The sequence below is a fragment of the Ascaphus truei genome, chromosome 8, assembly GCF_040206685.1.
Source record: "Ascaphus truei isolate aAscTru1 chromosome 8, aAscTru1.hap1, whole genome shotgun sequence".
NCBI classification, from domain to species: Eukaryota; Metazoa; Chordata; class Amphibia; order Anura; family Ascaphidae; genus Ascaphus; species Ascaphus truei.
The window spans coordinates 22,658,604-22,802,782 of NC_134490.1; the positions used below are offsets into that span (position 1 = coordinate 22,658,604).

At 44.1% G+C, this 144,179-nt stretch overlaps 2 protein-coding genes across 5 annotated transcripts in view; both read right to left on the reverse strand.

Moving 5' to 3' along the window:
- Positions 1–449: 449 nt before the first annotated feature.
- DNAJB12 (DnaJ heat shock protein family (Hsp40) member B12) lies at positions 450–65,279 on the reverse strand. Its single transcript, XM_075610782.1, has 9 exons — positions 65,084–65,279; positions 27,346–27,517; positions 26,526–26,671; positions 13,886–14,065; positions 13,105–13,184; positions 11,495–11,604; positions 4,631–4,803; positions 3,994–4,148; positions 450–1,061 (listed from the first exon to the last, which is right to left on the reverse strand). The coding sequence occupies exons 1-8, from the start codon at positions 65,214–65,216 to the stop codon at positions 4,024–4,026; spliced, it is 1,119 nt and encodes a 372-aa protein (XP_075466897.1). The 5' UTR covers positions 65,217–65,279; the 3' UTR covers positions 450–1,061; positions 3,994–4,023.
- A 28,971-nt stretch (positions 65,280–94,250) lies between these two features.
- Positions 94,251–144,179, reverse strand: part of MICU1 (mitochondrial calcium uptake 1) — a 170,132-nt gene continuing 120,203 nt past the window's right edge. For 3 of the 4 annotated variants that reach the window (XM_075610784.1, XM_075610783.1, XM_075610786.1), the window contains 4 exons: positions 141,352–141,489; positions 119,319–119,427; positions 98,862–98,951; positions 94,251–94,698 (listed from right to left, as the gene is read on the reverse strand). In XM_075610784.1, coding sequence (XP_075466899.1) covers positions 94,538–94,698; positions 98,862–98,951; positions 119,319–119,427; positions 141,352–141,489 — 498 coding nt within the window. In that variant the 3' untranslated portion in view covers positions 94,251–94,537. The remainder of the gene's footprint in view (positions 94,699–98,861; positions 98,952–119,318; positions 119,428–141,351; positions 141,490–144,179) is intronic. The other variant, XM_075610785.1, reaches the window with a different exon arrangement.

Genomic DNA, 144,179 nt, shown 5'->3' on the forward strand with positions numbered 1-144,179 from the left:
AGGTGGAGATCGCGATTTATACCCGATTTGGGAAGGGCTACGCACCGCGGAAAAGCAATAAATACAATAATAATGCACAGAGCTGTTGAAACGTTGTCTTCCTGAGCATGGCAAATGGTCATGTTCTTTAACAAAACGAATATACCATGTTACGCTACTTCTAGTTATCCTCAGTGCGGGGGGAAAAATACCTTCAACGTGATATGGGAGGGGGGGGGGGGGGCACACCAGTCCTCAAGGGCTACCAACAGGTCAGGTTTTCAGGATATCCCTGCTTCAGCACAGGTGGCTCAAATCAGTGGCTCAGTCGAAGACAGTCACCTTTGCTGAAGCAGGGATATCCTGAAAACCTGACCTGTTGGGGGAAGGGGGTGGCGGAAATCTTGAGGGCTGGAGTTGGCCTCCCCGATTTAGATGTATTCAAATAAAAAAAAGTCAGCCAGATGCAGTTATTTGAAATATGAAAGACTCAGGCGGGGCTTGGACAGCCCCAATATGAGGAAGATTCACACTTAATGGTTTATTCAGTTGTGCAGAGATCGGCTAAATAGATCTGATCCAACATCTGCATAATTATTCTGTTTAAAAGTACAACATATATACAGCTATAAATTAATTCTAAATAGATTTTTCTTTTTTTTTTTCCTTTCTTTTTTCTTCTTCTTTCGTTTTTCTTTTTGTTCTAAAAGTCTTTCCGCTTTCGGTACAGGCTGAAGAAATAAATCGGGCCACTTTCGGCGCGGGTCTGGACTTGTAATGTGGCGACCGGAGGTTTTTTTCCCGCTCTTCTTCCGACTGCTGCAAAGGGTGCTGGGAGGGATTTGACGGTGCCGATCTAGTGTCAACAGAATGAATTGTGGGAAGAAGCCAGGTCCTAATGGATACCTAATGTCAAAATGGTTGTGCGTTGACATGTCTTATTCGGGTTAACCCCTGCGCTGCCAAAGGGGCCTGCTTCTCTGGCAGTGAAGGGGTTAAGTTGGTCTTGTAACGCTTCCAATGTTGATTCGGTCCTCCTGGCGTGACGTGTGTTGCCAAAAGATTTCAGCTACTTCGAAAACCTGTGGAGGAAAGGGTCACAATACAAGTTAGGGCACAAGTTTAGGTTAGTGTAGAAATCTCCGTAAATGTCACGTATAGGACGGAAGTCTTACAGGGGACTAAAAGGGTCTTCTATTAGAGCAGGGGTGGGAAACTCCAGTCCTCAAGGGCCACCAACAGGTTAAGTTTTCAGGATAGCATATATAAGAGAGAGATAAGACTGCTTCCACCATATCTATATATTAGTGTATATAAAGATAAAGCAGGTGCTCAGGGGAACAGTATAATATATATTACAGTGTTGATCTAAAGAAGATCAGAAAGAAGATCAGAAAGAATTCCCCTATCTCAAGCACTCAATGCTGGATAGTAGTAGAGAGACAGTGTTCAGTCTCACAGATAATTGCTGAAGGTAGGTCTATTAACCATATGACAACCAAGAGAATCAGTAGATAAAATAATAAAGTTTTATTTCTAATTCACAATGATAAAAACATATAGATATAACACAATAAAATCCCCATTTTTAAGTGGTTTATAGTAGGCTGTATCCACACTAAATAGCGATAGAATAATATGTAGCCTAAACCATCTGACAACAAATAACTCAATAATGATTGATGCTCAGGGCCAACAGTGCCCTATGTGGCATGGATAGGTAATAAAGGTAATTCTACAGCTGTGGGTGGTATATCACCAAGATGTATCCATGTCACAATATACCATCCAAATCACAGTATCCGCTGCATGACAATACCTCAAAATAGTTATAGTCTGCACACCATATATGACATATCCACAGTAACCATTTCAAGTCTAATACACAGTGAGGTGAACAGACATATTATATGATTGGTATCTGACACTCTTAGACTGTAATTAGCAACCCATTAGTGTATTAGGGTGTCACTATATAAATTGTTAGAGATGTGATGTCAGTATTTGGTCAGAGGCAGAGTAGGTATGTAAAACCTCTAAACCTAAGAAAGCCAAACTTAAATCACTAGCACAGTGTAACTGATATATAGTAGAGGTATGATCGCAGCGGATCAAAATGAGGAGCCACGGCAGCCGCCGATACAAGCCTGGTAGTTCGCCTGAGCTTGGAGGCTGTCGTCACTTCTGATGATGTCACAGGGGTGACGTCTTACGTAACACTGATCTAAGCAAAATCCTCAATGAGACACCACCCGCAGCTGTAGAATTACCTTTATTACCTATCCATGCCACATAGGGCACTGTTAGCCCTGAGCATCAATCATTATTGAGTTATTTGTTGTCAGATGGTTTAGGCTACATATTATTCTATCGCTATTTAGTGTGGATACAGCCTACTATAAACCACTTAAAAATGGGGATTTTATTGTGTTATATCTATATGTTTTTATCATTGTGAATTAGAAATAAAACTTTATTATTTTATCTACTGATTCTCCTGATTCTCATAGACCCACCTTCAGCAATTATCTGTGAGACTGAACACTGTCTCTCTACTACTATCCAGCATTGAGTGCTTGAGATAGGGGAATTCTTTCTGATCTTCTTTAGATCAACATTGTAATATAAGTTTTCAGGACACCCTGCTTCAGCACGTGGCTGTGACTGAGCCACCTGTGCTGATGCAGGGATATCCTGAAAACCTGACCTGTTGGTAGCTCTTGAGGACTGAAGCTGGCCCCCCACGGAAGTCAGTAGGATCAGCCTGTAGAAAAGGAGTATTTCCCATGACGTGGCTGGTATGTACGTAGGGTCCTTTCCGTACCACATGCACCAAAAGGGCAGGGAAAAGGTTAAGAGACCCATCACCTTTATTTGACGCATAAACATGCCCATGTGATTAGTTCACTTTGTCCCCTAGAGGGACTGCTTTAAAGAAAAACAAAAAGTCATTGTGTGAGGGGGTTTGGGTGCTCTAAAATGCCCAGATAGGATGACAAAATGGTATTGGTAAATACATTTTTATTTATTTATTATTATACAGCACCCAAGTGTGTACAGCTTTAAACGGCAAAATAACTTTGCAGGAAGTTTCAAACTATAAGGCAAGTTTGGGAAGTCCTTCTGGGATTGCTTCTGACCCGGTCATTGTTGAAGTGGGGGTTTTGAGGGGGAAAAAAAAAATAAAAAAATACAAAAACTTATTAGATCTAAAAACTACAATACATTCCGCTTTAAATAAAGAAATGTACTTAAAAAAATAAAAAAAATAAAGCACTTATCCACTCCCTGTTATTATTCCAAATCCTAATGATTCATAAGCTCCGTACGAAGTTTCTTGTTGAATGGGCACTTTGGATTTTGCGGCAAATGATTTTTTATTATACGTTTCCGTCGGCTATGGGATAATAAAGAATAATTTGCTGCAAAATCCAAAGTTCCCATTCCTCTTCTTCTGCAGTTGCAGTATCCTACAAAACCCAGCAGGGGGGCCCCTTGAGATGAGGGCACCGGTCACAAGTAATTGAACTCAAAGCTGCACACAAAGCAATTTCCTATGTTTTTTTTTATTTATAAATTTGTACTTGGAGCATTTTTTTAAAAACAACTCTGAATGACATTTTTAATGAATTATAATGTAACAAGCATTTTTGGTTTCTATAGCGACCATTTACAAAGTCACATCCCCTTCCTCTTCAGGCTGTGGCACACCCCTCTTTAAGCCCTGCCCTCTCTCTAGCAGTGCACCCACAGAACTTCCATATTAATATGCAAATTCGTTCTACTGACTGCAGAATACTCCTCTGCAGCCATTTAGTGAACCCCCGAGCCGAATCTTCGCCGATCGATCACAGGAGAACGGATCGATCGGCAACTTAGCTAATTACTTATCACGGTATGGATTTTATTGATGCACATATTAAAAGGAAAAAACAACAAAAACCCACACACCTATTAAGAGGCGTACACAAGAACATGCTATTCTTGTGTGCATAACACATACAGTGTTTATACCTGTGTTTAATCGGACGTGCTCAGCACGAACTAGCCACCATGCATTGAGGCTTGCACTTCGGTCAATCTGCTACAGCTTGGTGTACCCATTCTCTGTGCTCTCTGGTACAGATCAGAGTCCCCAAAGTAACGAGCCCGATACAGCAGTCCTTCCTCTGGAATTAAAAGAAAGAAACAGCCATGAGTGGACGCCACCAAGACAAACACTTGTTTCAGATTCTGTTTCCTTCGGAGAGTTCTTGCATTTAATGGCTTCCACTAAATATATGGCGTGTCAATGACAATACCAATTCGCACTTTCAGTTCATATCCCTGTTATAAGGACCTATCAATTTTGACGTCTTCATTATAGGGTTAAATATACGAAACACTGCAGAAGACACCTCATCACCACCTCATGCATCACTGACAATGTACCCAGCACTGCACGTAGAATTTTGCAGACACAAGTCCTTGCTCTAAGAGCTTACACTCTACATTAGTGCCTGAGGGACATAAAAGGGACTTGCCCAAGGTCATCAGGAGGGCCGATCATGGGATTCGAACCACGTTCACTCGCTCCATAGGCATCTGCCATGCAATGGTGTCACAAGTGAGTGTGACCCTGAAAGGACGTGCGAGCACCAGGCACACTCACTCTGCTGCTTCTCCTTCCAGCAGTTATTCCGGAGGTTGGCTATATAGTCATCTTCCACACTCCTATCCACGTTCTTCATGTTTGTCCCGGTGTACTCCTCCTCAAAGTTATCTGCTACATAGTAAGGTACCTTCAGGTGTTCCGTCACCCTCCTATGTATATGCCCCACAGACCTGTCCGGGGAAAGAAGCCACAGTAAGGACACGGCACACAAGACTGGACCATTTAAAGGGCCAGTGCCTCGTGGGACCCACGTTTACAAATGGCAATGACACGTTTACATCTTGGTGATTGATGCTTTTTTAAACCAATATCCAATATCTAAAGTATTTTTCAATAAGAAATGAATCATTTTAAAGTTGGTTTGAAAACATGGTGAGCCGGTGACATAGTATGGATTTCATTTTCCCTGTCTACTTCAGCAGTGGCCAACTCCAGTCCTCAAGGGCCACCAACAGGTCAGGTTTCAGGATATCCCCGCTTCAGCACAGGTGGCTCAGTCGTTGACTGAGCCCCTGATTTAGCCACCTTTGCTGAAGCAGAGATGTTCCCCAATACGTGGCCTGTTGGTGGCCCTGGAGGACTGGAGTTGGCCACCCCTGCTCTACTGTTTTTTTTTTGTGATAAATCGGTGTGTGCAACAAGAGTTTGCGCAGGCAGCCTCCTCCCCTATCAGAGATTACCAAGAAAGACCATCTCCAAATCCTTTTTTAGTGTTGCTTAAGGCGCGGGGTCCCGGAGCATGGCCTGCCTTCCAATGTTAAGGGCGGAGGAAACCATTCACGGGCCCCACTGAAAACAAAATGCAATTTTAAAAGAAACCCAAAAATATATAAAATGTTTAATATGGATTTATTTCTGTGATGCAAGATACCCTTTAATATGCAATTAACCAAACTATATCAGTAGGAGAAGTGTGGGTTTCCCTAATAGCCTCTCTCCGGAGATTTGCACATCTCTGTAACTGAGCTGTCTCCTGAGTTAACCCTTTAGATCCTTGGCAATGCATTGCAGCCACCTTTGGTAGTAAAGTGCTGGCGATCTTCAGCTTTAGAAAAGACAATTACAGGCACTGGCCCCCACCGCCTGCCATTTAAAGGGCCACGCCCACACAAACACAACAGGTTTTCTAAACCATGGATGTTTGTCACGGGGCAGTCCCTGTTCGGAAAGGGAAAGAAGGACAGTGGTATGTGTCATAGTTTCAAAGTGACTGAAGCCCATTTTGACAAATAAAAAAGGTGTAAGTCTAGAAAATACAGCGCCTCAGACGTCAAAGGTTATTGTCTCTACAGCCAGAGTGACTTTGTTACCCCCCTGGGGCAGCCAGAGTGACTTTGTAACCCCCCCCCCGGGGCAGCCAGTGACTTTGTAACCCCCCCCCCGGGGCAGCCAGTGACTTTGTAACCCCCCCGGGGCACCCAGTGACTTTGTAACCCCCCCCGGGGCAGCCAGTGACTTTGTAACCTCCCCTGGGGCAGCTAGAGTGACTTTGTAACCCCCCTGGGGCAGCCAGAGTGACTTTGTAACCCCCCTGGGGCAGCCAGAGTGACTTTGTAACCCCCCTGGGGCAGCCAGAGTGACTTTGTAACCCCCCTGGGGCAGCCAGAGTGACTTTGTAACCCCCCTGGGGCAGCCAGAGTGACTTTGTAACCCCCCCGGGGCAGCCAGAGTGACTTTGTAACCCCCCCGGGGCAGCCAGAGTGACTTTGTAACCCCCCCGGGGCAGCCAGAGTGACTTTGTAACCCCCCCGGGGCGTCCTTATGCATTTAGCGCCTGCAATCAGCGCTTCATCCAGAATAACCAGGCATACATATTTTTGAATAATGGTTTAAACTGAACATTTCCAGGAAAACAAAAGATCTGGAAGGTTTTTACCAATTTTATTGTAATGTATTTGAGGTAGAACGGACAGTTTACAAATTGAGAGGTAAATCGCCATCTTTGTTTTGTCCACTGTTTATATAGTAATTATGACGCCATTGTTACTCAATCAGATGTACGCAGCGGATCTGCAGGGATCCAGCGGATCCGGAGAAAGGGGATTTTTTTTTTAAAAACAAGATGCAAATAAGTAGTCGCAATTTTTAGGGCGTTTGCACGGAGAAATTGTTTAAACCAGAAATACCAGCTGCGTGTTTACTCTTTACAGTATGGGTGCTCAAGTCCCGCCCTCAAGCCCTCCCAACAAGTCAGGTTTTCAGGATATCCCTGCTTCAGCACAGGTGGCTCAGTCTTCGACTGAGCCTCTGATTGCACCACCTGTGCTGAAGCTGAGGTATGCTGAACACCTGACCTGTTGAAGGGGCTTGAGGACTGGAGTTGAGCACCCCTGCTTTACAGAATGTGAAACCAGGGGGTCCCCTGGAGATGAACCCTGTAACTTCAGCTCCCACGGTTCCCGAGATACCTACCCGTGAAGTTGCCACCACATGGGGTTTGACCCGGAGACTACGGGCAACGCTAACCTATCTCTGGGCTACGGGTTTAGCTTTCAAATCTCGGGGCCAGGTGTGCAAACTGAAGGGCCGTGGCAGGAGAACAGGAAGGGGGGCCGAGGAGTTGAATGGCGGCAGTGGGTGACGGCCAGGGAGGAGCGCGCCCCACCGGTCCGACCCGGATTCTCGGGCGGTATCTCCCCTTGCATGCTCCTGTCCAAATGGCTCAGCGTTGCCATGACAACGTGACATCACGGCTCCATGACAATAGGAGGTCCTGCGGCACCGCATTGCCATGACAACGTGGCGCCCATACGGATTGTGACGTCTCAGTCATGGCAACGCGACTCCATTTGACGTCGCGGAACCATTTTGATTGGACCATGCAGGGGGAGATGTCGCCGCTGGAGAAGGTGAGCGAGTTAAATATATAAATAAAAAAGTTTGTTTTTTACAGTCTCCTTCAGCAGAAGGTGGCAACTATGACCACCACCTATGCACATCCAGGGGAAACAAAATGGGAGTTCAAACCTTGCGCCATGCAGCCTAATAGGAAACCGTGACGTCATCCATTGTGGCTTTCTAATGGACGGCCTTTTAAGCCCCGTGTGGAACACAGACATTGACACTTCAATATCTCGTGAACTGGGGCATCCCATGGAGCTGAAATGAACATGGTTCAGCACAGGAGGAAGCCCCTGTACCCATCCTGTAAAAAATACACAAATGGACAGGGGGTGAGAAGGGAGGGGGGTTGCTGCTTTAATTTTATTTTGACCCATAATGTGGGACTGCTCCATTAAGCAAATCTAACCATGCTGACACGGTCTGGAAAATTAATAAAGTTTTTCATTTTAAAACAGGCACCCTGAATAAGGAGGGGGGAGGGGGGTTGCCCGTCCAATGTGGTCTATACCCATAATCCATTGCCTTACCTTGGTCAGAGAACCTATCAGGAGGGAGAGGGGCAGACACTGTGCAAGGTCGATTACACACGGCAGCAGCGGAGGAACGTAATCCCCTTCGTTACCTACTTAATAAACTCATCTTTTGTTTTAAATTAACAAAAAAAATACTTCTACGCATTTGTAAAACATTATCTAGGGCAGGGGGTTCTCAACGCCAGTCCCACAAACCGGTCAGGTTGTCAGGATATCTTTACTTCAGCAGAAGTGGCTGAGCCACCTGTGCTGAAGCAGGGACATCCTGAAAACCTGACCTGTGGAGGGGGCTTGAGCACTGGAGTTGAGAACCCTCTGCTCTAGATCATCTGTTCCTGCCTCCGGCTCTTTTTGATTGTGTTGCAAGGCCCACCCGGCAGTGGAGGGGTTAAGGATGATTGTGTTTGTTTAAGGCAGCTAATTACACTGCCAAGTTGTTTACACAATGTTTTTCTTTGAGAGTGGAGTGGGAGCGCCCTGCAACATTCAACCTGACCCAGCTGCAATTATCACTATAAATATATACATACACAAATCCCTGGGAGATGGCCTTGCGTGACCCAAGGACTACGTTTAAACATCGCTTACAATGAGCCCCTTCTGGGGATTAACCCTTTACCGGCTGGAGGGACCCATCTTTTACTTATTTTGCATTACATTAAAGCTTCTGACCCCCACTGCGTGTCCGATCCTGTGTAAACCGAAATAAAATGACCCCAAATAGTACAAATAATGACGTCAGATTTTGTGCAGTATTTAGTAACAAATAGCCACAAGGCAGACCTGGCAAGGGCATGTGTTCGAGCCACTAGCCCCATCACTGCCGGGTGCGGGTGTCGCTCACCCTTTTCATAGTTTATGAACATCAAATTCTTATTTTACCGAAAGAAAAAGGAATTCTCTAGAGATTCTAGCAATCATTACACAGATCAGCGATGTCTAGTCTCAAGGAAGCCTGCAGCTACTAAATATTCCGTGCTAATTTATCGCATTTGGACACCTCTTAAGATATCGTAACTACATTTTGCATTACTGTTCCGGAGATCAAGGAGCAGCTTTCTGTTTGTGTTTGGATACAAATCACAAATGACATCACTGATGACATCACAAATGGTATGATCCCATCACACAACCCTCAAGCTACCCACTTGGTAGCTCTGAAAATCCAAATTTGCAACATTAGCAAAAATACAGGAGCAGCCAAAGTCATGGCCACGACCCCCTAAGCCCCCCCCCCCCCCCCAATTGGATCTCCTGCTCTACAACCGCAGACCAAAGGTCGCGGCTGAAACAGGACAACGCGCCGCCAGACGTTCCAGCGCACATGCAGCCGGAAGCACAGGGGCCGTAGCCTTAGAATTCCCGAGCTACGCCGGGTACTAGAGCAAGTGGGCTATATTTCTTCTTCCTGCATATTAAAATAATCCAAAAATAATCAGCCGTCACAAATATACACCAGCCAATGTGTCATTTTGTGGGGGGGGGGGGGGGCATTAGAGAGTTTTTTTTCTGTGTATTTATTCTGTTTGAAAGTATTTAATATATTTTGATACTGCATAACACCAATAGCACAATACTTCTTGCTGAAAGGACCATGCTATAAAGATAAACAAACAATGTACAAGATATACAGACCTAAAAACACTATAAAAAGAATACAAGTGAGTACAGGTGTCCCACATAGAGCTATCCCTAAAGGACTATGCTGCTGGACTCAGCAAAAGGACTGCTCCTTAGTCCAATTTAATTGTAGGGGGGGTGAGGGGGGAGAAAATCAGCTCAGCAAAAAATCTTTTGTTCTCAACATTTTTCTGAGATACATTTTTTTGCCCTTGTTCCTCCCCCCGTATTCCAAAGACCAATATAAGGGAGATTTGGGAGTCCACTTGTGCCTAAGATGTCAATTTTAAGGCAAAGGTATTGGTTTGTTGTACGTGTGACTTCACTGAAGTCTGAGAGTGCGGATTGTAATATCAGTGAGAGCTGCAGGTTGTCTGTGAGACTCTTCACTCTTTCTTTGGGGGGAGGGAGGAGCATTATCTCGACTCTGATAAATCAGGGCACATAACATTACCTAAAATCAGGAACAGATGTTCTGTCCCCAGAGTTATATTCATCAAGATAATTATATGCAACAATACCAGCCATAATGTCACATTATCGCTGAGTTAACTCCAAACTTTGTGCGTTCCTGATAGTCTTACTCGGATTCAGACCCCGAAATTGGTCTTTAGATCAAGTGAAGAGAAAGGAGGATAGGAGGGGGAAATAAGGCTATGTTATATAGCGAATGCCCGTGGCGTTGCAGACACCACAAAAATCATATTTCAGGGTCTGGATGGAAGCAACGCCAGGTTTAGCTAGGATTGACCACATCGTTACTTCCCGGTGTTAATCTTCATGTGCCTTAGTGGATCGTGGATGATAGAACGCCTCATTTGCATCTGATTATCACCAATGTCTGTTTTAGTTAATGCCAAGTGCTTTGCGGAAGACACCATGGCCTAACTTTGTTCTGAACTTCAGTGAAACTGCAGTTACTGTCACGTCAAGTAAACCTAACAGAGCTTATTGAATCTGGATGCAAGGTGGGGGTGGTCATTCATTAATCAGTTACGGGTTAACACACACAATCCGGCGTTAACTCCCACTAACTTCAATGCGAGTCAATGCCAGATCAGCTGCACAAACCTGTAACGGTCATTAATAAATAACCTACTCCCCCACACCTGCCCTCTCCCAATGGTTCTGTTCAATATGGTTGCAAGGGGAAGATGGCTTACAAGTACTGAATAAAGAAAGGACTTGTAATCACGGAGCCAAGTAATATAGGTGCTGTAATAGTTCTTGTTAGCACGGAGGGTGGTTGCACATGAAGTATTTTCTAAAGCAGGGGAGCGCAAACTTTTTGTGCTGCGCCCCCCTGTCTCTCTGCCCCCGGCTCTCGCGCCCCCCTGCCTTCCTTCAGGCGAGTCAGATGACGCTCGTGTGCGTGTGACGTCAGGTCACATGGTGCCGCGGCGTCTATTGACGCCGCGTTGCCATGGCGACGCAACACAGACGGCTGAATCCCGGTAAGTAAACAGTTGCAGGGGCCTCACGCGATCCCCCGGCATTTAATTTAAATGCCTGGGGGAAGAGCGCGGGGCCTCTGCAACTGCCCGCGCCCCCCCAGCACAATCTCCCGCCCCCCCTGGGGGTCGCGCCCCCCACTTTGCGCACCGCTGTTCTAAAGCAACGTCCTCTGCTCAGGAGACACAGAATATTTTTGTTTGCCATTGGTGTATGCCAACAGTGACCCCTGCTGGAATATATTAGGCATTACAATTTAAAGCCACTTCAGTGCAACTCGATATATCATAAATGTCATGAAAACTCGACATTCTGAGGCATGCCAGGGTATGTCAAGATATCTGGGGGAACACAGTGAGGCCGCGCTGTGTGTGTGTATAATAAAGTATTGTAATAGGATGCTTGTACTAACGGTCTATGGCTGAGGCTGTAAGGCGGAGTGGAAACCATCATCTGGCTCAGAGCAGACACAATGATGAGGATCAAAATAGGCATCAGCTGAACGAACATTCCAAGGCTGCCCTGAAGGAAGACAAATGGCACAAGTTACAGACACCAAGCCAACCCCACGTCAAGCCAACCCCACGCCAAAGCCAACCCCACACCAAAGCCAACCCCACGCCAAAGCCAACCCCACGCCAAAGCCAACCCCACGCCAAAGCAAACCCCACGCCAAAGCAAACCCCACGCCAAAGCAAACCCCACGCCAAAGCAAACCCCACGCCAAAGCAAACCCCACGCCAAAGCAAACCCCAAGCCAAAGCAAACCTCACGCCAAAAGCAAACCTCACGCCAAAAGCAAACCCCACGCCAAAAGCAAACCCCACGCCAAAGCAAACCCCACGCCAAAGCAAACCCCACGCCAAAGCAAACCCCACGCCAAAGCAAACCCCACGCCAAAGCAAACCCCACGCCAAAGCAAACCCCACGCCAAAGCAAACCCCACGCCAAAGCAAACCCAACGCCAAAGCAAACCCAACGCCAAAGCAAACCCAACGCCAAAGCAAACCCAACGCCAAAGCAAACCCAACGCCAAAGCAAACCCAACGCCAAAGCAAACCCAACGCCAAAGCAAACCCAACGCCAACTTCTCTTCCAAACTCGTGCACAGTGTCAAGTTCCACAGGGAGGTCAACTACTTCTGTCTGTTTAAATTTATATTTCAAGTGCTTATCCCCACTATGTGTTATATTATTACGCCACGTGTATTACTGCTGGAAAGCGTTATATAAAGGAAGACATACATACTATATTTCCAAGTGCAGTGAAGTGGTGCATTGACACACACACACACACACACACACGTTGATCACTGTCAAATACAGTAAATCCAATTGATTGAAGGGGCAAAAAGGAGGTATGTGCCAAACACACGCGTTATAAGTGAAACTTGTGTGTGTTTTCACACTGTCAAAAGTGTTTCATGCCATAATTATCATAAGCATGAAAGTACAATTTGATTGATAAAATACAATGAAGTGTGACTGAAGGTGCGGGCTTGGCACATACTCCTTATTTTTGAACAATTTGTATAGTTGTGATAGTATGGTTTTGTATATTTGTCTAATGTGTTATTGTGCACTTCTGGAGTTTGTATTGTACATGTGAGATATGTGTAAAAAAATAAATATATATGTATATATGTAAATTATATATATATATATATATATATATATATATACATATATATATGTAAATATATATATATATATGTAAATATATATGTATATATATATATGTGTGTAAATATATATATATATATATATATATACATATACACATACACACACACGTGTGGTGTGTGTGTGTATGGTGTGTGTGGTGTGTGTGTTTTGTGATAATTTTCAGATTTTTTGGATGGCACTGCCACAAAAGAAGTTTCACTTCAAAAATCCAAATGTGGTGGATCTGCCTATATGATAGATGGATCTCTCTCCCCTTATGTTAGCATGAATATATTTGTGATCATCATTACCCAGCAGTCACAAAGACGACAGGATGATCCTAACAGTTATTACTTACTTCTCCTTGGTTCTCCCGCCTGTCTTGTCGCTGCTGGTACGTGTAACGCATCCGTCCGTTGCTGTATACGTGAACATTACCTGTGAACAGAGAATGGGTTTGATTGTCAACACAATACTGAAGTCTGGCTTTAGTACCAGGTTGGTATTTACTATATTCGAGTATCCTCGCCAGTATATAGTTAGTGATGTACTTAAAAGGTTAAGTAGCTGTATAGCTCTTGGAGAAATGTATACTTGTATGCTGTGATATCTAATGTTGAGCCATTAAAAAGCTATTAATAAATTAAGTTATAGTGTATTATATATTTTCGGGTGTCCAGTGTCCCAGGACAATAAGCCAAGGGAACTCCTTGCCAACCTGTTCCTGGCATTGGCAAGGCAGGCCATTTTTAGGACCAGGAAGCAGTGTTTGGAAGGTGAGGTCCCAATGACCATGTTCCTGGGCACTAGTGCGCTCCAGTACCCGGGCAGAGTACACTGGGATGGTTCCAGAGTTTGCCTCCCAGTGGGCACCAGATTGGGTTCTCTACTCTGTATCTGCCCGTATGGATTTCTTTATATTAACCCTCCATTTTTAGTGCAGTTTATTTTTGTTTATTGGTTTATTTTGTTACTTGTTTGTCTAGTTTATTTTTGTCCTATTTGGTTCTGGAAACCAAACAGGATTTCAGTTTAACCGATTGGCCCAGGTAACCCAGAACAAAATAGGCCCAATGACTTGGAGCCAGGTGAAGACCATACAGTTGTGGTAGAAACAAGCGACCAGATAATGTACTTACTAGAGGGAAATCCTCCTCCAAAAAACATATTGAAGAGGTCCTCAGGAGAGATGTCTGCCTCGAACCCTCGGTGGAAGTCGGAGTGTCCATGTCGTGTAGTATTGACCTTTTCATCTCCAAACTGGTCATACTGTTTCCTCTTCTCTGCATTGCCTAACACGGCATATGCATTTCCAATGGCTGAGCAAGAAACACAATTATAAATATCACACACACACAAACAAACAAACACGTCACTGGTTTTCAAATAGGGGATCCTGGTTCGAATCCCAGCGTCTGTTCTGGTGTGACGTTGGGTAGGTCACCAACACTATATACATACCTAATGCATTTCATAGAAAACAAGTGTACTACAAGTATTAAAACATGTATACACTAGCTCATCTAAATGCCAGATTTGAGTTCCCAAGTTTTGCATGTAAAAGTGCAGTATTAATCATAGACGGTGACTGAGCACACAATGTCGTAACATTAGATAAACCCCCAAATGAAATTTTGCAACAGCACAGTACAGATCCATATTAAGAAACTCGTTGTCCATATCTTCTCTTATCAGCGGAACTAAAAAGTACATATAGTATATACATTACGATCATAAAAAATAGAAATCTTATAACCCAACAACACAAACAGAGAAATAGCTGATGTGTAGAAACTTGTTTCTCTTGCTGCAGCATGTGCAAGATTAGGATGTCTTTACCTTGGACTCTCTGGACCTGCAGTCATGGCAGAGAAAATCAAGAAAAGGTCTTTGGCTCAGCGAGATCAGACGTGCAGTTACATTGGAAGCAATTAAGTGGAAAGGCTTCTTTTACAATGGCTTTTTCAGTAGGTCTTAATGATATCTTTGCTTCAGCCCAGGTGGCTCAATCTGTCCCTGCTTCAGCACAGGTGGCTCAGAGGCTCAGTCTTTGACCGAGCCACCTGTGCTGAAGCTGGGATATCCTGAAAACCTGTCCTGACCTGTTGGGGGGGGGGGGGGGGGGGGGGAGGAAGGGAGACTTGAGTTGAGCACCCCTATTGTACCATATTTACATATAATCTAATGTCTGTTCTGCAAAGGTATGTATGTATGTATGTATGTATGTATGTATGTATGTATGTATGTATGTATGTATGTATGTATGTATGTATGTAACCCCTTTGCTGTTGGGTGAGCCTGCAACATATATATACATACACATATGGCTGCAGATGCCGTTACTGCGCGGTTCACAATGTCCTGCGGCAGATTCAACTATCACACAATATCACACAATATTACATATTTTTGCTTTGCGCTGGTTAGCAGCGAGCCAATGCCTGAGAAAATAGGTCCTTTCGAAAATGACAACGGTGGCTATCTTTAATATGCTTGAGTTTCTCCATCATCTCCCAAACCCCACATTTCAGAGCTTGCCCTAGTTATTGAGATAGGCAAGTCAGGAGGATGGGAAAGACCACGGTTTGAGTGAGCACAAGGGAAATGAATGAGGCTTCAGAGTACAGATCCCTGGACAGGTAAAAAGGACTTTCTTCTTCCTAATGAATGAGTCCCTGATAAATACTGGCTCGCAACACTCATTTCTCCCATTAACGCTTTTCTAAAACATAAAAGCCCATATAAACGTCTGTTATTGGTAAAGAAGCCAAAATCATTTCTTAAGCAGTCTTCCATAAGACGCCTTTTGGCGCTGGAAGGCGCCATACAGCCGACATGAAGGAATCTTCCACTGCCAGAAGGTGCCCAAGGTCAGGTCCTCAGTGGCCGCTGCGGCGTGTGCGCCACACACCACAGCACAGCCCTCTATGGAGCAGGCCCCAGTGGCCGTGTGTGTGTGGGTGCGCCAAGCGTGATGACGCGTACGCTGGCAGAGAAGACAACAATTTTGTCTTCCCGTGCCGCGATCCCGCCGTCGGCGCGCAGTCAATGGAAGGGCAGATATGCCCCATCATGGCCGCGCCTTCCCCCGCATCCCATTGCTCCCCTACAGACCACACAACGCGGCTTTCAACTGTGCAGGCGCGCGTGCTGCAGGTAACACTGCGGCCGTAGCCGTATGGCTGACGGCTACTTACGAAATGGTTCTGGCTCTTGTTTAGCAACACCAAAATGAAATAACATAAGTGCTCTATTGGTCTAGTTATATAATGCTACTCCCTACAATGATTCCATTCCAAGGAACAACCATACAGATTACAAAAAACAAAAATACATTGCATCGCTGGATGGGCATCACATGAGGTTTTCTTCTCACTGGTCTGATAGATCCCCTTATGAACGCCATTTATACACAATAGAATTCTTTCTTCCCACAAGACACCAAATGGATTACAATACAGAATTCATAGCAAACAGAGTCAAGCGCGTCAGCACAGACCAGTGTAGAGAACACCAGTCATACTGTACTAGTATTGATAAACGTGGCACTACAATATTTGATTGTATACAAGTTATTCAATTAAATTATTACCAAATTTTACATTTTGGCAATCAAACCCCCAAATGAACACATTGTATGGAATGCTTTAATTGGAGCGTAATTTACCCAATAAATAACCCAATGCGTGCATTGCTACTTTTTTGTTTGCATTATTTTTTTTACTTTAAAGAAGCCTTGTCATGCCCTTTCTGCTGCTGTTATTTTTTTAATCTGATCGTTCGTTTAGGAGATAAGCGTTTGAAATATTAAATGTCCGGGAGGTTAAAATTAAGTTCTCTAACATGGGTGCGCAGCAAATTGGGGCGGGGGGGGGGGGAGCACGGCACTTACAGAGGCCCCACGCTCTTCCCAAGGCATGATCTAGTTCTTGGACATAGGAGAACAAATGAGTTTGTGGTAGCTCCTTTTTCGGTGCCTCTTATATTTGAGTTCAGATTGAGCTAAAAGGACTTTTACTCACTTTTGCCATTGTTTGCTTGCCTCACTAGGCTATATTACAAGAGGTGAAAGGACTTTATTTTAAGCCTGCCATGATCGTTATCATGAACCCAATGCCAGCAGGGGCCTGAAGTTGTAGTATCTGCACAACGGTCTGCATTTTGTATTTTACAACTGTTTAGCACGTGAAAAGCCTTTAATTGAACATAGAAGTGAAGATACGGGTTTCTAAGGACATGACCCATTTCATATGAATCTGCATTTGTTCACCTAAAATTCTTCCCGCTGATGGATCAAACATGCAGACAAAGAATCTTAAGGGGCTTATTCTACATCAGCCAATACGGCCAATTGGGAAGTTGGCCTGAAAACGGCCCATTGTAATGAACAACTTGTCGGACAAGCATGGCTTGCTCCTTTATAGCAGACCCGCTTGGATGAAAGCCGTCTGGTCCAGCATGTGGCCAAAGTCACACAACACAACCTCTTGCCGCTATGGATGCAAAGCATTATGTGGAGCGACTTTGCACAATCCTGCTGTAATTGACCGCTATACCACACACACATGCCAAGTTTGGGGCCTTCCCAAGTGTGCAGTACCCCCACGGGCTCAGGAACCCACTGCGATACCTCATTACATATTTTTTTGTCAAACCTCGGAGACACCTCACAAACCTGTAGGGGGTCACATAGAGGGGCCTCCCTAAGAGACTGTAACATGTTTTAATAGAAGTATTTATTTGAAAAATAAATGTATTTTGAAATATTTACAACAAAAAATGTAATAGTCATAATTTTTTTGTAATTTAAAGCCAAATTTTATTTAATTTTTTTTTAATTCTTTTAAAAATTGTATTCTTTTAACATAAAGAAGAGGTGATCCTTAATGGCCCTACCTGGTGGTAAAAAGGTCCACATTTACGCTTTCTAAACAATATTAGCAGTGGCTACTTAGCCTATACAAACACAGGTCAAGGATATACATTGATCTAAATCACCGAACACACAGAGGATTAGAGTTTAGGACTCGGAGACATCATTAAACGGAGAGAAAAAATTAATGCAAACTTCCTGAGCAGCGCATGCGCAGTCCTAAATTCTACAAATCAGCTTTGGAAGCAAACGTTCTGCAATGCCCAGTGATGGGAACCCATTCATACGAGCTCAGAGCAAAGATAATCCTCAGGAGACAAGAGGATAAAGCACATATTGCTTAATCTTCTAGTTTGCCAGCTTTATTGCTCTCAAAGCCCTTAGTAAATACACTTAATTCAGGTAAAGGGAACACTATGTACTTGCTACTGGTCTCTAACCTTAGACTGTGCTTTGCTCGATCTATTATACTGACCTGGAATAATCTGGATGCTCTTCGGAGAGGTCAAGGAGTGGACTTAATGGGAATGGCACTTGCTTTAAACGTGCAGTGGTGTGTAGGACCAATGGGAACTAATGGCAGTGATATTAGTAATAGGTTAAAGCAGGATGGTAACCCATGGGTCTCCAGAGCTGAACTGTGCTATTATCAGGTCAGGGGAACCCCCTTTTCCGGAGATACTTACCAGTGAATGCAACGACCCATTCCACTACAGGGAGCACAAAATGGTGGTTTAAAGCTATTGCGTCATATGCGCCAATAGACAGTCGTAATGTTATCTGTGAGGACGCGGATGATTTTAAAGTAACGCCGGAACCTTTAGCAATTACCGGTAAGTATCTTGGAAACCACAGAGCTGAAAGTAACACAGTTCAGCTCCAAGGACCCCCAGGCTTCCAGCCACTATTAACCATTTGGGCACCGTTTGACGTAGCTACTACGTGATCCCCTCAGGCACTGAAAGGGTTAAAAAAGGAGGGGAACAGAAAGGGAGGGGTTAGGTAGAGGAGATTTTAACACTTTCATCGGGGACCGCCACTGCTATAGGTGTAATAAGTGTATTGTTACGTTTGTGAAGACATTGTTCATTCTTAAAAAAAAATACATCAGGTAAGATTTGTAACCGGAGACGTGGGTGGGTTTTACTTTCTTTAGCGTTCTCCGTTTGTACACAGGTGTATAAAAATCAGACTACCTTAGCACGGCGGTGGACATTGCGCACAAAAGATCATCCCCATAACAAATAAAAACAAAGGAATTGCCATAAGTTTAATATGGTTCTCTGAGGGCCTGCACAATTATATTTATATTGTTCTTTACAAAGAGGAAAAAAACACTTACTGCATACATGGCTCTGAAATAGAGGTTATTTTGACCAATACACTGGTTTAGCTCAGTATGATGAAAACCAAGCTAGTAGGAGAGGCACAGGAGTTCCTCATATACACGTCTAGGAGCTGTGCATCTGTTTGGCACTAAACATACATTTTGGCATTAATAAAACACCAGAAGCCCATTTTTTAGTTGTACGGACGTTTAAGAGCGGTATATTGAACAGCTCTTGTAGTGTCAATGTATCAAGTTATTTCCCCCCTTCTATTGCTGTGCTAGTATCAGAAAGCGACCTAGGGCGCAGTTATTTGGAACCAGAGAAAGAGTCATTAGAAACGGTCATTTCTGCATCTAGTGGCGTTGTCATTTTCTCCTATGTTTTGTCCATCAAGAAAAACCAACATAAATCTAAGAATTTGTGTTTTTGTGCTTAACAAATTCCTTGCATTTGAAGTGGAAATGCATTTTAAGTCTGGAACAACATGAGAATAGATGTTGCTATGGAGAACTGATAGAGGATGAGACACGCACTCAGTCACATAGGTAACAGGGGTGGGGTACTTAGCTGCCGGTGCGCTGGTTCTGGGGAGCTCCTGAAGTCCCAATATGATCCAGTATACAATGAAGAAACAGTCTTAATGATCAAGGAGGTTTAATGTGCCATATAGACCAACGTTTCGGCAGTCTAGTGCTGCCTTTCTCAAGGTGAAGGCTCACCTTGAGAAAGGCAGCACTAGACTGCCGAAACGTTGGCACATTAAACCTACTTGATGATTAAGACCGTGTGCTATGGAGAACTGAACATATCTGTACTTTGCATTCACCTGTTGTTTCAAAAGTTATATATTGGCTTTTGTATATAGTGGAGGCCACTATTTACATATTATGTCTGCTTTGTGCACTCCTGTCCAGGATTAAATACTTCTAGCACAGACCACCATAAACTCAGCACAAGGTCACACCACTAACTGCCTTGGTACTGTCCATCTGATGTCACAAGAACATCCGATGATAGAAGATATTAGCAGGGTGGACAGTCTTGTCTCTCTCTCCACCTCAACTACACTGGAAGGCAACTACAACCCATTCTATCCATCCAGAGGTCTCAAAACGTGCCCTCACTGATGGCAGTGTCTCTTTTACATATAAGGGAACTTTTTATTCCGGCGTAATAATACTGCCCAAGCTGCCACAGCTCTCCTGAAGTTCCGGAGAAAGCAGTGTTTGCTATTAGCTAGCTTCCAGGATGATGTATATCAAAATAAGGTACAGCTAAACCCCGTTATAACGCGGTTTTCCCATGGCTCCCGTTTAAAAAAAAAAAAAAAAAAAAAATTAAATTTTTTTTTTGCACACTGCACACACTGCACACACTCACTGCACACACTCACTGCACACACTCACTGCACACACTCACTGCACACACTCACTGCACACACACTGCACACACACTGCTCATTGCTCACACTGCACACTGCACACACACTGCACACACTGACACACTACACACACACTGCACACTGCACACACACTGCTCATTGCTCACACTGCACACACCTCACACTGCACACACACTGACACACTGCTCATTGCTCACACTGCACACACACTGCTCATTGCTCACACTGCACACACACTGCTCACACTGCACACACACTGCTCACACTGACACTGCACACACACTGCTCACACTGACACACACTGCACACTGCTCACACTGACACACTGCTCATTGCTCACACTGCACACACACTGCTCACACTGACACACACTGCTCATTGCTCACACTGACACACTGCTCACACTGCACACACTGCTCACACTGCACACACTGACACTGCTCATTGCTCACACTGCACACACACTGCTCACACTGACACACACTGCTCATTGCTCACACTGCACACACTGCTCACACTGCACACACACTGCTCACACTGACACACACTGCTCATTGCTCACACTGCACACACTCTGACACACTGCTCACACTGCACACACACTGCTCATTGCTCACACTGCACACACTGACACACTGCTCATTGCACACTGCCACACACACACACACACACACACACACACACACACACACACACACACACACACACACACACTACACTTATACATAAATCAGCCTTACCTTACCTTGGGGATGATTTTTGAGGCATGTGGCTGCAGGGTGGGGGTGGTGCTGCGGTGGAGGGGGATGATGGCTGCTGCGGGGGCCCCCGATGCTGCGGGGGCTGGTGGGATGGCCCGGTGCAGCGCGGGGGGGCATGAGGGGGGGGGGAGGGCAGGACGACCCTGCGCTACGGCAGGGCCAGGGGGCCCTGTATTGCGGCGCGAGGGCCCTGTGCTGCGGCGGGGGGAGCCGGACCGGAGGGGAATCCCCCCTTCCATCTCCTGTCACGCGGTGGCAGGGGGAGCCGGAACCGGAGGGGAATCCCCCCTCCCATCTCCTGTCACGCGGTGGCAGGGGGAGCCGGACCGGAGGGGAATCCCCCCTCCCATCTCCTGTCACGCGGTGGCAGGGGGAGCCGGAACCGGAGGGGAATCCCCCCTCCCATCTCCTGTCACGCGGTGGCAGGGGGAGCCGGACCGGAGGGGAATCCCCCCTCCCATCTCCTGTCACGCGGTGGCAGGGGGAGCCGGACCGGAGGGGAATCCCCCCTCCCATCTCCTGTCACGCGGTGGCAGGGGGAGCCGGACCGGAGGGGAATCCCCCCTCCCATCTCCTGTCACGCGGTGGCAGGGGGAGCCGGACCGGAGGGGAATCCCCCCTCCCATCTCCTGTCACGCGGTGGCAGGGGGAGCCGGAACCGGAGGGGAATCCCCCCTCCCATCTCCTGTCACGCGGTGGCAGGGGGAAGCCGGGACCGCGGGTAAAAACACTGATGCGGCGGCCATTTATTTTTTTAAATTAGCGCGACCCCGTTAGTAACGCGGTGGTCTCGGGGTGGCCCCCGAGGACCGCGTTACTAACGGGGTTTAGCTGTATGTGGTGAGTGCTTTCACTTTAAATCAATCTTCAATGTAAGGCCGCGTCCATGGATAGTGCTTGCGGGCGGAGGCGCGCTTACACTTGGCACTGAGTGTGACAGTAACTTTGTAACAGGCTATAATAATACACCAAAAATATAACTGGGTTGAACTGAACGAGGCTTAGATATGATCAAATATAATTTATTCCTTGAAAAAGGTGAACACAACAGATTATACAAATAACAGACAAAATATAGACACTTACTGAAAGGTTTGGACAAGAAAGCCATCAGGATACAGGATGGGCCATTTCTTCCATAATTCAGGTTCAGATGTAGACATCACGACAATACATGAAGATCATGAAGACCATGCATGAAGACAATTGAGTAAGGGGGGACTGACTTATATACCATTTCAACCCTTTACTCTTAACACTAGACGCCGAGTTGGCTAGAAAATCTCTTTGAAGTAGATTTTGGCTTCCCCTGTAAGTGTGAAGTACCACACTTAAAAACACTCAGCTCCTTTTGTTCCCGGCCCTAGTATAAACAATCAGGGCAGTTAACTTTTGATCGCTTTGGATCACAGGGCTATGCTAATTCTTTCAGGATGCTCTTCCTGCTCTATTAGCATAGCAGGTGGGGTCTGCATTTTCAGAGCAGATCCAAAATCCCATATGCACTTTAATATTTACACATATTAAAATACCCGGTTCTGGTAGGTCCAGCGGGTCCAAACTTTCCAGACCTTAATGCCGGAAGTGGTACACTATAGGGTCCAAGTTTCAGCCCGCTGCGACCTTCGGAACCGGAGATATACAAATACCATATAAACCATAGCGTTGAATGGCGGGCTCCGCCATTGCCGTCAATGGGATTTCCCGCCATAGGCTTTCAATGCGGAAACGCCGCCATTGGAGCCTATGGAAAAAAACACAAATCTTTACATTCGTCCACACTCCGTCTGGTTGGTCGGAGGGGGGTGGGAAGGGTCATGCATTAAAGCGGGAACCTGGGCTACATGCCACCCAAATCCCATCCCCCTGGTCATTCCAGAATCGGAGATATGGACGTACATTTTTCATCATTTTACACTTAGCCGTTTTTACGCCACGCGGCTTTTCCCCATTGGAATCAATGGCCGGCGCCGCCATAGACAATGCATGGCGCACGTCGCCATTAGATTCAATGGGACCTCCGCTCCGCCATTGAAGTCAATGGCGCGACCCTCCTTCTCCGCTCGACCCCTTATGGGGGTCTCCCATTCCTGGACCCGGTGTGGATCGTGTGTGGGGGTTCCTAGGAGCTAGGGATAAAAAGAACTTTATTCCCAAAGGCCCTAGAACTTAAGATTCCCACGCCAATTGTCTTTGAACTTGACCAAAGTGATTAAACTCTTTTCAAAGACATTGTATCCGCTTTTGCGGTCTGCGGTTTGGATGGCTGCCAACCTGTTCCTCGAGGCCGGCGTTGAGGAATCTCCATTGAAGTCAATGAGCCCATTGACTTACAATGGGAAACCGCCGCTCCTCCTCTCGGACGCCACCTGCTGGTCGTCGCTGGAAAACAGGTCCAAAACCGCTACTTCTGCCATTAGAAAGCATGGAGGCTCAATGGCGACCTATGGATGGCTGCAAAATGGAGCCTGAAAAGGCGGGAAAAGGGAACAAAGGTCTATAATCACTAAATTAACCTTAACCCCTGCCCTCCAGCATCAACCCTAGTGTATGTGTGAGTGCAAACACCAGGATAACACAATACAGTTATACAGGGGAATAAACATTTGGATACTGAAGCAAGGCAAAAAACACATTACTGGACCTCAGTCCAGTTAACCCCTTGCTTCCCAGGTGAGAGTAGAGGGGGCCAAATGAGGTGTAACCCCTTTAATCCCGGGCCAAATCCTCTCTCTCATGACACTGAGCCCCTACAGCCGCAATGAGAGCGGCTTTAGTAGAGGCTTGGGAAAATTTTACATTTTCCCGGTTGCCGGAGCGCAGGGCCGGTCACGTGAGCGGTTCGCCCAATGAGGGCGAACCAGCTCCGTGACGTCACTGGCCCGCCTGCCGACACGCCCCCGGACGGCGCGCTGTCTAAGGCCAGGGAAAGCACCCGCTTTCTCTCAGCCTCAGTGTGCCTCTGCCCGCAAGCAGTATCCACGGACAAAGCCTTATTCACCAAGTGCGAGTAGCAAAAATATCCAATTAGGGAATCTGCTTATCTATCCCGTCTGCCCCATTGCAACATCTGAAGTCAATGGTAAAGCTAAAGTTAAATCTTATCTCAAGCACAATCACACGGCTGTAAAGGTTAATCAGTCCATTGGAGACTTGTTAACAGAATACAGTGGGTTGCATCCACAGCCTTGTGCATGGTGGCCAATGAAGTGCATCTTCATTCTACCATAAATAGGACTTGCTCAATGCAACTTGTGCCAACGCAGCAGAAAGTTATCAGTCTTATTTTTTATGGCCTTGATATTTCATCACATCTTGTCTCCATTCTTTGGGGAAATGTTAATGTACACTATTATTCTCTTGCTCTACAGTGATCATTGCCAATGTATTGTCTACACTAGACGCTGAAACTTGGTACTATATATGAGCAGTCATTTCCCAAGTAAAAGTATTGTTCTCTATATACTTGGAGACCACCATCCTAAGACAAAGGAAAATACAGACAGCCTATACTGCAAGCATAAAGAGACCCAGTAAACCAAATTGTCCATCTCATACACAACATCCCACCTTTCACAACTAATTCATTGTAAATGGCAAATGTGGACAAACATTCCCAGGATTCATATGCCATATTTAGATATCAAAATTAAAACTTGGGCAGCTAAATGGCTGCTTAGGTTTAATACAGATACGATGTAACGTTATGCATTTGGGAAACAAGAAAAAACAGGCAACTTAAAAATTATAATGGGGCAAAATCAGGAGAAACCTTGATGGAGAAGGATTTAGGAGTGCTTGTAGACAGCAGGCTTAGCAATTGTGCAAAGGCAAATAAGATCTCATTTTGCATTAAAACGGGGAATGAATGAAAGGGAAGTAAACATAATTATGCCCCTCGATAAAGCATTAGTAAGACTACACCTTGAAAATGGAGTAAAGTTTTGGGCACCACTCCATAAAAAAAAAAAAAAAAAAGATATTATGGAACTAGAAAAAGTGAAGAGCAACCAAATGAATAAAGGGGATGGATAATATGATATATGAGGAGGGGCTAGCTAAATTAGATTTGTTTATATTACAAAAGAGGCGTCTAAGAGGGAATATGATAACTATATACAAATATATTCAGGACAATACAAGAAGCTTTCAAATTAACTATTCATCCCACGGGCAGTACACAATTCACAGTGTCCACCTTTATGGTTGGAAAAAAAGGAGGTTTCACCAAAACAAAAGAAAGGGTTATTTACAGTAAGGGCAGTTAAAATGTGGAATTCATTACCGATGGAGACTGTGATGGCAGATACAATAGATTTGTTCAAAAAAAGGTTGGACGTCTTTTTAGAAAGTAAAGTATATAGTGATATACCAAATAAGTAAACATGGGAAGGATGTTGATATAGGGAGAAATCCGATTGCCATTATTGCAGTCAGGAAGGAATTTAATTTTCCCCTTATGAGACATCATTAGATGATGTTTCACAGGGGGTTTTTTTTGCCTTATATTCTGAATCAAAATACTGTAAATACAAAGATAGGATAAGTATCTGTCGTCTAACGTTAGCATAAGTTGATCTTGATGGACGTATATATTTTTTCAAATCCCATGTACTATTTAACTATGTAGCGCCAATACTTTTTCAAACATATAACAACATTACAATATAATAAAACATATTATATTGTCATTAGCTATATGCATTAAATATGATATGGGAAGATCTGCATCTATTTTTAAGATACACCATGCTCCATTGATACTACACTATATGTACTGTGCATACACTGACTTGTAGTGAACAAGTCACTGACTTGACAACGCAGACTGCAGTTCTGAAAGTCACTGCAGTATACAATTACAAGGAGAATGAGTCCCCCCTAGTGTCCAGTTAGGATTCCACTTGTTTAACTTGTTTTCTAATGGTGGCCTTCAGATCAAAGTCCAGTTTTGTGGGATGGGGGGGGGAGGGAGCAATAGTTCCCAAGAAGACAGAGGGGACTAATCCTGATGGAGGTGTGTGTGGTGTGTATGTGTGTATGTGTGTATGGTGTATCTAAAACACAGTTTAACACTGCACTTTAGAAAATGACAATATAAGGTAAAGTATAAACTACATGCCAAAGAGCTGCCCCATTATCTTCCTTCGCAGATCTGAAACAGTCACCATTGGGACGCCCCGTTTGTGGATTCATGCATCTTCTAACCACACTGTGCCCCAAAGGTCACAGCCCACGACAAAAACACAGGCCTCATTTAACGTGCTGGAGAATCGTTATCACCTCGTTAACGAAGTGTTAAACAACAAAATCAGGTGAATGTGGCTTTGTATTTTGTTAACAAAGCGATAACCGCATTGCAACATATGGAATAGGAGACATAATGTGGATAGAACGTGACTCTTCTCTTACCTTTAAATGCTTCCGTGGCCCCCGGAGCCTGATTCTTATCTGGATGAAATTTCAGTGCCAGTTTCCGATAAGATTTCTTCAAATCCTCTTCCGTGGCCTCCCGGGTGACTCCCAAAATTTCATAGTAGTCTTTACACTGTTTTATTCTGCGGAAGAAATCAAATAAAATCAACTTATGTATAATGCACCGCAGAGCATCGCTTGGTCCCTTGGGGTTAAAATGACTAATGGCAGCGCCATGATGCATACATTATATAATTATTTTTTTACTTTTAATGCCATTACAGCAAATAAAAATATCACTTGTAAACACGTGCACATGTCTCAGACAGGTCTGCAATTCTGCTTTTCACCATTATCTCCCAGCATACCATTCTTCCACTGCAGCTAGGGATTTTGGGAAACGACATGCAAATGAGCACAGTGTCTCTATAGTAACCAAATGCTTCTGTGTTTTTATGATCATTACCTAATCTATCAAGTCAGAAGCCTGTTTGGAGAAACAATTTACCTATATATTTAGCAGTATATGCATGTCCCTTTTGACCAATTAGTTTAATTAGTTTAATGAGATACTGGGAAAAGACAACAATGTCCCCATATCAGAATAACTGCAGCCGGGGAGGAGAGAAACCGACTCATTCCTACACAAGGAACAAAAAACACGTGGAAATGTGCCGTTAAAGCGGCTTTATTCTAAGGAAAACTAGTGCATTGAGGAGTTGTAAAAAAAAAAAAAAAACCCCATCTTTTATTTTGCCCACCATGTGGAAACGCCCCTGAATGTCTCTACCATTATCAGTACGTAAAAGACCGGCACCTTTTAACTGCATCCACCTGGTCTGGTGTATAACTCTTGCCGATTTCTCCCCCAGCTTCCCCATTGGCGGGAGAGTCGCCCGCATTTTTCCGTAGGCGAGGGTTTGTCGATTCTGTGCTTTCGGACTGATTATTGGCAGGCTGGCCGTTCTGAGTCAGGGATTCAATCAGCTCTAAAAACAAAAAGGGAGAGAGAGGGGATCAGAGCAGCGAAGCGGCCATATTGTATCAGGTCAGTGTAATATAAGGACGTAGGGGTCAAAAGGAATCAAAACTGAATGGGTTAAAATCGGAACCATTTCTTAAAACAAAAACACCTTTACATATTTTAACCTCTTCAGTACCAGAGGGGCTGCAACACATTGAAGGAGGCAAATCATTTCACGCCTGTAAACGTGGAGGTGAAAACATGGGAGGGATTTGACGTTCTGTGGCTGTTCCCTTTTGTGCGCGGTCACAGTGTGCTGAGCAGGAGCCGTCACAAAATAAAGTGCCCACACCTCTTTATGGACATGTGACCCAACCTCTTAAACCCCGACTGAATAAAAATAAAAAGTCCCACCTAAAACTCAACTTGCAACAATTATATTAATGTATTTTTTATATAGCTGTTCTGGAAACGGACAGAATCAGCCAGATATCGACATCATTGAGCAGGGGTGGGCCGAGTCCTGGAGCTCTCTGCCTCCCTCCCCCAGCCCACGCGGGCCTCACCCTCCATTCCCTCACCACCCTCCATACTAAGCGACGCAGAGCTGTCAGTCACCGCCGGCGCCGCTCTCAGCGGCTTTGATGTGCTAGTAAAGAAGGATTGGGCGCGCTGTTGATGGTTGTTGCTACATTTTCCGACTGGGGCAACATTTTAGGCTCTCAGGCTTTTCCCATCCCCAATATACATACATTTATTTTAAATTTAGAGTGTCATTTATCTCCTGGATAACTAGGCCGTGATAATGCCTTTGCAGACCAGCACCCACTTTCACATGCTATGAAATGGCAAGTTCCTGCAGATGCAGAAGAGTTTAATGCAGTGATCCACGCAATTCCCTTGAAATAGTTATGTTTAGAAGTACAGAGCAATTGAACAATGATTCATAGTGTTCTCTGCACTATACTTAGAATTCATCACGCCAAACAGCCAGTTCTTCACCCTGCCTCTGCTACAGTGCCTAGTATCAGTGCCACGAGACACACAATCTTCTAGCTGGCAGAGGAGCCCGCAATGCCACCTATACTATTCACTTGTATATCATATAATTTCTAATATTACAAATAACATTTACAAATATTGAACGCACCAATCCCCCCCAGAAGCCTGTAAAAGTTTGACTTGGACAATGTTATTATATTTCCCACTGTGCATGTGCTGCTCTTTTATTGTAGGTTTTTGTTCGGCGTTTATAACCACAAATTCCTTCATCGCTAGCGCCTGACATCATCATGGCAACCTAGAGACAGCACTGGGCTCTGGAGAGAGCTTCATTTTAATCTCCCGGACAGTTGCGGGGTATATTCTATATCTAAAGAAACAGATAAGGCCATTTTTGCACGAAATTCCCCATGGACTTAAATGAGGAATTTCTTCCAAAAACAGCCTGATCTGCCACGTTAGCGGATACAGGACAAGTCCCTTAAAGCTGCAGTTCAGTCTATTTTTTTTTTTTTTTTTACTTCAATAGTTTTATGTGTGCAATCTCTACTTAACTAAAGAACTGTATAGCTGCAGGTCAATTCGTTCTCCATGTATTGATAGGTTGAAATTTGGTGACATAATTAGTGAAGGGATCTGTTTATATTCTGCTTGTCTGTCAGTGGAAGCTCATGAATATTCATGAGCACTCCTGCACTGACATGTGCTAGAGGGAGGGCAGGGCTGACAAAGGGGTGTGCCAGGGCTTGTGACAGGACATGAAGGGGCAGTGCCTTAGCAAATGGTTGTTAAAATAGAATACAAGAAAATTGGTCTTTCAAAGTTGTTTTTTTTAAAACAGAAAATGCTAAAAGTATTTTTTCTTACTACAGAACTGATTTATTAAAAAAAACACACATGCAGGATATTGACTGAACTGCAGCTTTAATAATAATATCAGCATTTATTTGTAAAGCACCAACATATTCCAGCGCGCTGCAGTGTATTCGGTTTGTCATTGTGTTCATGTAATATACAGAACTCTGTACCCTGCCCTGTCACGTGCTTCTATATTCTGGACAGAGCACCAGATTTTACAAATAAAAACAGCATTGGAATGGGCAAGAATGGATCTCTTAAAGCAGGGGTGGTCAACTTCAGTCCTCAAGCCTCCTCCAACCAGTCACGTGTTCAGGATATCCCAGCTTCAGCACGGGTGGCTCAATCCGATTGAGCCACCTGTGCTGAAGCAGGGGCCGATTGAGTCACCTGTGCTGAAGCAGGGGCCGATTGAGTCACCTGTGCTGAAGTTGGGATATCCTGAAAACCTGACCTGTTGATGGTTGGAGTTGATTGAGCACCACTGCACTAAGGTACTCGAGAGGTTAACCTTTATTATATTAGTTTAAGAAAACCAAATAAATTGTAAGGAATCCCAACCCTCTCTAATAGCGCATCTGAGATCAGATGCATTCTAAGGAACCCCAACCCTCTCTAATAGCGCGTCTGAGATCAGATGCATTGTAAGGAACCCCAACCCTCTCTAATAGCGCGTCTGAGATCAGATGCATTGTAAGGAACCCCAACTCTCTCTAATAGCGCGTCTGAGATCAGATGCATTGTAAGGAACCCCAACCCTCTCTAATAGCGCGTCTGAGATCAGCTGCCTTGTAAGGAACCCCAACCCTCTCTAATAGTGCGTCTGAGATCAGATGCATTGTAAGGAACCCCAACCCTCTCTAATAGCGCGTCTGAGATCAGCTGCATTGTAAATTCTTGTGTATTTTGTAAAATTTTCAAAATGACCTGAAAATTGCAGGGAACCCTGTCAAAAAAAACACCTTTTTTTTTTTTATAGCCCTGGCTCTGCCTACTACCCACTTAGGCTTGTTTAATAGTTGGCGCGCTCCCACATGCGCGGGTGTGCTAATGCTTATGCATCACAGTTGGTGTGTGTACAGGTCTGTGCTGTGAGCGACAGGTGGGCGTGGCTAGGACGTCACATACAACCACAACAAGCTCAACCTGCATCCAACACCTGAAACGTGACACCCTGCGCCCGTTCATCAACAACAAAATAGCGGAGGGGGAAATTAGCAGGTTATTTTCACTGCATTACTGACCGTTCTGGTAGGGAAAGGGTTACTGGGGAACCATAGTCAGAGAGCTTGATATGTGCCTGCAAGGCCAGGTCCCTGCTGGCTACTGCAGCGCCCACTGTGGCGGACCCTGCAGGGACAAGAGCCGCCCCACAATGGGGCCAGGCCCGCTGCGAGCGGGGGGCGCTGCGCCGACAAACTCCTGTTCTCAAGAAAATTGAGAGCAGGAGTTGCGACGGAGCGCTGGGCCACGCCCCCCGGCGGTTCAGCCAATGAGGGCGAACCTGCCGGGTGATGTCACGCTTCCCCCTCCCCCCGTCTTTCCCCCTGCAGCGCTCTGCAGACCGGGGGACTCAGCTGCACGCACCGCCAGCCTCGCAGGCGCGCGTGCAGCGGGCCGCAGCCCAAGGCTGAGTCCATAGAGACTGCAGCCGCGCGGAGGCGCGTGGAGGCTGAGGGAAAGCGGGTGCTTTCCCTGGACTGAGTGCGTGCGCCGTCCAGGGGCGTGTTTAAGGGCGGGCCAGTGATGTCACAGAGCTGGTTCGACCCTCATTTGGCGAACCGCTCACGTGACCGGCCCTCCGCTCCCCTCAGCACCAAAACTTAAATTGAGCTGTCTCCTCCGCCTCCGTACACCTGCGGAAGCATGCGGAAGCGCCCCCTAAAGCCGCCCTCATAAAGGGTGCCGGGGGTAAGTCCGCTGCCTCAGCGGCTAAGCGCTGACCATGCCCGCGGCCTAAGGCAGGTCTGTTAACCATATGCGTGTGATCCCAGCCAGGGGGGTATAACTGTCAGCAGAGGGAGAGAAAAGCATTTATGACAGACGTGTAGGAACCTTTTAAAGAGATCTGCTTAGACACGGCTCAACCCCGAAAGAGGCCCTGTGCCAGAGAGCAGGAAAGCAACAAATACTGGTGTGTACGATTTCACACAGGCCCCCCTCCCCCCCAAGCCTATTCACCCATCAGACGTCACAGCGATAGCCGCGCTGTGATTGGCTTGGCAGCATCACGTAGCGCGGCAGCAGTGCGAAAGTACACATTTTCATGTATTTGCTGTGATCAGGCGCGCGCTCGTCTCGACTCTCAACGTCAGCCTCCCACAGTCCATTGTAATTGACGCGCGCGCACGGTAGCGCACTCTATATTACAGGCCTTAGCCACAGCTAGAGGTGGGCAATAAAACTCAACAATGTATCAAATATTCGGCATGTTATTTTTTAGGAATTACTAAACAGAATACAATTTTTGGAACAGTTATATACAGATATCAGTGTTAATCTAGGCTTCTTGTCAGTTATCCCTAAGGCCGCGATTATAGTGGCAGCGTGCGCCACCGGCGGAACTAAGTAATGTACGCCAACGATGGTGCGCAAGCGTGATTAACCTCCTGGCGGACACTTAATATTTCAAACGCTTATATCTCCTGAACGAAGCATCATTTTTCAATTAAAAACAGCCTTGGAAAAGAGCAAGAAATGCAAATGATTGGTGAGGAGTGCAGGCTGCCGCTTTCAGGTTAGTAAATCTAGTCTGTATATGTTCAATACAAAAATTTAAAAAAAAGGTCACAATAATTGAACTCCTAATGATGGGAGCCTATATATCAATAGAGACACAAACCTATACACACCCTGTGGGACCTACTTACTTAGTTTAAGTACAATTGCTGCAGTTTTATGGTGCACCAAGCACAATGTAAAGAAGATATAGTTTGGGCAATTAAGGGATACACAAATACGTTCATCTCTTTTAAACTCTAGTTTCAAAGACCTCACGTCAATTTTGAGTTAGCCGTTGTCACGTACGGCACACCTGTGAGCATGTGACAAGGGTTAATACACAGCTCACAAGCTGGCCCACTTCTCACCTTCGCAAAAGGTCGCTCAAATGAACAATATCTTCCCTTAATCCGTCGCCAAATACCATCGGTCATGAAGAGCACACAAGTGAGCACGTGACTTAGATATGCAACCAGGGTTAATACACATGGCTACTCTAGCCAACTCACCTTTCCCCCCAAAAAGGTACTTTCAATTAGTTAATATTAACCACTTGCTCAATTGCAATCATATCTATACACTCACCACCCGAGAAATCATGCAAAATATGAAATAAATATATATCTGCCAGGGTTTCAGGTCCCTGTGTATTATAGAAAAACCTATGCATTTTAACACAAAAATCTGTTGTAGTAAAAAATGTGTCTGAAAATGTAAATACTTTCTCCAGAGCGTGCAACAGTTCATTCAGAGCCCATAGTATTACTTATTAAATGTTATATATATATATATATACTTCAGTATTTGGTGATACCTTTTTTATTGGACTAACAATTTATGTCATAGGACAAGCTTTCGAGAGTTCTCCTCTCTTCTTCAGGTCGAGCAATACTGATATACAAAGGAATCTAGGATATATATATATATATATATATATATATAGCAACTGTAAATATTACTGTATGTTCATTTGCATGTCTTAGACAGGTCTGCAACCCTGTCTTTCCCCATTGTCACCCAGCATACAGCACTTCCACTGCAGCAAGGGATTCTGGGAAATGACATGCAAATGAGCACTCAATGCCACCTTTTGTCTCAAGCTCGTATTACACAAGCCAATCCTCAAGCCACTGCATGCTGTTTTAAACACAGCTTTTAAACAGAGGCTGGGATGAGATGCAAAGCCATTAGACCTACTCACATACATGTTTCAACCTTGATGGGTATCATCAGTGTGAGGCTGGTCTTAATGGCTTGCAGGTTTGAGACTAGACTAGGTAATCACCATACTGAGTTAAGTTATGGTGAGTAAAAAAATTGACAAAAACCCTCCACAGGAAAGCAAATATGCAAATATAACTGTATGCTCATCTGCATGTCTTAGGCAGGTCTGCAACCCCGCCTTTCCCCATTATCACCCAGCATACAGCACTTCCACTACAGCAAGGGATTCTGGGAAATGACATGCAAATGAGCACAGTGTCACTTTTTGCCTCAATAACCATTTTTAAAATAGGGAACCATGTTAAAAATGGTTATTGAGGCAAAAAGTGACACTGTGTGCTCATTTGCATGTCATTTCCCAGAATCCCTTGCTGCAGTGGAAGTGCTGTATGCTTGGTGATAATGGGGAAAGGCGGGGTTGCAGACCTGCCTAAGACATGCAGATGAGTATATATATATATATATATATATATATATATATATATATATATATATATATATATATATATATATATATATATATATATATATATATATATATATATATATATATATATCCGGCGTTGCCCGGGCGTGGAAGGGCAGGGGGCATGGTAGAGGGAGGGAGGGAAGGGGAAAAATTGCAGGGGGAGGGAGGGCAGGGGGCAAGGGGAGGGAGGGCAGGAGGCAAAGGGCAGAGGGGGCAGGGGGCAAAGGTCTGGGGGGGCAAAGGGCAGGGTGAGTCAGGGACGCGTTAAATAACCCATTCCCCTGCGTTTACTCACCTTGCACATGGTCGCGCTCCTCTTCCTACGGGTACCGGCCGCCCTCCTCTTCCACCTCGGGCTCCTCAGCGGAGAGGCTGAGACGGTCCGGTGAGGAGGTGCTGTACCTTTCGCGGGGAGAGGCGGAGACAGCTGGAGGAGCGCCCTCGGGGACGGGGAGCGGCCTGTGTGAGGGGAGAGCCGCACAGTGCGTGCTCTGTGTGTGTGTGTGGGGGGGGGCAAAGAGAGCCGTGGGGATGTGAGAGCGCCGGTGTGTGTGTGTGTGACCTTTGGCCCGTCACTCAGCCTCAGGCCAATGACAGGTGTGCGGGGGCGGGCGGGCCAAGGGAGCCATCTCATTAGCCTGAGGCGGAGTGACAGGCCAAAGGTCCAATGTGATTGCCGCTAGGGACACAGGGAGACACATACAGACATAGACACATAGGACGCTTTCAGAAATATATTATATATAGATATAGATATAGATATATATATATATATATATATATATATATATATATATATATATATATATATATATATACTAGCTGAGAGACCCGGCGTTGCCCGTGAGTTAAATTTGCCGCTAGGAAAAGGTGGGGGGGAGGGACAGTGGACAGGAGGAGGGGAGGGACGGGGACAGTGGACAGGAGGGGACGGGGACAGTGGACAGGAGGGGGGGTAGTGGACAGGAGGGGGGGGGGGCAGTGGACATGAGGGGGGGGGGCGGGGGACAGTGGACAGGAGGGGGGGACAGTAGACAGGAGGGGGGGGGACAGTGGACAGGAGGGGGGGGGACAGTGGACAGGAGGGGGGGACAGTGGACAGGAGGGGGGGACAGTGGACAGGAGGGGGGGACAGTGGACAGGAGGGGGGGACAGTGGACAGGAGGGGGGGACAGTGGACAGGAGGGGGGGACAGTGGACAGGAGGGGGGGACAGTGGACAGGAGGGGGGGACAGTGGACAGGAGGGGGGGACAGTGGACAGGAGGGGGGGACAGTGGACAGGAGGGGGGGGACAGTGGACAGGAGGGGGGGACAGTGGACAGGAGGGGGGCACAGTGGACAGGAGGGGGGGACAGTGGACAGGAGGGGGGGACAGTGGACAGGAGGGGGGGACAGTGGACAGGAGGGGGGGACAGTGAACAGGAGGGGGGTGACAGTGGACAGGAGGGGGGGACAGTGAACAGGAGGGGGGTGACAGTGGACAGGAGGGGGAGGAGAGTGGACAGGAGGGAGAGGAGAGTGGACAGGAGGGGGGGGGGGCACACACACTGTGTCCCACACACACACACACACAGTGTAACACACACACACACACACACAAAGTGTCACACACACACACACACACAAAGTGTCACACACACACACACACACACAAAGTGTCACACACACACACACACACACACACACACACACACACACACACACACACACTCACACAGTGTCACACAGTGTCACACAGTGTCACACAGTGTCACACAGTGTCACACAGTGTCACACACACACAGTGACACACACACACACAGTGACACACACACACACACACAGTGACACACATACGTCACCTCTCCTTCCGGCCGCCGCCATGTTACTTAGTCCGCGAGGGAGGAAGGGGGTCCTTCCGTGCGCCGCCATCTTAGGTGCCGCGTGGCAGCGGCAGGCTGCCCTGCCCACTGCCTGTCCCCGCGCCGGGGAGGGAGGTGAGTGGAGCGGGAGGTGAGTGGAGCGGGAGGGAGGTGAGTGGAGCGGGAGGTGAGTGGAGTGGGAGGGAGTGGAGCGGGAGGGAGTGGAGCGGGAGGGAGTGGAGCGGGAGGGAGTGGAGCGGGAGGGAGTGGAGCGGGAGGGAGGTGAGTGGAGCGGGAGGGAGGTGAGTGGAGCGGGAGGTGAGTGGAGCGGGAGGTGAGTGGAGCGGGAGGGAGTGGAGCGGGAGGGAGTGGAGCGGGAGGGAGTGGAGCGGGAGGGAGGTGAGTGGAGCGGAGCGGGAGGGAGGTGAGTGGAGCGGGAGGGGAGTGGAGCGGGAGGTGAGTGGAGCGGGAGGAAGTGGAGCGGGAGGGAGGTGAGTGGAGCGGGAGGTGAGTGGAGCGAGAGGGAGTGGAGCGGGACGGAGTGGAGCGGGAGGGAGTGGAGCGGGAGGGAGTGGAGCGGGAGGGAGTGGAGCGGGCGGGAGGTGGAGGGAGGTGAGTGGAGCGGGAGGGAGGTGGAGGGAGGTGAGTGGAGAGGGAGTGCAGCAGGAGGGAGGTGAGTGGAGAGGGAGGTGAGTGGAGCGGGAGGGAGGTGAGTTGAGCGGGAGGGAGTGGAGCGGGAGGGAGTGGAGCGGGAGGGAGTGGAGCGGGAGGGAGTGGAGCGGGAGGGAGTGGAGCGGGAGGGAGGTGAGTGGAGCGGAGGTGAGTGGAGCGGAGGCGAGTGGAGCACCGGGGAGGGGGGGGAGGTGAGTGTGATGGGGGGGAGAGAGGACAGAGAGAGAGGTGTGTGTGTGTTTTTTTTGGACCTTTGGCCCGTCACTCCACCTCAGGCCAATGAGAGGTGTGGGGGGCGGGCCAAGGGGGTGGTGTGAGTGTGTGAGGCCAATGAGAAGTGTGCGGGGGCGGGCGGGCCAAGGGACCAATGAGATTGCCGCTAGGGACAGGGAACACAGTGAAACATACATACATACAATGCTTTCAGAAATATATAGTAGATGAGACCCATCAAGGTCGAAACGGCTGTCTGTGGGTGGTTTTCTGGGTATGCACCTTAACCCTGGCTGTGCTCAAAGCTGTGACCATGCAGCAAGCTTAAGCCTATAGGGAACCATGTTAAAAATGGTTTTTGAGGCAAAAAGTGACACCGTGTGCTCATTTGCATGTCATTTCCCAGAATCCCTTGCTGCAGTGGAAGTGCTGTATGCTGGGTGATAATGGGGAAAGGCGGGGTTGCAGACCTGCCTAAGACATGCAGATGAGCATACAGTTGTATTTGTGTGTGTGTATATATATATATATTATATATATATATATATATACACACACACTATATCTTAGATTACAGAAAAATTATAGTAAATGCAGGAAAACTTCTTAAAATAACAGGATAAAACATAAAACAGAAATCCCTATATATTACATTTTTGCCTCAATACAGGCATACCCCGTTTTAAGTACACTCACTTTAAGTACACTCGCGAGTAAGTACATATCGCCCAATAGGCAAACGGCAGCTCACGCATGCGCCTGTCATCACATCCTGAACAGCAATACCAGCTCCCTACCTGTCCCGAAGCTGTGCGCAAGCGGGGAGACTATAGAGCCTGTTACAAATGCGTTATTTACATCAGTTATGCACGTATATGATGATTGCAGTACAGTACATGCATCGATAAGTGGGAAAAGGTAGTGCTTCACTTTAAGTACATTTTCGCTTTACATACATGCTCCGGTCCCATTGCGTATGTTAATGCGGGGTATGCCTGTATATAGAAAACATACTCTTGACTTCCTTTCTCCAATACATAGACACACGCGAGTCGTATCAATAGATTCAGGTGATTATGACTGACGTAACGAGACTACGTATGAATGTTTTGCCCCTAAATTTGAGCAACAAATGTATATCCGTCCCTCGTTACCTGCTAGACCTCACGTGTCTGGCCTCATTGCATGCGTCTCCTTGCCACGATGGCAAATATCGAAACTTTATACTTCACAATAGCTGTGAAGTCCATGATTCCATATCTCATATCTTTTGGATGGTATGGGATAGTCACGCCCCCTGGCACTCCATAAAACCCTTCCAGGAATGATTTGAACGTACCTTTAAACCGTGTCCTGTTTATGTTGCTGTCGGGAGAACCATAATTTACTCCCATCTCTGGCAAAACATATGTTCTTATCAAAGTCAAACTGTAGCTACATTAACCCCTGAAGCACCAGATATTACCATGATAGCCGTTCTTGTTTTTAAATGGCCGACTTTTCATGTTACATCGGAACGTGATGTGATAATGTTAGAAACAGGTGTTTCATATATTTTACCCGGGTCCTGGTCACGTGATCGCTACACTCTAAAGGTTAGTGGATTCTTGGTTACATATTCTTACAGAGCTTGAAATGTAGGTTAACACAGAAGCACTGCAAAAAAAAATTACACAAGTGCTTACAGGAATACATTTCTAATTGGAGGGGTGGTGGGGGGGGGGGGGGGTGAGCTGTTGTGTGAATTATTTTTATAATCTAGATCAGGGGTGGCCAACTCCAGTACTCAAGGGCCACCAACAGGTCAGCTTTTCAGGATATCCCTGCTTCAGCACAGGTGGCACAATCAGTCTTCAACTGAGCCTCTGAGCCACCTGTGCTGAAGCAAGGATATCCTGAAAAGCTGACCTGTTCGGGGGCTTGAGGACAGGAGTTGATCACCCCTATTGTACACTATGGAGAACTTGAACGTCTAAAAGCACAACTTACATTAAAACGTATTTTTTGTTTTTTAGGGTAATACTCTCTCTAGCAGGTGATATTTAACCTAACCCAGGCCCTCCCATTACAACTCTGTCCCATACCCCTGAGAATACCACCTTCAAATTCCAAAAAGGGCCATCTGACGCCCATATAAATATCCGGAGTCTGCTGCCCAAACTGGATGAACTAAAAGCATGGTGCCTTATGCATAAACCAAAAGCCATCGTTCTTACAGAAACATGGCTAACCCCTAAAACCCCTGATGCACATATTGCCATTCAGGGATACTCCATTTCTAGGAGAGATAGGTCAAAGAGAGGAGGAGGGGTGTTATTTTATATTGCAGACACCCTACAATTTACACAGTTAAATTGACCCCCAAGCCCAACCTCTTTAGAAATCCTAGTTGCAGAATCTGCCTCCCCTTTTCTAAGCCCATCTTGCTGGCTGGCATCTACCGCCCCCCTAATGTCCCTCTACAATCCCTGACTGAAATCACCCAGTTTCTTGGCTCCATTTCCTCTCTGAATGAGAAGAGTGAGCTGCTAGTTCTTGGGGATTTCAACTTCAATTGGCTTGACCCTAAAAACCACAAAATCCACACACAAATTAAATCGCTTAACCTATAGCAACTCATTTCCCAACCCACACGGACAAACCTGAAATCGCACAACCATTCCTTGCTAGACTGGATTCTCTCCTCAAATCCCAGCAGAATCCAATCCTCTGGCATCCTTCCTGACATTTTCAGTGACCATGCAATAGTGTACTGTGTAAGGAAAATTAAACCGCCCCAATCAAGCCCTAAAGTTCTCCTCACTAGAACATTTAGAAACTTTAACCCACAACAGTTTCTGGCTGACCTTACCAACTGCCCTTGGCACAGAATCGATTTAATTCCTGACCCTGATTCTGCGCTCGACTATTTCCAGTTCGAGTTCTTAAAACTATGTGATACCCATGCTCCACTACGCAAAATAAGGGTACGGGGTTCTCACCTTCCATGGGTTACACCTGACCTTATAGCACTCTACCAGTTCAGGGATGCCTTGTGGAAAATCTACAAAGTAACTGGCACTACCAAGGATCTCAATCACTACAGATGCCTGCGGAACATGTGCACAAGGCAAACAAGGCATGCAAAAGCACAATATTACTCTGACAATCTCCACCAAAATACATCAAACCCAGCTAACTTCTGGAAGGTTATCAACAATATATTCCAGCCTTCTAATCACCAACAGCCAAGTAATATCCCTAAGGGCGATATTACTCTGACAAACCCCACCGACATTGCAAATGCATTCAATGATTACTTTGTGGGGTGTGATACTAACTTATTAGCGAAACGCAACCCAAACCACAATCTCATCCTGGGAGTACCCCTATAGCCCCACCCCCTCCCAACACTGCCCACAATTTTCAATTTGGCCCAGTATCCGAAGATGAGATTACACAAGCGCTCCTCAAATTAAAACTAAGCAGCCAATGTGGACCTGACTTACTACAATCTAGGTTCGTAAGACTTGGTGCCCCAGCAATTGCCAAACCAATTGCTTCCATAGTAAACTCTATCCAGTCTGCAGGCCATATCCTTAAGACCTGGAAAGCTGCCAGAGTTGTCCCAATCTTCAAAAGTGGGGACAAAAACACTGTCTCAAACTACAGGCCAATCTCCCTTCTCCCAATCCTATCCAAAGTCATGGAAAAATGTGTCCACTCCCAATTAAGCGATTACTATAACAAGACAAATTTCCCTAGCTAATTCCAATCTGGCTTTCGCCCCAAACACTCTACCGTAACTACCCTGCTAAAAGTTTGCAATGAAATCCAGTGTGGAATGGAACGGGGTCAACTCACTGGTGCAGTATTCCTAGATTTTGCAAAGGCTTTTGATACAGTTGATCATGTTATCTTGCTTAAACTCCAGAGCTCTGGAATAGGGAAACATGCTTTAAACTGGTTTCAGTCCTACCTATCAGGTAGATCCCAACATGTGTCCATCTCAGGCTCTAACTCCAACCCCCTGGATATCACCTGTGGTGTACCGCAAGGCTCTGTTCTGGGGCCCCTACTCTTCTCAGTGTTCATCAATGATCTTCCCACAGCTTGTCAGGAAGCCTCAATACACATGTATGCAGATGACACAATCCTATATGCACACAGCCATAGCCTCTCTGACCTTCAACACATACTTCAGTCTGACTTTTTGAGACTCGAAAAATTGATTTTCCAAAACAAACTGTTTTTAAACACTGACAAGACTGTAACAATGGTATTTGGGACCAAGACTAAATTTTTAAAGCTTCCAGCAACTGAGCTCCAGATTAGAGCCAACACTAACACTACCCTAACCCCTGTCACTAGTTTTAAATACCTGGGCATATGGTTTGACTCCCACTTAACATTCGGGATGCACATTGATACCCTGACAACCAACACCTATGCCAAACTAGGGGTACTTTACAGGAACAAATCCTCCCTAAGTGTCCTGGTCAGAAAGCGTATCGCACAGCAGATGCTAATGCCAGTTATTGACTAAGGAGACATAGTATATGGCTCGGCACCTCAAACCCACCTTAGCAAACTTGACACCCTCTACAATTCAATTTGTCGTTTTGTTCTCCAATGCAACTATAACACACATCACTGCGAAATTCTCAAAGAACTAGATTGGTCATTACTCGAGTCTAGGCGCAAAGTTCAGCTTTCCTGTCTTGCCTTCAAATTCTTTATGGGCAAGCTACCCAGCTACCTGAACAAGCTCCTCACCCCTACCACATGCAGCACCTATCATTTGAGATCAGACTCCAAAATACTGTTCATGGTCCCAAGGCTCAACAAAGTATCCGGACGTTCCTCCTTCTCTTACCGTGCACCTCAAAACTGGAACAACCTACCAGAGACTCTCACATCCACCACCAGTTTAAGTTCTTTCAAATCTAAGGCCGAGTCCACGGTCCCTGCTGGCGTGCTGAGGCGCGCTGAGGCGCAGGGAAAGCGGGTGCTTTCCCTGGCCTTGCGGTTGCTTACCGCAAGCGCTCTCAGCAGCCGTCAGGGGGCGGTCCGGGGGCGGTCCGGGGGCGGGCGCGTCACTGGCCGGGGGCGGGCCAGTGACGTCACGGAGCTGGTTCGCCCTCATTGGGCGAACCGCTCACGTGACCGGCCTGTCTCGCCGGCAAGCGGGGGAATTTTAAATTCCCCCAAGACCTGCGCTTCCGCAAGCGCGCGTAAGCGCAGGTGAGCCCCTACTAAAGCCGCTCTAATTGCGGCTGTAGGGGCTCAGTGCTGAGCGGGAGCGCGCCTCAGCGCGCTTCCGCCAGCAAGCAAGTAACATGGCCGAGGCCTAAGGCTGTCACACATTTTAATCTGGTCTGTAACTGTTTCATATGCCCATAATATAATCTTTAACTGTGCATGCAATGTCTTGTATATAATGTATACCCTGCTCCTTTATGCAACTGTATTTGTAACCATGCAGTATTTGTCTTAACTCTGTGCCCAGGACATACTTGAAAACGAGAGGTAACTCTCAATGTATTACTTCCTGGTAAAATATTTTATAAATAAATAAAATAAATAAAAATTTGAGTTCAGCCTCAAGCTGACATAGGAAAAATTATCCCAAAACTGGGTCTCAAAGGGATGGGAAACACTGACATAATGAAGATCATCATATGTGTAGTTTGGGAAAAGTAGATATGTTGATATAAAAGACCTGACTCTTTAGCAAGTAAAATAGAATGTAAGATTGGCACATCTTGTGGAGGATAGTACTAGACTAGACTCTTACTCTACATAGAGACCAGAAAAAGTCATACATGTCCTAGTACATAGAAGAACCTCCAAATTATACAAGACTCTCCAGCATAAATGAGATTGTACTCACAATGAGGTGATTTGTTGAATTCACAACTTTTCAAACTTGCAGGGCATCGGTCCAGGCGTGTGTTGTGTGGAAGTAGTAGACAGTAGGAAAAACTGGCAAACAGCCAAAAATCACCACACCATAAACCAATTCCAGTACAAGAGGGTGAAGTAAAAAAACATTTAATTGCAGGTGGGGGATCACACTGACATATTTCGCTCACAAGAGCTTTATCAAAGTGTGTCACTTTATCACTTTGATAAAGCTCTTGTGAGCGAAACATGTCAGTGTGATCCTCCACTTGCAATTAAATGGTTTTTTACTTCACCCTCTTGTACTGGAATTCGTTTATTGTGCGGCAATTGTTGGCTGTTTGCCAGTTTTTCCTCAAGCTGGCAGAGTGCTGTTAAGCTGAGTCCATGGTGTGGGAGACCGCGCGGGGCGCGATCAGATTGCCTTAAGGCATTGACCGCGCGGACGCACGTGAAGGCAGGAGGGGGCACGCGTTGCGCAAGAAATCAGTTGAAACTGATTTCTTGGCGCGACACGCAGGTCACGTGAGCGGTTCGCCCAATGAGGGCGAACCAGCTCTGTGACGCCCCTAGGAACGCCCCCAGGGCCCGTCCACCATGAACAGGGAAAGCACCCGCTTCACGCGGGTAACTTCACAGCCTCCGCACAGGTGAACGCACCATGGCTCGGGCCTTTCACCGTTTGGAGGCGGACCGAGCTGTACATAAATACAAGAAAGAGCACTTACAGACCCCCAAAAAAAATGTAACCGCAGCATTATTATATTTTAAGAGGGGCGGAAAAGTTGAGAAAATGCACCCTCCCACCAAAAAAACGAGTGGATTTTCTAAGCCTTTTACCTGTGGGACACAAGGCTTAGTAAGTGTTAACATGTTTAACTAGTACAACCCCCGGGAGTAGCTCGCTACAGAGAACAAGGAATCCCCATGGAGGCTCTCCGCAGCTTCTAGGCATGTGAACCAATGAGACCAATGAGGCTACTTCAACCATTTAAAGGAGCAATCCAAGACAGCCCTTTTTTTAATTTATTGTAAATATAGAATTGAAGCAGGGGGTCTCTGGAGCTGAACCCTGATAATTTCAGCTCTGGGGACCCCCTTCTTCCGGAGATACTTACCTCCGAAGTAGGTGCCGGTAGCTGCTCCGGCTCAGTAAGCTGGGCTTTCTAGTTTAAAGCTCTCGCGTCACACCGGCCAATAGGAAGCCGCACCGATGAGGTCACAGCTTCCTATTGGTGCGCAGTAAGTGAATTCTCTGAACAGAGGCCATATTGTGAACCCTGGCGACCGGCACCTAATTCACAGGTAAGGATCTCCGGAAGCAGGGGGTCCTCGGAGCTGAAATTAACGGGGTTCAGCTCCGGAGCCATAATAATAATAATAACAAAAAAATCTGCCCCCTTTGATTGCCTCTAAAACAGGGGTGCACACAAATCTAGCGCCCCCTCAGTTTGCGCACCACTACTCCAAGAATTCCTTCAAAATGTATTGTAACTTTGTTTAACCCTTAAAGGGGAAGTGTTCCCTGCATATTTTTAAGATTTCCTCACCACGATACAGTGACTGTTTTCATCTCTAGTTATTTTTAAACTGCGTGCTTTATTCCTGTGGGGGGAAAAAAACAACCAAAATGAACCCTTTAGCTGCCGGAAGACTGGCGGTACCCTAGTGATGCTGGTCTTGTAGTATCGCAACCACACGAACTTTTCAATGCGATCTTCCCCTGGAAATGACGTACAACACCAACGATGAAAACGGCAGAAAATAATTCATTATTAAGCAAGATTAAAGACGAGCGAATGGATCACAATTTGTTGCAGGAATAGTCACTCAATATTTGTGTGTATAATAGGGAAGAGTATCAGTGGTTAAGATGCTGACCCCCTATGTTGGAGATACAAGTTTGACTCTTGGTACTTCACGCCGCAGAGATTAAGAATTAGACGGTAAGATCTTTGTGACATGAACAATGAAAACGTTGTGTCTTTAATTAGCACGGTTCAATGTGTGCTAGAAATTCTACCTAGGATTAACTATTACTGCATTAGAAATTTCTTTTTTGAATTGTAGATCCGCCCCATACATTTATAATTGGAGCTATTCTACAGGCACAATCCTAAAAATCTGACCAGGTCGTTGGTCCTTCAGGCCCAGCCCTGCCCTGAGAGGAAACACATGGCTGAGGATTCATAAGGGGACGAGTTGAAATCCTGCTACCTGCACAATTATGGAAGAATCATGTCACAAAGATTAAATAGGTAAGAAGAATTAGGTCTAGGACATTTGCTGCGTAGTTGTGACCAAATGACCGCAACTCACCTCGCCGCGTCACCGTCAACCCTAAAACCCTGTTCAACCCTAATACTAACGCTACCCTAAAAACTTTAACCCCCTACCCTTACTGCCAAATCCCCTAAATTTAATCCTCTAAGCACTAAAAATGTATCTTATTGTAGAAGTGACAGGCGGGGCCGGGTCCAGCAGCGCATTGGCAGAGGGGGTCCGTCTGCGAACGAAACCCTGGCGGTCATTTGGTCACAGCAAAAAGGCAGCGACCCATATGAAATGTCACAAGCGTGCTGTTGGGATTCCACCCTGGAAGTGTCCATCTCAGTTGTAATTACTCCCATTAGATCATAAGCGCACTGCCAACTACTGTAAAGCAATGCGTTGCCCCCACTGGTACGGGTTAAGTACATGATGTCAATCAATCTCTAAAGATATATATCTATAAAGATATGTCATGTTTATCATTGGCCCACACACGGAAATCCTACAATTGGAGTGTGAAGAGTAGCATCAAAGTAAGAATGAGGATTAAGCAATTCCACGTGATCCACTGAGTTCATGTAACTAATTATAATCAATTACCAACATCCTTTATTATTGAAAACCTGCTGGGCCTGATTGTTAATGCCGTTCATTTACACAATATCCCCACCTACATGGATACATTGGTTTAAAAGGTTTTCCTCGCTAGCGGTAGTAATATCACATCCATGGACAATTAATCCGTTCAAATGAGCAACTCAAAACACCCGCGCCTTGAAGATTAAGAGTATTAGATTGCAAGTACTTCTGGGCACAAACTCCCTTCTTTACAGGTTTACTCCCGTGTTTAGTGCTGCATATGTATGATTTTGAAGCAAAGCACTATGTACATGAAGGCCAAAATCAAATAAGGTTAGGATACACGAAACTATATCCTTAAGGCCTCGGCCATGTTTGCTGCGTGCTTGCTGAAGCGTGCTGACGCGCGCTCCCACTCAGCACTGAGCCCCTACAGCCGCAATTAGAGCGGCTTTAGTAGGGGCTCACCTGCGCTTCCGCGCGCTTGCGGATGCGCAGGTCTTAGGGGAATTTAAAATTCCCCCGCTTGCCGGCGAGACAGGCCGGTCACGTGAGCGGTTCGCCCAATGAGGGTGAACCAGCTCCGTGACGTCACTGGCCCGCCCCCGGCCAGTGACGCGCCCGCCCCGCCCCCTGACAGCCTGCTGAGAGCACGTGCGGTAAGCAACCGCAAGGCCAGGGAAAGCACCCGCTTTCCCTGAGCCTCAGCGCGCCTCAGCGAGCAAGCAGGGAGCGTGGCCGAGGCCTAAGTCAACCAAACATTTTGGGATTGATGCTTGAAGAACTTAATGAAGTGAATGACATTAACATGCACTAATGGGTCCCATTTTGATGCCTCTTGGCTATTTGCATCTAGATGTGCCACTTATTACCTCAAATTAAACGTGCTCTGAGTTTCATATTAATGCACTGGCTACCAAAGGGTTAAATTTGGTCTATGGGCATCATTAGTGCAGGAGGTTAATGGACACAGGGTCAAGACCTGCTCCAGCGAGCAAGAAAAAATTGCAACATCTTAAGGTTATGGCCCCATCTCCAAGGCAATAAATGTAAAGGCTTTTCACCTCCAAGGCAATAAATGTAAAGGCTTTTCACCTCCCTTAATGTTAGGGAACCTTTTTAGCCTCCTGCACTGGCCCAAAGACCACATGTAACCCTTTGGCAGCCAATGCATTAATATGAAACGCCTTCAAATCATGGTTTAATGTGGAGGTAGCGAGTGGGACATATAGATGCAAATAGCCAAGAGGCCATAAATATGTATGCAAGGCAATCAATGGAAGTAAAGCAAAAGAAAACAGTGGCAGATAGAATAAGAAATAGTTTCAGACTTCCGTACCACATCTGATAAAGATACATGTATGTATATCTTTATTTATATAGTGCTTTACAGCAGTAATACACGCAACATTATAATATAACACACACATAATATAAGCTTGAAACATAAATCGATATCTCTCAGGGATTTAAAAAATCCGAGGCGAATACACCGGAAAATGTTAGTCCTAGTGCCAGTGCAGCCCCCGACAAAGCTCCTGCGAGAGTGAAACTTATAGTGAGGGGACACCGGGCGTTTCATGGGCCTGTCCTGATAGGGAGCTAGCACGGCCTTTCTACACCTCTGTATATTCATAGCAGCCGGAAATTCATGCAGGGTAAGTATGCTGCACATAGATTGTGAATAAGTGAGCCGAGGATGGAATTTGGTCAGGCCAAGTTATTGTTTTAAAGGTGCAAGGTTAAGTTAGGAGATCACGAGGCGCTGGCGGCATAATCAGTAAGAGCGCCTGTGTGCTCAGCATGGCAGCAGTTGGAACATCGGAGAGTTTCACTGGGCACCACATACAAGGCTGTGAAACACACACACACACACACACACGTTTGCAACTAAGCAATCAAGTACAAAATAAGAAACGCAGCACAGAGAATAAATCATGTGACCTCTTTTCCAACACACAGTGGTTACTCTGACTTGCAAAAGAACCGATTACTATACCAGCAAGCTGCATTAAAAGCTGCAGACCAAGCTATAGCATACATGTTTTTTTTAATTAATAAATCAGCTCTGTACTATGAGAAAATACTGGTAGCCTTTTTTTAAACAACGCTGAATGACATGTTTAATGTATTATAATGCAACAAGCATTTTTTTGTTTCTATAGCAACCATGTGCAAAGTCACATCCCCTTCCTTTTCTGAAACAGGCTCTGGCACACCCCTTTGTGAGCCCTGCCCTCTCTCTAGCAGTGCAGCAATTGTATTTAGTGACTGCCTGGTCACATGATCTTCCCCACAGAACTTTGCATCTTTGGTCCTCTTCTGCTGCACTGACAGACATTTAGTGAACCCCTGAGCCGAATCTTCGCCGATTGGTCACAGGAGAACGGATCGATCGGCAACTTAGCTAATTATTTATCATTGTGTGGATTGTATTGATGCACATATTAAATGGTGGAGGGAAAAAAAACAACAAAAAAACACAGCAGCTTGGACTGCTGATTTAATGCAATTGTCTATACATTGATATTATATTGGCTACTGCTTTTGTACATTACTTATTCTAGACAATATTTAAGATTAGGGTGGCGTTCTATCCTTTTATATTTTTTTAGGATACTTCCATTGTGCCAGAAAGTTATTTAAATATTATAGCGTTTGTCAGTGTGTCACCAAAGGTGAGGAGGGGGGTTGAAGGGGCCTGGAGAGTGTTGCGGCAGCCAATCTCTGGCTCCTAACCTTTTGTATCCACCCCTGATAGAGAACACACACACACACACGCACACACGTAGAATTCACTTATGTGGGCGATTGGTGCCGCTTTAAAGCGCCAGTCCCCCGATCGATGGGAATATGCCCTGTGGACACAAAATGGACACAGGGTCAAGACCGGCGAGCGAAAGTTACAACATAATAAGGCCATAAAATTGAAAGGGTTTAACCTCCCCTAATGTTCGGGGACATTGTTGTCCTCCTGGAAGTTAGAGGGACCATCAAAAAACAAAAATTGACGAATGCGACTTAAAATAAAATGATGATCATGAGATATTGTTACTATTATTATAAATCACACACACACACACACACACACACACACACACACACACACACACACACACACACACACACACACACACACGTCTCATTTATAAATAACGTCTATTTGTTTAATGAATCTTAGGCAAACACATTTTGTTGATAGGACCAGGTCAAGCCCAAATCTATAGGTAAACGGTTGTCTTTGTTTATAAAGCAATTATAAAACCATCATTCGTCAAACAGATAAACAGAAGGAACAGATGAACATGAATTCAGCAGACCTGGAGAAGAGGCAACATTCAGTTGTCACAGGACCCAGGTAAACGGGTTACTCTTTGGGCAATTTCTTTGACCCTGCTACGCGAGACTGTCTCTTGATAAAGTGAATAAATGTAGCGGGCGGCCCAGTATGTGTACAGAAACACAACCGACATGTTTCACTCAAAAACGGCGTCATCAGAACAAGTGACTTTAAACCAAGGAGTTAAAGAGGCATCCAAGCGGCGATCAATATTTTAATTTTTTTACACAGGATTGAAGCAGGGCGACTCCGGAGCTGAACCCCATTTATTTCAGTTCCGAGGTCCCCATGCTTCCGGAGATAATTACCACATTATGGGGGGCCGGTAGTCGCTCCGCACGGCTAGCAGGGATCACGGAATGGTTGCTTTTCAAAGCTCCCACGCCCTGCGGGCCAATAGTAAAGCCGTGACATCATCAGGCGCGGCTTCCCATTGACCCGCGTGATGCAGAAGCTTTAAATATGAAGAAGATACCGGAAACCCCTTTAGATGTCCCTCAGGAAGCCGGTGGTGCCCGGAGCTGAAATTAATGGGGTTTAACTCCAGGGCCCCCTGCATAAAGCCTATTTTAAAAACAAAAAAACACCCGTTTGGATTGCTCCTTTAAATAGCACTTGGCACAACTAGATAGATTTTCCAAAGTGATGTTAAAAAGCCGGAAAGAATTTAAACCCAAATTGAGATACGCTTTATGAACTTAATGTCTGCTGGTCAGCATGGACCGGTGTTGCGAAGCTTATTGGGCACCGGTTCTGCCGACTCAGAAAATATGTTTTTAATTCTTCACTAGACAAGTGTGTATGTTAATCATTCCATATTCTGTGCCCAGTTAATCGTTAAACATTAGAAAGTGTATTTAAACCATAAATGTCAAAAGGAAAATCTTAGGACGAAAAATGATTATACAATGTCATTCTCAAGTGAATAACTTTTTCCAATATGCAGCAATGTAGAGCTGTTGAGTATGACTGGACAATTGCCGTAGGCTATAGCTTATTGCTGTATTGTCATTGCAAAGTGCTGTCCCTACAATGAGTTTTATTTATGTAAAAGCACAAACCAGACTTAACATGCATCGCAAAAACCAGGCAGAATGAGCACGTTAAATTACAGAGGTTTATTCTGGCCAGAGACAATAAGGAGCAACAAAAGGTCACAAACAGGGCAGTAGTTTACCACAAACATAGGGTACAAGGGACTCCTAGCTCGCTCGGTGCTGGGCGCTGCCAGCTTACTCTGTATGCGGTCTTGATCCATCCGTTCAGAGTATCTCAGTAAGTCACGATACCCGCCTCTGGTCCAAAGCTCACTTTCCATGTTGGTCTCTTGACACCTGATGGCAGAGGTGAAGCTCCTCTCCTCAATCTGCCATTACCAAACCATTCCTATACCTCCCTCACTTCAGTCGAGGCACACCATGTCCAGGTTTTTTCTTCTCCCACTCCAGGAGGTGGTCATCTATTGCCCACCTACCTCTCCTCATCCCCCTTCTATCTTTCTCTGACTTTGAATCCTGACTTTCTTTCCCTTGACTCACTTTCTCTTCGGGACTTCAACTGCTATATTGATCCCCCTTCTCTCATTTGGGTTTCACGTTTTCTCCAACCTCTTATTTTGGCCTTCACTAATGGACTGCAGCCAGCACCCACAGCTAGTTTTCACACTAAAAACGTCTGATTTCTCCATTTCCTCTCTCTGACTATTACCTTTTCTCCTCCATCTACCCCTCGTTTCTGCAGAGACTTGCATTCCCCTAATCTACTGGCTCGACCCCACTTTGTGCTCCTCCATCTCTTCTCTCTGCTCAGCTACAGACTGACAACCTAGTCATTTACTACAACTCTGCCCTATCCTATCTAGATGCCCGTCTTTTTCTCTGCCATTCACTCCCTTGTAAATCCAGGCCTTGGCTAAACTGTAATACATACGAGCTCCGCTCCTGTACCCGCTCCTCTGAATGCCTCTGAAGGAAACTTCATCCCCTCTTCACAACAAATGTATTCTGTTTCAACTCTGCCCTCTCCTAAGGTATGCAAACCGACTTTTCTTCACTATTCATCACTCACAAGTCTAACACACGCAGCCTTTTCTATATTTGACTCTACTCTCACCACCGTCTGTTACCTATTTTCTTCCTCCATTTCACTACATTCTATTTGTCAGGGCTTCCCCTCTATATTCTCAAATTCTACACCTCCTCTTCCCAACTCTTCTCCTGCCCTCCTTGCCTCTGTTTCCTCTCACAAAGGAGGAAGTGTTGCTGTTGATCTCCTCCTGTTCCCCTACCACTTGTGCCCTTAACCCTATTTCCTCCCCCCCCATCTCTTCAAACCTCTTGCTCCTACTCTAATCCCTACACTCACACAGATTTGTAACTCTTCCCTCCACTCCGTTACCTATACTCACATCCTCCCTCAGCTCTGGTACCTTTCCCACCTCATTCAAGCATGCAACAGTTAGAACTGTACTCAAAACGTAAGCAAGTTTGACCCTACCCGTCTATCGCCCTGTCTCTCTCCTGCCTTTTGCCCATAACCTCCTTGTATTCTCTCGCTTGCAACATTTTCTTACCTCCTATTCTGTCCTAGATCCTCTTCATGTGGAAAAGAGAAATAGGGGGGGGGGGGGGGGGGCGCAAACGAGGGTCAAATGCAATATCAGACCAGAATATAAACAGAATATAAACAAATGCAGTAATATAGAGGTGATAGTAGATTGATTATGAAAGCATTTATTGAAGATAAGTGAGATAACATAAAACTCGATCAAAAAGATAAAGAAAAGCTCCCTATACGCCGCACTAGAGATCACCTAAATCTATGTTAAAACTTAATATTTATTAATAAACAATTAAAATGTGTTTATTGCAGCAGTAATGTGAACCAAAGTGATTAAAATGATTGAAATAAAAACGGAGAGGTTAGCTGTGTACCTAATAGAAACTGACAGTGTAGATCAAAACCACTATTGTCAATTAGAGTGTCCCACAACTATATAATTATACTAGAGGTGGTAGTGATTTGGCTACAATATTGTGTCATTTGAAAACTACTCCTAGATGGTAGTGATGGGTGTAACCTGAATTGATGTGTACGCTCGGTTTACCAAGTAGATACTGTAGTGAATCAGGTATACATACACATTTGTGCCAGACCGTCAGGTTCAAAATTTAGTGAGCCTGTGGGTCTGTCATGGTGAGCAATAGCAGTTGATGCAAGATCACAAAGTATGTGTCTTGTACTGTGAACCATGAACCATACAATGATTAAGGAGTAGTCAGAGTGTTGTGCTTCCTAATGAAGTCCCCGAAACACTCTGAGAGGAATTAGGCAACAGACCTCTCCGATATAGCCAGCGTACTAGGTGGTAACGCTTAGCTTGTCATTGTATGGTTCATGGTTCACAGTACAAGACACATACTTTGTGATCTTGCATCAACTGCTATTGCTCACCATGACAGACCCACAGGCTCACTAAATTTTGAACCTGACGGTCTGGCACAAATGTGTATGTATACCTGATTCACTACAGTATCTACTTGGTAAACCGAGCGTACACATCAATTCAGGTTACACCCATCACTACCATCTAGGAGTAGTTTTCAAATGACACACTATTGTAGCCAAATCACTACCACCTCTAGTATAATTATATAGTTGTGGGACACTCTAATTGACAATAGTGGTTTTGATCTACACTGTCAGTTTCTATTAGGTACACAGCTAACCTCTCCGTTTTTATTTCAATCATTTTAATCACTTTGGTTCACATTACTGCTGCAATAAACACATTTTAATTGTTTATTAATAAATATTAAGTTTTAACATAGATTTAGGTGATCTCTAGTGTGGCGTATAGGGAGCTTTTCTTTATCTTTTTGATCAACATTAACCTTTTCCCTGCCAGCACCACCTATACACTTTATTGCAGTTTTTGTTCCTATATCACACAGGTTATAATATTTAGGTTTTCCCTCCTTTCACATTAGTATAGTGCAAGGTGCACACATTATGACCTTTTGGTCATTCCACCCCCCCTAACATAAAACTCGCACATAAAATAGCTGCTCCAGGGCCCCGACGCCAGCCTCCCGCTCTCCGGTGCAGTGTGATCCTGTTCACCGCGTCCGGTATACAGGACTGCTCCCCCTTGATGCAGGCGCCGGCCCAGGTCTCTGCATGCACAACGCGTTTCGGATGAACTAATCCTTCGTCCTGACGCGTTGTGCATGCAGAGACCTGAACCGGAAGTACTGTTGGCAGCACAGGGACACCGTAGCCGGCGCCTGCATCAAGGGGGAGCAGTCCTGTATACCGGACGCGGTGAACAGGATCACACTGCACCGGAGAGCGGGAGGCTGGCGTCGTCGCCCTGGAGCAGCTATTTTATGTGCGAGTTTTATGTTATCTCACTTATCTTCAATAAATGCTTTCATAATCAATTTGTGTGGCGCCGTTTCCCACTACATGTGCCCCGAGTGGCTTTTATTAACGAACGGAGGGAGGAGGAGTGGGACCGACTGCCAAGTAGGAGCAGCTTAAAGATACCTGTAGCAACACAGGCCCGAGTGAGTACATTTTCTGTGCATTCCCCATCACCTCTATATAAATGCATTTGTTTATATTCTGGTCCGATATTGCATTTGACCCTCGTTTGCGCCCCCCCTATTTCTCTTTTCCACATGTCATCTTGAGGATCGTGGGAAGATCCTCTCTTTGGGGCTGAGCAGCAGACATTGATTATTTCTTTAAGGGTGGTATATTTTATATTTTGATTTCCTCCATCAGCACAGTTTCTGGTGCAAGAGTTGTGTTAAGGGAGCGCCCCAGTTCACTTCTATCTAGATCCTCTTCAATCGGACTTCCTCACTGATAACGCCACCAAAAAAGCCCTCACCAAATTAACTACTGACAACCACGCTACCATCATACATCCACGCTGCCCAAGTGTCACATTTGACTCCTGCCTCACATTCTCCTCTCACAATCACACTGTAGCTAAAACCGGACATTTTCCCCTCCGTAATATTGCAACAATACATCCTTTCCTCTGTCACTGTACTGCTAAAACTAACACCGGCCCTCATTCTCTCCCGTCTCGACTATTGTAACCTTCTACTATCTGGCCTTCCTACCTCTCATCTCTCTCCTATAATCTATCCTAAACGCTAGAATCGCTTTACTCTCCTAAATCTGTCTCATCATATATGCCTGTTAAAATCCCTCTCCTGGCTTCCTATTAAATCCTGTATTACTTTCACAATCCTCCTGTCTTTTAAGGCAATACACTACTCTGCCTTAATTTCTCACTATACATCTGCCTGACTCTTGCGTTCTGCTCAAGGATGTCTAGTGTCTACCCCTTTTGTATCTAAAGCTCTCACTTAATGCCCCACACCTCTGGAATGCTCTTCCCCTCAATATCCAACTAGCACCCTCTCTTTCCAGCATTGAGGCTCATCGTAAAAGCCACCTCTTTACTGAAGCATTTGGATAGCTCCGTTAGCTGATACTATACATCTCATATGCATTTACCATGCCTTGCAGACACATTTACCATAACACCCCCTCTTATGGTCTATGTAAGTTTTCCCTACTTGCCATTTAGATTGTAAGCTCTTCGAGGAAAGACTCCTTTGCCCAAATATCTACTCTTATGTATGAGGCACGTATTCCTATTATGTCCCTTGTATTACTGCTGCAAAGCACTATGTACATGCATGTTGCTATATAAATTAAGCTGTACATAAAGCCAAATGTTTGCTTTTCTGATCAATTCTCTTTAAGAACCATAAGACATTCGATCAAACATGCCGGCTGATCTAAATGCGTCTCCTGTTCTCACTTCTTCATTTTCCCTGCTTAAAAGGACTCACACAAAAATCTGCTTAAACATGTAATGGTTATTTCTCCGTAAAAATATATTTTTTATTATTAAAATTCAATGTAAGCCGGACTTCCGGTATGGCGCCAGGGCTGTGAGGACGCACTGAGAAGAGCTCCGCTGGCCCGCCGGGGAAAACCGCTGTAACCGCGAGAAAATAGCCGGCAAAAATCAGTCAGAATTTAAAGGGACAGGCACCCCAACAAGCGGAGGCACCTGCATGGAGAAATATCTCTCCAAAACTGCACAGATGGCCCCAAAACAGCAGCAACAGCGCCAGGACAAGGGAGAGAGAAGGAGAGAGACACAGAAAATGGCCGACAGCCACGAGGCTCAGGCAGGAGAATCCAGCCAGAACGGGGAAGCAGACAAGCAGGCACAAACAAGGTCAGAGCATGAAAGTATTGCAAAGGCTGTAGCAAGAGAAATTCTCCCCCAATTTGATAAAAAAATTGACAAAATAAAAACATCCATAGAAGAGCTGAAAAATGAGCTGTCAGCACACACCTCAAGAGTGGAAGAGGCTGAAACAAGAATTAGCACTATGGAGGACGAAATGTCTGACGTGCATCAAGCACTAGAAACAATGCGGAAAAAAAACTGCATATTAGAGGAAAAAGTAGACGACCTTGAAAACCGGTCCCGACGAAACAATATAAGACTGATAGGAGTACCTGAATCAATAAAACAGCACCAGCTCATAGAGTTCTGCGAGAAATGGATCCCAGAACATCTTGGACTATCCGCAGACAATGCAATAAAGATAGAGAGAGCGCACAGAATGGGTGCTGCAAGACAAGACCAAGAAACTAAACCTAGAGCAATAATAGCAAAGATTCTCAACTTTGATGACAAAGTCAGAATTATCAAAGCTTTCAAGGAGATGGACCAACTGACATTTGAGAACAAGAGAATAATGATTTTTCAGGACTATTCGGCCACGGTCTCACAAAAAAGGAGAGAATTTAGCAGGGTATGCACCACTCTCTACAAGCAAAAACGGAAATTCGCATTGATTTACCCAGCAACTCTAAAAATATACACCGACACAGGGGTGAAAACCTTCACATCCCACGACCTGGCGGAAAAGTACGTGACAAAGACGACAATCCCCAGGAACGCAGAGGAGGACCGGAATGACACAAGAGACGATGACCGCTAAAGTGGACAGATGCAGAGCCCAAGATTACATTTTACTTGAAAGAGACTGAATTAAGACATTTGTCCCGTGTCCCATGATAAAAGATAAAAAAAAAAAAAAGTGAATGTATGGGGGTGTGCAAGAACATAAGCATAAGTGTGGCCCAAGAAGGGGTATGAACAAGCATAGAGTGAGTGACAGTACATAGGGATATATATAGATATCTGAATGTGTAACTGATATTAACCCGCAAAGGAATGCTTGCTGGAATGGATGCAAGGGAGTGACCAAACCGGGAGGGGGGGGGAGATAGAAAGATACAACAGGGGAGGGAGAGACAAGAACGCCTCAGGCAAGAGAATGGAGGGGGGGGGGAAAGAGGGAAGGGGAGGAAAGGGACACGAGGGGGATGAGAGGGGGGGGAGAGAGGGGGAGTGGAGAGAAGGGGGGAGGAGAGAAGAGAGAGGGAGGAGGGAGGGGGGGGAGGATGATGAAGAAAGGGAGGGGCAAGCGAAAAAGAAAGAGAGGTCAAAACAAAAAAGCATAAAAACATAACAATGTGATTGTGATTGTCATGCAATAACCTGAAAGTTCTTTTTTTTATCCTATTGTGTTCTTATTGAGTTAAACCTACAGTAGACTCCTGGTATCGCAACGGGGAGAAAGCAGCATAGTGAGAACAAGAAGAGATAAAGACAGATAACGGACAGAAACAGACAACCTAACAGCAAGAAAATAACCGATCCCCAAGGGGGACAGAGACGGGCAACCACGACACTGATGTAAGGTATACAGCTACACAACCACATGAACATACAAACAATGAGACCAAGAGAATAGCGGGAAGGAGGGCGCACACACACACACATGCCACAACAATAGAAGCACTCATAACATCAGCAAGAAACGTAAGGAGACGAACAAGAGGGAAACATAGACATACAGACACCTTAATATACGGCCAAAGATAGGAAGAAACAAGGACAAAATAGCCAAGGGACAGGGACACAACAACAAAACCGAAACAAAAGAATAAAACAAAAAATGACACACAACAGAACAAAAAAAAAAAAAAAAAAAAAAAAAAAAAAACTATACGAAAATAGCCTAAAGAGAAAAAAAAAAAAAAAAAAAAAAAATACAAAATAAAATAGTAAATATACCCCCCGGCGGGGACAAGGAGACTAAAGTGCATACACAAGGAGACACACAAGAGGGTAGAAAGTACACCTCTGGAAAAAAGTGAAGTCCAGAAAAGAAAGGAAAGTTAAAAGTTTAAACAGTTAAAAGGTTAAAAAAAGTTAGAAGTTCTAATACAGAAAAGCAGGCAGAGATCATGTTGACAAGCCAGGCTAACAAAAACATAAAAGAGTGTTGGGAACAAGTAGAAAAGAGAGAAAAAACCCAGAATATCATAATTAACAGGAAACAAGAGAAAGCAAACGATGACATACATAGAGGACACAGAACAGACTTAGACACAAAATGCATACTCGAATAATAACATGGAATGTGAAAGGGCTTAACAACCCAATAAAACGCAGAAAAGTATTAACCTACCTAAAAAAACAAAAAGCAGACATAGCATTCCTGCAGGAGACGCATCTAAATTCAAAAGAAAGCAATAAACTACAAAGAGATTGGGTAGGACACAGCATTTTCTCCCCGGCAATAGGAAAAAAAGCAGGAGTGGCCATACTCATAAATAAAAATCTCCCCCTAGAAATAATCAACACAGAGAGAGACAGTGAGGGAAGATTCATAGTAGCAGAGGTCAGAAGTGGAGGAATAGACTACCTCCTAGGAAATGTCTATGGACCAAATGACCATAAGACGGAGTTTTTCCAAGAAACTATAAACAAGATACTAAAATACAAACATAGAAACCTAATACTGGGGGGGGACTGGAACGCAATACAGGACAAGTTCCTAGACAGATCAAATCACAACGATAGCATGCCCAAAGACAGCGCCCAAACCAAAAATATGGAATTGATTAAAACAGCACTAGGGATAGTAGACGGATGGAGAACGCTCAACCCACTGGAGAGGGACTTCTCCTTCTACTCCAATGCACATAATTCATTTTCACGAATCGACGCAATATTACTAACACCGAACCTACTAAACAAAATAACACACATAGACATGGGAGAGATAATTATATCTGACCACGCAATGGTACGCCTAGATCTAGATATGGGACTGGGCAGAGCAAGCCCAAACACCTGGAGATTCCCAAATTACCTAAGCAATAACGAAGACTTTGTGAACTACTTAAGGAGAGCCTGGGAGAGATTTGACAACACAAACCAAGAACACAGAGCAAACCCCATACTCTACTGGGAAACATCAAAAGCGGTAATTAGAGGGGACATTATGGCATATGTATCCAGAAGAAAGAAACAGGCAACACAGGAATTCTGTAAGGCCAGTAAAGAACTAAGCGAGGCATTCAAAATATTCAAAACAGACCCAACACCCCAAAACAAAGAAAACTATAGCCAGAAAAAATCCACATGTGAGGTATGGCTAGAAAAAAAAGAACTAGGGAAAAAATCAGTAAAAGAAGCCAAATTTTTCCGACACGGTAATAAGACGGGTAGACTCCTGGGAAATCTTATGCGTAACTACAGGCCAACTGCGCCCATCACTAAAATATATGATAAGACAGAGATAATCACAGAAGCAAAAAAAATAAACGAGGTGTTCAAAGAATACTACAGCAAACTGTATAGGGACGGACAAATAAATACAGAAGCAAGAGATATATTTTTTAAAGATATTAAAATACCTAAAGTAAGTCAAGAAGAAATAGATAGTTTAAACTCCCCTATCACTCAAAAAGAGATAAAGGACACAATCCAAAACCTAAAAAACTGCAAGGCCCCAGGTCCAGATGGCATGTCAGGGGAATACTACAAACTCCTAAAAGAAAACTTGATAGAACCATTACAACATCTATATCACAAAGCCCTTAAAGACGCCACGTTTATGCAAACAAGTGAAACAGCCCACATAATGCTAATACACAAACAGGGCAAGGACCCCCTAAGACCAGAATCGTATAGACCAATATCACTGATCAATCAAGACGCAAAAATATTCACCAAAATTATGGCAGATAGGTTAGCGAACATTCTTCCATCCTTGATACACCCTGACCAGTCGGGATTTGTCAAAGGAAGATCCGCAGTGAAAAACATCAGAAAAGTACTAGCGGCAATAGAGTGGGTCAGACTACACAAGATAGAGAATACAGCCCTAGTAACAATCGATGCCGAGAAAGCATTCGATAACATAATGTGGGAACATGTGTTCTTTGTGATAGATAAATTTGGATTCAAGGGAAACTTTAATAACATGTTAAAGGCAATGTACAACACCCCAAAGGCTAGAATAATAGCAGCAGGACACCTATCAAGCCCATTCCAACTATACAGAGGGACACGCCAGGGGTGCCCGTTGTCACCCCTGCTGTTCAATCTAGCTATAGAGCCTCTGGCTATCTACCTGAGACAAATGAAAGACTTTAAGGGGATAAAGATAAACAAAACAGAATTGAAACTATCAATGTTCGCTGACGACATACTAATGTTCATGACTAACCCAGACGAATCAATCAAAAAGGTCCTACAACAAATAGAGACATTCGGGTCATTCGCAGGCTTTAAAATAAATATATCTAAAACAGAAATGATGTACATCAAAAAAAACCCAGATACTAGGACACCATATAATTTCCCTATAAAAGTAACAAAAAAACCCATCAGATACCTAGGGATAATGCTGGAGGCAGAAATTTCCAGACTATACGAGAATAACTTTAAACCTATCATAAAAAAAATAGTACAGGAACTAAAAAACTGGACGACACTACCCTTATCGCTATTTGGGAGAGCAAGTGCGATCAAAATGATATCGTTTGCCAGACTCCTCTATCCTATGCAGACTCTCCCCATGCTCCTCAAACATGAAGACAATACGGCAATAAATAGAGCGATGACAAAATTCCTATGGGGAAACAAGAGAAGCAGAATAGCTCTAAAAAAACTACAACTACCTAAGGAAATGGGGGGTATCAACCTGCCAAACATCAGGAACTATAACATAGCAAGCATAATGAGACATGTAGGAGACTGGATAAATGATACCAATCACTACTCCTCCCTAGAAATAGAAAAGGAGTTCTCTCCAGAGACCTCCCTGAAAGAGCTATTACATACTAAATGGGGAGATATCCCAGTGACACAAAGAAACAACATACTAATCAAAGATACTATAGTAACATGGAAAACGGTCAGGAAAAAGTTTAAATTGTCACATACAATCTCAAGATATCTACCAATTCAAGACAACCCCAAATTTATACCAGGGCATACCCAAACATCATTCCAGATTTGGAAACAAAAAGGGATTACTTGCCTAAAAGACGTGATTAACACAGACAAACAGGAATATATGACATTCCAGGAGCTCGCACAAAAATGGGACATCCCCCAAAACCTAATACATGCTTTCTCATATACACAGTTAATCAGTTTCTGCAAAAAGCTGACAAATCACAAAATCACAGTACTAAATAACAATAGAATAGACGACTATTTTAAAGCAAAAGAGCAGGACAAAAGTAAATTATCAGAGCTATACAGCATTATCAGAGATCAAGACATAGAGAGCACACACGCCAACACACTCAAGGCATGGAAAAAAGATTTCCCAGAAATACAAAACATGGAACAGCTAATACAGGGCATACACAGGGTGCACAAGATCATACCGTCAGAGACATGGAGAGAAATGCAATACAAAATAACACATAGAGCATACATAGCATTTAAACGACAGATAAAGACCAGGACAGAGGACACCACGTTTTGCCCAAAATGCAAGACACCAAAGGCGGACCTTAAACACTGCCTCTGGACATGCATACATATATCTAGATATTGGGACCAAGTGCTAGACTATATGAAAACAAAATTAAAAGTCTCATGGACAAAGGACCCAATACCTATTATATTTGCAAATATAGAGAACTGGACGGAGGGCAAACAAATCAGCAGAGCAGTAACCAGACCCACAGAGATTATACTACTAGCGGCAAGAAAGACCATTATGATAAACTGGATACAAACACAACAGCCCTCAATGGAACAACTACAAGACACATTATACAAACTAATGACAATAGACAAACTGGAGACGTCCACAGACAGAAACAGAACAACGAAAGAGTTCCGCCAGAGATGGGACTGGTTCCTCGAGGAAAGAGACTCGCAGACAGGGGACAGTCTAGTTCAGGGTAAAGACTGGAGACAGAGGACGGAAAGGGGTGAACAAGACTAACACGACAAGTTAGGTTAGAATACAAGGTTAAAGTTTAAGGTTAATTAGATAGGAATCGAGCTGGAGTAAAACGTATACAAAAAGTGTAATACAAGTATGTAATGAGGGAAACAGACCCGGAGAAAACACAATCGCTCGCACTCAGAGCAAAAAAAATGAATCCAAGCTTGAATTCAGAGTTAAGAAAAATGTATGATCAATATATGAAAAATATGTAAACAATATATGTGAACAATGTGCGACACAATGTATATGTAACAGCACAAACTTTTTCAAGTTGTTCGCCTGTATACTGAAAATGTACCCAATAAAAAAATATTTGTGAAAAAAAAAATTCAATGTAAGCCAATAGAAGATGAGATGTCCATTATCTTCCTACCAAAGTCTCACCGAGAAGAATTTTAAGATGTTGGACATGATTTTCCTGTTGTGGAACAGAACTTACTGTGGGTGGGGGGGGGGGGGGGGGGGAGGGGGGGTTATGCATCAGTCTCCCGGCTGCAAAACTGGTAAATCTAGTGCTGTTTTCTTTGGGGGCATAAAAATAATATCCATTGCTTTCAATAGGATTATTTTTCCTTTGATAAATAACTTCCTGCCTTGCAAGCGTCACTGTTAACCATTACCTATTGGCCATCCGGATGGAGAAGCCAGGACGACCAGGTTTACCAATTCCAGGGACCCTCCTGTGATTGAGAAATTCAACCGGCTGGAATTGTGAAGCCAGAAAGTAGCCTCAACAAAAGAAACAGCACACAGCATCTATTCTGTGCTATAGGATGATGTAACTACAGGAAATACATTCAAAGAAACTATTGCATGAACCAACATTGCTTCTCGTTTTGGGGATTTCTGGAGGCTAGAGATTGGCCGAGAGGGGCCCCACACAAAATAAAAGATTTCTGGCGATGACATGGGTGTACAAGCTAAGGGGCAAGAAGGGGCAATTGCCTCTATAAAAACGCAACTCTTCCCCCCCCCCCCCTCTAGCTGCCCATAAAAGCGAATATTGAATATTTGTATTTTTGTTGCACGTTACATGCCAGATACAGCACCTAAAGCCTGACTGTTAAAGGCGCAATCCCATGCAGCTTGCTCAAAATGCAACTCTAGACAATTTAAAATCAAACTTAAAAGCCAGGCAGAATTTTTAGGAACCAAAGTTTTGTTGAGCAGTAGTGGGAGAGGAGGTCTGGGCAACACACACACACTTCCCCTGCTCCACATACTGTCATTATTGAGAGCAGGGGTGGCCAGTTTCCTCTCACCCCACGTGCCTACCCTCTGTTTTAAACCCCCCACACACTCCAGACTAAGCGGTGCAGCGCGATTAACCACAGCAGGTGACAGCGAGCACTATCCCGCTTTACGGTCGTGCTAGCAAAGCATGCCGTCGGTCGCAGCAGTGACTGACCAGTCAGCACTGTGCTGGCATATACAGCAGTGCTTTAAGCAAACATTTTAGGAGCTCTGGATTTTTCCACACCAGCCAATGTCAAAAATCTAACAATCCAATTGGCTTCCTTCAACTAATCCAACTACGCTGAAAGCAAAATTTGGCTTTTTGTTTCTCTGGAAATTACAAAACTGCATTTCTTAGGGGCCACGTTTGTCAAAACAAGTATTTTCTTTGCCATTTTCCCACCCTGCCTTCATCAAAGAACCAAGAGATAAGGAAAGGGGGGGGGGGGGGGGGAAGAGAGAGATTAGGTGGATTCTGACAAAAAGTAGACAAAAGGAAAAAAATCAAACCTCACCCAAGTCTCAGATCACCATATCTACAAACCGACTTAATTATTTAAATACACTTGTAAATGCCAGATTTGAAGGGGTGGGGGTGTGATATTTGCTGGTCTGTTGGCAACTTTAGTTAGAGTAAGGCCTCGGCCATGTTAACCGCTTGCTGGCGGAAGCGTGCTGAGGCGCGCTCCCGCTCAGCACTGAGCCCCTACAGCCGCAATTAGAGCGGCTTTAGTAGGGGCTCACCTGCGCTTCAGCCCCCTGACGGCCCGTGCGGTAAGCAACCGCAAGGCCAGGGAAAGCACCCGCTTTCCCTGAGCCTCAGCGAGCAAGCAGGGAGCATGGACTCAGCCTAAGAGCTGAAGAAAGATCTCCCAGGATCACGGTCCTACTGTTGAACTGGAGTTAAGTAACAGACGTGCCAATATCAAAACAATGTACAGTACCTATTTCAGTTAAATGGCCAAGTAAGTGAGCCTACTTAGGAGCCAGATAAAGGGATACAAAGTGATACCATAGCATTTTGCGAAGTTCTAGGCCTGCTACACCACCATAACATAAGAGCTCCAACAGTGTGCCGGCACCATTACACAGGCCTTGATACACAGACACGCACATCTGCGCAGCACTTAGTGGAGTGTTATGATCTTGTGTAATGTGACTGCATTAAAATTATCCCTTTGTTGAGAATCACGAGGTACTGGTGAATCCCAACTACTTTATAAATATAGTGGTATTATAAACGTTCCTGTAGTCTGCCTCCATTTTGTTTGGCCTACGGCCATGAGTGAGCAGCGTACAGAGAAGGAGGACTCAGGCCCTCGTCACAGCAATAGGTGTTAGTCTGAGGTGAATTAGAGGGGTTACACAATGATACTGGAAACCAAAAATAGTCTGTGGTTCCAAAAAACAATAGGTGCGTCTGGCACATCTAGTGGAACAGAGACTGGTAGTTACAAGGGAGATAGAGGATAACATATTGAGGGAGTATCATCCATGGAGACTGAGAATTATGTGGTTTGTTAAAATAATACTAAGTGGGGCACTGTGTGTATCTCTTTAAACTTATGTCCCAATCTTTCCAAGTATCCTTTTACCCCTAAAAAATAATAATTATTATGACCAAGGTATGGGAGTTGGAACCTTAAACTATTATTAAAAGAATAAGGATTCCGCTGAATGGAATATATTGACTGTATTTGTCACCCTGTTCTCCACTTTGTCACAGTCACCTTTTTTCTTTACCACCAAATGACCCCCCCCCCCCCCCCCCCAACCATTGGGAAACACCACGGTCCCAGTGTGCACTGTAGCACGCACATCCCGCGCGAAGCTGTGTACTGGGGCCAGCCCCATTGACGGGACGGTGTTTCTTCGCGCAGCGCATGCCTCAAAGGCACTGGGGCCGCGGCCTCATGCAGACCATGGTGGGTCCTGCCAACTTCACTGAAGGGCACATTAAGTAGGCAGCATGGGGATAGTATTATAGCAAAAGAGCTGTCAGAGCAAGCAGCATCAACTTGCAGATTTACAAGGAATAAGATCAGGGCAGTAGCAACAAAGTAAATGTGTCCTGGAAAACTGGCAGGTCTGACATATCACCGACTGGGGCCCAGCCACCTTCTCATCTTTACACTGGATGTGCTCACTGGTTTGCTGTTGTGTAACAAACAAAAAACATAGGCAGAGGGGGTCCCTTGTATTTTGCTGCCCTGGTCTGTAACAGGCCAAGGCAGCAAAAGGCCCCCTCTGCCTATATAAAGCTTCCCTATTACACAGGGAAGCTTTCATTTTGCTAACCGTTGCTTTTTGTGGCACCTGATCTAGTCAGGGGCTCACTGGCCGCACTGCATCATGGGAGATGTAGTCCCTGTTGCCTCCTCCCCTCGCTTATTCACGGCTAAACACCGCTGTTAACCACAAATTCGTAGCATTGCCGAGTTTGTCATCTATTCCTCCAGAACAGTTTACTCAGCTCGGGCGCGCACACCCCCCTCTCAGGACCGGATAAAGCGGAGTACGGAATTAAACGGACACATCCCCCAGCATGCCGTGCGCGGCAGCCATGTTTCACGCACAGCGGGCGAGCCTGTAGTCTTCTGCCCGAGGTCCAACCACCTTTTCATTAAACTACAGGCACATAATCAACGAAGATACCCCGCCACCAGCTCGGTGAAACAGACCCCCTCCCTGCCAATGACATTCACAACAGGCGATAAACATTACACACAGGAAACAATGCAGGTTATGTTACTGGAAAGACTACAACTCCCATTCGCCTTTGCGGGCATAAAAGCTCAGCGCATGCTCAGTGCGGCGGCTATGACGCAACAGCAGAGCCCAAACTAATCAGCCCCTCCCTCTCTCTCCCCCGCTGCCCGTCTCCCGTTCCCCCAGACTCACCCCGGGCACGCGCGGTGGGAAACAACTTCTGGGCCTTCTCCAGGAAGCGAAGCGCCTTATCCGCTTTCTGGCTCTTGATGGCGCCTACGGCAATGGCGATGCAGCGCTCCGCCTCATCCCGGTTGGATTCCATTGCGGAATCACTCCTAGGGGGATCTGGGCTGGTGGGTGGCGCTCACATTGCGCGTCGCTGACAATCTGGCGCTGTTTGATGGCGTCACACACCATGGGGCGTTGAAGCAGCTGCTAATAAACATGGCCCAATAAGAATGCAACACATACTATCATTATGTTTCGATTTATTGTGTTATTTTTGGGGTGTCATTTATAGGAGCCAAGTAATTATTTTAAAACTGTATACAAATAAATCCCAAACTGCAAGTGCTTTGTTGGTAAAAAATAATAATAATCATCTTTGCCTATAGTATAGTGTCCTCAGGGTAGGTGCTGAGTTGGTTTTAAAGCATACAACAAAAAACAAAAATGCCCAAAGCTACTTCCATTGGGACAACAATACACAGTGTCCCAATGGAAGTAGCTTTGGGCATTTTTATTTTTTGTTGTATACATTTAGCCACGCCCACTAGCACTCCTTTTAACACTTATATGCAGTGTTCGACAAACCTATACATTTGCTCGCCCCGGGCGAGTGGATTTAACCCCCGGGCGAGTAAATATTGACCCAAGCAGCACACGTTTGGTACTAGGTGGCGAGTAGATTTTTTTGTGATTTGTCAAACACTGCTTATATTCATATATATATTATGTGGTAATGGTTGGTTTCTCAGAGCTTGTTGGGAATCTGTGTATTTTGGTTTTAAAGCAGCAATCCAGTTTTCCTAATTTAATTTTTTTTTAGTCATAGGATTGAAGCAAGGGGTCCCCGGAGCTGAAATGCGCTGATTTCAGCTCTGGGGACCCCCTGCTTTCCGAAGTTCTTATCTCCAAATGGGGTGCCAGTAGCAGTTCTGGCTGCGTTATGTGGGGCTATTGAAATGGCAACTTAAATGTCCTGCATCACGTGGACCAATAGGTAGCCGTCCCTTTCAACTTCCTATTGGACCGCATGACCAGGACATTTAAACCTGCAAACCTTCTAACGTCACGCCCCTATGGAGGTAAGTATCTCGGGAAGCAGGGGGGTCTCTGTAGCTGAAATTAACGCGGTTCACCTCCAGAAACCACCTGCTTCAAATGTATTTATTTTATATTAAAAAAAATACACATGGTTCTGCTGCTTTAAGCTTTTGTATCCCATGTTGACAGTGGTCGACAAATCACCATAAAATCTACTCGCCAAACAAATAAAATCTACTCGCCACCTAGTACCACACGTGTGCTGCTTGGGCCAATAGGAACTCGCCACGATGTTAAATCCACTCGCCCGGGGCGTGCAAATGTATAGGTTTGTCGAACACTGCATGTTGACAGAAACTAAGGCGTACTGTACTTATTATCATAAACCCAATGGAGATTCATAAAGGTGTGATAGCAGCGATCGCTCATTAACTGCTGGAGATACGAATAATTAACATTAGGTTTTTTCTTTATTTCACTTCTTAGGGCTGTTATATACAGGATGCGGCCGTGCGTTCCTATGCGAATGCGCGTGCACGTGCCGCATGCTTTTCCTGTATATAGTGCCAGGAGCTGCAGGTAATGTATATATGTGTGTATGTATGTGTGAGTATGTGTGTGCATGGGTTGTGTGACTGAATGTAAGTCCTTGATAGATTTTTTTAAAGAAAAAAAAAAAACTTTAATAAATATTTATTTTTTAACTTCTGCAAACACACACACACACACACACACACACACACACACACACACACACACACACACACACACACACACACACACACACACACACATCACCAAAAAATCTACTCGCCACTTAGTACCAAACGTGTGCTGCTTGGGCCAATATTTACTCGCCCGGGGGTTAAATCCACTCGCCCGGGGCGAGCAAATGTATAGGTTTGTCGAACACTGTAATATATATATATATATATATATATATATATATATATATATAAACACACACACACCCATATAAACACACCTCCACGCATACATACATACACACATACATACATTTGGGCGCAGGCAGCGGCGTGAAAAGATTAATTTCTCCATCTTCGCCGCTGTCTGTCGGCTCCCCTCTCCCTGCCGTGCGCGCGCGCGGCCCTTCTATAGAAAGGCTGACTAACGTCAGCCAACTAAAAATCCGCACGCGCCCGGCACTATATAACGTGCCTTAGGAATCAAGCATTGCCTGAACATTGATGAGACTTTACTGGTCTGCAAATCAATACTATCAGAAGATCAGATTAAATATTAGTTGTTATTCTTAAACACTTTATTTTTTAAACCGTTTTTGTAATCTGTTGTTCCAATGCTAATTATGCCTTCCTAGTACTTTAGATTTATTTAGAGAAATTCGAAAAATAGAGTTAAGATGACTTGTATTTTATCCTATCTTTGTACTCTGTGCTGCAAAATTCCAAGAACAAAAAAATAAAGAAAATAAACATTTAATCACAATGGCATAGTTTATTTTTGCTTGTGTGACAGACATTATCTGGCAGAACAAAACATACGGTGAATCTTTAGTAATTAATTGTGGCTTTGAATGAGGATTAACCACTAATTCCATAAATTTTAACACCAGCACACAGACGAGAAACACTTCTTTTAACCCTTTGAGGGCCTGAGCACGTTTTTTGTTTTTGGTCCGGTCGGATTGCGGTCAACGCTCCACAGGAGACACGCAAAAAGCGTATGACACAGCTACTGCGTTTTGGGGCCCGTGGAGTCCCAGACGCCATGACGTGATAGTTACGTCATGGGTCACTCAAAGGGTTAAGAAAGATACTCTGGGTGCTATCAAAATCCGTGGCAAAAAAAAGGTGCCCCAGACTTATGACGTAAAAAGATTTCCTTACAGACTATTGGATTTTCTAGTTTGATAAATCTGGTGCAATGTTTTTGTGCTAGTTTTGCCAACGACCCTTTGCTAACCGGAGTATGTGATAAACGATCCCCTCTCTGTATTAATACCCAGAGGTTCAGTCCCACGTAGAAGGTAACAAAAACAAACATTTAAAAAAACAAAGTGTAACTGACTTCCTTAAAGTTAATCAGCCTTAGGCCCAGATTATGGTGCCGGCGTTGCGGTGTGCATGCGGTGTGCATGCGCTTGCGTGCGCGCACCCGGCAAGCACTCTGCTTTATTATCTTATGGGACCTAACCCCGTGCCTGTGCGCGGACAGGCGCGTTGACGTGGCCGTGTTTTGAAAAATACAACAATTTTTTTGTTTTCAGGCGGCTGCCGCGTGACAGCGCACGTGAGCTGGTTCAGCCAATGAGGGCGAACCAGCTTCGTGACGTGTCCGCCACGCGTCTACAATCTCCTGCAGCCAAGTTCACAAATCGCTTGGGCTGCAGGAGTGTGCGCGGTGGCGCGCTCGTTCTCACATGGCCGCGCAGGAACAATAATCCCCGGCTGACATCACAGGCCTAATCAACCCACCCTGCACTTGGCTACTCAGTGTCTCTCTGGTTAGCCATCTCATATGCAGGCCCACGTGCAAGAGACTTAACCCTAGCACTGCTGGATGATACTAAACAGACATCACCTAGGTCCTAGGTCAACGGATTTTAGTAGCCAGGGACTACATATAATATACAAGCACTAAGCACTTATTGCCTTACAATATAGGGCTATTTTTTATTCTTTGATGCAATCTGATCTCCTAACACTAGAGGTCTCTACAGACTACTAAGAAACTCAAAAGTATATCCAAAATAATATGCAGGTAATAAAAGTGATTTTAAGAAAAAAGGATGCTGACCATAGTAACATTACAGTGGTGGTTTTTATGTAATAAATGTAACTTTTGGGGCTAAAACACGTGTACAATTCACACAGTCCAAAAAAATTATCTCTTAAACTTGCTTTGTCTTTCCTCCTAATCCCGTATTTTACTGTCAAATCTTCCATAACCTTTAGTTTTAAAGAAACAACACTATTTCGTGCTAAATATGACCACCATAGGGGATTTCTTTAATAACACTTTATCCTAATGAAGCCCCCTTTTCCCGTGACTACGGTATGGGACATAGTAGTGTGAGCAAGGCTGAACCGTGCTGAGCTGCGCTCACACTCGGCACTGAGCCCCTGCAGCCGCAATGAGAGCGGCTTTAGCAGGGGCTCGCGCACGCTTCCGCACGCTTGGGGAAGCGTGTGTCTCAGGAAGTTTTCAGATTTGGCGCACGCCGAAGCGCAGGGCCGGTCACGTGGGCGGTTCGCCCAATGAGGGCGAACCAGCTCCGTGACGTCACTGGCCCGCCACCAGACCCGCGCCCGACACGCAGACGGCAGGCGCGCTGTGTAAGGCCAGGGAAAGCATCGCTTTCCCTGAGCCTCAGCGCGCCTCCGCCCGGATAAAATGACTATGTCCCAGGCCTAAGGGACTACGCGTGCTGATGATTACCTGCGTGGCTCACAGGAGGCCTAAGCCTCCGCCGCTGGGAGCCTGGGATTGTCACGTTTCTCGGGTTACAGCGCCTCCACCTGAGGGATCCTAGCGCTGCAGGATAACCCCTCACAGGAACCAGTACAGTCAGTAATTACACACACAGGGTATATAATAGGAGTATTTACTGAACACACACAACACTACCATATAACAGTACACACTTGTAACACAATAATAATGCAGGATATATATCCCCACAGTACTCAGGGTGCGGTGGCACCAATATCCCTGGTGTCCGTCCCCAGTGTCAGTCTCATCCAAGTGTAGGGAGTAGCGCTACCCTTGGGACCGTTGGTGCACTTTACCTCCCTGGGCACTCCTGTACCCAGGGTCCCACTGAATGAAGCAGAAAGATCTGTCTGAGCCAACGACATGAGGGCTCCAAGAATCCCTCCGCTCCTTGTGCATCCAATCTACCTCTTGAGGGAGCTCCCGCTGGCGGGTGTCCCTTAATGTTTTATAGTGCGCCTGTGATCTGGTCCCAGACCGCAGGCTGCGGATCGCCACGTGGCTCCTCTCACCAGCGCAGCAACAACTCACTATGCTGATAATGCGGGAAGCGTCCCTATAGCAGCCACAAACTTCCTAGGGGCCTATCTGGGGCCTGCAAGGAATATCTGGCCTAGTCCGGGAGACACTGTCACCCGGACACTGCCTTCCCCGCTGGTCTCCTGGCTCCGACTGGCGTGGTGGTATCTTTGCGCCAAACTATATATCCTGCTTGCCATGAATGCTGCAGCCGTATTGGATGGGCTCCACACCTGGTAAGCAGCCCCTGGGGCTGCTGGGACACGTAGACCCGTGCAGAGCCTCTCTTAAGATGGCCGCCGCAACCTGTTCTACTGCTCATGTGCCGGACTTTACTGCGCATGCGCGAACACCAAACATGGCGGTGCCCTGCATTGCCGTACCGTCGCGGAGCTCGCCGGCACCCGACGTCCCTCTGCAGCCTTCTACCCCCCCCCCCCACGCCCCTCCCCGTTCCCACCACGGAGGCAAACGGAACCGGGACTACATCACTTACCCAAGAAATTGTTAAAACAAGGGAGAGATTGGTAGTAGGAAGATAAGAGTTCCACTACTTTTTATTAACCGTCTAATGCAATGGTGCTCAACTCCAGTTCTCAAGATTCCCAAACAGGTCAGGTTTTAAGGATATCCCAGCTTCAGCACAGATGGCTCAATCACTCCCTGCTTCAGCACAGGTGGCTCAATCAGCGATTTAGTCTTCGAATGAGCCTTTGATTGAGCCACCTGTGCTGAAGCTGGAGTATCCTGAAATCCTGACCTGTTGTGTGCGGCTGGACGACGAACTGAGTACCCCTGGGTTAAAACATTGTGTTGTTTAATAAGTAGGGGAGCCCAATCACTTGTGTTTCGGTTTCGGTTCTGGCATTTGCCAAAACTCGATAGGTTTTGTGTTGTTTAATGATTAAAATAAGTCTAAAATCTTAAAAGCAATTAGAAAACGAGGTTAATATAACTAAAAAAAAGGTAAAAAGATAGGCAGAGAAACACCTAGAGATGGGCACTTGGCCGGGTGTTGGTTTGGGGTTTAAATAATTTCGGGGTCTTGGTTTGGCATTTGGTTTGGGGCTTTGTAATAATGGCATCATTTGCATCTCATTTAGGTAACTAGCCCCTAACTAAAGCAATATGTAGATTAGTTAATTAGCGTTCTGGGATTTTGATGTATTATGCACTCATCCTTATGTATATTATTTTCCCTGTATTTACAATATCTCTGTGAAGCTCTGTGTACATGGATGCTGCTATATAAACAAATTTACAATACAGCATTTAGTGTATATTCTGTGGACTTTATTGTTGGACTTTTTACAGTTAAGGCGTAAATGGTGCACGCCATTAAATATATATTTCAACTGCAAAACAAACATTGAAAGGTTACACCGGATGTTATGTCAATTTCTTGCCCGGCGGGCCTGCCACACAAAGGGTTAATGTGACCAGCCTACAGAACGAACCATTAACTCGAAAGTTGTCAGGAAACTTCAAAGTCATCCGAACCTGGCAGAAAGTTTGCTGATAACTGAAATATCCATCACCTTATCCTCTGTAATTAAAATACGATGGATGCTTTTGTCACAATTTGCATCTGGGCCCCATTTTGTGTGCGCCTCACCTGATAAAAAGCACTTTGATTGAAATATATCACTGGGACACATCTGTTATGCACAAAATGTGCTCATTAATTTCCCTATCCCTACAGCCCATTATCAGAATGTCTGGAGCAGGCCCGAAAATGTTTGCAACGGCTTCATTTATCTTCCTAACCCCGTTACTGCTGAAGGGAACCCACGGAAAACGCGGGATTCAGAGCTTTGGGATTTTTGCAATGCAGCTCCAGGTCATTATGTTTTACACTCCAAGGAAATATTATTGTTAATAATAACAAAATGACCAACGAGGATTCATTTAACTTTTCCAGTTATGTGCAAAACAAATGAAATTAAATATATACGTTTTAGTTAACGCAGCCGAGTAATTGCCTGGAGTAGGAACGCTGTCAGCATTCAATTGGGAAACGTGTCATGATAGCAGTGTCCGACTGGTCTATTAAGGGATCAAAGGGGGAAGCAGATTGTAGGTGTCCATCGCTGAGAAAAAAAGTTCAAATCGTGATTCCAGTCATGCAGGGATACAGACACACACATGCACCCAACGATATATACCCTCATTACCCTCATACATATGTAACACCCCCCCCCCTGTTGGGATTACAATTCTTGTTTTCACATAAGAGGTTAATTTTAGTAGGTTGTTGCCATATGCAATGACCTTTAACTACATGCGGCAAATAGTGCAACTGACAATTAGGCTCCGCCACCTTCCAGAAGGTACCTACTCTGTCATCCAGAGTGGGCGTAGGTTAAAGGCTCCTGTACACTCCCACGTAATTATGGTGACGGTGATGTCACCATCAACTATAAATATATGGGGGGGGGGGTGGCATAACGCCTTAGGCTGCGTCAATACTGGTTCCGAGGGCACGAGTACCGTCGCTCACCCCAAATCCAAACCAATGGAGGCCAAGGCGCATGTGCATAGTGCGCGTGTGCGGTGACCGATGCATGGCAAGACAAACTTGTCTGTCTTTGCCGCACGACGGCCGGGTCACGTGAGCGGTTCGCCCAATGAGGGAGAACCAGCTCAGCGACGTCACGACCGCACCCTGACACGCCTCCTCTGCCTGCAGGACAGAAATCTCTCCTGCTGCAAATGAGCGTGACGCCACACTGTCAGGGTTCTGCTCGCCACAAACCAGGGTCGGACCGCGAGGCTGAGGTGGGGTTGTAAAAGCACCGACCTGAGACCGCGCAGGCTGATCCGGATTGCGCAGTTCGTAGTCATATGTCGCAGGATCAGGATTGGAGAAGACAGCGTCGTCGTTGTACAAGCCAGGGTCAGAACAGGAGACGTCAGGATAAACATTGTTCATGCAAGAGTTCGGCAATAAGGAGATAGGAGAAACCCGCTTCAGCTTAGGAGCGCGGGGTTGGCCTTTGCGCGAGCGACGACCATGGCCCATGGTGCTGGTCACAGGAGATGGTAGGCAGACCAGAATAGCACACCGTCTAGCTGCCCGGGTGCACCAGTGCTACAGCGCAAAAGTCCTGAGCGGGCAAGGGAATCCACTGTTTCAGCGCAGGAACCAGGACACGGCCTCTCTATATTAGGGAAAGAGTAGGCCCAGGAACCAGGAAGCTGTAGATACAGGGAAACCTCCGCTACAGTGCAGGAATCCAGGAGACTGCAGAACGCAGGGACGAAACCACTACTTAGTGCAGGAATCCAGGAGGCTGAAGGACGCAGGAACGAATCTCTGCTTCAGCACAGGGGAACAAGCGGCTTGAAGGGAGCTGAAGGATGCAGGACGTAACCTGGAATCAGCATTGGAGAACAAACGGCTTGAAGGAAGCTGAAGGACGCAGGGCGTGACCTGGTATCAGCAAAGGGGAACAAGCGAGAGCTTGTGGCAAAACAGTTGACATCCAGTAAGGACTATGCTCGGCCAGGAGCATTATGGGCAAGCAATACTTAAAGGCCAGCGGGCCAATCCCCGGCGGGGGTGTGAAGGTACTGCCCCTAATGAGTGAATGCAAGTATAGTTTGCAATGAAAGGCTGCACAGCTGCAGTAGATACCAGAGGGAGTGTGTATTGCTTTGAGTGAATCCAGGCTGCAGCAAACCTCAGGAAAGCTGTTCCAGAACTGCACTGGTCTGCAAGGTAAGGTAACCAGTAAACCGTGGAGCGGATTCCTTACAGTACCCCCCCCTTCACGCGAGACCTCCGGGCGAACATGAGCACTCAGAGTTGGAGGCCCGGGAATTGTTGCTGAACCGTCTAGGATTGGGGCTAGAGTCGTACTCCAGAGACTCATGATTAGTCCTTAGTGTACCCCCACCCCCCGGTGAGAACTGTGGCCAGACAGGACCATCCATGGGCCTTGGGGACATTGAGTTGTTCCTAAAATTCTTTAGGTAGAAAGGGCCTCCGTAAACGAGCAGTTCTTTGGTGAGTACAGTTCTAGGATATAAGATTGATGGAGGAAACATCCTTGGTACATGGCTTGCCTTGCAAAATGTCTTGGAAATCCAGGGCTGTGAAGAACCAGAGAGTTCCAGAGCAAAAACGGTAGAAGAACCCCCACTGAAAGCCCAGTCCTTAATAAAGAAACCTGAATCTAGGATCAGCGGCCCTGATAGTTGATCGAATACACCAGGAGAAACTTTGTAACAGAAAAAGTCTTGGCTGACCACTGCATGTTGGAATTTGCGAGGAATTTTTCCTCTAGAAGGCTCCCAAGTAATGGTTAGTAAAGGTATAGGCTGGTTAGAAGCATCTCCCGGTATTGGTATGGAAGGTGACAAGGCAAGCAGTAAACCTGGCATAGGGACCGAAATCTTGGGATACGTACAGAGTATTTCCAACTGAGAGGAAATAACAGGGGCAACCGAAAATTCCGAGGGACAAAACCATGGTTTAGCAGGAGCAGAGAAGCAAACAACAGTAGAGCTCTCTAATACTGGGAAATCTTCATTGGGAGATAATATTGTCAGTGAATCAGGGATAGTCCTTGGGATCTTCAAATCAGTAGCTTGAGAAAAAGGCAGAGCCAGGGTAGTGGTGGGAGGGAAGCTAACATCAGAAGCTGAAGTCTGTACCTCAATGACAGGGCCCTGAGAATCAACAAGCAGCAAGTATGAACTATGAAAACTCTTAATGACATGCACCTTAGGAGTACAAAGAGTCTTCTCTAAAACTGCAATGGCCCTAACCACAGGGGTACCTAACCTGACAAAAACATGAATTGGTGTGTTTTCTAGTGCAAAATCTCTGATCACAGGACTCCTAACCGATAGTGAAGGTATCTGGGTTTGACTAGAGAAAAAATCAGATGTATTGATAAGTGACATAGAAACACTTACTGAGATTCTAAATTTGCTGGACATGTGAGAAAAAATACCCTTTAAGACAGGAGCTTTAATTTCTTCCCAGAGTAACCCCATGTTTGCTGGGGCATATTTAGACACAGTACTGAGGGACTGGGTTTCAGCAAAGGCAGGACAGCTAAACAGCTCAGAGTTAAACCCCAGGACTTGTAATATATGCATGGTGACCTCAGACAGTACTAAGGGAGTGACCACAGATATGCTGATCCCTGGAGAATTAGCCTGGAGAGAGAAATCAGGGGGACCCCCAGACAGGATACTCCTTGTAGGAAGAGCTTCAGAATCAGAAGGAGAATCATTACCTCTCAGAGTCTCAAAACTAGAAAGGCACAATTCAGCGAAAAGAGAAAGAGTGTGCAAGCTTTTTACTAATCTATATGGAAAAGCGTCACTTTTGGGAGAAAACCGTGCGTCAGCAAACATTCCTGGGAACATAATATGAACCCCAGGAGAGACATACAGACTACAGTATGCCTTTAACCCTAAGCTTAAAGAGGAGGAGAACTCAGACAGTACACGGGGGTTAATCATAACTGTACTGGTCTCTGAAGTAGGTATTTGGTAAGGGATGTCTGGGAAACCAGAACTTACTGCAGACTCCATAATGTGGGAACTATGCGCTGAAGCAGGGATCACCGCTATGTGGGCGACAGGCTGGTTCAGTGAAATACCCGGGAGAAGGAACTCTGCGACTAAGCTTAGGGAAAAACCTGACTCCTGAATACATTTAACAGGAACCAGAACTTTAGCCGAAGTCTCCGGAGACGAAACTGCGGAAACTTGAGCTGAAGCAGGGGATTTATAGCAAAGAATATCTAGAGACTCCGTACGGTTATGGGAATCCCTCAATGCAACCTCTGCTGTCTGACTTGTGGACTCATTCTCTGAGGCTACAACGAAGGCATTAACTTGGAGGCAGCAAGAATTTACAGGGGTTAATGCAGACATTGCCTGAGAGTAATACATAGGTAACCTTTTCTCTGTATTAGAAGAGAGCAGGAATCTCTCGTCTGAAGCTAGGGGCGTGACCGTGGCTGACAGAGAACAGGGATTTACCAAAGGAAACTCAGAGAGCTGCCCCACAGAGGTTAATACAGAAATAACCCTGGGAACAGAACTTAGGGATTCTTTCTCTGACGGGGAAAGCGCGCAGGACTGTCTAGCAGAGTTTAAAGCTGGAAAACCCTCAAGACCTAGAGAGAGGGATTCAAAGCTAGAAATAGGAGAACTAAGGGACTTATTCTCTGATACAAGAACCTTAGTGTTAGTTAGTGACACATATGTGTTCTCCAAGGGGACCTCACAGGACTGATCGGCAGGGGTTAATGTAGACATATCATTAGTGTAAGGGAACCCGGGCATACAATCAGAGCTTGGGACTGTGGCAGTTACTACGTTGGGAGATATTGGTAATAGTTCTGTTTGGTCATCTCCCGGAGAGAGAGATACGTCCCCCGGTTTAGCAACAGGACTGGTAGCCGAGGGATACCGCCAAACGACGGCGTGAGCGGCTAAGAGACGATCCTGTTTTAACAAGCAATCATCCAATGCACGGGAAAGTACATGCAGCGTCTCGTGAGCGAGAGCCACCATGACGGAAGGTTCCGGGAATACTATAGGAATGTCCAAGGATAAAGTCAGGGCATTGAGTGTACTACAGGCGTTGACCAGTTCCACAGGACACAGCTCCTCCCCAGTTAAAGGGGAATCAGGGGAGCAAGCAATGTTAGCAATGGCCAAAAGACGGGCCAGGTACTGTTTTAAGTCTCTGAGGCAGTAAGCCTTATAAACCAGATTATTACGGCATTTCTTTTGCAAGGGAGTCAAGCCCTCCAACATAAACGGATCTTCCATCAGAGGTATTATATCGCACAAATAATTATCCTCAAACTGGGACTGGTCTACAGGCTGGGACAGGTTTTTAGGAAAAAACTTACCAACCCACACCTCAGCGGGGTCCGAGTTTGTAGGGCCGAGCATACTGTCAGGGTTCTGCTCGCCACAAACCAGGGTCGGACCGCGAGGCTGAGGTGGGGTTGTAAAAGCACCGACCTGAGACCGCGCAGGCTGATCCGGATTGCGCAGTTCGTAGTCATATGTCGCAGGATCAGGATTGGAGAAGACAGCGTCGTCGTTGTACAAGCCAGGGTCAGAACAGGAGACGTCAGGATAAACATTGTTCATGCAAGAGTTCGGCAATAAGGAGATAGGAGAAACCCGCTTCAGCTTAGGAGCGCGGGGTTGGCCTTTGCGCGAGCGACGACCATGGCCCATGGTGCTGGTCACAGGAGATGGTAGGCAGACCAGAATAGCACACCGTCTAGCTGCCCGGGTGCACCAGTGCTACAGCGCAAAAGTCCTGAGCGGGCAAGGGAATCCACTGTTTCAGCGCAGGAACCAGGACACGGCCTCTCTATATTAGGGAAAGAGTAGGCCCCAGGAACCAGGAAGCTGTAGATACAGGGAAACCTCCGCTACAGTGCAGGAATCCAGGAGACTGCAGAACGCAGGGACGAAACCACTACTTAGTGCAGGAATCCAGGAGGCTGAAGGACGCAGGAACGAATCTCTGCTTCAGCACAGGGGAACAAGCGGCTTGAAGGGAGCTGAAGGATGCAGGACGTAACCTGGAATCAGCATTGGAGAACAAACGGCTTGAAGGAAGCTGAAGGACGCAGGGCGTGACCTGGTATCAGCAAAGGGGAACAAGCGAGAGCTTGTGGCAAAACAGTTGACATCCAGTAAGGACTATGCTCGGCCAGGAGCATTATGGGCAAGCAATACTTAAAGGCCAGCGGGCCAATCCCCGGCGGGGGTGTGAAGGTACTGCCCCTAATGAGTGAATGCAAGTATAGTTTGCAATGAAAGGCTGCACAGCTGCAGTAGATACCAGAGGGAGTGTGTATTGCTTTGAGTGAATCCAGGCTGCAGCAAACCTCAGGAAAGCTGTTCCAGAACTGCACTGGTCTGCAAGGTAAGGTAACCAGTAAACCGTGGAGCGGATTCCTTACACACACAAACGGTCGCGCGCACACACGCATTCACTATGACCGCGGCCTTAGACCCCTGGAGGATCATAAGTAACATAATGAAGGAAGAGGTGGGAGGGTCCCACTGTGTTCATGTCCTATATGTAACCTGTTACATGTGAGTGCAGTCATCCTTTGTTATTTTACTATACATGGGAAAGTGCCCCTTTTAGTATTAGGACAACTATCAAGAGGACAGAACTTTCCATACCAGTGATACTAGGAGACAGTGCATTTGTATCCCCAACTGGGACACCATTGAGAGTGACTCCCTAGTGGCATGTACCACATTAGATTTTCCGGTTCAGCACTTCCTTGCCAAGGCACTACAGGCATCATTTATAGGGGTTTGAAGGAATTCATGCAGAACAACAGGGAATGGGAGCCCAGAAAGTAAGCACCCCCTAAAAGTAGTCCCTAGGAGTTTGTACAATCTTCTGGTATTTCGGATAGAAAGGCTTTGTTCCTCCCACTAAAGGAGCGACCTGAGAGATGACAAAGCCATGTGGACCTTCCTGGACCAATTGTGTGGGATCCAGGGAAGCATCAAATATATCGGAAACCTGTCCTGTTTGTAAATAAAGAATGTCCATTTATCTTCAACTAAAGGTATCGGGCGCCCTTTTTTTTATCATCTCAACAACTACCTCCAGCTTACACATGCAGCCTGATCAACCACTCCTTTGAAGCCGAGCAAGGAGGGGTTACACATATATTCACACAGAGTAGTCACTCTCCCTGCAGCCTCACTCACACAGACTTCAACATTCTCACGGTCCTACCATTCTGAACACACTGCTGTATCAGGATGTGTCCCACAATGCGTTTTAACACCGCCAAATTATAAGCGGCGTTTTATCATCTTAGTAGTATATTTTGAGACAGCACCTCACTATGTTCTGCCTTTATTCATTTTCAGAACCATATTCTTCAACTTCTAGATTCATTTATTTTGGACTCCGCCAAACAGTTATTTATTTGATTACCACATGTATTACTACTGTGAAGCGCTATGTACACTAATGGCGCTATATAAATAAAGACATACAATACAATACAATACAGTTCCCACCATCCCAAGACTTTTCACTTTATATGGTCACTAATATATAGTTAGATCTCTTTCCTGATTGCATTCGGGTCATTTCCATTATCTGTTCACCCCTGTGAGGATCCAGTGTGGGACCTCAGACCCTGAGCAGCACCAATAAAGAGGCATATTGTCATCATATTAGTATTTGTGTGTATTGGTGCAATGTGTGGGTGTTTTGCTTGATGGGGAGAGAGAGAGAAGGGGGGAGAGAAAGGGAGGGGGTGGTATAGAGCGGAAGAGAGAGGTAGAAAGAGAGAGACAGACAAAAATACTGCGCCCAAATAAACTAAACTAATATAACAAAATACCTAACAATTAGCAAATGTTGTAGGCAGTAAAGGTGTAGCTAGAATTGTGTGTACTGCACCAATATTGAATTTTAAGATGTAAATAGCAATAAAAAAAACAGTAAACAATGGCATAAACATAAAACAAACAGGCAACCCTCCATATAAAACAAGGAAGGGTAGACAAAGGAAAGGGGAAAGGGGACTGACAGACACAATGGGATGTAAACCAATTTAGCAGAAAATGAAGCCAATGAAACAATAAAAATGTATGTGACTGCTGGAAACGCCGGCAGCGATCCTCAGGAACAGCCTCCTTCCTCAGCAACTGCAACACAAAAAAGGACAGCGCGGCTCTCATAGCGCATACATGTAAAATAACTTTAATAAAAATAACAATGTGGATTACGGCCACTCACAGGATAAAAATAGAAAATACGCATAGGACGTGTAATCTGGTAACCGACATCACCGTAAATTCATACAAGACACCGAAGTAGCTTTCAAAGTGCTGTGTAGCTAGAGCGCCTTACTGCCACTGATACCGGGCGCGCTCCGGGAGTGCACGTCCGCATCAAACTCCCCCGCGCATGCGCAGTACTGCTAGAAGGTCCTGCGTAGCCAAGATTCACTTGCGCCTCTGGTATCAGGCACGCTCCGGGAGTGCACGTCCGCACCGAGCTCCCTCTGCACACGTGCAGCGCTGCCAGTGATCCTCTCTGAGTATCATAGGTTTGGAACACATCCCCTTGTTACATTTGGGTGCTGATAGATTCACGAGGCTCTTGTTCAACCCCTCCAGTGTGGCTTTGGCTTTGTGGTTCGGGCATTGTCCTGCTGAAATGTGAATTTCCTCCCCAGTTTGACTGACTCAAACAGGTTTTCCTCAAGGATTCGCCTGTACTTTGCACCGTCCATTCTCCCCTCTATCCTGACCAGCTTATCAGCCCCTGCTGAAGAGAAGCGTCCCCATAACATGATGTTGCCTCCACCACCATGCGTGACAGTTGGTATGGTGTTGACTGGGGCTGATGTGCAGTGTTGGGCTTGTGCCAGATGTAACGCTTGGAATTTAGACCAAACAGTTACATTTTTGGTTTGTCTGATCATAAAACTTTTTTTTTCACATCTGCAGTATCATCTATATGCCTTTTAGCAAACAGAAATTGAACTTTTTGGTCTAAATTCTAAAATATGATTGCAAGCCAAGGAATCTAATATAGTCTGAAGTTTCAGTGACTCTTACACATTTCTATGAAAGTGTTCGCAGCAAAATGACCAGAGCTGGATCTTCATACACCGAAAATATGTCATTTTTTTGGAGACAATATTTACAGAGATTTACAAAACCTTTTGCCTTTTAAATGGTATGGTATGGTATTGGCACTGCAGGTGTTAACTAAGAGACCCCTTAGAGCAGACTTTTATTCAAGGTGGGTAAGTGTAAGGAATCCACTCCTGGCTTTGACTATAGCCTTGCAGACCTCTGCAGTTGCAAGCTTCCTCTGGCAATCATGGCACATGTGCTGCCTTTCATTGCAGCTTCTGCCATGTGCCCCATCATTGGAGGAATGCTCACGCACCCTTCCCCTGTGATTGGATCTCCGCCCTTTATATGTTGGGCTTTGGCTCTGAATCAGGGCCGAGCATAATCCTTCTCTGGACGTTACTGCTTCTGCCACAAGCTGCACAGGCTTGTCTCCTTGTGTACTAACCTCTCTAGTTCCTGAGTATCCGGAGGCCTGCTGATAGTTCGACGCAGAGGCCTGTTCCTGACTCCTGTGCTGAAGCGTTGTTTCCGGAGGCCTGCTGCTAGTTTCACGCAGAGGCCTGTTAATGACTCCTGTGCTGAAGCGTTGTTTAGCCAGCACTGGTACCTGCTGCATTCTCCCCTAGAAGAGGTTACCCTTCGTTTCCTGAGGCCTGCTGCTACTCTCCATGCAGAGGCCTGCTTTGGACTTCTGTGCTGAAACGTTGGTTTCCCCGACGCTGCCCCGCGGTGTACTTCGGCCCGCCTGCTGTCTCCCCCTGCTGAGACCGGCATCATGGGCCGAGGTTGCTCCTCGTGCAGAGGCCACTCCCACGCTCACGCTCCTAAGCTGAAGCAGGGAACTCCTGACTACCTGTTGCCGAACGCCTGCTTGAATAACGACGATGCTGCCTTCTCCAATCCTGACCCTGCTACGTACGACTACGAACTGCACACTCCAGATCAGTCTGCGGGGACTCAGGTTGATGATTATATAACCCCACCTCAGCCCCGCGGTCCGGTCCCGGTTTGTGGCGAGCACCGGCGTAACAGTAAGAAAACCTCTCCTTTCGTTTAAAATCAGTGCCAGTGCTGACCCAGACTAAATGATCCCTTTTCTACTAAAGCTGCATGCAAATAGGACACAGGATCAATACAATTGCCTTTTGTAAACTGCAATCATTCAGCCACAGCAATGTCAGCACTGCACTGAAACAAAACATTACCATAGGCATAGACTATGTATGAACCAATAAACCTGTCTTACACCTGTGGTTAACAATGTCATTTTGCTAAAGACACTTTATAGCAGATTGACTGACCTTGTCTGCCCATTATCCCATCTTGCAAGTAAAATCATACACTCTACTATGTCCTTCATTGATACTTTCCAATAGGGTTCCCTTGTGCACATCCCAATCACTTTGTAATTCTTGACTGTATTTGCACCTACAGATTTAATGCATCCAGTGTTTCAAAAAGGTATACCCCTCTGTAGACACGTGTGTAGTGATTGGCATTGTACCCTCTGGAGTCTGATCCGTGCTGCCATGTTCTGATTCAGTGTGGGCAGATAAACCTGGAACAGAGATTCCATGTGTTCATGGTCTTTGTGGAAAGCTCAGTTCAAGTATTTATCCACACGTCATTATTGGGCAAAACGTGTCATTTCTTGCAGTCGAGAATCTGAAATGCGGAACCGTTTGCAAACGTAAAAAAAACCACAAAAACTTTTGATGGTTATTTCTTTTTAGATTTTTCAGAATACAGCAAATAATGATCATATATATTTGCATTTAATGCCATATGTTTTAGTTTGATAAATCTAGTGCTGTAGTGTGTTCCCCTTTGGCATGGGGAGACTTTAATCAATAATGTTCCGATCATGCAATACCTATTGCTGCTGTGAAGCGCTATGTACATTAATGGCGCTATATAAATAAAGATATATATATATATAAAGCAGAAAATAGCCATGTTAGTCCAGTTGCGATAGTGCAGAATAAATGAGTTCTTCAGTATTAGGTGATACCTTTTTTATTGGACTAACAATTTGTGTCATAGGACAAGCTTTCGAGAGTTCTCCTCTCTTCTTCAGGTCAGGCAATACTGATATACAAAGGAATCTATGGCTAACACAGTGTAGAGAGAAAAAACCCAAAAAACAACAGATATGTACTGTAGATAAGGTAGGGTGTTAAAAGTGTTTGAAGCCAGGGGATGGTGACAAGGAAAGGTGGGGAGGGGGAGGGATGCTGGGGGGATGGGATATTGCGAATTCTGCAACCCGTGGATCGATTTGTAGATTCCAATTCACGGATTTAGCAACAGATTTCTGAATCTGCGGTTTGGAGTCTACAAATCCATCCACTGGTTGCGGAATATGCAGAGTGCATTGGCAATAATAATTTTAAAAATCTATAAAATGCGAATCGCCCTTTTAGAGATTGATCCGCTGAAATCCACAGACCAAAGGAAACGACCGATCCGCTGCGGATCCAAATTCGCCCCCCAAAAATTGCCCATCTCTACTAAACTACAGCTCAACCCCGTTATAACGTGATCCATTACAACGCGAATCCGCTTATAACGCGATGCAAGCGTGGCTCCCAATTTCCGTATTTATGACTACTTTACAACACGATTATTGGTATCTTAAATACTTTATTGAACAATGCATACAATTGTACATTATTTCTAACGCGATCCGCTTATAACGCGATGTGATTCTTTGGACCCCAAGCACAGCGTTATAAAAGGGTTGAGCTGTATATATAGGCTATAAGAAGAGAAACAGAGATATAGGCCCTTGGAAATGTGAAAGTGTAGATTCGCAAATAAACCAAATGGCTATTACCATAGTCAGGGGATCACTCAAAGGCACTGAGCTCCTGCACAACAAGAACTCCATATAGTGACTGGAATAGCACAAACTAATGGTAAATAATAGCTTTTTCCATCACAATTCTTTACAGCTGAATTATTTGTTGTAGTTGATATACATTTTTCCCTATAAAAACACCACTGCTCTCAGATGCAACCATGTAGCCTTATAAACAGGGTGAGCTGAAACTTGCCAAGGGTAACACTTCATATGACTCCTCCCTCTTGTGTGATGTCACCTTTGTCAAGAAGGACCTGCCTGCACCCTCTCTCTTAGGCATTGATTATGGTCCCTGCGCGGCCGCGTGAGAACCAGCGCGCCATCGTAGACGCGTGGCGGGGTGTGGCGGACGCATCACAAAGTTGGTTCGCCCTCATTGGCTGAACCAGCTTACGTGTGCTGATGTCACGCGGCAGCTGCCTGAAAATACAAAATGTGTTGTATTTACAAAACGCAGTCAGCGTGCCTCTCCGCCGGTAGGCGCGCAGACTGGGGGTAGCTCCCATAAGAAAATACAGTAGAATTTGCCGGGTGCACGCACGCAAGCGCGTGCACACAACGACGCCAGCACCATAATCCCTGGTAGAGACTGTACTTCGAAGCACAGGACAGAAACTTATAGTGAGTTCATCCAATACTGTATACATGCCACGAAAGATAGTCCACATATGTACATCGGGAAACTGGGAGAAAAAGACTTTCTTATATTAGTTGATATATTTCAGGTATTTAGTGTGATAGAACGCAATAGTGGCCTTGGGTAAGGGCAAACCGGGACACTGCCCAGGGCCCCCACCCTGTAGGGGACCCCCAACATTTTGCAAATGTTTTATTAGGTGAAAAAGTTAATATGGGTTTTAACTAGCACCTAACAAAATTATTTTGTACTATTTCACTTTTAGACTGCAGTGTTGCTATAATGTTACATGTGTTATGTGAAGTGTAATATTCTGCACTCCTGCTGTAATAAATATTAACGACAGGGTAAAGGGACATTTAAATCAGGAATGCCCAACTTGCTAAATTGCTTTTATGTCATCAAATTAAAACCTCTAGGGGGCCCAACTGACTCTCTTGCCTGGGGCCCCAATATCCCAAAGGACACCCAACGTTTAGAGAAAATCCCAGATATCAAAATGCAAGCAGAGAAAGATATATCAGAGATTAAAAAGAGGTGCACGTCCCATTAAAGAAGCAAAGCGCAGCATTTTTTTGTAAACATAGGATAGAAGCCGAGCTGAACCCCATTAATTTCAGCTCCGGGGACATCCTGATTCCCTAGATTCTCTGTGGTGCCGGTAGCCTCTCCAGTCGGGGTTCATATAATGGCCGCTTCCTATTGACCCGCGTGACGAGAACCTTTATAAAGCAGAGAAATACCGGCGCCACCTACAGAGGGCAGTATCTCGGAAACCAGGCGCTCTCCGGAGCTGAAATGAACGGTGTTTAGTGCCAGCGACCCCACTGCTTCAAACCTATATAAAAAGATATATATTTTTTTACATTTAAAAAGCAGCGCTTGAATTGCTCCTTTAAGTGTGGCCACTAATACTACTGAAACAAAAATAAGAAGACAGCACAAGCCAATTAGGTAGTTGTAAAGAATGTAACTGTTTGTATTGGGCCGGTAGTCTCAAATAAGAAGCCACTGTCCTTAGTTCCCCTTAGAAGTATTAGGACTGTTCCTTTAAAAAGAAATAATGGAGAACTGACCCTACTCTTGTAAATATTTTATCCTCTGTTACAAGGCGAACCTTTATTCTGCTGACTCGTATTCCGAGGCCGAATGAATAGTTCATGTTCTGCTTGTAGACGAGTCCTTCATTCTGCTAGGGAACATTGCGAGAGAAAAACCTGCTCACGGGTTTCTTCCCGTTAGTGTTTGAACCCATATGACACGGGTTCCTCTCTGCCAGAGATGAATATTTTAGAACTGCTTAGACTAATCTAATGCATGCATAATTCTATATTGATGGGGGAAAAACCTGCCAAGTTCTGCATAACAAATACACTTTTGCATTTGATCTGACAGAAAGGCATGAAATTCTGCGTATGTATGCGACTCTATTCAATACTTATAAAATAATTTAAAAAGCAGTTGAAAGGGGTTCTTGTAATAGCAAGTTATGCATTGTTAGCAGAGACAAGGTTATCTCCTTCAGCAGGAGAGATTTCTGCATTAGTACAGTTAGGCTCTGCTTTAGCCGTGTCTCTTATTAGTTTGCACAATGACACAATTGTGTAAGCGCAGTAAGAAAGTGGTATGGAAAACCCAAGAGTGTGTCTGCTGGTCTTCCACAGATGCCCAAAACTGCTTCATTCTCCTTTTGTCATACAGTGTTTACGATGCAAGACAAGGATTCTGTTTTTTAGCTTCCGATAGATTTTGTACATGGGTTCCCTATGACTGTTGCAGTGCACCGCTAGGACAGCTACGCCTGGGACATAGAAGTTTAGAATCAGCGAACTCACAGAAAGACGGCAGTTTTGTCTTTTAGGGCTGATCAGTTTGATGTTTCGTTACGGGTTCTGCATTGTGAAGCTGAACACTTAACAATTGGGTTATGTTGTGTACACAAAATGAGAAACTAGAGCACATCTAGAAAATCCACATGTGCGTCTCCATCTTCTTAAGCCCTCGACCATAGTGCACGCGCGCGCTGAACAAATTAATTACGTGCACCAGTCCGGCCAAACAGTGCGCGGAAGTGCGACGGCGCGGCAGGATTCTGAGGAGACAAATCCATTTGCATTCACGTGGCGACCACGTCACGTGAGCCGCTGAATCAATGAGGGCGAACCTCATTTGTTCAGCCTGGTGACGTCAATGCCACGCCTCTCCATCACGAGTTTCAGCGGAGGCCACAGATCACTGAAGCGACAGGTGCACTACGGACGCAGCCTAAGGCCGCGTCCATGCTGAGCACGACCACGCGGGTGATTGCTCGTGCGGCGCGATCAAACACATTGAGGTCTATGGGAACGTCCATAGTGCGCGTTGGCCCGGCCGGGTCACATGAGCGGTTCGCCCAATGAGGGCGAACCAGCTCCGTGATGTCATCGGCCACGCCTCCCCGTCGCGAGGATCTGTAGTCCACTGATCGCTCGGCTGACAGGCGCGTGCGGGGCCATGCGCTCTATCACGCGCGTGCCTGCACCATGGACTCGGCCAAGATTCCACAAACCTGCTTCGTTCACCCCAGGTCATAGCATTCAGTGGTTAAACTGCAATTTTTGACAACAAGCTTGTATTCAAGTATGTGTACAGCAGGGGGCAAAGAAGCACTTTACACTGCTGCATAAAGTTTATCTAAGGGAAAAGCCCCATCTCTCTGTTGGAAATCCTAGTGTGCCAACAATGAAGGATTAGTCGACGTTCTGTGCACAGAACGCGTATACATTTTATGCAGGTTGCAGAGCTATTTGGAATATTTTTCCTGACTGATCTACCAGCTGTGGCTTTAAACACTTCCATCCCAGACCTGGATTTAAATTCTGCATATTAGAAGAATAGCTGCAACAATTTTAAGGGTGCATGTCCTCCCCAAATTATTTTCCAACAAATGAAACTAGCCACTGAGGTTTTTTTTTAATTTATTTTTAGTTTAAATTTTATTTATAAGTGGCAATGAACTACAGCCACTTATAAATAACATTTAAGCGGAAAAAAAAAAAAAAATCTCAGTGGCTAGTTTCATTTGTTTGGAAAACAAAATAATTTTGGGAGGAGATGCACCCTTAAGAAATGTCATTCAATGTAACAAGCATTTCTTGTTTCGATAGCAACCATTTACAAAGTCACATCCCCTTCCTCTTCTGAAACAGGCTCTGGCACACCCCTTGTTGAGCCTTGCCCTCTCTCTAGCAGTGCACCAATTGTATCAAGTGACTGCCTGGTCACATGATCTTCCCCACAGAACGTTGCATTTTTTGTCCTCTTCTGCTGCACCGACAGCCATTTAGTGAACCCCGAGCCGAATCTTCGCTGATCGATCAGCAACTTGGCTAATTACTTATCATTTGGTGGATTGTATTGATGCACTTAAAGGGAAAAAAATATATATATAAAAAAAAACAAAACGGCAACTTGGACTGCGGCTTTAGGATCAGTAGCGCTCACCCTTGTATTGTTCTGTTCATGCAATCTGAATTTCATTTTGTACAACGCCAAGTACATATTCAGCACTATAAGAGTAGCATGACATGTACTCAGTGACTACAGAGCAAGGGGCGTGCTAGCTATGTGTATGAAATGTTGTTATCACAGACTGTCCTGGCAGCTTAGAAAGCATCAATGCAATATGATGAATAAAGCCCAAGCCATGACGACCCTCTTCAACGGCTTGTTTCCCATTGAATTAAACGCAGTAGTGCATGTTACCTTTCTCACGTCTTAGCCGCTGAATATATTTTTCAAGAGAAAGCAGCTTGTCATTTTCTTTGAACACATATTGGTATTTAGATATATAGAATGTGCTGCCAGCTTTGGTTTAAGGCGGTGTATGGAATGAATAACGATGTCAGTGCCTTACTGCAGGGGGCTCAACTCCAGTCCTCTAGCCCCACCAGCAAGTCAGGCTTTCAGGATATCCCCACTTCAGCACAGGTGGCTCAATCAGAGGCACAGTCGAAGACTGAAGCAGGGACTGATTGAGCCACCTGTGCTGAAGCAGGGACTTATTGAACCACCTGTGCTGAAGCAAGGACCAATTGAGCCACCTGTGCTGAAACAGGGACTGATTGAGCCATCTGTGCTGAAGCCTTACAGGCACATCCAGCAGTGAAGGAGCTCATGCCAATCATGACGCACCCCCACTGAAGGTCTGCAGTCTTGGCCCTCGATAATGAAGCATTCCTATTGGCATTTCATTTCCCCCTGTTCACTGGCATAAGATCCAGCAACCCCTTGCAGACATCTCCCACCATGAAAGAGTTACACGTGGTTCTTTACTATCGGTCTTTTGATATTTGCATTATTGTAAATACAAACCTTTAATAATCACTTCTATAGAAGTATGGAATGTTTTAAGTGGTTTTCATGTTAAGGGACATGGATGAGAAGAACGCCACCATGTTACACTCTACATTGGTCTCCGAAGTAATGTCACCACAAATAAGACAATCCCCTATGCACTGGCAAGACGGGAACACGTGGAAAATGCCTTACCTGCCCTTAACTGGACCACCATCGGTAGAGATTCAGTCTGCCTCCTAGTGGTAGTTAAGAAGGTGCTTGGCTGCCTTGTTGAATTACATTTCTCAGCAGCTGTCTGACTATCTAATAAGTAGCAAGGTTCAAAGTAATTCAGTTTACATGGATTTCTTTCCCCTCATTTGTCATCCTCATCATCCCCCATGCAGCCCTGAAAATGAACTGCTGACGTTACCGCAGGCTAACAAGGTAGAAATGATATAAAAGAAGCTGAACCTCTGAAGTTGTGATGATCAAACGCTGGAAAAGCTGAAGCTACGAAGATCAAAAACACTGAAGAGATAAACCAATGTAACTGCGATGCCACACCAGCCTCCGCCGATACTGCAGAAATCCTGCTCATATCATCATTTACAGTATATATATATACACACACACACACACACACACACACACATATATATATATACACACACATACACACTACCAACACTTTATTTAGGGCCGACAAAAGTGAGTATGATACATAATGACATATGCTTAACAAGCTTTAGTGTTGAAGAGCATTGGTAACACAGCAATCTTGTTCATTGTGTGTTTCTTTTGTGAAAGTCAAGACCCACACAGCCTCCCTGTGCACGATTTCTCCGCTAATTCTGCCTCGGAAACCCAGTTTGGAGGGAATAACAGGTTTATCTTCTCAATTTCTTCATCGACTCAAAGTGTGAGCTGATCAATATTGATTCCCTCCATGGAGGAGCATGATGCTTAGAATACGTATCTCATGGCAATGTCCCCACAGATGGGCTAACGCTGAGCTACAAGGAAGGTCTCCTTTCCATTTTAGGTTTCTGTTTTTTAAAGCTCTATTTTATATCACCAACAGCATCTCCAGAAATAGGGTCCTCCTAGGAGTTCAGGATATGTAGAAGGAAAGGAGCACAGCATCCGCATCAGTGGATCAACAATAGATAAGGCAACTCCAGATGTAGTAAAATTGTGTTTATTGGACAATCAGCTTAACAATGAAGGTGTAGGAAACACGCCTAGGGTCCTCCTATGCGTTGTAAGATAAGGTCAAGTGGAAGACATGCAAACACATCCTATCTCTGCTGTATTTTGGAGAGAGGAGGTTTTTCTCACCTTTTTACCCACCTAACCTAATCGTGTGGGACAAAGAGCTGGAAGGGGAGCACGAGGCCATTATTTCTAACTACATTCGTTTGTTTGGTCTATTTATTGAAACACATGCAAGATTACAAGCAGAAGATACAATGTCTCCCAACAAAGGGTTAAAGCAGGTAAAGATTTCAATAAAACCGATTTATTGCTCATGTACAATAGCAAGGCTTTAATATAAATCATAACTTTGCAACTTTAAACCCTTTAAAAGTCCCATGAATGCCAAATATATGGGACTAAAACTTGAGTGGAATCCCCTCATTTACCCTTCAATAAAGGAGACGTTCCATATAGGGCCCCAAGGACATTATGACAGTGATATGTTTAATGGGCACAGCATCCGTGATTGGTTATTTTAGTCAAATAAATTTGACAAGTAACAGTATTTTTAACCATGGTAAATTATCGTTCATTAGTTTAGAAGATGCCTGAGGGCTTACAAAACTGTTCATATCCCAGAAACAGGTATTTAAAAATCCTTATTTAAAGTGATCTTTAAAATGTTTGCAAACTTTGTAAAGTAACGCTTGGGTAACATAGCTTCCCTTACCCCTTGCTTTTAATTTGCCTTTTGTTGTGAAGATTTAGCCCAATAAACATATCGCTGACATTACGGAGGACCTGTAACGTGTAATATACTTTTTTTCCCCGCCTGCATATGCTCATAAAAATGTATAATGTGGATGTCCAGACTAGGGCAGATTTCCCATTAGGTCCGGGCCTAGACCGGTAAAATGACGGCGCGGCCGTCACCAACGTGGTGTCACACGGCGTCTGGTTGCCATGGCAACGTGCCATTGCGGTGTCAGATTACGTCATGTGGCCGGCAGAAAGGAGGCGATCGGCATATATAAGTGCCTAGGGATGGCGTATTTCGAAATCCGCCACTGCTAAGGGTGTAATATATATATAAGGTAAACCCTACAGTCTTGAAAATGCAAAGCCAGCAGTACAACCAACTTCACACTGATGATACCCATTAAGGTTAAAACATGTCTGTGAATGGTTTCTCTGGCTTTACATCTGATTCCCATGCTGTGCTTTTAAAGCTGTGTTAACAGCGAGCATTCGCTTATATGGGCTCCATGTAACAATGGTTTTTCAGACAAAAGGTGACACATTGTGTGCTCATTTGCATGTCATTTCCCAGAATCCCTTGCTGCAGTGGAAGCACTGCATGCTGTGGATAATGGTGAAAGGCAGGGTTGCAGGTGAGACATGTGAATGTGCCCACAAGTGATCTTTTTATTTGCTATATGCAATATGGTGGAGGTTTCTTGTTACCTTTTTCACCCACCATAACTTAAAACGTGATGGTGTGTATATATATATATATATATATATATATATATATATATATATATATATATATTTATTAAGCAGAGACTCATAGATTGTGCCATGTTTACATCTCTGACTTGGATCTCTGCCTTTTTTTTGATGGGGGGGATACATTAATCTCAATTCAGATATGCTGAGTATTTCTTAGAGACCAACATAAGCCACTAGAAGGCAGCATGTGACAAAACGTGAAAAGTCCCCTCCGTATCCGCGAGTGGCACCACAGTGGCACGGCGCCCAAGGAAAGTGAATTTTGTGTGTGTGTGTGTGTGTGTGTGTGTGTTAATTGGTTGATGCCCGCCACTCTCCCCAGAAAGCTCAAGTGTACCCTTTGGCACACACAGGTTGGGGACCCCTGATGCAGCTATTATTTAGGAAGCCACAGCACTTCGCCTATTTCATAAGAGAGCCATATTGTGTGCCCTGGGAACGGATTGATCGGCAGCTTAGATTATTGGATTGCTGGAAAGGCAAGGAACTGTTTCATCTATATATTTTAAAAACAAATATTAAACAAAACAAAAAAACAGGGAAGAGGAATTTAATATATCTGCACCTTACAAACTAAGAGACCAGACACAACATTACGGGCTCACCTACTCCTGCTGTGCGATTACAATTCCCATATAACCATTAGTCACCCATATATGTGACGAGTGGAACACTCCTGGTCCTGTTACTGAATAAATACGATGGCTTGTTCCTTTTCGGAGCTGCGGTAACTTTGCACCTCATACTCATAGTAGGTAAATTGTAGTAATTAAAAATACTTTATTAATGTTGATTAAAATAAAGTGGATGTACATAAAACGAAACAAGTGACTGTATATCCCAGTCATGTCCTGCTATCGCCGGGGTTTAATTGAATAGTAGATGCTAGTGGTAGCATATAACTACAGATAGGATATGATCCATTAACCAAGGTAGCACACATATATATCACCGTATAACAATGTGTGTATAGGTATATTGGCACTCTATCATACCCCCATTGTAATCCCCTGAAGGGTAAATGCCGAAAATAAGTGAGCTGTTACCCCTCTAAGTCAATTGCTGTAATCGTTTTACAAGCTTGTAAGCTTACAGCAATATAATGTGTGCTGGTTAGATAATATAACCCCTGATTGGTATAGGTGATTATACTATGCAAGTTCAATATAAATATAAAACAAAAATTGTGAGGCGCTTCCGATAAAGGTGTGATAAAAATAAATATATAGTGATAAATATATATAGTGATAATTAAATATATAAACAGTGTTCAAAAATAATAGTAAAGTTCGCTGCTCAACCCTCTTAGGAGAAGATCCAGTTCCTCCTCTCTTGACTGACGAAGCTGGCACGCCAGCGAAACGCGTAGAGTGAACTAGCAGCAACCCAGATTGTGCCCCCCATGCCCCAGAACCCGTGTGGATCCATTTCGAGATCGATCGCGAAACCGGAAGTGACGCGACGGGCCGGACCGGAAGTGACGCGACGCGATCCCGGGAGTGGGGTAGATGGTGTATACTGCTGCTGCGCTTTGATTGTTACGTGTCTATGCACATGGTGCTAATGTAAGTGTGGATTACCACTGTTTTTATTGAAGACATCAGTAGTGAACATACAATGTTGCACTAGAGTTGTTTCAGTTTTCATCGAGGGTTCGTTCCACTGATACCAGGGAGAGTATCCTAAGCAAGACCCCCCTGCAAACTACAGAGTCTTCATATTGTCTTCCAATGCTGTTATTTGACTGGGAGAATGTGAGTTCTTAATCTCGATCCCCATACACATTGTTAGAGGTGTTTGGACATATTACACTATTATTTATTTCATTCCTTTTATATGGTGAAACTCTGCGCTCTCCACAAGCTTCTTCCAAAAAGTTCAATATAAACCCTGGTTGATGCAGGTATTAACACTAAAAGATCCAGGGAAAGTATCTGGATAAAAGATCAGGTATACATCCAGACCCCACACTGCTTATGTAATAAAGGGCAGTGGTTCCAGGTGCTCCCGATCTTATAAGTCAGATGCAGGCTCTTAAAGTGTCTTGCTAAATCGAGCTCCTCAAAGCAGATCAGGTTCAGTCTATGTGGTGTTAGGAACCACCAAACACTATCGCAACCAGTAACTAATATATATATATGATTGTGAGGTAGTACTCAGAGCTCGACGTGACACAAGCTAATGCAGTGTAGTCAGCCTCCGCCGACGACCGTTTTGCGCCTATCAGCCTTGAGAAAGCGCGCATGCGCGAAACGGTCGTCGGCAGCGGTCGACTACAGTATTTTTAATTATTACAATCTACCTACTCTGAGTTATAGAGTGCTACCAGCGGAGTTCTTTTTCTTAGGTGCATTATCAGTATATTTCACAGCACCATTACTTACCCACTCATTTTTAATGACAATCAGCTGAGCAGAGGTTACCATTCCCCTCCCCCCCTTCCCTACCGGTATTCAACTTTGCACCTCAGATAGAAATTGCAGCCACTGCCAAACTGTATATTTTATTCTATTTCATAAAGAGATTTCGGTTTAGGAGTAATCTCATTGAGGACAACGGGGCACGTCTGTGGCACGACAAGTATGGTGAAAGTAAGGGTGGCGGAGGGCTGTTTGGGACACACCAGATATTTAATGTGGATTTGCATTTTCAATCTCCACCATCTCCAAATCACTTTGTACTATTACTAAAAAGAACAAATCTGTTAAAGCAAATCCTATACATGTGCAAGCAGATTTGGGACCACGCGCCCCCCATACATGAAATATGAACTGTAAGCGACATCCTTGTTACTACAATCACTAAACTGTGATAGATCATGGCCATCGGTAACGGCTAATCACGCAGGGCAGTGATTACACCCTGCTGTACACTGCATGGCCCTTCCACAGGCAAGGGATTGCTTGATTGTTCTGGCAAAAGAATAACCATAACAGGTGAAGTGAACCAAAGCAGCATTTAATATGAATTTTTACAGCATGTTTAGTATAGTTATTATTCTATAGAGCAATACTAGCATAAGAAAAATCAAAACTAGAATAACAAATAGACTTCATTGTGACTGCATTCTCAGAGAGACCAGTTCTTTTCCTTTTTTGGTGCTTTAAATGAGAAATCTTGTGATCCTTGATAGCGGTGTGTTGTCTTCAAGGTCTGCACATGGTCTCTCTTCTCTATGGATTCATTACATATGGGTCTGGAATTCCTTGCTCACCCTATGCGGAGTGTGTTACTGTTTAGGCATGGCAAAGTCCCAGGCTGTCTCCTGAGCACATTTCCACATGGCTCTCACCAGTCTTGTGAATCCCATGTCTTTAGGCTTCTCCAGTCCTCTCATTAGACGCTGCTTCATGATGGCAATGAACTCCTTGTTGCTTAGCTCGCCGTTCCCTGTAAAAACACATTAGAGAGATATCAAATTAGGGTTGCCAGGTGGCGTCTCCAAAAATAATGGACACAATGGCAAAAGGTGTGACGTGCTTGAGACACACACACACACACAACTCTCCGCGTTCCATGCTGTTTCCTCCTCTCCTTGGACCCACCCTCAGGCTCCTGAGACCTCCTCCAGATTGATTGCTGCTTGGTAATGCAGCCAATCAGGATGGAGGAAGTGGCCCAGCCCCCTAGCAGCAGCCCAGCTCTCTCCCTGCTTGGGAAAATCCCACGGCCCCCCAAGCCAGTCAGGTCACTACATCCAGAGAGATATTAGACACATACCTGTCCAGTATTACCTCTAATTTGTTACTGGACAGTGTGTCCAAATACAGGACAGTTGGATTCCATACTGGACACCTGGCAACCCTAGATATCATTGCAGAATAAAGAATGCCAGTCCAATTCCTGACCAATAATGCCCAAATATTTCATTTTGGGACTAGGCAACCCGCTTCCAAGCTTCATGATTTACAGCCACCCATCACATTCAAAAGGCGTACGAAAAGACAAAACAGAATGGGGTGCTGGCTCTGTATTGCCTGTATCCTGGCTTGGTTGTACCTGTTCCTAGTTGAGCCCCTTTCTGCAATGCATTGCAGGCCACTCCGGCAGCGATTGGCAATCCTTGTATTTTAATAACATATTTAAGAATAAAATACAATATTGCAAGGACTTCGATGAACCTTTCAGCACCGCACAAGCCTTGTTTTATACTCAAGCCGGAGAAGGGGAAATCATTTGAATAATGGAATTTTCATACAGGTACATTTGTGATTTCTGTGACCCCGTGACTGCAGGAAAAGTTGCCGGAAAATTGAAAAAACAGTGGATCAGTCTTGAAAACCTCGGCCCCCTTCCTTTTATTGGAAAAAACAAAAGGTCTCGATCAAACATCTCTGCTTTTAATCACATCAATAAAGACGGCACTGGGCCAGGACTCCCGCACAAAAAGATCTAATCTCATTTTGAGCTGCCACTGGGATTCAAATTAAATTCACTTGCGATGAAGGCAGCATTCTCTAGCACTTCCACCGGGGGTGCTCAACTCCAGTCCTCAGGACTCCCCCAACAGGTCAAGTTTTAAGGCTATCCCTGCTTCAGCACAGGTGGCTCTTCAGTGGCTCAATCGAAGGCTGAGCCACTGATTGAGCCATCTGTGCTGAAGCAGGGATAGCCTTAAAACCTGACCTGTTGGGGGGAGGTCTTCAGGACTGGAGATTAGAACCCCTGACTTGCACAGTTAACCATCAATTATGATCTTTCAACCCAGGCCTGCAGTATCACACGTGGAACATGCGTACCACTCTGCAGAGAGCTTGCGTGTTTGCCGATCACATAACTCGCATGAGGCAGATAAGTCTATATTGCAGTGTTCAGTCATCAACTACATACCGCAAATAGAAACAAGGGGACACTGTATTCTCTTTCCAGGCCCATTAACACTTTCCCAGCCATGGCTTAGCAATGCGTTGCAGGCCCCTCTAACATGAATAGGGTTAACTAAGATGACTGGGCCTGTATGGCTATTTGAAAGATAATGTACAAGGGAAAAATGTAAATATCACAAATATCATATGTCTGATGGTTTTCTACAGCCTCCAAATTACATACCCTTTTTCATTTAAATAATGTTACTTTAAATAGGATTTTTTGGGGAGGAGTACCAGCGCACAGCCAGACCCAAAGCGGTGTCACGCTTTCAATTCATTAAGCTGTACTCCTAACTAGGACCATAAACCAGGGGTGAGCAACTCCAGTCCTCAAGTCAGGTTTTCAGGATATTCCTGCTTCAACACAGGTGGCTCAATCAGTGGCTCAGTCATTCTGACTGCATCACCTGTGCTGAAGCAGGGATAGCTGGAAAATCGGACCTGTTGGTGGCCCTTGAGGACTGGAGTTGCCCACCACTGCCATAAACCATAACGAGTGGACAGCAGGATAAGGGGGGGATGAGCACCCATTTGTTTAAGTCCTGGGGGCTGCAGCACTGCCCCAAACCCTGAATGAATGGGAAATTATATCAAGACAATTGAATGAGAACGTGTTCAGGCTTAGAATTCATATGCAAGCCAAGAAAGACCAATTCCAGTGAAGGTTTAATGCATAACAGATGTTGGAGGTTGGCTTGTGTATAGGGTTTCAAGGCCTAGTCTGAAGTCTTGTCTCGAGAAGCCATGAGGAGAAAGGGGGCGGAGTTAGTGATCAATAAATACAGTTGTACCCAGAACACTCCCACTCTCTACAAGACCTCACTCTGCAGGTAACATCTGAGCAGCATGTGCGAGACAAGGCCTTCTTTCTCCTATCATTACCATCTGAGCACATTATGATTGATTTAACTTTCATCTGTAAGTAACACTAAGAATAAACTAGAACTTTGCCTGCTGAACAACCATTTTGTGACATCTTGGTATCTTTATGAACAAGGAATAAGGTGAAATTATTCTAACAATATCCATCCTTATGTTGCTGGTGATAGAACACATAGAAATGTAGAGATTCCCAAGATGGAGCGGTAAGAAGCCAGGATAGCCTTAAAACCCCCCCCGAATTTCCTGATACAGATTAATAGTGTAACTTTGCTAATGATCGGGGAAAGCGGATATGTACTAAATTGCTAAAATAGTCTTCATTGTTTTTGTGTTGCATAGAAAGGGAGCGTGGATGAAGAGCGAATTATTTTATTAAACCGTCATTAAATAATGCTCATGCCATGTGCTGACAATGTCCTCGTCATCATTATAGGATCACTGAAAACACGTTTAAAGGAATAAAGATTGGATAACATTTGCAAACTATAAAGTAAAAAGTCCAGTCTAAGGGCCTCATGCAGAGAGCAGCGGTAGAAAAAATTGGAGAGTGTAAGAAAAAGTAGATTTAATGGAGAGTTTTTTTCTCCATATGCAGAAATTGGCGAAATTCGCAATTTCTGGCATGAATGCGTGTGGGAGTTGAAAAGGGAGAGATGCGCGCTGCTGAAAGGGAAAAAAAATAAATAAATTTTTCCCCTATAGCCGGCGAGCTCCTGCTTCTTGCCAACTTTAGTTGGCGGAGAAAAATGTAGAACATCTCGCCAATAACAGCCGCTAGATGGCGTTCGCGTCTTTCTGAATTTGGATATTTTTAAAGCTGGCGAGATGTAGGATCTCGCCAGCCGCGCGGCGAGATTTATAAATAGAAAAAAAAATGGCGCGTTTTTCGTACCTCCTTATTTTCTGCTGTTTTTTGCGCGATTTTCTCCAAAAAATGGCGAGATTTCATATAGCGCTGCTCTCTGCATGAGGCCCTAAGTATATATTTTTGCCTGTATTCCTGGGCAGGAGTATGAACACGTTAGAGACCGAGGCGGATGCATTATACCAACATAACCTAAAGTTAATGCAAAAATGTAATGAGGGCGAGACTGTACACACCACAGGTGATATTCATGGTAAGAAATTGTCAAAGGAATAGATTACTAGGTAAATCATAAAAATAAAAAATAAAATGTATTTTTATGCTATGACAGCATAAAAATAGATTTCATATGTTAGACTTTTGTAATGAGCTCCTGTGGAGAGAGCAAGCATTAAAAACACAGTGAACCATGCGGACAAACGGATTAGGAGAAGTCGCTGAGGAAGGCTAGCAGCATAGCAGAATATGCAATGCTTTTGCTGTGTAATAAACAGTACAGCTATGCTTTGAGGAGGTCAAAAGGGGACATACATAATCAAAGGCTTCAGAAACAGACTAATAGGCTAAATGTAATTGCCTTTGTTGGTTAGGGAGCTGCACTGACAATACTTTCCCATTCCAGCGAGTTTGCTGAAAGCTACTTCCATCACAAATGGATTCTTTTTGTTGCTGTAAAGGTGCATTCCTGCCAAGTTCACAAACAACTAGTTTTCTACCACCAGACATCCAAAGGGCAGAATGGCAGAAAAACGATTTCGCAATAGCAAATGTCCTGTGTGGACCCGAAATATTGGAAAGTATTAAAACTGAAAGACGTGTGAATTTTTGTTCCAATCTTGAGTTGCTCCATAGAAGCCGAGTTCCCCAGAATGTAATTGCAGTGCCCTTTAGAAATGAAGGGCAAAATATAAATACTAAATCTTATTGTACACACTTACCATCACAGTCAAAGAGAGCGAAGACGACGTCACAGACGTGATCGGAGAGTTCCACTTTTGCTACAGTCCTGGCAACTTGCTGCATCGTAACTAGGGATAAACAGACCAAAGGACACAAGTCAAAAATGAAATCCATTACAAAACTAATTCTCATAGGCATCTATTACACATTAAACCCATCAATTCTGTGAAAATGCACATCTGGCATCTCATGTTCCGTGGGTTCAGTCTGACTGCAATTAGATCTCTATTTAAAAAGGAACTTTTCTCATTTATTGGTTACGGTCCCCTAAATCGTCCATGGCCAAAAGGTCCTACACCTCCACCATGCTACTTCCCCAGTGGTAGCACTTCAGCAGGTGCAATAACATTGGCTACATCTGTACACAGCAGTCTGGAACTTACAGACACTGTGTCAGCAGTTATAGCAGCATGGCGTTCACCTACAGGCAGGAGAGCAGTGCAGCAAGGCCCTTTCGGCCACAAAGAAGGAGGGAGACATACAGACGTTTAGTTTCTTGCGGCTGAAAACCCACATTGACTTGAATACGAGTTTGCTTAGGGGTATATTGAATGACCCCTTAAAGGGGTTTCCACCACAAAAAGTAACAAGTTGCAAGCTATTTCCAGCACACCAGACCGGCAAACTGCTGAACACATCCTTTAGGAGTGTTCTCTGTCCTACTCAGGAACATCCAGCTCACCTGTGATTTCATTAGTTCTAATAATTGAATCCAGTAGAATGAAAACCTGGGTTGGAGAGAAGTCCCTGAGTCAGATGACTAGTTTGAGTTCTAGCAGGGTCCACCAACAGATGCACTGACTTGAGGTGGTTATTGGCGACAGGTAACCATTCCCTGTCTCAGTGTATCCTGCACACTGCATGATCTGAAGTTACTTTTATGCATATTATTATGGCCTCGACTGGTAACATCTTCTTCCCCTCATCTCTGAGCCGAATACACCAACAAACCATTCTGATCATCCCATTAGTTCCATTGGTCTTTGTGGATTTCTCCTTTGCCCGGCTTCCAGAAATACAAAGCAGCAACACAACTAGAAAATGTACTTCACATGATCCTGACATTTCTAGAACAAAAGGTCTAATCTAATTAACAGGAAAGATCAATTACAGTATTTGACAGCACTCTGACATGTCTGCCCCACTGGGCACCAAAAGCCAATAGAATTCTTAAATCCTTGCAAGGATCAGCACAGTTACAATAACTAGACAGTCTCCATCCTGTGGACCTCTTCACTGTATGTAACCATACACAAAAAGGCCAGTGCAAAAGCAATATTTAAGCTGTAAAATTGATTCTCAATCAGTAGACCGATTCTTGAAATTCTACCTGGATACAGTTGTCAGTACAGCTGTGGAATCTTTAACATTGGAGAAATGCTACAGAAATAGGAACCTAGGAGGGAGGGGGTGGCCAACTCCAATCCTCAAGGGTCACCAACAGGTCAGGTTGTAAGGATATCCCTGCTTCAGCATAGGTGGCTCAATCAGTGGCTCACAGGCAGACTCGGAGTCAAAGACTGAGCCACATGTGCTGAAGCAGGGATATCTTTAAAACCTGACCTGTTGGTGGCCACGCCTACTATATTGGCTTATTCAATAAAATGCGTAGTGCCAATTTCGCACTACCTCACTTTTTAAAATAAGTCCCATTGTGTCAAGATCTTCCAATTGAGGGATTTTGGTCTAATGCTCAAAGAGTCCTTGGACCTAAGAAGATCTGAAGAATGGCATCAAATCACAAATGAGAAGTGACTTTGCCAATGAGACTTCGAAAACGACTGTGTAAAGCTGCAGTTCAAGCAATATCCTATGTGTTTTATTTTTTAATAAATCAGTTCTGTACTATTAGAAAATACTTGTAGCATTTTTTTTTAAAAACCATTTTAAAATACATTTTGAATGTATTATAATGCAACAAGCATTTTTTGCTTCTATAGCAACCATTTACAAAGTCGCATCCCCTTCCTCTTCTGAGACAGGCTCTGACACACCCCTTTCCCCTCTCTTTAGCAGTGCACCCATTGAATTGTCAATGTTCCAAAATGACAAACGGGTTAATTTGATAATAAGTAGTTTATTGCAAAGTATGATCATACTCATTCAAAAGTCTAGAAGACTCTCTGCCAAAGGAGTGTCCAAACAGGGTTTTTATACATTTCATTTCCTTTGTCTCAAATATGTTACTAGGCAGATTATCCAAAAATGCAAAAGAATGCACAAAGCAGCGCACTGCCCAGGGACACAGGTGTATCAAAAATGAAAAATGAGTTTATTGTCAATCAGACAATTGCATTTTTGGATCGTTTGTAACTTAATCTGCGGCTGGACACACCCCAAGGAATCCAGTGGGCTCTAGGAGTGGGTAAGATCTTCAAAGATTTATTCATACGGATCATCAGTATTACTACATTCTGGGGTGAGTTCTGGACTTCATTATACACTTATTTCCAATGAGGTACAGCGAAGTGTGTTCTACATATTTTTTCTGTTGCCTTCAGGAGATTTATACTTCTATCGGTTCAATTCACTCACCCAGTAGTTTACTCACTCCATGATTGAGTCTGCACTGTTTTCACATAATTGATGAATACATATAATCAGTGTTCAACAAACCTATACATTTGCTCGCCCCGGGCGAGTGGATTTAACCCCCGGGCGAGTAAATATTGGCCCAAGCAGCACACGTTTGGTACTAGGTGGCGAGTAGATTTTTTTGTGTGGCGAGTAGATTTTTTGGTGATTTGTCAACCACTGCATATAATATTCCAAGACAGTTGGAGCACCCACCATTTCCTTATACTAGGCAGATTATAGTAAACACTCCTTAATTCTTAAACCAATTATTTTACAGATCATTACAACCTGGTTGGAACGGACTTAAAACATCTCTGAATAGGTACCTGGTACAAACTTTCACTAGGAATGTGGGCGTTACTTCAGGCACAGTCGTAAATCTATTTAGAAGCGAAACTCTGATCCACACCACACACATTCCTACACACAAAATGGATACTGAAAACATAACAGACAAAATGGAAACAGAACATTGCTTTCAATCCTTCTCCAGAGACCCCCCTCACCCCCCAGTCCATTTCAGTCATATATCAACAGTATCTTCATTTCAGCAATATTACTTCATCAGTATCTAGTTGCCTGTCTAGTCACATGTTCTCCCACACAGAACTTTCCATCTTGGGTAATCTTCTGTAGACCCAAAAGTGATATAAAGAACCCCGAGCCAAACTTCAGCGATCGATTACAGGAGAACAGATCGATCGGCAACTTGGCTGATCACTAGTCAGTGTGCAGATTGTATTGATGCACATATTGAATGGAGGAAAAAAAAAAAAAACAACGGCAGCATGAACTGCAGCTTTAAGAAATTACAGATGCAAGATATTTGGGGCCAAACCATGAGTAGTTGAGATCCATTTTTGTGTCATCCAAACACACATTTTAACTTCCTTTTATAGAAAAGAGTATTGTCCAACTCTCTGCTTTTGTAGGATAAATCATGGCTACTTTATTAAATTGTGTGTGGACCAGGCAATTGGGCACACCGTAGGACGCTCCCACCCACTTCCGAGGAATGGAGCAGAGAAAATAACAGCAGGAATTTGCCTGGAAGGGCTTTTTGGGGCCCAGGCGAAGTAGACTCAAAATCTGCATCTGGACCAAAGTCTGCACTGGCATAAAAAGTTACCATCATGTTTTCACCGGATTCTGGTTTTGTGACATGAAGCACAATCTATGTAACTACTGTATAACACTGCCAACTGTGTCCTCATTATGTACATTACCACCACCACACATTTATTTATAAAAATGTTTTACCAGGAAGTAATACATTGAGAGTCACCTCTCGTTTTCAAGTATGTCCTGGGCACAGAGTTATGGTTACAAATACATGGTTACATTAAATTAACAGGGTTATACATTATATATAAAGACATTACATTCACAGTTAAAAATAATATGTTATATGTGCATGTAACAGTTACAGACCACATTAAAATGTGAGACAGATTTAGTTTGGAAAGAATTTAGACCGGTGGCGGCTGCGAGAGTCTCGGGTAGATTATTGTATTTGTGAGGTGCACGGTAAGAGGACCAGCTGACATTGTCAGTTTGTATCAAGATGTACTTAATTCTTATTGTGAGATACACTAGAACAGGGGAGCGCAAAGTTTCACTCATGCGCCCCCCCCACCTTCTCCTTCCACCCCCCAGCACGGCTCCGGCATCAAAGGGCGGGATTATGTGACAAGAATGTATACATTTTTATTATTTTACGATGGTTGGGTTTTTGTATAGAATATTTCCAGCATGTTAAAAAAAAAAAAAAATATTCTACAGAACGTACATTTCTCAGATCTGATCAAGGGGAATTCAGTTATTTTGTAAGCAAGGAACTAATGTTTATTGACTTTTCTCATTTATATTCCCAATATGTTACCCAGCAGAAATAAATGAGCCTTATTCCTCTCTCACAGAGAATTCTTCTCAGTTGACAGACTGACACAAAACTATTGTTAAAATGAAACGTAGGCTGTGATCTATTCATCTTTAACTTCCAACAAGCAGTGTGTATACTGGGACTTGGATAATGGGATTAAGACCCATACTTGCTAACTGGTACTAGGCCACAAGAGACCTGCCAGCATCAGAAAACACTTGAGAGCCCTATTCAAAGGTCTATCAGCGCTGGACGGTTCCTTATAACTTAGCACTGCTTAGTAAATATCGTCCATATTCTACATTATTGTACTTGTATTTATTACCTTTCTTCTGCAATGTATTATTCTATTCTTATATGGTGTGGAAAGTATACTCGGCACTATACAAAGCTATTTAAGCACACTGTTAAAACAAACACAAAATTAGGTCCACAAAGGGTTAGAGCAGAGGTGGGCAACTCCAGTCCTTAAGGGCCACCGACAGGCCAGGGTTTCAGGATATCCCTGCTTCAGCACAGGTAGCTCTGTCTTTAATGGAGCCACCTGTGCTGTAGCAGGGATATCCTGAAAACCTGGCCTGTCTGTGGCCCTTGAAGACTGGAGTTGCCCACCCCTGGGTTAGAGACATAAGTGCAAGGTCTACTAATTGAATTCTAAGCTCTTTGGGCTCATGAACTCAATTGGGAGTAATAGGATCTGACCTTCGGGTCTGGGAAAAACTGAAGATCAATATCTTACAATTGGTTAAATGAGAAATAAACAATGACAATTTTGCTATATTTTGGAGGGCTGTCATTTGTTTCACCTTTTCTTGGGTCAACCAAGTCTAAAGTAGCAGAAACCTTTCTGCTAAACAGCGCGCCTTCAAATGTATAAACCTGATAACAAGGTTGTATATGTGATGTAGAAAGAATATTGTTTGTTTAATAGGCATCAAGTTGCATTTTTCAGAGACTTGACACATTGGGTCTTCTACACTGAGCTGCGATAAATAAATAATGCCCACTAAGTCTCATGGACTTTAATGAAATAACACAGGCAGAAGATGCAAATACTACAGGATACTACAAATGAATAAAATAGGGCTTGATTAAGGAAGAATATAGCAGAGTCCTGGTTATCCAACCTTCTGTTTTATCCAACATCTGCGCACGCCCCGCTCCCGCATAACTCATTTCTTTAAGCAATAACTGTTGAATAATTATGTACTGTATTAATAAACCTAATACGTTTATGTATTATACAAACTTATACTGTACTGCATTCAATATATTACATACTTATAATGCATTAATATTTGCTTTGTTTCAGCCCCCGTTTCCCCTCATGCATCCTGATTATCCAACATTTTCGGTTAGGTTATCCAACATGGTCTCGGCCCCATTTAGGTTGGATAACGGAGACTCTACTGTGCTTATTTGCTGTTTTTGCTAGCCTGTCTATTCCAAGTTTCAACAATCCAGTGCTGTTTGCGCTGCAGACCCACACATTGGAATTAAAAGTTGCACGTGCATTTGAAGGACATATTCGTGAAAATCCTAAAATTCAGCATCCAAAGTCAATACTGCTCAGCACTGGGAGCTCTGCTTCCAGTCTTGCCAACTTATTTCATCCTGGACAGCTGCAATGCACAAGTCTACAGGGAATATTGACCTGCCTGACATTTCAATGAAACACAGCATTGACAGTTCAATACAGAATGCTGCCAATTCTTCATTTACAAGACGCCTATGCAAATGTGTTTGGAATACACTGCAGATCATTTCTGGCTGCCAGCTGAACCCAAATGTGAAGAGATACGCCAGGTAGAATAATGTGCCGCAGGCTATCATTGCCTCTAATCACCTTGCTTGCTCCTTTCTCTATATTATGAGACATGCACCTGACAAGTACTGTATGCTGCAGATAAAAAAAATGCACAATTCTACAATTATCACCCAGGACACACACAAATAACAAATGGAAATATTACTGTGTGCTCATTTGCATGTTTTAGACAGGTCTGAAACCCTGCCTTTCACCCATTATCGCCCAGCATACAGTGCTTCCACTGCAAGGGTTTCTGGGAAATGACATGCAAATGAGCACACAGTGCCACCTTTTGCACAGAGAGGCATACTATGAATTTTGTGCTGCATGAATACTTCAATGCAGCTTCAAAACGTAATGAACCAGAGCGAAATGTGAAGTTTGCACTGTGTGTGTTATATATATTTCATAGATTATAGTGGCACTCCACTAAAAACAAGGTACTTGCTGGGTGCACGAACTGCAAAGGTTTTGGGAATAGAAGAATAGTAGCAGGCACTCTTGGTCTTGTGAAAAAAATGAAAAGCGTTTATTAAAAAGGTAAACGTTTCAGCTCTCTCCGGAGTCTTGAGAAAGGCCCCTGAGAGCTGAAACGTCGCATATACACTTAATTTTATTGCAAATGGTTATTTCAACTCTTTATATAAAAGTGTATATGTATATATATATGCAGTCAGATTTTAAGGATATCCCTGCTTCAGCACAGGTGGCTCAGTTGACTGAGCCTCTGAGTGAGCCACCTGTGCTTAAACTGGGATATCCTGAAAACCTGACCTATTGAGCAGGGGGGGGAGGACTAGGAATTGCCACTACTGGGATAATGCATAGATTGCAGCCAAATAAAAAGGAGAATTTAGAGCAAGCAGATTATTACCTGCGTTTACAAGCTAGGTACAGTCCAGAGCAGCAGGGAATCTGATCTGTGCATACTAACAAACTACTTTAGGGTAATTTTAATCCATTTCACCAGTCATTGATTGTTACTAAGATCATTTAATGTATTCTACCGTCATCTCTGTTGCATTACGCTCAGATACTGCCAAGCTTCCCCAGGCTGCATACCTGGCTGCTTAATAAGACTCCAGTGTGAAGCCAACAATAATACAACAATTTGATAAACAAGCGGAGTTTCTTGCTTATACTATACAGGCAGTCCTCTGTTATCCAACGGAATCCGTTCTGGAAGTAGCGTTGGATAGTGAAACCGTTGTAAAGTGAGTTCCATGTTAATCAGTGGCGGTGAGCGTTGGATAACGCATTCCGGCATCGGAAAAAGGCTCTCAGGGTTGCATTGTAAAGCGTTGGATATGCCATTCGTTGCAAAGTGAAACGTTGGATAGCGAGGACTACCTGTACATCAACATTAAAAGGCAACAAGAAACTTCATAACATGGAGGTAAAAAAATACAGAATCTCAACACGGACTAAACCATACACAACACAGGAGTAAGTATAATTTATACAAGACTAATACAGTTTACACATCCAGGAAAGATCTTTTTAGAAGCATGCAGTGTAGCTTGCTCAGCTGCCCTTAAACTCTCTTTATGATTTGCACTATAGCCCATCTATTTGATTTAGCATTATTTTTATTCAGCTTGAGTATATTTGTTTGTCACGGCTGAGCATTTTATGGCTTTTCTATTGTCCTTAGTATATGCAGTTATTGTATCATCATAATTCACTAGCTTTTTCTGCTCATTACTAATTGATTAATGCTCGTTACTGATGCTTTTCCCTCCTCTTTTTGCTGCTCACATATTACACAATCACTGCATAATTCAGGGAAGCGTTTGCTCTTGCAAGGTTTGTGAATCAAGGTGTTACTGCAGATACCACGGGGGTTATTCATTAAACAGCGATAGTGCTGACAGGGGTACTATATTACTGTAACGCCCATTGACTTTAATGGGAGTTGCCCTGTGACACTATTGCAGTTTTATGAATAATCCCTTATGGAACAGATTCACTAAATGGTGCCAAGCTTTAGCATGCTTTAACGCTCATTCAAACGAATAGGAGTAAAGGCGTGCTAATGCTTAGCACCCCTCCTTGAATCTGGGCATATAGGTGCCATGTATAAAGCTGATGTAAAGTGTAGCATTACAGTCATTTTTTCCCTGCACTCGGCAGATGTAAGTACTGTAACGTGTTTATCAAGATTCTTGGGTTCTTACTCAAAGCTACCACATACCAGGTGTGTTAGCCAAATAGATTTATACCAACTCAAGCCTAGAGGATGATTCAGTTGCAAAGAAGAAAAAAAAAACACGACAGTGCTAGATGCAGTAATCTATTACAATGCATCAAGAACTTCTCCCGACTCCTCTTATTGCAAAAACCACTCCCAAAATTGGTTTTCTGGTGCAAATGAGACAAGAGTAAAATGATACATTGATGCCAAGCGATATATGATGTGCAATGGCAAAGCAACGCTTTACACAACCCTATATATCTTCTCATTTGTGAGTGTGTGCACACACACACACACACACACACACATATTAGGTGCAGGATTCTGCACCTGCAGCGCCGCGCTCCTCCATCAGCGTTGCAGCGTCAAATAATGCTGCGATGTCACATAGTGACGCATTGCCATGGTAGCGCGACGTTGTGGGGTGACGTTGCCAGGGCAGTGACGTTGTAGCATCATTTGAAGCCACCATGCTGAAGGAGGAAGGTGGCACTGCAGGAGGCGGCAGCTCGGGAGGCACCAAGGTAAGTGCCTATGGGCAGCAGATTTAAATCCACCACTGCAGACACACATCTGCAACAGGGTTGACACTCCAGGAATTGGGGGGGAGGACGGGATTAAACAAAATGACTAAATTGTAGTTGCCACACTGTTGACCATTCATCCAACCTACCTAAATCTTTAATTACAAAAAATGCTAAATAATGCAATTGTGTCACGAAAATCCAAAGGCAGAATACAGGATTTATGCCGCTATAATGTCAACTACTATAGAGGAAAGGTACCTGGCATTTCAGGAGACTTAAAAGTACTCAATGTAACAAAAGCAGTGCGGAAAGTCAGCAGGGTGTTAGATTGTACAGGGAGTGGTATTAGCAGCCGAAAGAGAGGGGTTATAATGCCGCTTTATAGATCATTGGTGAGATCTCTCCTCGAATATGGACCCCATATCTCCGGAAGGACATAAATAAATTAGAGAGATTGTGCAAAAAATGGCAGACCAGCTGAGCGCACGGTAGGTATAGATTTTTTGTTTATGTAAGCGCCGATCGTGGCTGAGCGTGTGTGCACGCGCACGAGCGTTACGCGCACCGCGTGAGCGGGGGACTTACATATATCTATATATATCAAAGTCTCCTTCGCAAGCGCCGCCCGCTCAGTGCTAGTGGGGACTTAGCCTAAGGCCTCTTTTATAGTGGCGGCGCAAAAATTAATGTTGTGCATTGTGTGCGAACATAGTGTGCGCGACCGACGCATCCAAGCGAGCATATTTTGAACAGACTTGTCAAATTGTTCTTGCCGCGTCACGTGAGCGGTTCAGCCAATGAGGGCGAACATCTCACATGACATTGACACCATCAGATGCCTCCAGTGCAGTTTTTGCGTGTGCTAGTGATGTCACGCTGTCGCGCGTACACAGACGCCGCAACTCTCTCTATCCACCTTTAAGACCTACCTTAAAAACGAAGCATATGAGACGCTCCGTGGCCAATACTATACACCTGATGTATAACGCTTCACCCCTTGCAGACACACTTACCAGCATGCTCTCCTACTGTCTCTGTATGTCCTTCCTACATACCAATTAGATTGTAAGCTCTTCGGAGCAGGGACTCCTCTTCCTAAATGTTACTTTTATGCCTGATGCACTTCTTCCCATTATGTGTCATTTGTATTATTTGTTATATATATGATTGTCACGTGTATTACTACTGTGAAGCGCTATGTACATTAATGGCGCTATATAAATTAAGACAGACATACATAAAACTATAAACGAGGCCTAACACTGTAGGTAATGCTCCGATTGAGGAGGGTTTGAAGGAACATGAAGATCTTCTATTAACATTCATTGGGATAAGGGAACTTTAATTAAGAGAAAAACATATCTTTATCAGTCAATCAAGGAGACATTACCAGACAGTCAATTTATTCAGCAACCATTGTTCCAAATACAATGAAGACAAATTACATGTTAAAGGGGTTAGCACACAGGAACTGATGACTTAAAAATATTTAAATACAAAACTGCTTATAGCAGTCGAACGTTCATTCTTTTCAACATAAACGGAAAACGTCTTTAGCTTCTCCTCCCCTTTGTGTGATGTTACAGTATTAAACTGATTCTGCCCTTCCACCCATCCATTTTGTGCATAGACAATGTGAGGACTGAAAACATTAAGAGAAAGACAAAGACGGCGCCCTTTTTAAAAAAAAAATGATTTGACCTTTTCAGCCACCAGGTAAGCCTGGTTCCAATGAGCCAACAGAAAACCTCATCTTTGGAATACAGACTCGTCACTTTCTTATGGTTGATCTTGATGACCTACAGCATGGGTGCTCAACTCCAATCCTCAAGCCTCCCCAAAAGAGTCAGGTTTTCAGCACAGGTGGCTCAGGCATTGAGCCACCTGTGCTGAAGCCGGGATATCCTGAAAACCTGACTTTTTGGGGGGCTTGAAGATTGGAGTTGAGCACCCATGGCCTACAGCACATATCTCAAGAACCAGAGTCTTCCCAGAGCTCAAAATTACTTCATTCTGGCTCAGAAAATGGAACAAACGAAAGAATTAGGAGTATAACATTGCTGTGTTAATAAAGTTTCAACTTCAAGATATCCGATTATGATGGCCTGTTGTCTACATACAGAAGGAACAAAGGTTGCTGTTTTCAGTACCGCGATCAGATCTCCATGGCGCTGGGGGAGGTTGCAACCGCAAAGGCGCTGCAGGGCGTCCATACCTTTCAACTGGGCCCCCCTCCCGCTGGGTTAATCCTCCCGAGCCGCAATCGGAATAGTCACGGCACCAAAAACAGAAACGTTAGATACACCTGTACAATTTTTTGTGATCCAAGTGGGACTCTACCTATAACTTATTGTTATGGCTGAAAAGTCATGTGTGCTTTACAAAATGTTTAACAAACGTATTTTATGTGCAAGAGTTTTTGATTATGCTTTGTTTTATGGCCACATCTTTCTTCCCATCTAATGGAACTGTGATACTGCAGTATTTTCAGCTATAAATTAAAAAACCTATTGTCAGCCAAGATGAGATTTTCCTCTTTTCCCTTGAGTGTCCTGGGTAAGGATGCGTGCCAGAGCTTCTACATCCATTGCAGTGACTTCATAATTTATGCCGTGAGGTTTAGAAAAAAAAATAAAAAAATACTCCTTTTTATTTCTTTGGACGTAAGCCGGAGCTTGGCAAGCAGCAGTGGAAGCTTTCGACGAGTAATTTCTCATGCTCTCTCTGCCCAATGAGGCAAAACCTTGGGTTCAATGGACTTGAAACTCTTTTGGGAAAAATAATAATAGGCAAACCTTAGCTGTCACGGTTCAAGGACCTAACGGGGACGTCCCTACTAGGATTGAAATGAATTAATGGGTTTTGGTATGTTTAATAGGCTACATGAAAGACGGACAGTATTTTCTTCCAATAAAATTACACACACACCATGATTTTTACTATTCTTATCCAATCTATTTCATAAAGCAGCATAAGGGGTTTAAAGCAGAAATCCCCTTCAAAACCAATTTGATTTTACCCAAATTGGAGGTTCTCTTTATACCGAGCTCTGGCAACCCGCTGATACAATCAACATGATAAAATCAAACATAAACGCCACCAGCGTAAACCAAATAGAAATCCGCAAAGTTTTACCCTGATACAGGTAGTCCTCGTTATCCAACGTTTCACTTTACAACGAATGGCATATCCAACGCAACCCTATGGGCCGTTTTTCGATGCCGGAATGTGTTATTCCAGAACGGATTCCGTTGGCTAATAGAGGACTGCCTGTATTGTAGTTGTGTATTGGACGCAAGAGGCCATATTGTGTCCACCAAACAATTATTCTTGTCTGGGAAACACAGCTTGCAATATTGTGGGAATCTTCCAGCTTCAGAGTCATGTGACTGCCAGTGTACTGATCATATGACCCCTATCCACCCCGACATCGGAAGACAAGGAAGTTGCCCTCTTCCATTCTGATCACGATCTCAGCTGAGTGAGATTGGACGTCATCTCCCCTACAAATGAGCATAAGGCTACAAGGATGCCACTTAATATGTCTTAATATGTCTTGCGGCACACAAAAGAGTTAATCTACACCTAATCATTCAATTCCCACTTTCTTGTTTGGATATAATTAAGTGTTATGATAACATAATTACCAGATATATTTACAATTAAACAGGACACAGTGATAGATCATGATGAGAATCCATATACTGGAAATGTCATGTGACGGGTAATGAGCTTTCATCATTACAGAACCGTGACACAATCAAGTTGCCACTTCCCGATTTCTTATTCTTTGTTTTGGGACACTTGATTTTCTCTTACCACTATAAGTGCCCGAGGGTTAATGTGTTAATGCAGTATTTTTCAACCAGGGTTCCTAGGAACCCATGGGTTCCCCGGCATCCCTCAAGGGTTCTCTGTAATTTTCAGGTCGTTTTAAAATTGTACCAAATACAGAAGAATTTACAATGCATCTTATCTCAGGCGCGTTACAGCCAGTTGGGCTTCCTCAGAATTTCACACAGGGATCCTTAACAAAAAAAAAAAAGTTGGAAACCACTGCTCCAGAGTTTGAATCACATCATATGATCTCTCACAGTCGCCTCTCACATTCAAAAGTTAGCTAAAATTGTCGTTTTTTTTCCTATGCAATATAACTAAGATACGCCCTTTCCTCTGTTGCTCGACTGCTAAAACTCTGACACAGCCCCTCATTCTCTCCCGTCTCGACTACTGTAACCTCCTGCTGTCCCGCCTTCCTGCCTCTCCTTCAATCTATCCTAAATGCTGCTGCCAGAATCACTCTACTCTTTCCTAAATCTGTCTCAGTGTCTCCCCTCATGAAATCCCCCTCCTGGCTTCCTATCAAATCCCGCATCTCACACTCAATTCTCCTCCTCACTTTTAAAGCTTTACACTCTTATGCCCCTCCTTACATCTGAGCCCTAATTTCTTGCTAGGAGGAAGAATTCCACGAAGGAAGCAAAGGAGCACAGCAGGAGAAAGGAGGGGGCATTTTCTTGCTATACACCATACCGACTCTTGCGTTCTGCTCAAGGATGTCTTCTCTCTACCCCTTTTGTATCTAAAGCCCTCTCCCGCTTAAACCTTTCTCACTGACTGCCCCACATCTCCACACCTCTGGAATGCCCTTCATCTCAATATCCGTACTAGCATCCTCCCTCTCTATCCACCTTTAAACCCACCTGCTTAAAGCTGCAGTTCAATCTGCCGTTTAAAAAAATATATTTTTTTCCCATTCAATATGTGCATCAATACAATCTGCACACTGACAAGTGATTAGCTAAGCTGCAGATCGATCCGTTCTCCTGTAAATCGATCGCTTGCTCCGGGTTATTTAAGTCAGTTCTTGCACAGCATTCTGGGCAATGTAGTCCTGGAATTTGATTGACTGGGCAGTTACTAGATACAATTGGTGCACTGCTAGAGAGAGGGTGGGGCTCAAGAGCCAGAGCCTAACAGAAGGGGAAGGGGGGCTGTCACTTTAGAAATGCTTCCAACATTAGAAACACACACACACACACACACACACACACACACACACACACACAAACTTTAAATGCTATAAGTATTGTCTCATAGAACAGAACTGATTTATTAAAAATAAAAACATACATGTAGGATAATGCTTGAACTGCAGCTTTAACGAAGCATATGAGTAGCTCCATTGCTGATACTTTACACCTCATACATAAACCTTGGCCCCTTGCAGACACACTTACCAGAACGCCCTCCTACTGTCTCTGTATGTTCTTTCTACTTCCCAATTAGATTGTAAACTCTTCGGAGCAGGGACGCCTTTATCTAAATGTTACTTTTATGCCTGAAGCACTTCCTCCCATTATGTGTTATTTGTATTATTTGTTATTTATATGCTTGTAATGTGTATTACTGCTGTGAAGCGCTATGTACACTAATGGCGCTATATAAAGACATACATACATCACACTTAGTGATTTCATGATTCAAGTTCTCCCTTTTGCACCAGAATAGAAAAACATATTTTAGTGGACAAGGTCAAAGATAAATCAAGTGACATTCACCAAATATTACTGTGGTAGGCAAAAGATTAAATACATTTTCTATTGAATTTAACCTATACTGGGTTAGTCGCACCATAAAAACCATGTGAAAAATGAAATTATGTACGCAGCAAAGTTGATCCGTTAACAAAATTTACTTAATTACACAAATTGAAGCCAGGTAAGTACTATTTAAGTCACCCAAGAAGCTCTTTTCCTCGCTTTTTCTGATAACTTTATATATTTCATAACATTTTTGGATTTTGTTATAGTATTTCTTATCCCCATTGGGTTTATCCCATGGATTATTAGTTTTATCACAGATCCAATCAAGGCTTACAATTTTTACTAATGGGCCAGTCTCCCCCCATGCATAATAAAAATAAAAAAACATTTTTAATTAAGGTATTAATGTAACCAACTTCATTAACCGATTGGATGCCCTAGTGACAGAATGTCGCAAGGGCCAACGACCTTAGTGACCTTCACCACTCCTATTCCGTTTGTCACCATGGTGAGGTTACGGAAGAGAGATCCCAGGGTCGTGACCTGCCAGAAGGGCTGTGGCACTCTGATGCTCGACTCTTCCGGCACGGAAAGGGTTAATCAAAACATAAAATATACATTTAACTGGGAAATCAAGTGCTTGTCAGATCTCCGTATTCTCGATTTAATCTTATTCCACGATGATGTTATTCTAATCATGCATGCTCCCTCCATGTAAGAGGTTAAAACATGAGAGGAGGGCATGGCCTACTCCGTGACATCTCTCAAGTTTTAGTGGCATAGAATATTGTCTGTTAATGCAGGACCATGTGTGTGCTACCAAGGCTTGATTTCAAACTAAAAAAGGTGGACTATCACCTTTTTAGTTTGAATACAAGCCATAGTACCACACATCTGGTGCTGTTTTTTGGACAGTCCCTTCCTGACCACAGACCAGCTGGCAGAACAATAAATCACTGACCGGGCTGCTGTAGCTCTCTGCAAGATTGCTCCAGCTTGTGCTTAACCTGTCCAGTTGCCAACTTCCTGCCATAACTAATGGAGGGAGAGAGTGGTCATTTACAGGTGCTTAGCAAGAACTGTAATTAAAACGGTGGGATGAGTGATCATATCTGCCTAATCATTTCTCCGACAGCCATTATTGGTGCCTTGCGTTCTTGTCCAGTACAACCTTTCTTGTCGCTTGGGCCCTGCCCGGACCTCTGCGTACAGATCCTTTCTACTGCACCACTTCTTAGCCCCTTGCTTGTTCTATTACCAGTCACTGCTATTGAGATCGTTTCTTCTAGTGATGTACCGGGTACCACCCGGCGGCTTTTCAGCTACCCGGAAATTACCCGGACCCGGCAGCTGGAAAGTGTACCTGGCGCCAGTTATCCGGGTAATGTCAGGGTAGTTGATAAGTATTTCTTGCTTACCTGCTGGAAGCCCGCGCGGACATCTGAACAGGTAAGCAGAGGTGTGGGGGCGGTGGGGCAGCATCACAGTCATGTGGAGCCCGTGCGGGAGCTGCAGGACTCCATACTGCACGGTGAGCTGGGACCATGTGACCGGAGCAGGCGAAGAAGCTTTCCTATTGGACAGCCGGCTGTCCCAGCTCACAGTGCAGTATGGAGTCCTGCAGATCCCGCGCGGGCTCCACACTGACCGCTGATGCTGCCCCACAACCCTGCACCTCTGTTTACCTGTTCAGATGTCGCCGCGGGCTTCCTCCACCCCAGGTAAGTTTCCTCCACCCCCAGGTAAGTGAAAAACCGGGAAGCCGGGTACCCGCCAGGTACAAGGCGCCAAATCCTCCGGATACCCGTTTTAAAAAAAATTTTTAGGACCCGGTCCAACACTAGTTTCTTCTGTTGTGGCTGCCCATGTCTGGGTGACAATCCCCCACAAGAGTCACAGGAAAGGACCATTGTTCAAAACATAAAAAATATGTTTCTTGGGGACAGACCATTGATATTTTTCACACGCCTCTTCTCTGCTTTCTCTCCTTGAACATTTTATGTTGCCAAGACATCAGTGTTATTTATGGGTACTATAATGTGTCTGTGGGGGAGACAGAAAACCGGCTGATGCTAAACAGATGGATAAATGATCATTGTACGAATGTCACAGCATAAACGTTGATATTAATGCTGCTTTTTGTAATCTTTGTGACAACGAGTGTTTAACGTGACTATTTTCTCTCGTCAGGTTTTTCTCTTTAGTAACATTACTCATGGTGGTTCCAGAAATCCTACAGTCCTTCTGAACTCTCCCACCCCTCAAAAAAAAACAAAAAAAAAAAAGAGAATGAAAAGGTTTCTAGTACAGGAGTGGCCAACTCCAGTCCTCAAGGGCCATCAACAGGTCAAGTTTTCAGGATATCCCTGATTCAGCACAGGTGGCTCAATCAGTGGCTCAGTTGGAGACTGAGCTACTGAATGGGCTACCTGTGCTGAAGCAGGGACATCCTTAAAACCTGACCTGTTGGTGGCCCTTGAGGACTGGAGTTGGCCACTCCTGTACTAGAGGGTTATTGGCCACTCAGCAGCCAAGGTTTTAGGTCTGTCTGATAAAAGTTTTTTTATAGATGCTGAAGAATGCAGTATCCTCCAAGACCAATAAAATTAAAGTACAATATATTTGTGTAATCCCTCTAGCTCCTAAATAGACTGATGATCCCAGGAGGAGCAGGATGAACGGAGCACAGCCGTGCAATGAGAAAGGCAGAATCGGGGCTACAGCAAGGTACTTAATGAAAAAATCCTTTAATGATCGACAGACAGCATGGTACAGAAATATAAAAGCCACCCTTACGCGTTTCACAGCACGTCGTCAGAGTAGTTCCTAAATAGAACTGCTCTGAAATGAATTTGTGTTGGAGACCCATGATAACAAGGGATATGCAACTTGACTCAGGAGAATTCAAGTCACTGGCAGATCGTTTTGCATTCAGAAACTTGATTTGCAACGTAGCCATAGAATACTAAGCAAGCCTCTCTTATAGCAGAATAAGCACAGTACAGTACTGTATCTTAATGGGAGAAATATGTATTTGACTCCAATTACATTTAAACGGCCAAATAGTCAGAAGGCTTACTTATTTCAAATAAAAACCTTTTCACAAGTTAATGAATAGTACTTTACACTTTTGCTCTACTCTTATGAAGATGCGTAAAAACAAGTCTGTAAAGCAAACAAACAGCAAGGGCCATATCAGCAATTTCCCTTTACATTTAAAATCAAATCTAATATATATATATATATATATATATATATATATATATATATATATATATATATATATCAATCAATGTTCTACATCAGGTTAAAGGGCTTGTGACAGGGCACAAAAAAGGGCTTCAATAGAAATCATGTATTGGTCTTAAGAACCCAGCAGGGAACTGGTTAATTGCAGCAATAGACAATTAACCAGTCTCCACCTGGCTCATCAGATAGGTAGAGAGGTAGAAAAGTCTCCTGTTTGAACTGCAGGAGGGGATCTCTTGAGAACAGAGTGACTGTGCTGCCAGCAAGATACCTGAAACCAGAACTTCTATTCCAGGGCACAGCGGACCCTGGAACCCGCCAGAGGGTGGCCCGCCAATGGAAACAACCCAGAGACTGACATAAAGAGCCCCCTGCTTACAGGTACCTTCTTAGGTCTCTTGCCAACCAGTGACCTCAAAGTCCAATCCTCCTAGCCCTGCAGACAGGGACTGGAAAGGTGAGTTAGCCCTAATAAAGGGATAGGCTGTTTGTTTATTTTTGTGTGCTTTTAAACCGCTACAAGCTGAATAAAAGCCATGGTTTATACTCCCCAAATATGTCTCCCTGGTTGTACAGTAAAGGCATACCCCGCTTTAAGTACACTCACTTTAACTACACTCGCGAGTAAGTACATATCGCCCAATAGGCAAACGGCAGCTCACGCATGCGCCTGTCATCACGTCTTGAACAGCAATACTGGCTCCCTACCTGTACCGAAGCTGTGCGCAAGCGGGGAGACTATGGAGCCTGTTACAAATGCGTTATTAACATCAGTTATGCACATATATAACTGATGTAAATAACGCATTTGTACAGTACAGTACATGCATCGATAAGTGGGAAAAGGTAGTGCTTCACTTTAAGTACATTTTCGCTTTACATACATGCTCCGGTCCCACTGCGTACGTTAATGCGGGGTATGCCTGTACCTCTGCACATGTCTCTTACAGGGCTATTGGATACCAAATAAATCTGACACTTTTAAATCCTTGGCTACTTGTAGTAATATTTCCTCTACATAGATGTTATCCTTATAACAAAAAATATCTTCAGTGATTTAAAACAGCTGTTATTTTAAACGTGCCCAAGTAAAAGCTGCTAAATAGATCAATGCAGAGTATAACTATACATAGCTTCCCCGTAAAAGATCATTATTCTTTAGGTGCTATAACTATAAATTCTCCAAGTTTCATCATCCCGGATTATAACTACATATTTCCAGCAGCATCACAAGCCATGTCGCTATCAAATATTTGAAGCCAATTTTATTTCTTTACGGACATGGTTTTCAGGGCAGTTGGCATTCACAACACAGACCAGCAATAGTGGGGCTAACAATGGTTTGCGATAGGGTGCTACTTTTAAATGATGCTTTCATTAGGAAGATGGTTTAAACACCGGATGTGAACTGCATCATCACTGAAGTTTCATAGACCTCCACTTACTAGCAGAGGTATTCACATGGCCTCAAAGCAGATTACCCCCTTGGTAAACACTTTTTTTTCTTTATATAGCACTGGATATGCATAAATGTGAAATGCACAGCCATAGGTTACCAAGCTCATAAACCTATTAAAGAAAAAGAGGAAAAGCTGCCGCACAACCTCCTTCAGTACTGGACCAGAGAAAAATGTCTTAAGCTCAACATCAAGGATCAGCAAATGTCTTGACAATGTTTCAGTTGTCTAGTCAAACCTATAAATGTAAATAAAGTTTAACATTATATGAGCCTGATTAGGTGACAATATCACTATACATGTAGGGTCTGGTCTGATACAAAGATAATGCTCTTCATATATAGTGATCCTGTATCCTTATTTGTATTAGGGCTTGTATATTAGCTCTGTAAAGTGCTACACAGTGCTACAGTGGTTTGTGCTACGCAATTAACCACCACATTTGTGACTTATGTTCATGCATCAGGAAACATTTTTTTCACAACCCTACGTATACAGAACATGCAAAATTTACCGAAGAGCCAAACACAATCATCTTCCTAATAGGGGGGAGGCTGATGTAATGATCGAGGCGTTGCCGTTGAATACTCAAAATGTACAGGTTCAATTATAGTCTGGTGATCCATTTACATCCATATTGTATGATCCTGGGCAACCCATTTATCTTTCTGTGCCTCATCTGCGCTATTTATAACTGGGTCATATAGCACTGCTCATTTTTCCTCTCTGCGGGCCAGAAATATACTGCAAGGATTTCACTGCAAAAGTGCTGGTGGAATAAACGCATCTGAAACAATATCGACTGCTCTCGGATATAAAAGCGGTTTATTCACTAATGCAAGGCTTCTCCAGTTAATGATATCCCAGCTTCAGCACAGCTGTCTCAAGCAGCTGATTGATCCAGCTGTGCTGAAGCAGGGACTGATTGAACCACCTGGGCTGAAGCAGAGACATCCTTAAAACCTGACCTGTTGGGGCGGTGGGGGGGGAGGGGGGGAAGAGACGAAGACTGGAGTGGAGAACACCGTCACTAATTAAATCAATTGCGGTTCGTGAGTGAATAATCCAGTGTATAACTAAAATATATTATAACTAATACGGGTTCACCTCAAGGCCAACCGGAGGATTTTTTCGGCAAAGCCGTCATCATTTATCCCAACATGAACACTGCACAAAACATGAGATTTGAGTACCTTTGTCGAGTGACGCCCCTGCCATGTGGTAAAAGCTCAGCGCAGTGTCCACGTCATTGATGTTCTTTAGGAACGTAAAGAAGTTTTCCACCTCTTCAAACGTCAGTCCCTGGAACACATGAAAATAAAGCTTCTTAAATTCTTATATTTGTCTCTTTACAATAATGAAACGGGTACATCGTTTGGAGACGCTCCAGTTTTTCTGATCAAAAAGGGGGAGCTTCAAAAAGTATGAACAAATTAACATAACAAGAAAGGGGGAAAAGTCTATTTGAAGGAGTTGAAGAATTTTGAATTTTTATTTTTTAAAGATTTACCTCTAGTTTAATAATAATAACAACAAAACTCAATGAAGATACACACACACACACACACACACACACACACACACACACACACACACACACACACACACACACACACACACACACACACACACACACACACACACACACACTATGTTACAGTCTTTGAAACAAGTGATCCCACATAGCTGAACCGCAGTACTTCAATCTAGGGCAGGGGGGGCAACTCCAGTCTTCAAGGGTACACCACCAGGTCCGATTTGCAGGATATCCTTGCTGCAATACAGGTGGCTCATGATAGAGCTATCCTGTGCTGAAGCAGGGATATCCTGAAAGCCTGACCTGTTGGTGGACCCTTGAGCAATGTAGAAAAAAACCAGGCGCTTACCTCTAGTCACAAACAAAAGTGGGCTTACAATGAGGCTGTCGATTGAAATATGGCTCTCATGCAGATGCTGTGAGCCGACAATAAAAATCCCTCCTGCTTCTACCCCAAAAAGTGGACCCTTGAGGACTGGAGTTGGCCACTCCTGAGCTAGGGGGATCCCCTGGTCCTTGAGAGGTTTCATTGTGAAATTTCCGTACAAGATGTCTCAGCCGTGAGAAACAATACGGACACTGGGGTCAGCCTCATGTTTACAGCCAATTGTGCGATTACGTCACAGCTTTCTCTTTGGCCGATGCCACAGTCATCTTTTGGCAATAAGGGGGTGGGGGGGACTGAAGCTCTGAGTGCTGCAGTTCATAAGTAAATTACCCTCTGTTCATATTAGGTACAAAACAAATCCCCTTTGGGCTTTTGGGGGGGGGGGGGGGGGGAGAGATAGGCGGAGGGCGAGGGGAGATTGCTGAGTGTCTGTATATCTTTATATAGTGCCATCCAGGTACATAGCACTTTACAATACACGTGACAATATTATAACACAATGGGAATAAGCGCTTCAGACATAAAACAATAGGAAAACGAGTCGCTGCCTCAAAGAGCTTACAATCTATGTTTAGGGCCTTGCAAACAGTCGGAATATAAAAACTTAACCAGATTTGAAATGTCCAAGTTCAACTTTAGTGCACATCTGAAGTTTCTCTTTCATAACACTGTCAGCAATGTACACCTAGTTCATCTTGTTTCATATTTTATTTTTAATCAAAAATCAGGGCTTACTATATTGCCATCAGTACGAAGTGTTCAGGTGCTGGGCTTTATTAAATCATTATTTTATGACCATTTCATTCTGCAGATCTGAAATTGGATTGCATCATTTAGGAAAACAAGTCTAAAAAGATATTCTTAATATTACTGGATGATAAATGACTAGTAAATCTTAAAGCATTTAAATTGCATCACAGAAACAAATTACGAAGAACACCCTAAAAAAACCCAAAAAAAAACAAAACCAAAAAAAAAAAAACAGCAGAATATTATGAAAGTTTAAAACATTTTTTTTTTATAAAACTAGTTTCCTAGTTTACCAATCGTTCATATATACACACATATACAGAAAAGATTCCACCGTTAAATCCAGATGTTGGTGTATTCAAATAATATAATCTAAAATAATGCATAATAATAGAAAATGTGTGTAAATAAAGTCTTACTCTGTATAGAGTTGGCTCTAAATAGCCAACGAAGGTGTTAATTATGAAGAAGTTATATAGGTGATGGGAGAAATTAGAAGCTTCCAAATTGGACAATCAAATCCAAAATAGTAGATGCAACCCAAGAGAGAGACAAACGCTTATCTACAATTATATCAGAAATATGTTTCAATGACACAGTATACGGTGAACATTTGTTAACAAATTAAAAATAGCAAGAAAAAAAATGTGGAAGTAGATGTGAACCACAATATAGAGCCCATTGAAAAATGAAAACACGGTCAAAGTTCCACTGGAGATTGGAAATGTTCTAAAAAGTTTTCTAACTCCTGTTGAGATGGGTAATGGATGTATGACACACACACACACACACACACACACACACACACACACACACGTCCAGGTTCACGGTAAAGAAATTATAAATTGTCATTATAGAGAAGATAAATATTTCACTAATCTATATTATTATGGTAATAATCTGGCAAACTGTATTCCTGTTAGACCAAAATTGCGGATACAAATATGTATGTGGATGTGTATGTATGTATGTATACACACACACACACACACACACACACACACACACACACACACACACACACACACACACACACAAGGATATTGTGATCACTTAAATTTAGTTCAATACAGAGGTTGGTCACCTGGTGACATTACAGATGGATCGGGTGCATACTTTTTTGTAGATGACCAACATCTGACACTTCCCTGATGGAGAAGATCTATTATCTACCCAGGTCAAGAGTAACCGATACAAACTAAGGTTAAGAAGCCACAATATGGAAAAGGATAATAATATCTATCAGGTTATAGATTGGTCAAATCAAAGAAAAATAGGCGTTACCGCTGAAAACCTAAAAGTAGCTAAATAATATTACAAGACACTGAAGGTCCGCAGATTTTTATTCAACATGACAAAAGAGACTCATTTTACAACTGTGGTTACGACCTTATATTGAGTCGTGTCCAGCTATCGGTACTGTATACCAAGCACAACATACTGGAAGTAACACAAAAGAGAGCAAATAAAATGACAGGAATTACAGCAAAACTCAGTAGGAGAGACGCGAGGTTTCAAAATCATCTGTGAAAAACTCGCTTTTTGCTTTATGAAAACAACACGGGTCACATTTCTCCAGGACCAATAGAGCAACTAAAACTGTGCACTGCTACAATGCCTATAAGGAAAACAACATACTCAACATGCAAAAATGAGGAATGAGAGGTGGATATAATGAAAATATTTAAATGATGTAGGGGAATAACAGTAAGGGAAAGAGGTTGGAATGTTTCACAATATTAAAAAAAAAAAATACTAGAATAGAGGCTGTGCGTGCTCTGATAGACTCAGGAAATATAGGACAGTACCATTTCACTGAAAGAAGAGTGGATACAGAGCCTCCTGGCAGGTCTACAGAGCACACACCAAAGGGATCCGAAAACACCTAGCATACAAACCAGGGGATCCTAAGGGATTAACCAACTGGGAAAGAAAGCAAAAGATCAAATGGAATACACCAACTCGTGGAGAATGGAAGATGCTCATTATCTGCTGTCAATCTATATCTACTGTATGTATAAGCATGCTCCTGCTTGAGACATCTGACGCAATACTCAATCCCAGCTCTTTTTGACCTTGGTCTAAAGTAGTGCTAAATCATACGTCAATGAACCAAAAGATGACTTAGCACTGTTTATTAAACATGGACCATTTTCTATGGCCATTATACAATGTTGTGAAGCCTTATTCCTGTATATGCAGCTGAACTCTTGTACAGCACAATGAAGCCTCTTCACAGCATATTGAATAGGAGTTTACAGCCAGATACTGAAATTATTTGGCCATTGTGTTTGTATATTACTTTAATATATACTGTACTGTTCATAAGCACAATAAAACAAAACCAAACAAAAAGTATCTATAAACATTGAAAGTTTAAGTTGTGCAGGACAAGAATAACCACTAAAATACCAATGACTGTTTAATGACACTGTTTAAACACACACAAAATCCCACTGGCCTCTTCTGTATGAGCAGGATGACAGGAGAAGCAGCCTAATTATACATTGTGCTCCTATAAAGGTGGAAATATATGTCCCTGTCTGAGTGGCATCTGCTTCCGTGCAGAAAAGAAAGGTCATGGTATGAAAAGGCTTTTCCAGTTTGAAGTATGCAGGGTGGTGAGAAAAAAGGAAGGCGGCTGTCAGACATGCAGCACTGCTGGGGAATGTGATGTGACTGAAACATTTAAGCAGAAAGTTAATCTTTTCGGTCCAACCTGCGATGCCATCCCTGATAACCATGGTTTCAGCCATGAACCTCTTCAGCACCGGAGGGGCTGTAATACTGTATGTATGCATCAATAAAAGAGATTTAAGCAAACCCAGCGTAGCAATGACACATGATTTAGTATACCCATCACGGAAGCAGATTCAGCTAACAAAGGGTTATGGACTTCATGTTTTCAGGGAGTTAAATGTTACCACCTTAAAAATTAATAAGTAGATCTATACACTTCCAGCTTGTTCCAAGGAGGCTTATTCTCCACATTCCTCCAGTTGGCTGGAAGTCTGCTGTCATGCTCAATACTTAATATTCAAGCAGTATATTTTCAGGAGGACTGTTCTGAACATAAACGCTTAATGTATCAGGCGTCATAATGATTTGTTAATGGTACATGCATCTCTCTAAGGAGGTGACTGAATATGCTGCAAAGCAGCTGATCGTGCAACCCCCATTTCATGTCTATGGTGGGAGGGGTTGAGGGGGGGAGTTCAGAAGGTTGCACGCATCGCAGCATGCGGAATTACCTTGCAAATGTTTGTTGCAGAAGAAGTGCGTGGGCACTGTTGCTTACTACTGAAATTGCCATTGGCAAATTCTTCATGGATGATTAAAATTGATATTCATGAAGGTGTTTTACACAATATATATATATATATATATATATATATATATATATATATATATATATATACACACATATATTTTTTTTTTAAAGCACTGAAGCTGCCAAGTTTCCAGAGGTTTATTTGATTATGGAAACCGGAGGTTTCTAGCACTGGTGGTAGCCAACGAATAGAAATTTGAATGGTACACTTATGGAAAGCCGAGGTTTGGGGAATTGGATATTAAGTAATGAATGGAAATTTAGAGAGAACGTCAATGCAAAACAGGGCATCTTTATTATGACTGAAAGTGAAGGGTGCGATGCGCTTATTGGTTTCATCATCTCTCCTTTATGAAGACTGGCAATACTGGCCAACTTGCCCTGACAGAGATACTTAGCTGCCTTTTCACCTCCATAAAAAAGGTTATTTTCCCCCAATTCATGTAAAGGGAAGATGAAGAGCTCTGGTTAATTTTCCTCCTATGTCTGCCCAATAGAAGCTTTTACATATTAACCAGTATAATATGTACCTCTTTATTTCTAAATCGCAGGACCTGTGTAAACAAAAAGCTTGATAACACAACTCACCTTACATTATACATAGACCTTCTGACATCCCCTCCTTCAAATATGTTTGCTAATCCAAAAAAACACATAATTCCTTACTCTATAAATAAATATACGAGATCCACATTATGAACTCCAAGATCACATTCCACACAGCCATTTACAAGCCTTTAGTACAGTAGTTGAGATTTGTGAACTCTACTTATAAGCTTAAACTCAACCGGTCTCCAACATTTGAGCCTACATGCGCAAAGTGGTCAATGAAAACATGTGAGCTCAACGGAAATCTGGGATGTCTTTATCCTAAGGTTCTTTAATCATATGCAGGCGATGGACTAAAATTCGTGAACAGAAGTAGGGGAGCGCAGATTTCAAAATATTATAAGTTAAAAAATAAAAGACAACATAGTGCAAATAAAGATTGTTATATCATTACTATATTGCACTATTGTTGGCTCTCTCTACTTATATCCTATCATGAATGATACCACCGGAGTGAAGTCCCTGCATCCAAGTAGAAGCCCTCCTACACCATTCACACCATCACATCTGAGTTCATCTGAGTCCAGTCAAAAACAATTTTTTTGAAATGCATCTTTATCATTAGAACCACATGAGTCTGCATTCGCGAGAAACCTCTGCATTTACTACCAACATTTGGTTTAAAGACTTAATTTGCACTATGTTGTCTCTTATTTTTTTACATATAATATTTTGAGATCTGCGCTTCCCTACTACTGTTCACGTATTCTGCTGTGTGAATTTCCTGGCCCATACATCAAAGGGTTGTTTGAGCTGCATTTATTTTTATATTATTCCTTTGGCACTTTCATCACTTATTCACTAGATATAGCATATTTTATGTTACTATATCATTTACATTTTCACATGTGTTTTGAATTGTTACTATTATTTTTTGGTCACATATTCAAACACTGGTTAGCACTGATTAGTGCACTTATTATTGTGGGCGCCCACCCTACTTGTTTTTTTCCGCTGGACTAAAATTCCCAGAATCCCAAGTAATATCGTGTTAGCGAGTTATCAAAATGTTTCTAACTCAAAATGTTTTTAACTACGCCCAACTCAAGGATTTCTCATCTTTGCACCTTTACCTCTATTGCCGTCTCACATCTTAAATCTTTTTCACTTATCCCTACCTACATATCTACCAAACTCTCTTCCACTTAATATTCATCATCAATATCCCATTTTTTAAGCCCAGCTCAAATATCCCTTTTAGGAGAAGCACCTCTTTAAATAATTCAGACCTACACTACAGACCCCAGATGCAATTGTTTTGAATTCCCTTTTTACACATACTCTGTCTTAAATGATACCACTCCGATTGTAAGCTCCTCGGAGCAGGGTCCCTTGTTGCCTTATGTTATAATTTAATACACTAATCCCCATTGCTTGTACTACCTACCACCCCCCCCCCCCCCCAGTATTGTAATTTTTTAAGGCATTATGTACTATGTTGGAGCTATATAAAATATAATTACACACATATAGTAAGACAGCTATTGACCAGTTTTTCAGTTGTAAGTATTACAAGGTATCAGGCAAATAATGGCTATTTATCAAGCATTATAGAATTGATGAGTAGACCATCAATCATCGCTGTTTTTTTTCAATGCGTCAAAGCTTTAATTTTTTTTAAAATATTTCTGTTTTATTACTTAACCATTATAATGACAAAAAGGCAGCTATTCTTTTAATGCAGAACATGGCAGAAATTCTACCTTTAGCTCTGATTTGAGAGCAAGGTCCACCTTGGGCTTGAGCATATTGACCTGCATAGACCAAAAAGCAGAGGAAGCCGGAGGTGACACGGGAGGTTTTTAATATTGCTCAAAAAGTTCAAAGAATATGAGAAGAGCAATGTATCTGTTGAGTGATAGAATAGGCTGGCAGATTGAAATATTAAAAAATTAATGGTACTTGATAACTGTCACACGGCAATCACTGCCGAAGACGGAGTATATCTTTAAAATAGAAGTGCTGGTTTATTTCAGGGATTTTTGTCCTCCGCTTTAAAAATGTTTCCAAGAACAGCAGGGCACATTCACACAAAAAGGATTAGCCGCTGTACATAAATAGTACAAGAAACAAACTTGTCTGACCCCTGGCTACAAAACTGTGCAAGACATGCATTTGTATCTTTATATTACTGCGGTGTTACAATGGGAGCATGGATAGCCAAAGCTCCTCTTCTCGATCCTAAGGCTTTGGTCCCGCTGCGTCCGGCGCGACCGCGTGTGCGCTACTAACCATCTGCTTGTATCCTCCCGAGCGGGTCCCAGTCCCTCCTCCCTGCAGGGCTCACTACACGCTGTGACGCGTCAGCCGCCAGGGGATGCAAGAGAATTGTAATCCCGAGCGGCGACGCGTCACATGTTGTGGCAGTGAGCCAATGAGGAGAGGAGGCTTCGGGGAGCAGCAATTTGCCTTCCAAATGAACTGTGCAGCACCAAGGGAGCGCCCCTGCTCCCTCCCACAGACTCTCTCCTCATACTGTTTGAGCCGAGACAGAGGGAAGCTCTCCTCAAACTGTGTGAGCCGAGACAGAGACCAGAGGGAAGACTCCCTCCCCCCTAAATGAAGGGGAGGGAAGGCGCTGGATGAAGAAGAGGGGCACAGCAGATTAACCCCTATAGTGTCTGCAGATGCACAGGGGGGGAGGCGGGGGAGAGAACCCCATGCCAGACAGTGTGATGGCCCCGCCCCCCGATGTCATTGCCACGCCCACCCGACCCGTTTTGGCCACGTCTCCGCTCCCTACAGACCGCAGATAGCGGTCAAGTGCCTCTCCATGCGCCGCCTGTCTGCAGTGCGGGCACGTGGTCTGAGGCAGCAGGGCCTTAGCCTTTGCCTTAGGCCCGGGCCATAGATTGCACGGACTTGCAGGCGAGCCAGCGTGTGCGAAGGGAGCCGGTTGGAGGCAGGGCAGTGACGTCGCTGGGCCAATCGCACGCGACGCACTGACGTCAATGTCACGGCGCCGACGTCACGGCGCCGTGACGTTGACGCTGCTGTGCAGTGATTGGAGGTTTTCAGCCGACAGCGCGCTGAAAAACAGCTTGGCGCTCGGCTGAAACCTCCAACGCCTGAGCACGCCTGCGGACGCTCGCGTGAGCCCCCTCTCAAGGCATCCTCATTGAGGATGCAGGGGCTCAGCGCGGAGCGTCCGCACGCCTCAGCACGGCTGGTCCATCTATGGACGCAGCCTTAGGCTGAGTCCCCGCTGGCACTGAGCTCGCTAATCGCTTGGCGCGCTTACCTCTGAATGGGAATCCTCACGTTCACGTTCGCGCTGTGCGTGGGTGCTCATGCGCGTGCCCGCACGCTCTCCCAAGCTTTGTGCTTGAGGAGACAATGGAGAGATACTTTTAGGCTCAGAGCAGGGTCACGTGACCCTGCTCTGACCAATGGGAAGAGAGAGGGCGTGTTGTAATGCCCTGTCACTACACCAAACACAAACATGGGGGCAAAACGGACTGGTGTGGTGTAGGGGGGGGGGGGGCAAAACGGACTGGTGTGTGGGGGGGCAAAATGGACTGGTGTGTGGGGGGGCAAAACGGACTGGTGTGGTGTGGGGGGGGGCAAACAAAGTGGTGTGGGGGGGGGGCAAACAATGTGGTGTGGGGGGGCAAACAAAGTGGTGTGGGGGGGGGCAAACAAAGTGAGGGGGGAAGGAGAGAAGGGGGAGAAAGGAGAGAAGGGGGGAGAAAGGAGAGAAGGGGGGGAGAAAGGAGAGAAGGGGGGGAGAAAGGAGAGAAGGGGGGAGAAAGGAGAGAAGGGGGGAGAAAGGAGAGAAGGGGGGAGAAAGTAGAGAGAAAGGAGAGAAGGGGGGAGAAAGGAGAGAAGGGGGGAGAAAGGAGAGAAGGGGGGGGGGAAGGAGAAAAGAGGGGGAGAAAGGAGAGAAGGGGGGGAGAAAGGAGAGAAGGGGAGAGAAAGGAGAGAAGGGGGGAGAAAGGAGAGAAGGGGGAGAAAGGAGAGAGAAAGGAGAGAAGGGGGGAGAAAGGAGAGAAGGGGGAGAAAGGAGAGAAGGGGGAGAAAGGAGAGAAGGGGGGAGAAAGGGGGAGAAAGGAGAGAAGGGGGAGAAAGGAGAGAGGGGGGAGAAAGGAGAGAGGGGGGAGAAAGGAGAGAGGGGGAGAAAGGAGAGAGGGGGAGAAAGGAGAGAGGGGGGAGAAAGGAGAGAGGGGGGAGAAAGGAGAGAGGGGGGAGAAAGGAGAGAGAAAGGAGAGAGGGGAAGGAAGAGCAAGGGGGGAGAGAAACGAGAGGAGGAAAGGGAGAGAGAGGAGGGAAGGGGGCTAGAGAGGGGGGAAGGGGGAGAGAGAGAGAGAGCAATGGGGGGGGGGGAGAGAGAGCAACCGGGGGGAGAGAGGGAGAGAGACAGAGAAATGGGGGGAGAGAGGGAGAGAGACAGAGAGAGAGACAGAGAGAGAGACAGAGAGAGAGACAGAGACAGAGAGAGACAGAGAGAGAGACAGAGAGAGAGACAGAGAGAGAGCAATGGGGGGAGAGAGGGAGAGAGACAGAGAGAGAGGAGGGAAGGGGGTAGAGAGAAAATGGACAGACACACACACAGCCCCTATTCAGCCAATGACACGCCCCCTCCCCTAATAGCCACGCCCCCCCACTCTTGCTCTAAAAATGTTGCAGGACAGCAACAAAACAAATGTATTGCCGCTGTTGCGTGCATTTATAGTTAAGCGCGACGCGACAGAGCAACGGGAGCGACGCGAATTCTTGAAGCTGGTCAAATTTGATTTTTCAGAGGCTGTTGCCACATGTGACAGCCTCTGAACCAATCAAAGACCTGGTCACCCGCGACGTCGCCAGAAAGCGAAATACAAGTTTTGCTACCGGTGACGGAAACGGGTGACATGATCCGTCACGTCGCCGTCGTGCGCACTATAAGCGCGGCCTTAACCACAACATTTCAAAGCAATCTTCTATTTGCATATTGCCGAGAAGGGGATTTTTGTGCTTCTCTGAATCTTAACCTATAAGGGTAATCTGGCCAGAGAAACGCAGTTTTTTTTGAGTTATCGGACCAACATTATAATGAAATAAACTTTTCTGCTACAGTATATATGAAACACAGTATAAACAGACATTGCTATAAAATGCACTACTACCAATTAAAACAACAGTAGCAAATACAGTATGCTAAGGAGTGTATTGAAAACAGACCCTACATAAAATGTTTCTACTATGACCGACTTCCTTGATAAAATGTTATGCAATTCGATTGTACAGCCATCTGTCTGCCCTAAGTGTCCCACATTCCAGCTACGTCCTGGGATAGGAAAAACAAAACGATCTCCATACATTACCAAGATGTCAGCAAAAATCACTATGAATTAAAGCTTTATAAAAGTCTTAATTTGGTGTTTTGAATCATTTCCTGAACAGCACTTTTGATGACATTTTTAAGATGTGATCAATGATGGTGATCCGAAGACATGATTATATGGGAGATAATTCGAAGGTAAAGTGTAATAAGACAAACAATGGGATTCCATTTTGAATAATACATTCATTGAACCCTTCCTAAAAACTCTGACAAATTTGAACTTGGGTGTCATGATATCATATTATATATTTTAATCAAGCTGATGCTTCAGGGGTTAATGTGGTTACCGTTTAAAAAATTTTTTTTTAAATACAAAGAAATGTTTTATGGCTTGTTAAACCCTTGTCCAAGCCTAGTTTTAGGACTGATGGAATCTGCAGGAAAGGGCATCTGTTTGCCAGAGATGGGATTCATTAATGGCCCCTCTGACACCCAAGTAAACAGGACACTTTTAGAGGTACTTTCAAAGGCATTCTCTGGGGTGTTCTGAAAGGTTCAGGGAGTGTGAAACTATTCTACTAAAGAGTGAATTTATAAAATAAATTAGGATATCCAGTGATAACCCCTATCCTAAAGTATAACGTTCAGATATCTCTAATCGTTGCAAGGAGACGCATGCAATAAGACCACACACTACATGGGTAAGAGGTGCCAAGGACAGATATCCATTTGTCACTCCTTTAGGAGCAGGACAGTCAAAATTAGTCATGTTATATCCGTCATAATCGCCTGACTCTATTGATATGACTCACGTGTGTCCAAGTGTTAGAGAAAGAAAGTTAGGTGTCCGTTAAAATATTGAGGCAAGGATTTAAACGTATTTTTTAGGAGTTTTTTTTCTATGTCAGAACTGTCAACCTAGAAGCTGATTTCCGACAGGGGTGGGCTTATGTTGTTTCAATAGGGGAAAAAAATTGTACATAAGTCTTAGCAGGGTATTATGAAATCAGAATGTAACAGAGGTGTGTCTAAAATGTGAGACCGCTTTAGTTTTGAAAGAACTTAGACTGGTGGTGGATGTGAGAGTCTCCGGTAGATTGTTCAAGTTTTGGGGTGCACGGTAAGAGGAGGAGGAGCGGCCGGACATTTTGCTGAACCGTGAGACCATGAACAGTCTTTTGGAGTCAGATCTCAGATAAGTGCTGAATGTGGTAGGGGTGAGGAGCTTGTTCAGGGGAGACGGGTAGCTTGCCCAGAAAGTATTTGAAGGCAAGACAGGAAAGGTGAACTTTGCTCCTAGACTAGAGTGATGACCAATCTAGTTCTTTGAGCATTTCGCAGTGATGTGTGTTGTAGTTGCATTGGAGAACACAACGGCATATTGAATGCCGAGCCGTATACTATGTCACCATAGTCGATAATTGGCATTAGCTACTACTGTGCGATACACTTTCTGACCAGCAGATTTAGGGATGATTTGTTCCTATAAAGTACACCTAGTTTGGCATAGGATTTGGGTGTCAGGGCATCAATGTGCATCCCAAATATTAAATGGGAGTCAAATCATATGCCCAAGTATTTAAAACTAGTGACAGGGGTTAGGGTGGTATTAGCCATGGTTCTGATCTGGAGCTCAGTTGCTGGAAGCTTTAAAAATGTAGCCTTGGTCCCAAATACCATTGTTACAGCCTTTGTCAGTGTTTAAAAACAGTTTGTTTTGGGAAATCCAATTTCCATTTCTCAAAAAGTCAGACCAAAGTATGTGTTCAAGGTCGGAGAGGCTAGGGCTGTGTGCATATAAGATTGTGTCCTCTGCATACATGTGTATTGAAGCTCCCTGACAAGCTGTAGGAACATCATTGATGAACACCGAGAACAGTAGGGGCCCCAGGAGAGAGCCTTCTGTGACACCACAGGTGATATCCAAGGGGTTGGAGTTAAAGCCCGAGAGAGACACATGTTGGGATTTACCTGATAGGTAGGAATGAAACCAGTTTAAAGCAAGCTTCCTTATTCCAGAGCACTGGAGTTTGTTAAGCAGGATAACACGAACAACAGTATCAAAAGCCTTTGCAAAATCTAGGAATATTGCACCAGTGAGTTGTCCCAGTTCCATTCCACACTGGATCTCATTGCAAACTTTTATCAGGGTAGTTACGGTGGAGTGTTTGGGGCGAAAGACAGATTGGAATTGGCTAGGGAAATTTGTCTTAGTATAGTAATCACTTAATTGGGAGTGAACACATTTTCCCATGACTTTGGATAGTATTGGGAGAAGAGAGATTGGCCTGTAGTTTGAGAGAGTGGTTTTGTCCCCACTTTTGAAGATTGGGACAACTCTGGCAGTTTTCCAGGTCTTAGGGATATGGCCTGCAGACAGAATAGAGTTTACTATGGAAGCAATTGTTTTGGCAATGGCTGGGGCACCAAGTCTTACGAACTTAGATTGCAGAAAATCAGGTCCACATTGGCAGTTTAGTTTTAATTTGAGGAGCGCTTGTGTAATCTCCTCTTCAGATACTGGGATAAATTGAAAATTGTGTGCAGTGTTGGGAGGGGGTGGGGCTATAAGGGTACTCAGAATGAAGTTCATGTTTGTAGTTTGAGTTGCGTTTTGCTAATAAGTTAGTGGCACACCCCACAAAGTAATCATTGAATGCATTTGCAATGTCAGTGGGATTTGTCAGACTAATATCCCTCTTAAGGCCGCGCTTATAGTGTCGGCGACGTCACCCGAAAACAAATACATTGCCGCCGCTGCGTGCGCTTATAGTGCGCGTGACGGCGACAAAGTGACGTCGCCGTCGCGGAAACTGGAAGCCGGCAAAATTTGATTTTTCATGGGCTGTCACGTGACGGCCCTTGAACAAATCAAATTGCCGGAATCCCGCGACCCGGCGAAACATAACTTTCGCCGGTGGCAACGGCGACGTCACCCGCCGTGTCGCCGTCGACGGCACTATAGGCACGGCCTTAATGATATTACTTGGTTGTTGATGGTTAGAAGGCTGGAATATATTGTTGATAACCTTCAAGAAGTGAGCCGAGTTTGATGTATTCTGGCGAAGATTGCCAGAGTAATATTGTGCTTTTGCACAATATCAGCCATTGTTTAAGAAAAAATATAAATGAAGATTAATATAGCCCGAAAATATCCTTTTAGGTTATTAGGTTACAAAATGCTTTTACTTTCCTTTTTCATCCTACATTGTAACAGTTTCTATCAAGCATCTTAATACTTCCAACAAATACTGATGTAAAATAGCATTGTCTGGGTTTCTTAGGCCCAGATCAGACAGGATGCAACGCGACGTGCGCGCACACGACCGTCACTTCTTGAGGCTAGTGGATGACAGTTGTCACACTAAAAACTGCTTGTGGCAGCAAACTACAGCGTTGACGCTGTGACATTTTGCCGTCACAACCCAAATTGAAATTTGAGGCTGCAGTCGCATCAAGTGAGCTGGTTCAGCCAATAAAGGCGAACCAGCTGCGTGACGTGTTCGTTACGCCCCCCCCCCCCCCCCCGCCACCCAACTCCCGCAGTTTGAGCACAGATCGCTGGGCTGCAGGAGCATGCGGCGGAGGCGCGCACAAAAGCGACCGGACGTAGCAGCCAGTCTGAGCTCGGCCTTACACACGTCATATTGTGTATTCTTTCCTGAGTTTAGTTTGTGAACCTTAACAGTAGCATGCTTTGCGAGTTCTCCAATGTTAGTTATTGCACTTTTCTCAAGTAGACATTCACGTCTAAACAGCTTGTATTATGACAAAGGTTAATAACAATATGTTGCTAATGGTGAGTGCCCGTGCATGCTCAATGTTCCTCTTCTTTATAGAACATATTGGAAGCTGGAGGTCGGGAAAAGGCCAGCTAGTTTATAGGAGACACAGCAATTCAATTTCTTTGTCTAATCATATGGCTGCAAATTACACAAGTATTTCCTTTATTTGGAAAATGTTCTTAACAGAGCATAGGTCGAATGCAAGTGCATCTACTGCACTGAGCCAGTTTCTCCTCTAGGTGACCTTGGCTTGTTGAAAAAAATCCTATTTTGTGCCAGCTCCTTCTGCGCATGGTGACTAATCTGAGGGGGAGGCAGTCTGCTGTCAATGTAAAAAAACAGACTTCCCTTCTTTGCTGCCAGAGGCCTGCAACGCATTCCAATGTATGGTAATCATACTTTATTATATTTCTCAACAAAATTGTGAGTTTGTTAGAGAAAATAATTTTTTCCATAATTAGAACCCTTTTCCAGAGATAAAGATCTGTTAATTTATGGATTATTGATATAGTGCACCATCGATCATCTGTAATCTACCACACACACAAAAAAGTGGACGGTGCTCCCACACCGTGAAAGTGGATAAACATATGCAGGTGATAGATACTGGTTGTGTGATGAGCTCAAAACGTCTGGTAAGGACTTGTTTCCCGGAGTCCTCAATTTTCAACATATACTCCTCCGAATTCCAGAAGGAACAGGATCACCCCAGAAAAGAAAACACAATACAGTATAGTGTACACTGTATTGTGAATGTGGAAGTGTGGCACTGAACTTGGCTCTTATGTCAGCATTCTTACTAGAAACAAGACAATTAAAGCTCATCCAATCAGTGGCTGTGCAGTGTCTTCTTTAATGCTTTATTAATTTTCTCCTGATCCACTTGGTATCACGTTCACAGGCATAAATGAATGAAGGAATGGTAAGATAAGAGTCCACGGCACTGCTCTGGGGCACTCAATAATTGTATTGCTGCAATCCTGCACCTCCCCTGGCTGAACCGAATTTCACAGGGGATTCCCCTTTGCGCCGCCTCGCTCGTCTCCTCGACCTCCCGGGCGTCTGACGTCACTGCCTAGTGTGCTCCCCGCCTCCGTTGTCAATGTGTTTGGGCGAATTATCCGATTTTCCTGGACTCTGCTCACACTTCCTTCACCTATTCCGTCTCTACGCGTTTCACGGTTAACACCGCTGACGACATTAATACAGCATTAAAGAAGACACTGCACAGCCACTGATTGGATGAGCTTAATTGTCTATTTTCTAGTAAGAATGCTGACATAAGAGCCAAGTTCAGTGCCATACTTCCACATTCACAATACACAGTGTACACTATATTGTGTTTTCTTTTCTGGGGTCATCTGTAATCTAGACAGAGTGCCTCTTTAATAGCATATACAGATAGATATTAAAGCATGGATGCTGTATTCAAAAGACCTATTTCAACTCAAAAGAATGAATGAAAAATCACAGCAGGGGTAATTACGGAGAAGTTAATGAAGCTTCTAATTATATGGAATGGGAGAGGGGGTTTAAAGAGCGGCCTCTAATGGCCTGGTAGGGGGGACCCAGACTAGTACCTTGCCTAGGGCCATATATAATCTTAATTAGGCTGTGAGTGCCAGGGGAGATAACTGGTTATCCTTTTGATCGCCCATTAAATAAAACACTGGTTTAGTGATCATTTATGGAAAGTAAATTGATGCAGCCCTCCACTGATCCCATCACTGTTATCCAGCCTGTCCCATCACTGTTATCCAGCCTGTCCCATCACTGTTATCCAGCCTGTCCCATCACTGTTATCCAGCCTGTCCCATCACTGTTATCCAGCCTGTCCCATCACTGTTATCCAGCCTGTCCCATCACTGTTATCCAGCCTGTCCCATCACTGTTATCCAGCCTCCCCCATCACTGTTATCCAGCCTCCCCCATCACTGTTATCCAGCCTCCCCCATCACTGTTATCCAGCCTCTCCCATCACTGTTATCCAGCCTGTCCCATCACTGTTATCCAGCCTCTCCCATCACTGTTATCCAGCCTCTCCCATCACTGTTATCCAGCCTCCCCCATCACTGTTATCCAGCCTCTCCCATCACTGTTATCCAGCCTCTCCCATCACTGTTATCCAGCCTCTCCCATCACTGTTATCCAGCCTCTCCCATCACTGTTATCCAGCCTCTCCCATCACTGTTATCCAGCCTCTCCCATCACTGTTATCCAGCCTCTGGGCCATTGTTGCATATTGTGATGTTTTGAAAATAACAGCTCTTCAGCTGTGATGTTTCAATATCGTGTACGGGTTGGTTGTAGGTTGTGATGCCTTTTAGCGAATCAACATAAGAGCTCTTCGTAGCATTATACCGATAACTCTCTTCAGATGCACGGTTTAAAGATGCAGTTCTCTCAAAAAATGCAGTTATAGCCAAGTTCATAATAAATTTGCAACTTTGTGCCCCAAGCATCATCATTTGCCACTTTCCCTAAAATACCTAATAAAGAAGAAGTTCTTCATATGTTTAGCATTTGGCTTCTGAATTGATAGCTTAATTCATAATGGCAATTTTAATCCATTCCTGTGGTTCAAGGCTTATAAACAATAATAATATGTACATACAGTAGATAAAAGTGACAGACAGAGAGAGAGAGAGAGAGAGAGAGAGAGAGAGAGAGACAGAGAGCGACAGTGAGAGAGAGACAGTGAGAGAGAGAGACCGTGAGAGAGAGAGGTTCAGTGAGAGAGAGTGAGAGAGAGAAAGAGACAGTGAGAGACAGTGAGAGCGAGAGAGACAGTGAGAGCGAGAGAGACAGTGAGAGCGAGAGAGACAGTGAGAGCGAGAGAGACAGTGAGAGCGAGAGAGACAGTGAGAGCGAGAGAGACAGTGAGAGCGAGAGACAGTGAGAGCGAGAGACAGTGAGAGCGAGAGAGACAGAGAGCGAGAGAGACAGAGAGAGACAGAGAGCGAGAGAGACAGAGAGCGAGAGAGACAGAGAGCGAGAGAGACAAAGAGCGAGAGAGACAAAGAGCGAGAGAAACAGAGAGCGAGAGAAACAGAGAGCGAGAGAAACAGAGAGACAGAGAGAGGGACAGAGACAGAGAAAGCAATTTTAAATTAATATTTTTTATTAAACCAATTCTAAAAATACCAAATACGCTGCTTTCAGCTGTACAGTACAAATTATAGCTTTACATGAATAAAAAAATAATCAAATTGTATTTTAAAAAGGAAATCAAGCTAGAATTAACCCAATTATAAACTGCAAAGTGCATTACAAGGTGCCCTGTTCCTGTAGATTTCTTAAGTAACTTAAAAAGCTTTCTAACTTAGCAGGGGTGGGAAAACTATTTCAGCAAACATCTTTCCTGTATGTGCATCCAGGTGAAGAAAACGGTTCCATGCAGTTAATTAAAGCTGCTTTTAGTGCTCAATCCAGAACATTTTGTGCAGCAAAGAATTAATTTGGCATTTCACTTATTTCTTTCCTCCATCCCATCAATTCTACAACAATAATTTATATATATAACTTTAAGCGCTACAGTGAATAATATCAAAAAGTGTATAATATAACCACAATACAAATACAAATTGTATTATAACAATCAATATATGGAGGTGTTAACCGTGTCTAACCTTTCCCTAATTAATGCAGCCAATTAGGTCCACGACCCCACAAAAGCAGAGAAATAGAATAGGAGTATCAACTCTGTTTCATGCATGTAGTATTACAAGTTAAGATGTTTTTTTTATACAAATCTGTATTGTATTCATGGGAACCAATATGAATAGGGAGGTGCTTATAAATAAAGTAGGGACAGGTATGTCATCATTAACCCCTGAAGAAGTCTTATTGGTGAAACGTCGGGTGACTAGTGATCGGCGGTAACGCAGCAGGAGGATCGAGGAAGAGAGAGTCCCGACCGCGAACGGACTGGAAGCGGAGCAGTGCACAGGCGAGATCTCGCGATACTTGGGGAAAGACACATGACGCGGAAGTGTTCGGCTGTCAGGGAGAACAGACGCCAGTACACGGAGCAGCTGGTCTGAGTCCCCAGCGGATCTCCAATTCAGGTTACAACCTTAAACAGAACGGACACTAGCTGATCGGGTTACAAGCAGAGTGTGAGAGACTCAGTTTGATTAAAAACTCTCCAACTGCCTTTTAACTACTTACAAAGTGTGAGTGGATAACCTATATGGTTATAGGGTTTTATTTTTTTAAATAAACTGTGTTACACTATATTTGTTTCCCAATATCTTTATCCCTATATGGTGTGCCATTGAAATGGAGAACAAGTCCATCTAAGACAGTTTGGACCCTGTAGCAAAAGACAAGTGTGGAAAAGAAAAATCCAGTCACAGAATGCCAGACAACACGGGGGGGGGGGGGGGTGTGTGTGCAGGAAGGGTGGATGTGAAGTGCAGGGGGGGGTGATGTGCAGGCAGGGGTATGTGATGGGCGGGGGAGGGGGGTGGGATGTATTGTGCAGGGGAGTATTGTGTGTGTCCATCCGTTAGCAATAAAGCTTTATAAAAAAAAATAGTTTTAAAAAAACGGGCGCCACACTCACACCATGTTATAAGCGGATCTGTACACACACACACACACACACACCTAAAAGACAAAACGGGACAGTGCGGGCTCCATATTGTAAAGGGTATCAGGTTTTAATATCACAAGCTCAAAATCAGGTCACTTACAACAATTCAGTAAAATATGCGCATTGGGCGTCTTCATCAGTCCTCCGTTGTGCGTCTTCAGGTATGGGGCTCCAAATTTCGTGGCTGGGAACGTGTGTCATCTCCTGCTTCACAGCCGGGTATCTCCAGTGTTGTGCGTCCACACACAGGTCCCCCGGCTACAGCAATATCACTCCTCCAAGTTCCACAGCTCCCCTCCATAGTTACAAGGCACTATACAGAAGGCTCCTGGAACAGCCAATGGCAACACAATCTTATGCGTTTTGTCGCTTAGGTTATGGCGACTTCATCAGAGAATAAGGAATGAGGGAATCCCCATGCCTTATAAAGTCTAAATTGATTGAATGATTACTCATACGAGAAACACCCTATGTGAGTGGACAAAAGTGACTAATACTAGATCGGCTGGAGGAAGAACAACAGACAAAAATACATAATGTAACAACTGTCACACAATATTAGGAGTAGACACACACATCTGTGCAGGCCGATAACTATTTGATGGCAGACAGCCATCATAATCCTCACTGGATTAGGAATATACCTAAAGACCATTTCGTTTGCCTGAAGCGCAACTGCTCTGATCAAGAGACATTTACGGTCCAGGCCAACGAACTGAAACACAAGTTCATTGATAGAAAGTATTCTGTTAGTCAGTTAGCACAAGTAGATCAGTTGGATAGAGGTACATTATTAGAGTATATATATAAATATATATATATATATATATATATATATATATATATATATAAATAAAAAACTATGAACCATCTGCTGAGTTTAATCAACCAATTTCATTTATTACACAATACAATCAAATGGCCCCTAAAATACGACACATTTTAAATAAAACATTGGCCTATTCTCCTTCGGGATAACACACTGGCGCAGATTCTGTCATCAAAACACAATATAATTTTCATTAAAGCCACTAATTTAAAGTCCAAAGTAGCACCTGGTTGTCCTTTGCAACATTCTAGGTCATCTTTATCTAACCCCACTAAGGGCTTTTTCACTTGTACTATGTGCACAGCATGTGCATATGGTGTAAGTGGAAAGACATTCAAGTCCAATGTCACCTCCAAAGAATATCAGGTTAAGTCTTGTATAAATTGTCAATCCACATTCGTAATTTACATTTTGCAATGCCCGTGCGGCTTGCTATATGTAGGGAGGACTAGGAGGACCTTTCAGAGAAGAATATACGAACATGTGTACAATATTAGAAAGGGACTGACCACCCACAGTGTTTCTCATCATTTCCTTGCACATCAGAGCCAAAATCCAACAGGCCTGGTGTGTCAGGCAATAGAAACTGCCCCATTAAATTAGAGAGGGGGCAATAGACTCAATCAGATCAGCAGGTGAGGAGCCAACTGGATCTATGAGTTAAAAACCTTCTCTCCAAATAATTTAAATATAGACTGAGTTGGGAATATTTTTAGAAAATTGATTTACCACCTCAGGAGCGGGTTTCTCTTTTTACTTTTTTTACAGCACCTGTCTTAACAGATAGGTGTTGTGATAATCTCCATAGTTACATTACTGTACTGTATATGGTAATGATACATTATACAGAAAATAGAAAAATGTATGTTTTTAAGTATATGTTTTTAAGCAATTGAAAACATAAGTTGTACCAGTATGAGTGAGTAAAATCCAGGATGGTATATACACCTATCAGTAATGGTATTCATGGGTCTATATCCCATTTTTGGGCTTAGGATATCATTGTGTCTAAATATGGTTTATCGTTTTGTTTACTGCTGTGTCTTATTGTGTTATTCATGTATGTTTTATATTTGGTGGTGTTGTGTGTATTTTCGGCTATTTCATAAGCGTTAGTTGTGATTGGCCAGTTTTTGGACCAATCACACTGGTTATTGGCCGATTTTCGGACCAATCACAGCGATCATAGGTATAATTTGCATAATGCTTCTAACACTGCCAAAACCCCTGAGGAAGTGACGCGCAAGCGCACGAAACGAGTAGGGCTAAAGTTCAAGCTAATTGAAGGAAGGAGCGAGTGCGGCTTACCAGGCTTGGTAGTACACCATAAACAAGCAGCAAAAGGTTGTTTCTCCCCAACGTCTGCCCCCTGAACAGGAGCATCGGCCCAAGGAGTGTGTGGACCGCATCAGAGCACATCTACAGATGTCCCCCTGCAACGGAGGAGAAAGCCATAATCTTCCTGTTTCAGCTCTATTTGCCTGTTTACTCTGTATTTGCTGCGAGTAGGATTCTGTTTTTCCAACCAGACCAGCGGCATCACGCTATTCCAAATGTAGTATTTTTTACTGTTTTTTAATCTTTTAAGTAAATTAGCGTAACTGTTTTCAGGCGTTTTATATATTTGTCATTCCTTGTTTATATGTTTTGCTTGTTTGTAGGGTTTTGTTGGTGATGTGTTAGTTTGTTATTTTTTTGTTTATCAATTTATGTGGCGAGTCTGTATGTTATGTGTAGTTCAGTTATGCCAACAGATTTGAGTTTAATTACCACATACCACAGATCCATCGAGGTGGTTCAGAGGTACTGGATTGAACTTTAATTTCAAGTTTATTTCCATACTTGGAAGCCCATTGGACATTTCTATGGACTTATTCTAAGGCGCCGGTTCGGATTTGAGATATAGAAATATATATTGATATAGTCACTCAGTTGAACCACAGCTTTGCGATCCAAAGTAACAAAAATGATCATCATAGTTGGACGCACTGGTTTATTAATATATATACACACACACACACGCCACTCTGGTGACTTTCTGCAGAACCATAAGGTACTATAGAACACAGATTGAAAAGTGATCAAAATTACATTGTTTACATAGAATACCACTTCATATCTCCATGTAAACACTCACCACTCCATCCTTAAAGTGTTTCTTGAGTTGCTTTAGCATATTGGTGAGCTTTTTGGACTGCACTCCACTGTATGCCAAGAGCATGCTGCCAAACTGCCGCTCGGTGATGCGCCCGTCCACTGGATCATGTCGCTCGAACTGAAGAGAGGGAAACTCAGAGTTACTGAAGCAAGAAACCGGTGCTTGTTGGCATGGGCCATCACGCCCTCATTTGGCTCAGGTAAAAAAAGGATACAGCCACCAATCTGATACATTTCAAAATTGATGGGAAACTCTACTACAGACCCACAATGATCCATACTTTAATCTAGGGAAAGCTCTGCCCTTCTCTGGGTGCTCCTCACATTGTCCCAACTCCCTAATGCTATTGGACACACTTTCTTACATTGTTTCACACCTTCCCGATTTTTATTTTCCGTACCCCATTCAGATCTACTGGAAAATGTTATTTTAAAAAAAATAAATGAAACAAGTCAGGTATTAACCTATTTGCTACCAGATGATTGGCAACACCAGAGTGCCACTGGACTTCAGGGATCATGACCACATGGTCGCTTGGGGGTAACGATCACATGGTCGTGGCCAGAACCCCAGGTGATGCGAATGGAATGGAGTGTGAATGCAATTTCCTCCTAGAGAATGGGCAATAATCATATGACATTCCCCGAATACCATAAGGTCCTCTAGAGTAGGGATGGTCAATGCCAGTCCTCAAGGGCCACCAACCGGTCAGGTTTTTAGGATATCCCTGCTTCATCAGAGGAAGCTCAAATCAGTGGCTCAAGCGCGGGCTGAGCCACTCTTTGAGCAACCTGTGCTGAAGCAGGGATATCCTTAAAAACTGACCTGTTGGTGGCCCTTGAGGACTGGCATTTGCCACCCCTGCTGTGCTGCCTGGTGGAGTGAAGCATCAAGCATGCTAAAATAACCCTTGCAGCAAAAGTACTAAAGAAATGCAAAACGTTACGATTATTTTTTTTGCAGTGAACATTAACAAAAATACTGGTTTTACCATATTTACTTTAGGTAGTAGCTAGCCTATGTGGGCTAGGCTGACAGGTCTCGTATCTTAAATTATTTTTAGATGCTTTCACAACTCTCATGGTGTGCGCAATATAGGATCTCTATCTGGCGGGTTCACCCACAGGTTCCTCCCTTCTATACCATACTCTACCCCAAGATCCTAAGCAGCACCCATTATCTTCACTAAAGATCACTGCACTAGTGAGCAAGACACATCCGGTTTATAACTGGACATCGCTTCTTTTTAGAGTAGATAGCCTACACATGTTCTTTAATCTTTGGAAAGATGCATGTGTTGATCTGAATTAATGGACAATCCATGATGTGTCTAAAAGAAGCAAGCTCAGCCTTTACTTGTACAGCCACCATTGCACTAAATAATCAATACCATTAGATAGATCACTTCCCCAATACACTGGAGCATGTTGAAAAGCAAATTCATTGATGTCATTTGACCTCTCAATCATAGCATACACATATTATACACTGTGTATACATAAGATAAGGGGCCCCTAGATAGCGAACTTGTGTTGCTCTCAATAGTAGAGCAATTTATCACACTTCTTATCAATTCAATGCTCTGAGCTTCAGTGCATTAAACTGTAGCTGAGGCAGAATTTTTCCTCTGGCAGCGATTTTTAATTACTTACTCAGATTGAAGGTTTACGGAAAATGTCCTTTAATCTCTCAGTAAAATGTCTGATAAAGTTTGGAAATGTTTAGCTATTCTCAAGTATAAACACAACACAAGGGGTTTCTATGTGCTTTATGCTTTCATCTTTTAATGTTATGATTTCCTGCATTATAAAGAATTAAGAGTGTATCCAACGCTAATGTAATTAATACAGCATTTCACGCTGTACCTTGCACTGTATACATTTCTTCCATGGTTTGTAACGGGATTCTGTTTGAGAACTAGTTTAATATTTCAATAAAAACTACAACTTTGTGGTCCACTGCAAAACGAGGAAAGTACATTCAAGAGAACCAATCAAAAGGACAAATCTGAAAATTAGATTTATGTCCAAAGGTATCTTTCCTGGCAATACATTTGAGAAACAAAGAAAAAGTGCAAGAATATAATAAATAATGTGCCAAAGTGAACCTAAAAAAAATATGTCACAAGATCAAATACGTGTGTGTGTGTAGGTAAAAAGGCCTCACAATACGGTGAGGCCGCTTTCTAATGCTAGAGAAGATTATAATCCCATTCATTTGAACTTTTCTTCAGCACTGTGACGTATTATAGCATACGGAGTAAGGGCCTGTAGGTGATGCACACAGAGGTAACGACATGAGAAAAGTAAATTTAGGCTTTTATCCAGCCAGCTCAGCAACACAAAATACAGCCTTTTCTCATCCCCAGAATGTAAAAGTCTATATATACACATAGCATAATATACGTCATACCCGGTGTCACTCTGCAGTCCAGAACAGCGCTCTCTGTGTGGGGCTGTACCTGCCTCACTTTTAAACCTCTACTAGCTCAGCTGGACTCATTAATCCTCCTGCCTCCTCTAGGCAGGGATTAACCTCTTGCTGCCCGACACTCACAGCCCTAGCTGTTGGTAACAGGCTTTCCCCTGTTACAGGGCCTAAGTAGAGGTCAACTCTCCACCAGACATTGGATCATGTTTACTCAGCCAGACACCTTTCAATACATTCAAGTTAATGGGCCAAAAATCGTATGGCTTGGTAAATATAGCCCATTTTGTTCTCCAAGCTGGTATGAATCAATGTCTATGTGTGTATATTAAAATAACATACCTTTGAAAACTGATGGCCCACGTTTGATTTGTAGTCAA

Coding starts and splice junctions, on each gene's coding strand:
- DNAJB12 (XM_075610782.1), bottom strand. CDS start 65,216: ATGGAATCCAACCGGGATGAGGCGGAGCGCTGCATCGCCATTGCCGTA. Junction 14,066..26,525: donor GGCCACGGAAGCATTTAAAG/GTAAGAGAAGAG, acceptor TTTCTTGCTCAG/CCATTGGAAATGCATATGCC. Junction 4,804..11,494: donor TACAGCCTCAGCCATAGACC/GTTAGTACAAGC, acceptor TTCCCCGGACAG/GTCTGTGGGGCATATACATA.